Source organism: Pelodiscus sinensis, chromosome 14 (genome assembly GCF_052426305.1).
Source record: "Pelodiscus sinensis isolate ZL-2025 chromosome 14, ASM5242630v1, whole genome shotgun sequence".
Taxonomy (NCBI): Eukaryota; Metazoa; Chordata; order Testudines; family Trionychidae; genus Pelodiscus; species Pelodiscus sinensis.
This window is the reverse complement of record NC_143065.1, coordinates 39,840,987-39,959,454: the sequence shown is the minus strand read 5'-3', so window position 1 is coordinate 39,959,454 and position 118,468 is coordinate 39,840,987. Positions and strand designations below refer to the sequence as shown.

At 44.7% G+C, this 118,468-nt stretch overlaps 3 protein-coding genes and 1 pseudogene across 6 annotated transcripts; 1 reads left to right on the top strand and 3 right to left on the bottom strand.

Moving 5' to 3' along the window:
• Positions 1 to 958: 958 nt before the first annotated feature.
• On the bottom strand, positions 959 to 46,052 carry CLPX (caseinolytic mitochondrial matrix peptidase chaperone subunit X). Of its 2 annotated transcripts, XM_075896912.2 has the most exons (14): positions 45,888 to 46,052; positions 36,299 to 36,459; positions 32,335 to 32,452; positions 24,182 to 24,336; positions 20,181 to 20,340; positions 17,129 to 17,170; positions 15,485 to 15,661; positions 11,903 to 12,067; positions 11,469 to 11,557; positions 10,715 to 10,879; positions 8,431 to 8,730; positions 6,361 to 6,453; positions 5,959 to 6,065; positions 959 to 2,186 (listed from the first exon to the last, which is right to left on the bottom strand). In XM_075896912.2, the coding sequence occupies exons 1-14, from the start codon at positions 45,955 to 45,957 to the stop codon at positions 2,096 to 2,098; spliced, it is 1,893 nt and encodes a 630-aa protein (XP_075753027.1). In that variant the 5' UTR covers positions 45,958 to 46,052; the 3' UTR covers positions 959 to 2,095. The 2 variants fall into 2 exon arrangements, with proteins under 2 accessions (XP_075753027.1, XP_075753028.1); XM_075896913.2 differs by lacking the exon at positions 17,129 to 17,170 and having other exon boundaries at positions 45,888 to 46,051.
• Positions 20,349 to 24,174, bottom strand: LOC149523613 (uncharacterized; annotated as a pseudogene).
• Positions 46,053 to 54,458: 8,406 nt separating the features above from the next.
• On the top strand, positions 54,459 to 72,024 carry SPG21 (SPG21 abhydrolase domain containing, maspardin). Of its 2 annotated transcripts, none has more exons than XM_075896917.2 (10): positions 54,459 to 54,616; positions 58,635 to 58,749; positions 58,950 to 59,043; positions 65,016 to 65,177; positions 66,689 to 66,769; positions 67,559 to 67,704; positions 68,335 to 68,443; positions 69,306 to 69,413; positions 70,451 to 70,591; positions 71,360 to 72,024. In XM_075896917.2, exons 3-10 carry the CDS (start codon positions 58,981 to 58,983, stop codon positions 71,480 to 71,482), a joined length of 933 nt encoding a protein of 310 aa, XP_075753032.2. In that variant the 5' UTR covers positions 54,459 to 54,616; positions 58,635 to 58,749; positions 58,950 to 58,980; the 3' UTR covers positions 71,483 to 72,024. The 2 variants fall into 2 exon arrangements, with proteins under 2 accessions (XP_075753032.2, XP_075753033.2); XM_075896918.2 differs by having other exon boundaries at positions 58,635 to 58,835.
• A 284-nt stretch (positions 72,025 to 72,308) lies between these two features.
• Positions 72,309 to 117,574, bottom strand: ANKDD1A (ankyrin repeat and death domain containing 1A). 2 transcript variants are annotated; one of them, XM_075896914.2, is made up of 15 exons: positions 116,931 to 117,574; positions 102,149 to 102,252; positions 99,762 to 99,860; positions 99,131 to 99,229; positions 94,637 to 94,741; positions 93,411 to 93,509; positions 91,241 to 91,339; positions 88,269 to 88,367; positions 86,586 to 86,684; positions 85,242 to 85,340; positions 83,239 to 83,337; positions 78,792 to 78,887; positions 76,098 to 76,299; positions 73,958 to 74,089; positions 72,309 to 73,527 (listed from the first exon to the last, which is right to left on the bottom strand). In XM_075896914.2, exons 1-15 carry the CDS (start codon positions 116,962 to 116,964, stop codon positions 73,466 to 73,468), a joined length of 1,527 nt encoding a protein of 508 aa, XP_075753029.2. In that variant the 5' UTR covers positions 116,965 to 117,574; the 3' UTR covers positions 72,309 to 73,465. The 2 variants fall into 2 exon arrangements, with proteins under 2 accessions (XP_075753029.2, XP_089638209.1); XM_089782083.1 differs by lacking the exon at positions 116,931 to 117,574 and having other exon boundaries at positions 102,149 to 103,748.
• Positions 117,575 to 118,468: the final 894 nt, after the last annotated feature.

The window sequence follows — 118,468 nt, the reverse complement described above, 5'->3', positions numbered from 1 at the left end:
ACAGGCTATTTATGCAAAATGCATTTCATTCGCCCACGTTATAGCTATTTTGCTTTTTATTGTACTTTTATTATATGTACCTTTCCATTCTAAGAATATGAAAAGTCATGATTAACTTGCATAGTTTCCAAAGCACCATTCTATTAGGAATATTCAATATGGTCTTAAAATAGACAACTGAAAAAGCTCAATATATACATATATAACTTAATTCAGCTTTTTAATGAAGATCCTGACCATAACTCAAAACATTTTTCCGAATGGTTAATTACTTTGTGCCATTACTTAAGTCTCATGCTTTATCTACAGAAACATATGTAATTCATGACTATTTGCTTTGTTTTATTGAAACACCAAACCTACTTTTGAAGTACAAATCGTAGTTACACGTTTTAAAACATTTCTTGATTACATATTAAACTAAGTTGTTCAATGCCTTTCACTAAAAATATTCCTTAATCATTTCAAAGATGATTTAACAGAATTAAAAGCTATTTGAATTTTCAGTCTACTACCTGTAAAAGGAAAATAAAGTTACGAAAATTGGAAGTTTGATCATTCTCTATGAGAATCTACAGTAAACTAAGTACGCTTGCTTTTCCTGGAAGTCTCCTGAACCCTGAGAGCAGCCTTTCCTGAACCATTATTGGTTTAACCAGAAGAAAACAGAAATTGCAACATCAATTCAGTTGCATCTGGTTAAAATCAATGTATTTTATCTGTTCTATACAAGCATGCACATACTGCCTGACTGACTTAAACCCATGTTAATTTTGAACTATGAAGACATGAAGGCATGGGACCAAGATAACTGTACCCATTCTGATCTAAAACATTCACAGTATTCCTACACTAAAAACTGTAAGTGTTAATGCAATTTATCTAGTTTGACTAAAAAATTAACAGAAATCACCATAATTTAGAGCCACATATTGCTAGGAAGAACAAAACATTGATGTAGTTGTCATATATTTTAATTTCTGAAATAATCAAAAACATACAAGTCCTTTAGTGCTTTACAAATACTTTCCTAAAGGAACAAGTTAATTAGAGTGTAAAACAAAGTTAGGGCTTTTTTGCTTTGCTGAAACTCTAAAACCAAGCGACAAAGAACACAAGAAGCAACACCAGCATTTAAGCATATAACTTAAAAAAGCACTGTCATGTGAACAGTCACTATTGATTACATCAAAAATACTATACATTCACTTTTTTTTTCTCTCTTAATGTTATAAGATAGGTGGGCAAATATCTGGCACCAAAAAACTGATGCATGATAGTTCCAATACTTCAAACAAAATGTACTATATAGAACATTAATATTTAAATTTTTAGGCCAACATTGTAATATCTGAATCCATGGTCTACTACTTCCTGTAAATTGTTTCCTTCCAAAATAAATTCAGACTTCTAGTTCCACTTGCTCTCAGTATTTGAAAGGTCCATTAAAACCTACATGTGATGCTAAGGTAAGTAAATAATATGACATGGTATTGCAGCCAATTATTATAACAATTTAGTGTTACATTTTAGCCTAGTTGCATAACATGTGTATTTTTTTCTCAAAATCCAGTTTCTGGGGAATTTTTCATGACAATGTAACAAGTCTCTCCAGCATCCATTTGGGTTCCAAATGGACATAAACCTAACACTGGCATTTACAGTGAATGAACTTAACCCACGTGAGTGAAATATATGCAAAATTAATAGTTTTGTTATCCTCTATTTTATATTAAACTTGTTTGCCCATTTATAGAGTAACATTATTGTACAATTTAACGATTGGTGACACCTGCATTTTTTAAGTAACATCTTTATTGTATTCTAGAATTTTTGTTAAAGCACATTTAAAAACTGAACATAATGTACAATTTATATTTGAACATTATGCTATTAAAGTCCAAATAATGTCCTCTGAATAAATCAATGTGATGTTACAATAAAATACATGATCTGATTTTTTAAAAATCCAAGTTTTTTGACCATGTATTATATATCCAGGATAGTTCCAACGCTTTTATTATCAGACTAGAATGCCAGATAATGATCTTAAAAATGACCAAGCACACAATATGCAGGAGAACACTGACACTATTTAATTGTTTGCAGCATCTGCTTGACGAGGCCAGCCTTCTTCTTCAACTCCTGAGTCATACTCCTCTTCAGATGAATCTTTAGTTGGAGCCCTACAATTAAAAAGAATTGATCACATATTTTCCACTTTGAGAGGAGCATCCAGGTAGGATTACCATGGCTCCTGACAGACCAGTACTCCATAAAGCATTATTTCAAGTTGGATAGAACATAATGTGGTGTTTTAAATACTGTTCTCAAAAGTCTCTTGGGAAGGTAATTCACTGATTAAACCCTATTTTATTTGCTTGATAATTTTTCCTTCTGTGCCATTCCTTATCACAAATCCAACAACCAGAAATGATCTACAGGGTGAAGTTTAACTTTCCAATAAACATCACAGGCTGCCAGTTATTTTACAGGACACTTTCTATTAATGTAACTATTACTGAAGATGTCATGCTCTTTAATTAAATAATTTTCTCCTTGGGATCCCAGACAGCCATTTTGAAAGAGCAAAATAGTGATCTCAGCACAGCCTGACTTCACTCATACCAGGCATGCCAGGTCATGCTGTGTGAAGCAACATGGCATCCTCTGCATACTAGGCATTGGCTGATGGTGCAGCTCCAAATCCCAGAGCTCAAACTGTTGGTGTAATGAGTCAGTCACGAGTTGGTAGAGTCATGTACATGCTACATCAGTTGGTAGAGTTGGTAGAGTCATGTACATGCTACATCAGTGATGGTGCTCAGCTCCTAAAACCTTAATGGGGTGCCCATTCAAGTGGGACAATAGGTTGACTAAACTTCTCTGCAGTGAAAGGCAAGTGGAAAATCCCCAAAGATGACAGATATCGGGGTGACGTAGCAGGTGTTTAAAAAGGACTCTCAGGTAGAACCAAGGGCAGGCTTTTGGACAAAGCAATGGACAGGGGCATGCCTTTGTAGCAGAGGGCCCTCTTTTACTGATGGATCTGCTGAGGATGAGGAAGCTAGCTGCCTTAGGGGGGTGGGGAAGAATGACACACTATGATTTTGAGAAGCCACATGTAGAAGAATACCCCAGAAAACTGTCCTAAGCCTAGGAATGCTCTAGAGTGGAGAGGAAACAGACAGGGAAAGGCATACAGATTATAGTGTCTAGATCCACCTCTCATTCCATCCAAGTAAAAAGTAATTGTGTTTACAAACCCATATAAAGCCTGTGGAAGGGTCTGTTTTTCTCACATGTCCCTGAAGGGGCGACTTGTAAAACCACAGTACCTAAAGTACTCTGGGGAAGTCATTGCAGAGAAGTTCAATGAATTCTTCACTGCAGAGAATGTGAAGGAGATTCCCACACCCAACATTCTTTTCAGGTGTGAAATCCGGGACAGTCCCTCAGATTAAGTTGTTAATGTGAGATGGTTTTGGAACAAATTGATAAGTTAAACAGTAATAGGTCACCAGGAACACATTGTATTCACCACATTTTCTGAAGGAACTCAAATATGAAATTGTAGAACTAACAAATGTGGTATGTAAGCTGCAGAAGAAGGTGGGGTGCAGAAGGGTGAAGGAGGGGTCATGGGCCAGGTCGCAGTTGCATTTGGGCCAGGAGAGAAGTGCTGGGTTCAAGGCCATCCCTCCCCTTGCCACAGCAGGCTGGCGGCCAGGCTAGTTGGGGGTGAGGCAGCCCTCTTTCCTGCCTTGGGTATCTGCACAATGTTTTTAACTAGGCAACTGCGTGGCCTCAGGGAACTTAGATGTAATGCAAATTATTAAGAAAGGCCCCAGAGACAATCTTGTAATTACAGGCTGGTAACCCCAGCTTAAGTACTAGGCAAATTGGTTGAAACTATAGAATCATAGGGTTAGAATGGACGGCAAGGGTCATCTAGTTTAACTCCTTGCCAAGATGCAAGCTTTATTGTGTCTAAATCATCCAAGACAAATCGCCATCCAGCCTCCGATTGAAAGTCTCCAGCAACGGAGCTTCCATAATCTCCCCAAGATGTCTGTTTCATTGTTTTACTATTCTCACAGTTAGGAAGTTTTTCCTGCAATTAAATCTAAATACAATAAAGAACAGAATTATCAGACACATCGATTAACAGTTTTTTGGGGAAGAGACAACATTGCTTTTATGAAGAAATTATGCCTCGCCAGTCTATTAGAATTCTTTGAAGGGGTCAAAAAACATGTGGACAAGGGTGATACCGCGGACTTGAACTTTCAGAAAGCCTTTGACGAGGTCCCTCACCAAAGGCTTTTAAGCAAGGTAAGGTGCAATGGGATAACAGGGAAGGTCCCATCACGGATCAGTAACTGGTTAAAAGACAGGAAACAAAGGGTAAGGATAAATAGTCAGTTTTCAGAGTGGAGAGGTAAATAGTGGGGTCCACAGCCATCTGTACTGCAACTTGGGATGTTAAACTGCGGGTAATCAGTTAATCGAGTAGTTGATGGAATTTCCATCAGCTACTCAATTAGTCAATAAGGGGGGAACTGCAGAGCTGCAGTAGGGTCAGCTCCCGGCCCAGGAGCTAACCCCATTGCAGCTCTGACTTTTAAGAGCCAGCAGGCTCTTAATACATTTAAAAAGCAGAGGTGCAGCATGTGGGACCGGGCGCGAACCGGGAATCAGCAGCCCCCTGCTACGCCTTTGCCTTTTTGCCGGGGGATGTTATGAAGGCCAAAACTATAACTGGTTTCAAATTAGATAAGTGTCTATAGCCAAGATGGTCAGGATGCAATCTGGTTCCTGCCTCTGGCTGTCCATTAACCTGCAACTGCCAGGTGCTATGACTGGACAACAGGGATGGATCTCACAATAATTGCCCTGTTATGTTCATTCCTTCTGAAGCATCTAGCATCATTGCAAGACAGGATACTGGGCTAGGACAACTTGGCCACACGATCCCATTTCCAAGGAGTAACAAAAAATGTGTACACAGGAAAGGTGTCAAGAAGCCAACAAGAGAAACTGTGCTGCTGCTTAGAGACCAAGGGAAGCTTTAGAACACATGGATTCAGTGCACAAGGCTCAACAAAGCAACCTAATAAATGTCCAGCTAGAGGGAAATCTACTAGTGCTGTGTTATATTTCCATTACACAGAAAAGGAAACTGAGGTACAGAAGCTCTGCACCTTCCTGAAGGTCACACAAGGAATCTTACCAGAAACAGGAACCAGGAAACCTAACTCCTAGTCCTGCATGTTAAACACAAGACTGTCGGTTCCTCCCTTTGTCATATCATCTATTTAGACTAAGAGGAAAAATCCCAGGTCTAATAAAGCCATTAAATCTTAGCAGAATTAAAGTAGTAATTTCCAACGGAAATGTAGCCAATCAGCCACCTACCTGCAGGACCACTTTTTATGCCACTTTTTTCATCACGTTGGCAAACATACTCTGCCATGTGAAAAATTATATCAAATATATTTTGAAACACGAAACTATTTCCTAGTTAATCAAATTCAGCTATTTCCAACCAAATTCCATACCCCCACTCATCTAAATAGCCTTAGTGATATATTCACAACTCATCATGTACTTTTTGTTCTGTTTCTAAAGAAACACACACACAGTGGGAAGAGTTAAGAATAATGTAATACATTTAAATTTAAGTTACAAAATAATGTTTTAGATTTAAAATACAATATGTAACAATAGTAATAAAAATAAAACATCAGTAGTACAGAATATCCATTAAGTGCCCTGTACCTACCAACTATGTATGGTATACAACACGAAGTCAGAAGATTATTTTTGGAACAGGTATGTATGGAGAATTTTATTTTGTTTAAAAAAACCACCTGGATGAAGCAAAGACTGACAGACAGCTATAAAGAAAACTGTCTAGACTATTAATCTGTTCTGTAATTGCAGTTCCTATGTTACCTAATGTATCCTGGTTCTTTTTTGCCTTCCACAACTTCTTTGTCAACTTCCACACATATAATGTCAGAATTGGGTACTTCAAACATGGGCTCCAGCAACAACTTTTCCTACAAGCAAAGAGAACAGTATTACACACACAAAAGCAAAAACAAAAAAGACGGTATACAATGACTTGCACACAAGCAGTTCTGAGTCTCCCTTCATAATAGTGGATACTGTACTAGAAGAAATCTGACTAGCCATTGTCATTAGGAAGAAAATTACTCTGTAGATCTTAACATCCCATCTACAGATTCTTTTTAAAGCATAAGTTGTGTTGCCAAGAACACTACTTACATTCAAAATACATTATCTACACTTACTGAGTCTGATAATACCCCCTAAAAAAGGCTGCACACTTACCATGATAGATCTAAGACCTCTTGCCCCAGTCTTTCTGTCTAGCGCCAGTCTGGCTATAGCCTTCAATGCATCCTCAGTAACAGTCAATTCACACTATGTACATAAGAACATAGTAAACTTCATTAAATATTTCATTTGTAATGTTCCTAAATCAATGATTTGCCCATATTTTAGCAAAAATACATTTTGCAAAATAAGTTAATAAAATTACTATTTAAATAGCTAGTTCATTAAGTAGCACTTCTATTCATCTTTGGGAAATGTCTCATCTTCTGCTCTTGTACTTTCCATCTTTCTTTTAACAAGTATCTTGGATTGTGCAAGTAAAACAAGAAAATTAAGGCTATATAAATGCTAATGTGTATTAAAAACAAGCACAGGACAAATCTGCACCTAGTTGTCAGGGCTGTGTTGTCATGAATTGACTACAATATTATGGTATGCAGATAATTTTCAGTTTGTTTGAATTTTCGATAAAAATCTTTAAGTACAGGTTGACCCTCTCTAGTACAGTTCCCTCACCCTCTCTAGTACAGTTCCCTCAGGACCTGATCAGTGTTAAACCAGAGAGTTGGCCTAACCACAGGACACCAGAATTGTCTTGCAGCATTATCAACACTTCCACTGCTTATTGGACTAGACCTAAAAAACAGCACAGAACACTGAGAGCCAAGACTGGTGGCTGAAAAACTTTATAGGACCCAGGGAAACTTGGCCACACCCATGATAAATGGACATCCGGCTAACTCAGTGGTTCTCAACTTGTTTCAGTCCACGGACCACCAGGCCAATCAAAAAATTTTCGTGGACCACCTCCAGCACATGTAGCACAGGACAAACAATACAGCAACCGCTCAGCATGACAGCGGCAGCTACACTGACGCTCAGGGCCTCAGATGGAAGTTACTGGCAACACGACGCGGTTGCGTCCTAGGTCAGTTCTGCTGATATTAATAAAATGCGATATTTACCCAATTTCCACCCATATGACAGCACTTTTCGTGAGCAATGACAGACCAGAAATGTAACTACTAAAACGCATATCAACAGAAGACCATTATATTGACAACTTTTTGTTTTGGCTCCCACCCGCAGGCTGCAAACAAACGTGTTGAGTAGCCCTGCACTAGGGGGTGGCGGCCCCTGCTTGCTAGGATCACCAACTCCCTTCTTGCAGGGAGTAGGCAACCCAGCTCTCCCCCCGGCCATTGGGGGAGGGCCAAGCTATAGCCATGCTAGCCCGGGCCCTTTCTCTCCCCCCCCCGCCCCCCCGGCCACCCTGGACACTTTCTCCTCCTTCTACCCGCACCAGCCCAATCCCTTGCTGCTCCTTGCCCCACCAGCTTTCCTCTTTTCTCCTCCCGATCACACCACACCCCACTCCATCAGCCTGGGCCCCTTCGCACTCTCTGCCCACACCAGCCCTGCCGCCTTCTCCCTCACACCCCCAAATCCCCTGGACTCCTTCTCCCGAACCCCCAGCTGAGCCACCCCAGGCCCCTTCTCTTCCCACCAGCCTGAGCCCTTTTTACCTCCCCATCCCTACCCACCCGGGCCCTCTCTCACCCCTCCCACCCCTTTTCTCCTGGCCGCTGTGCGCCAGGCCAGGCTCTCCCCCCACCTCTCTCTGAGGACTCGCAGGCCCCAAGCGGAAGCTGAGTACTGGGGAAAAGCAAGAGAGGGAGGGAGGAAACAGGTGGGATGCAGAGTGACATGATGACGTCACTATTGTCCCGCAGGAAAAGGTTTTTTTCTATATAGAAAGATGTGTACACATTATTCATTAAAAGACACCTGATAAATGTATTAAGTTATTGCTAACCTCATTATCACTGAAAATTAAAACTCCTGGCACCAAACCAACTAAACTAAAGTAGTCTCCGAGGCAATGTATATGGATTCTCTAAATGAGTGGGGATTTTTTTAACTCCCATTACTTACCATTCTTGGATAAGACAATGAGAATATTTTCCCTAAAGCATAAAGCAGGCAGTATATCTTTATACTGAAAAATCTTTAACATTAAATCCATAACAAGAATACCAAAAGACCCCCCAAAAAAAGTCAAACCTTATCCATGCTGAATAATGCCTGGTATTGAGGAATCACAGCATTTCGTGGCTCAGTAAGAATCCGTACAAGTGTTTTCTCATCCAGACTATGCAAGGGAACCACCACAGGTAAACGTCCCACAAATTCTGGAATCATGCCAAATTCAATGAGATCTCTGGCTTCCACATGCCGCAACAAGCGATCTTTTTCTTCAATATCTTGTTGTGTATTGGACTCCCCACTTATGTTAGCGAGGTCAGCTGCTGCAGCAGCCCTTCTGCCTTTCCCCAAATTAGATGGCGTGCCAAAACCAAGATACTGAAAAACATTGAATGTTTACAAAAAAGCTATAGGTATGTACTTGCTTCACATAAATCTGGTTGCATATGCATATTGGAATACACCAGTGACAATACATTGAAATGATCCACTCATTATAATTTAACTGTTTAAAGAATATAGTATAAAGAGCTTTAATTTTAATGTTGTATGAATTAACAGAAACCTGTTGCAACATTTAGATCTCTCAGCAAGACATTAAAACATAGGAGGAACTAATGATAGGCTCCGAAAAAGTTATACATTTTTCAAAATTAAAATGTGATTATGAAGTAGCTATGTGATATGAGTACCTTCTAACAACAATAAAAATTCTCTTTCAAAATGAAACAGATGAACCTCTAATAAAAAGTGACATTAAAAAGCTTTACAAATTACCCAGCAAAGCAAGTGGGAGTTGGAAGTGTAAATATCTGCTGCAAATAGGAAAGTTGTAGACAACAGAGTTTTATAATGTTTTATGTAATGTGCTTAATAAGTAGAGTGGGAAAAAATGTTAAACAACTAACTCTGCTGACCGCCCTTCTCTAGTGAGCAGGGAAGAACAGTCTTCTAGGCCCTTAATAAAGATCCATTGGGAAAACTGCTTGTGATTGCATCTAATGTCAAAAGCGAAAAAGATCAGAATTTTTGTGAGTCAGCATGATCACACTGTTGCTCTTAGGAGTAATTAGAATACAGACTGTGTTATAAAGAAAATATAATGAATGAATGAAAAGTTTGTATTAATAGAAGCTTTGTATTAGGAATTAGATGGATACCTTTTGTATGAACAGTTGTGTCCCTCTTCCCATGTGTGGAATGACTGTGTAGTTCCTAGGGAGGGGGGAGTGAATGGAATGTGAGTGTTTGGAGAGATAACAACTTGTAGGCCCAACAGTTTCAGAGTCCACACATTGGAAGAGGTGAGGTGGGGCTAGAAGACTCAGAGGCGTCAAGGTACCATAAATTGAGGCCTAATGCAAAGCAGACTGACTGAGGACATATGGACGGCCTTGGAGTGCTAAGAAGCAAGCACTCTGTTACAAACAAGACAGCCTTGAAATAACATTGGGAAGGAGACACCAACATACTGATGTCAGAGTAAAGAATGACTCCCAGATAAACAGATATTAAGCAGAACAGATGGTGATTGATTAAGAGCTGACAAAGCAAAATGCATAAACCTGAATGGGAGAAAAGTCCTATAAAAGATGGAGCATTTTGCATGAATCTCCGGGTATCATCTTGTCACCATCAGAGCGTCAATCCAGATCGAGAGAAGGCCCGCTCCTCCCCTTCGCATTTAACTTGCCTGGCCAGTAAGTTTATGAGAGCAACAGACTGGTAAACCTTAAGCAATGACAAGACTGGGGGGGAGGTAGGGGCACCTTGTCTTTATAAAGCATCTGCTAACTGGTTTTCTACTGTTTTCTCAGTAAATGTGGCGTATTGCATTTTCCTGTGAAAAAAATCCTGTGTGCTTCTTATAAGCATAACAAAGTGACACAAAAATATGGCCCTAAAGTAGGCTTATTATGTGATTCAAAAAAGAGCAAAGTTGTGTATTGCTGATAAGTAAGGAGGACTCAATATAATCAAGGAGTGTGAGTGTGCATGTGTGGCATTTAAAAGTAATAACTGGCATGTATGGCTGGCAGACTGACCAGCAAAAACTTTCCGTAAGTTTCCAGTGATTGTGCTGCTTCAAGCTTTTTACATATCTTACAGTATCCTACACTTAGCAGAAATGTGATAGTAGGACAGGTCCCCAACTACACAGGCACCCAGTTTTCAAAAATTAAGGGACAATACAACACTTTGAAAATTCACTTTTTAGCACTAACACTCAGTTTTCTAGGTGTAGTTAGAGGACTCTAAAAATACATATAATCCTCCCAAAATCATTAGCAAAAAGAAGACAGTGACTAAGAACTGTTTTAATACAACTAAGAAGAGTTATTCTAAAGCAATGTGTTCTCACCTTTTCATTTTTCCTCCTGCTGATGATTCTGTCAAGACCATTAAAGGCACCAGAAGCTACAAAGAGGACATTTGTTGTATCAACCTGCACCGTCTCTCCACGCAGTTTACGGGAATTTTTTTCTGGAACATTTACTATTGTACCTTCTAGTAACTTTAACAAGCCCTAAGTAAAAACAAAGAGGTAAAACTAGTACACAGACTCCACATTATAATTTTTGAACAAAATGCATATGAAATCCTGTAATCTACTCTCAGTGGATTCAATGAGACTGACCAACTGAACATGAAAAACAGGATTTTCTCCACAGATCCAGAGTACTTGAGAGTTTTACCCAAGGCCACATCAAGATTTGTTGGCAGAGATGGAAATAAAACCTAAATCACTCATCCTCTATATACCACTTCCCATATGAGAAACTATTTCTAAAAGTTTTCAAAATTTCTCCATAAGGCATCAGTATGAAGAGTTTTTGAAAAAGTGAAAAACAGCATGTAGTGTTTTCCAGTTTATGTAACTTCATACTTGAAATCAACCTTATCTGCTTTCTAATCAAACAATACCACTGAAGATCTTCTGGGGCTAGAGGACCAGAGAGCAGAACAGGGTTAAGAAGCTTTTAAGTAACCCTAGAATTGAATTTAAAAAGTCTATACACGTACAGTATCTGCAACATTACAAGACTAAATCAGGGACTTTAAGTACTTTACCGATTTGACTGACAATGCTGAAATCAAAATAACTGTTTTCTTACTTGTTGGACGCCTTCTCCTCCTACGTCCCGCAACTGATGAATGCCTGGCACACTGCCAATCTTATCTACTTCATCCAGAAAAACAATTCCTGAAGAACAAGGAATATATTTAGGAAAGATGCCATTTATAAGACAGAAATATAATCCCTGTACAGCAAAGACTGCTAACTTAAATAGAAGAGATTGCTATTGCAATGTTACAGAATGCTGTATGTTACATAAGCAACTTGATGGATAAGTAATAACTTGCTACACCTATTTTTAAAATTAATTTAGTACGTTTTTAAAATTCTTATCAAACAGAAATAAAATTCAAGTATATGTCCCAAGAATGCTCAACTATTAACATGATTTTTGGCACCAACTTGCACAGTATTTAATTGAGTCATGCATATTTTGTGGCCAAACTGCAGAAAACACATGGTCCAAGTTACCTTGTTGAGCTTTTTCTACATTGTAGTTGGCATCTTGCAGTAGTTTTGCAATAACAGATTCAATATCTTCACCTACGTAACCAGCTTGAGTTAAGGTAGTACAGTCACAGATAGCAAAAGGTACATCAAGGCATTTAGCTAGAGTTTGAGCCAACAGCGTTTTACCTAAAATTAAAAGAAAATACTTGTTTTGTAATATTCATAAATTCTTTCTGTGGAAGTATATTAGACAAGCATCTTCTCTCACTAGCATGGTGTACATCATCATCAACCAGCTAAACTGAAGCCAATATGTTAATATAGTCATTCAACGTTTTTTGAATAAGCTAGCTTTGTCAAACAATGTATGCTGACATCTTTTGATCCTGCCAAGCTGCATGCATTTTAATGACATTCTATTAGTTTGCTTAGGGTCCCCTATGATATATAAACTGAAGTTAGCAGACATTTGTTTATATACTGCCACAGTGTGTCAGTATAAATGAAATGTTAAGTTACTGCCATTCATCTGTTAATTTTCAGAGCACTGTGCAAACCCCATCAGTTTATTCAGGTACAGTGGTCTAGCCACACTGACTCAGAGAATACTAAGCAATATCCTATTAAGTTTGTATTTTTATGCATGTTTACACAGACAAGTGAGAGACACTGTAAAAACTAGGGATGTTAGGAAGCATCTAATTCAGTAACCGTGTAGCGGGCAAAAATTGTTGGTTACACAATCAACCACTGCGGCTCTGCATAGAAAGGATCTGCAGAGCTGCAGTGGGGGTAGCTGCATGATCTGGCATGAGCCGGGACTAAGCCAGCATGCCTGCCCGCCAGCTGTCAAAATACTTAAAATGCAGAACCGCAGAAGCGAAGGGGGTTGCGTGTAGCCCATGACATTAACCCATAAGCATTCTCTTATCAGTTAATTGTTTAACCAGAGACACTATTACATCCCTAGTCAAAACTGAAATGTTTCCTTTTTACCCACCTTATGCCAGCTGTGCCTTATGAAAGTATTTTTATGATTGTTCTGGAAAACTGCCTAAGCTTTATAGTACAATTGATTTTTGACCAAAATGAGCCACACCACATTTCACAATAAACATTATGGAGGTAGCTGTGGGTAACACCAGATGGCCATGTGTATTCTTGGACTTAAAGACATTTAAAATATGATTTGCAGGCACCATTATCAGAACATAGAAATTGTTCATGGTACTTTTGTCTCTTAGTATAATGATTACAGTCAACATTATCCTGTGCTTGAAAGAAATTATAGATACTTGGACGCATCTGAAGTGCAATAGAAAGCAACTGGATCAGCCAGATGTACAGAGCCTCTCTTCTAAACCTGTGTAATGTGAATTTTTACTTCAAACATAAGCTGGTAGTATCCAGGTCTGAAGGGCAAAATTAAATCCCAACTTTAGTCAATGAAGAAAACCTATTTCCATCTACTTTTAGTTGAACTTCAAAATCCAGCATGATTCAATATAGATGTATAGCATTTGTTTAGGACAAACACATATAGTTATATCCTGCTGTTTTTCCTGTTAACAGCTGCAGCTGCCCAAAAGAATCACAAGAAACTGAATTTCTTAAAACAGGAACTCAAACTGGGTTTGAGGGATATAAAATTACAAATTTTAGAGATCTAATTTGGCCATCCACTGCCATGGTAGAATTGTATTTGATGAGCATCCTCAAAAATGTGTCAAATGAAAAGCTTCCAGACTTCTTTATTATATATAAATTAACTGAAAAGAACCCTTTGTAAATATTTGTTCTAAAATAATTGTGTCAAGTTTTTGTAGCTCCATAAAAGAGATTTTGTATTGATTTGTCAAGCTCCATAAAGAACAGGAATTTGATACAATATTTTCCCCTGTAGAGAAGCTTCATACAAGCTAGTCCTCTATAGGATATATTTAGATCACTTGACGGGTTTTAAGTCTAGGACTAGGACAAGAACTTCCGCCACATAGATGGAAGTCAAGCCCATTTATGGGAGTTGGAGTTTAGGAGTATATGGAATTGTGGTAGTCTAAAAGATTGTGAGGGGAAGAAAACAAAAATGTTTTCAAACCTACTAGTCACTTTTTCTACCAATAGATTTATGTTACTTCATGGTAATCCCCAGGTCTAATCTGTCTTTTGAGATTCATGTGCTGCCAAACAATATGTCTGTTAATGGACACCTATTTTAAGATGTTACAGAATATTTAGAGATGGTTTTGGCCATAGTGTTTTAACACACACGTCTTGCCTATACAATGCCACAATTTCTGTATTTGGGTCCACTGAGTAATCAAAATGTAAAAGCATCAAGTATCTAAAAATTCCCAACATCTAAACACCTTCACCACCCACAAAAACGTTACTTCATAAGACAGCATATTAGGTATGTTCATATAGCATACTGTGTCTTATGAACACCTTTGGAGTCTACTATTCTTATGAAGCTTAATCCTTTAGAGAAAAGATTTGTGTTTAACTGAAACATTCAGACAAGCTTGCTAGTCAGCTATGCAGAAGGCTTTGCAAGTTTTATTTGGGGCATCCTTACAACTTGCCTCATTCTCTCAAGTAGAGTATATTACATGTATTGTCCCCTTTTAGATATCTTCCTTTTAACTACAACAGTTAACAAAATCATTCAAAACACAGGACTTTGGAATAACAGGGGACTTCAAATATCTAGGCATCTGCTGGGAAAACAAGCCTGCAGAGACACATTGTCTAACAAATTCTTGGAACACGTTGGAGACGATGTTTTATTACAGAATATGGAGAGTGTGACTAGCAGAGAGGCTGTTCTAAATTGATTTTGACAAATAAGGAGGAACGGGTTGAGAATCTGAAAGTGGAAAACCTCTTTGGTGAAAGTGATCGTGAAATGATAGAACGTCTCAGAAGCTGTTAGTGTGTAACTTTAAAAACAATGACAGTTCTGTGGTACACTTTAGAGACTGACAATCTTATTAAGTCATGAGCATTCATGGGTAAAACCCACTTCATCAGATAAGCTCATGACCCAATACATTTATTAGTGTCTAAGGTGCCATAGGATTGCTCATTGTTTTTATGAAATTAGAATTCATGATTCTAACGGAATTGTAAGAGGAAAAACAGCAAAATAAAGACAATGAAATTCAAAAAGGCAAACTTTAGCAAACCCAGGAAATTGATAGGTAAGATCCTGTGGGAAACAAGCTGTAACAAAGTCAGGGTTTTATTCCCCTTTTTGTGTTACATGTGATTTCTACTGTCCTGTAGTAAGGGTGGGGACATCATAGCTTCAAGTACATAAAAGACGGTTATAAAGAGGAGGATGAAAATTTGTTCTCCTTATCCACGGGATAAGTAATAAAGGAGTCCGTATTGCTGGAAAAGGTTGGGAGCCACTGGTCTAGACAACACTAGGCCCTGCCTAAGTACAGGGGACTGGATTATATGACCTTCTGAGGACACTGCCCCCTCCTACATTTCTATGCCTCTATGCCATGCTTTCCTTCACGCAACTGGTAACAAAATATTTTAGCGTTTCTGTTCCCAAAGTACTCAGCTCTTCAGAAGTGTTAAGTTACATACCTGACCCAGTTGGTCCAAGCAGCAAAATATTACTTTTTTCAAGCTTGATATCATCGTGGTTTGAATCTAGTACTTCGCCTCCTCGTTTCTCCTGAGGCATCTGCTGGTTCACTTGTTGCTGCATTGATGCTCCCAAAGCATTGCCATGGGGACTTATTCCAGCAATCTGCAGAAGTTCTGAAATTAGCAATAGGAGCACTATTTGAGAACTAGGTTTAACTTGAACTGGTAGGGTCCAACACTACTGCTCAGAACATAAATAAAATTGTAACTGATGGTTCTTGTAATCTCAGTGCTTTGTTCTGCGAACCTACCTATGAAAGTACAGGATTTCATGAAATACAGCATAAACAAAAATGGGGGGAGGAGGGGAGGCGCTGCATTCACATATGGTTCCACAAGCAAATTTTTACATATTTGAAAAGATACTTAAAACAGAAACAAAGTGCATAGCGTATAATGTTTAACTGATCTGACTAAAGTGGGATTTGGGCTAGGGACCGCTTCAGCCCACTGCAGCAGCCTCCAGGGCTCCTGCCCTCAGCCCCACACGGTGAGGCTGGCTGCTGGCTCCCAGCCCCGCTGGAACAGCCCTTGCCTGCTGCAGACAGAGACTGCTCTGGAGGAGAGCATCCCTCGCCCACAGCAGGCCCATATTAGACCAGCCCCACTGATTACTGGTTAACCAGAACTGGCAAGCAGTGATGTTTATCTGTTAACCAGTGGCCCGGTCACATCCCTAATAAAAACTCCTAATAATAATATATGACCTGCCTGTGAATATTTAATGGTAAACTGAGGTCTTTATTTTTTAAAACCTTTTTAAAATTCATTAGTACTGCAGTGCCAACAGAGAGATGGAAGAGTAAGCTGGAGTTCATTTCTTCTCATCCATCAAAATAATTGTAACTAGTTCCAATTGCAACATAGAATTTTGTAATTTAAGAAAATCAAATTGACCGGGTGTAATCAGGATTATAAATTGCAGAAGCCTTATTACTTATGAAGGACGGTGCAAGAGCCAGAAAGAACCTAGTCTGAAAGTCAGTTTGCAATTAGGGGGAAAAAAAATTTACTTGTGAGCTGAGCAAATGTGACCAGGTGTCAATGAGCCTCAACTTGGAACCAGACAATGCTATTTTGACAAACACTTTTCAGAGTACAGCTACATTGTAGCAAATGTATTAATCGCATGATTAATATATTAATGTATTAATTGCATGATTAATGCTACAAAAAACTGACATTAGGCATTACCTACTAGGCAGAGATTCATATTTCCCTTTGCCACATACAGTTCATATCAGATAGAAATTGACAGGACGCATACCTTGCTCAAACTTAGTAAACAAGTCTAAACTTTCGCTCTCTTTATCAAGGTTACTACTTTGTACAAATGCTTATTTAGAAACTTGTGAGTTAACATTTTACCTGCCCTCTATGTAGAATTATATACAAGGTCAAATTCTGTTCACTTCAGTCAGAAATGCTCATTTAAAAAAAAAATCAATGGATTGCTTGTCTGGATAAAAGCAAACAGGATTTGGCTCATACATTTCTACCAAATCACCACTAAACTCCTATTCTAATGTTAATTTCTAAGGGTAGATATTGCAGAGGAGGACATGAGGAGAGTTCACTTACTTGTAAATCTGTACTCATCCTCCCGTCTTCTTATTTCTAATTCTAAGAGAGAGGATGAAAACAGTAATATAAAAGATTATATTTGCTCCACCTCTTGCCCTCTTCTGAATACATTTCATGGTGTAATCAGCGTATTAAACAAAAAATCCCCATGTTCAATTTTATTTCTGTTAGTCTCTATTTGGGAATATTTAGTCTTCTAAAATTGACTACATGCGTCTTCTTAATTATAATTAATTAGCTGTTTATAAATCAAAATCTTAAAATACGAGACAATTAGTAACAAAACCATACTGCATTTAATCTGTATTATTAATCTGAGATAAAATTATTCTACATATTTAGAAAGACTCAATTATAATTGTTAATTTTAATCTCTCTGTGGCAGGAAGTATCTCTGTTCTGTGTTCACATAGCAGCTAGCACAAGACCCTGGTCTGTGACTAATAGTGTAGGGACAACTGCAATACATATAAATGATAATACAATTAGAAATCAGAGACATTTTTAAGATACAATGCAAACAGTGTGAACATGATTAAAGCATTTTTGTATGCAGTTAGCATATTAAAATTTAAGATTTCAAATGAGAATAACTCTATAAATCAGGGGTCTCAAACACATGATTCACAGGGCCATCTACTGCCCGAATATTTTCACTATCCCTGCAGTCTGGAAGGAGCATGTCCATACCCATCCACCAAACCCCACCCCTTCCCCTTGCTCTGTCTCCTCCATTATGTCCCTTCCCCTAAGAGACACAGCCCAGGGATTACGAAGGGGGCCTAGTGTGGGGCAGCAGCATGGATTTGACTCTACTGCACTCACCATGGTCATGGGAGCTGTGGGGAAGCAGAACACATGCAACTCCTGCCACTGCGGGGGGATGGGGGGTGTCCAACCCCTGCTGCTGCCCCATGCCAAGCCCCCTGGTAATCCCCAAGGCTCTGTTCGGGGTAGGGCGGGTGTAGAAAGAGGTGGGAAGAGGATGGGTACACTACCCCTCAGGCCACAGGGACTTCCAGGCCAGATCGTGAAAATGCTTGGGCCATAGATGGCCCATGGGCAATGTTCCCTCTATGCTGCTCAGCAGCACAGCTTCACAGAGGCTCAGGGCTCCATGAACAGAGCTGACAGACTGGGCGGGCCTGAGTAATTTTACCTGTGAAGCAGTGCTGCCCCACAATTTAGAAGGAACACTGCCCATGAGTTTGAGACCCTTGCTATAAATCAAACTGAGCCTTGAATCAGTTGCCAACGTTTAATCTCACTTCTAAAAATATAGTCAACTGATAGTACTTCATAACTAGTGTACCGCTAATGCACTGCCAACAAGTAACCTCATATGAACTTGTTGGCTATGTAACAATATTAAGCTGACCAACCGTTTCTGTTGAATTAGGGGCAAAAATATGTAGCTACTTATTCATTAGGTTACACTACATAGAATACAATTTCTGTCTTACATATCCCCCTTAGTTGTTTGCCTGCATCTTAACACTGAATCAGCTGCTCAAGTAGAGAAGTAAATTAAAAAGATGTTAATAGGTTCACTTCAGAAAAAATATCCGATTCCTCTAAAGAAGTGCCACCAACAGATGATGAATATTTAAATAATTGCTATAGAATTTATATTTAGTCAAAAGGTAAAGGCACATTGTGTGGTTAAAAATCATTTTAACACAGAACATAAGAAAATGTAAAATTACGTTAAGTTAATGAGTGTTAAAAGTTAGTTTACTTTTCATCATTGATGTTGCATCTTTACTTTTTCATATTACTCAGCTTGACCAAGACAATTCACTTTTACTGATTCTCATGCATGTACAATGTTGCAGCATATGAAAAAGTAGTTATAAACATTTCAGAAAATGTAAATAAAAGCAAACTTTTTTATTGAAATATATTAATGATGGTATTCACATTAATAAGTTTTTTTAAATGTTTGCTTTTGCCTAACATATTTGTCTACACTGACAAAATTATTTAAGGAGCCAATAATGAAATCTTCATGCCTGTATCACACACCATTAAATTCATCCAAAGGTTTACACACACAATGGCTGCTTAAATTTATTACAGATCCAGATACAGGCAGTCCCCGGGTTACGTACAAGATAGGGACTGTAGGTTTGTTCTTAAGTTGAATTTGCATGTAAGTTGGAACTGGCGTCCAGATTCAGCCGCTGTTGAAACTGACCAGCAGCGGCTGAATCGGACACGCCTGAGGCAGAGCAGCTGCGGTGCTGCTGGATTGGTCCCGCAGCGCCGCTCCTCAGAGCTACTGGACCAACCCAGCAGCACCCCAGCTGCTCTACCACAGGCGTCCCCAAGTCAGCCGCTGCTGAAACTGATCAGCGGCCGATTCCAGGAAGCCCGGGGCAGAGCAGCTCTGCCTCGGGCTTCCTGTAGTCAGCCGCTGATCAGTTTCAGCAGCGGCTGACTTGGGAACGCCTGGGGCAGAGCAGCTGGGGTGCTGCTGGGATGGTCCAGTAACGCCGCTCCTCGGCGCTGTGGGACCAACCCGGCAGCCCCCCAGCTGCTCTACCCCAGGCGTCGGCAAGAAAAGCCTGATCTGCTGGGGGGGGGGGGGGGCGCACTAGCTGCGCCCCCCCAGCAGACCAGGGAGACGCGGAGTGGCTTTTCTCGCTGTGGAGGACGTGGGCGGCGGGACCGCGGCGCGTCTCGATGGTCCCGCTGCCCGCGTCCTCCGCGGAGAGAAAAGCCTGGTCTGCTGGGGGGGGGGGGGTGTGTGCACTAGTTGCGCCCCCCCCCTCCCCCCAGCAGACCAGGGAGACACGGAGCAGTTTTTCTCGCCGCGGAGGCCTCGGATGGCAGGACCGCCGCGGCGCGTCTCGGCGGTCTGCTGGGGGGGGGGGGGGGGGGCGCAGCTAATGCGGGGTTCCCTCACCCCGTTCGTAAGTAGGGATCTGACGTAAGACGGATCCACATAACCCGGGGACTACCTGTATAACAATATTGAAGCAGCACAAGTAAAGTCCACAGAGATAATACACTTTATAATTGAAAAAATATGAAACACTGTACAAACCTCTAGGTGTTAAAGACGTTTGCTTTTCAACTTCAGCTTGCTGTCTCAAATTAGCCGGGATATTGTTGTATATTCTTTTGTAATGATTGTACACAGCAACTGACAGCACCTTCTTGGCAAAAGATTGACCAACAACATACTTGTCGAGGTAGTTGTATATCTGAAAAATAAAATTAAACTTAATAAAAACAACAATTACATTTCTAAGCCACCCATGCACCATAAAAGTGTTAATTTTGTGCCTGTTGCATCCTATAACACAGACTACAGATATCTAAAACTGAACCAAACAGTTTAAAAGAGCAAATTTTGAAAATATAATAGATAAAAAGAGTTGAAATCCAAGGCTCTGGATCACAATGTGCATGGTCCATAATTGGAAGCCTATGCGAAGGCCATGTCTACGCTGGCAGTTACAACGCCACTCACAGAGCAGCAGGGAAAATGCTATTGGGTGTCCACACTGTCAGCCACCAACCCAGCAGCACGACCACAATTGTGGCGCTGGCAGAACCTTAGGGAGCAGTGCATTCTGGGCAGCTATCCCACAGAGCACCTCTTCCTCTTCTGTTGCAGAGGTTAGTGGAAAGGCGGAGGGGAGGCATGGAGCATTCTGGGTCCTGTCCCAATGGCCCCTAGTGCATCGCTTCACAAATCCCTGCGCATCTGTCTGCATTTTGCGCCATCTTTCAATGGCTTCAGTGCTGTGCACCCTGCCCTCCTTGGTCTGTGGGAATGGATCCATAGATGTTGATGAAAAACACCGAAAGTTCTCATAACACATCACGAAAGGCACGTGAGTTATTCCTGGAGCTGCAAAGTGATGAAGAAGAGTCCATGCATCAGACGTATGGCATGAGATTTCCTGTGGTGTTCACGGAGGTGCTGACAACAGTGGCACGCTGCTTTTGGGCTTGGGAAACAAGCACTGAGTGGTGGGATCACATCATCATGCAAGCCTGGAATGAGCAATGGCTGCAGAACTTTTGGATGGGACTGTGCTCTGAGCTCATCCCCACCCTGTGGTGCAAGGATACACTAATGAGAGAGCTGCCATGCCAGTGGAGACGCACGTGGTGATCACACTATGGGAACTGGCTACTTCAGTCAACTTTTTTCTTGGTCACCAATCAGTTTGGAGTGGGAAAGTCGACCGCTGGACTTGTGCTGATGGAAGTATGCAGGGCCATCAACCACATCCTGCCCCAAAAGACTGTGATTCTGAGCAATGTGCCTGAAATTGTGGATGGCTTTGCTCGGATGGGCTTCCCAAACTGCAGTGGGATGATAGATGGCACTCACATTCCAACTCTGGCACCAGGCCACCTACCCTCTGAGTACATTTACCATAAGGGGTATTCCTCCATGATTCTGCAAGTGTTTGTGGATCATTGTGGGCACTTCATGGACATTAATGCCAGCTGGTCTGGAAGGAGCATGATGCTCACATTGGCCTGTTTAGGATGCAGCAAGGATCTTTGTAGACCAGAAGATCGCTGTGGGGGAAGTGAAAATGCCCACTGAGACCCTGACTACCCCTTAATGCCATGCCCAATGAAACCATACATGTGAGTTCTGACAGCAGCAAGGAGCAGTTCAATAACAGGCAGAGCAGATGCAGAACAAATGTGGAGTGTACTTTTGGCTGTTTGAAAGTCTGTTGGCATTGTTTATACAGGAAGCTGAACCTAGTCGATGACAAACATCCCTACGATTATCGTTGCAATAGGAAGGATGAAAGTTTGAACAGCCTGAGACCAGAGCTATTAAGAGGAACACAGAACAGTGCCTTAAGGATCAGGGATGCCTTGAACTTGTTGCCATGCATGGGAGTGCAATGGCTGCATTGCTAGGCGGTTACTCTGATTGGTCTGTGGACTGCACTTAGAGCTGCAGTGACCATTGCTTTGCTGGGGTATGCTTGCTTGCTTTCATGTAACGGAGTAAAGATTGCTTTGAAACACATTTATTTAATTTATTAAACACAGTAAACATAGGACACACGTGAAGCATGAAACATCTGAACTGCTTGGGAGGGAGGGGATGGAAGAGGCAAGAGGTGAGGCATGCCCCAAGAGTTTCACAGGTTTGTATTTATCTAAGTTTCATATGCAGCCCTGCCACCTGATGTGCTGTGCAGAGGGAGGCTGCATTTCAGAGCTACACTGCATGCAGATGCATGTTGAGTGCATCAGGAGCCTGTGGGAGTCTGCATGGTAGGGGATGGGTGGGCAGATGTGGAATGCAGTGGCTGGCAGACAGGGTGGTGCCCAAATTGCATTGGGTAGGAGTATACGAAAAACCGTTTTGGGACACTGGTTGTAGGGGGAGCCTGTCGTGCAACTGTTCCATCTGCAATGCTAACAGCACCTCCAGTGTGACCACTTGCCACTTCATAATACTTAGGAGCTGCTCCATGCTCTCCTTAAGCAAAGGAGGGTCTTACTTGACTGCGGGTTCCACGTGGCTTGTCTGCGCAACAACGGGTGGTCCTTCTCTCCCGCCGCTGACGCCCAGTGTTGAGGGAATGTCAGCCTTCAGGGCTCAAAGACCACATTTGCTTTGCCAGCAAATTTGAGGAAACAGGTGGCACAGCCACTGCCTGACACTTCCAATGAGATCTGTGAGGCAGCTTACCATGAAGTAAGAGATTGCATCAACGGTCTGTTCTCTATCTGACTGCCCCTGTGCTGGTAGCACCAACACACAAAACCAAAAAACCTCCTTTCTGTAACTCTTCTGTTCCTGGCAACCCGCTTGAGTGCTTCCTGAGACCCAAGCCATTTACCAGACATCACCCACAGCCTCCAAGGCTGCAAGTGGCTCGCATCCTCGAGGGTACAAAACAGCTCCTGACTGCAAGCCTCTCTCAATGCAGATTCCTTCTCTGGCCTTAGGTCCCCTTTCCTCTCAGCACAGTCAGCCACAGCTTCCTCCTCCCATCTTGGTCCACTTTTGGATGGCCCCTGAGCTCTCGAAGTATCCACGAGGGTCTTCAGAGTGGAGGTGGGGGGGTCACCTCCAAGTTGATCATCCAGCTCTTTGTAGAACCTACTGGTTGTGGGTGCAGCACCAGAGTGGCAGTTTGCTTCCCGCACCTTGTGGCAGGCGTTTCACAGCTCCTTTGCTTTCACCCTGCACTGCATCCCAGTCATGGCCCCTTTCAGTCATGCATCTTGAGATGTGCCCGTGGCTATCATAATTCTCACAGCTGAAGCGAAGCTGGGACTGGACAGCCTCCTCTCCCCAAATGCTGATGAGGTCCAGCACCTCAGCATGGCTCCAAGCAGGGTACCTCCTAATGCGTGGAGCAGGCATGGCCAGCTGGAAAGATGCGCTAAGAACACAAGACGCGTCACCAAACAGGAAGAGGACTTTCAAAATTTTTTTTAAAAAAAGCAAAGGGCAGGTCTGAGGGCTCTCTGGTCCTGAAAGCAGGGCAGTAGAGTTCAAACAAATGACCAAAGAGGCAAGAACAGGCATTGTGGGAAAGGTGCCGGAAGCCAGTCACGATGCAGTACTAAACCATGATGTTCACACTGGCACCCCAGCACTGTATCAAGAGCACAGCAACCTCCACACTTCCAGAGCTAGTGCACACTAAGTGCCTTGCCAATGTGAACACCTAGAAAGTTACAGTGACTGGGGCTGATTTACTGTGCAGTATCTTACCAGTGTACAATTGGCCTAATTGATCTAAAGAGATTTGTTTTTAAATTTTGTTTCATAGTCGGTGATAGGAACAAAAAAAGTTATTAAATATCCAATATGTAAATACAACAAAAGATTATAAAACTATAACAAATTTCCCTTCAATAATACTTCACTATGTCCTGTAGAATACAAATATTAAACGTTTAAATCTTGGCAAATTAATTTTTATCATTTCTTGGACTTATGTCCCAAATGAACTTTAAACTTTGATACTGATTTTTACAATTACAACATTCAACTATGCTATAATGCAGATAAGTAAACTAGGGTGAAATTAAGAGCCATACTTTTTTTGGCGGAGGAGGAGGCTTTTGTTGGAATGCCAATTTTACAGCTTCTGCTGCTGATTCGGGCTCTTTAATAATGCTCTTCTTTGAGTCTGCCTCTGACAGCACAACAAAAAAATGGTGACATTTTTCACACTTCACAAAGCGGGTGGAAGCTGGGAAAAAAGTAAAATAAAGTGACAAGAGACTGTTTAGACAACATTCATTCAACTTTCTACTATCATGATACCCAGAACTTAAACACCTGTAATAACAAACATTCTGTCAGTCAACTCCCTTCTCTGCCTCCAAGGTATATTTAATTGGGAAAAGATCAAGAGACAAAAATGAGTAAGTACTCTACATTTACATAGCACTTTTCATCTGTTCATCTCAAAACCTTTACAATATATTTAACTGTTTGTGAAATTCATACAATGAGGCAACACAACTTGACCAAAATCAGACAGGACATTGACAGACCTGGGAAAAGAAGGCATGTGTATATTTCCAGCTTGGTGCTCTTCTCAGTAACAACTGTATTCTAAGGATGAAATTCACCCAACTGTGGCAATACCTTTCATGACATTTGAGCCCTGTGGAGGGAGCATAAAATACACAGGGAGCTCTATAATCCAGTATGCACGGGGAAGGCACATAATTTGGATCTGAACAGCCTACTAACTACTGAATCCAAATTCACAGACCGAGGCAGCAATTACTGCCATAGCCTATAAGATGAAAAAATAGTACAGTAAAACCTGTGCTATCCAGCACACTTGGGGATTAGGGCATGCCAGTTATCTAAAAATTCTGGTTATCTGAGGGTACCTGGGAAAAACCAATGGACAATAATAGTAAAACTCAAGTTTTTAATATTGGTGGTTTTGTAGTGAGGCAGTTGGTCTCACATATTTTGAGTTAAATATGATTAGTACTTCTTAAATAAAAAATTGTTAAACCAATCATGATAAACCAAGCCAAGCCTGTGCACCTGAAGATGTGATAGTATTGTGGCTGGGGGCAATGCCAGTTAGCTAAGTTTTCTCGTTAACAGAGTGCCGGATAACAAAGGTTTCACTGTACTGCCCTCTTCATGTATGCCCCCTTGCGTGGAATTAATCTAGCTTCTGTAAAAGGTGGATTTTGGGATCTGGCAATATCCCATAAAATAACAGACTATACAAAACTCCATTAACGGTCAATTTCTAATAAATGTTTAACAATTTATATCTAACTGATATTTCAGTTTAATTTAATTTAGTCTGACAATATACTTCAATCCAAATATACTAAATCAGCAGTAACAATTTCTCAATTAACATTTTTAGAATATACAAGCATTCACACTTAAAAGAGAAGGCAAAAACAGAAAAAAATGCCAAGTATAATATGACTTTCTCTGTTTAGTAAGCAACAATTTGGTCGTTAATCTATACGGTGCCACAGGACTTCTCATTGTTTATGCAGATTCAGACTAACACGGCTACTCCTCTGATTGTCAACATTTTGGTTATTTAAAAAAAATCTAGAATACTATTAGTTAATTTTTGAGATGTCATAGTACAAATCCTCAAAAATAAATAATAGATTTTCTTTAAAACATTTTGTTGCTTTTGGAAATTGATTTTTGGAACAGCAGCAACTCAGACTTCACAGGAAGACAAAAGAATTAAATTCTGAAATACTTTATTATAACTTGTGGATTGGAACTGGAGTCACTGTTTCAGAAAAGCAAAGAAAATGGCATCTGTTCTACATGATTTCAAAGAACAAAATCATAACCCCACAAGTGTTCAATTCCTGCTCCCACACTTGAATACCCTCTGTTAAATGTGCCAAATTGGGGCAGCATGACCTGCTTCAACCAATAACTACTCTTTATTAAAATGACCATGTGAAGAATTCTACAACAATCCTCTGAACTTTTAAAAAAAAGGCTCCAGAAAATAGCTTATGCAGCCAAATGCCGTATAATTTTACTGCTGACTTATGACAAGAACCAAAATATTTTTACATCACGCTCATGCCTCCCATAGAGCAGATGTCAGGAGAAATTCATCCAACAGATAAGATGCATACATTCCAAAATTCTGGGGCTGCACAAATAAAATTAGATTTTCATAAAGTAAAAATCTGGTAGCACTGTGAGAATCCTCTTTCCTTTTAACCCTGTCCCTTCAAGTGGATAGAGGAGATGGCACACTCCAGTAGTAACAGCATAAACTGCTGATAGCTTGGGGAGATCATAGCTTAGGGAGAAGTGCAAAGGTAACTCACTTGCAAGCAACCCTCCCAAGATAGTACTACTGATTGCCAATATCAAAGGACAAGTGTGTGCACTTGCACAAGCATAGAACATCCTAACCACTAGTACCATGGGAGCATTCTTCTCCTTCACATGGTGCAAGCACATAACACTTGTACCAGAGAGCAAACACAAGTATGATGACTCTCTTAAACACAGAAGAAAAAGGGAAAATAAATGGTGAGGCATTATAATATTTTGCAATTTTACAGCAGCTTTCACTGGAAGATCTCAAAGTTCTTTACAAATATTAAGACTCCGAACAACGCTCTGAAGTAACTATTTCCCCCCATGTTGCAAAGGGGAAAATACAGCATCATGGTGATTTATTCTGAGGTCAGAGCAAGTTACTGACAGAGCTAGGATTAGCACCAAGATCTTCTAAGAGTTTTGTGCTCTGAACACTAGTTCATGCTCCCTCTCACTGCTGTGACAGTGGAAAATAAGATCACTTAATGTCAACAGCAATACTTATTTTCAAAGAGGAAGGCACCAGAATCAGTAGGAACCCGTGAGAGGTTTTCTTTTTGCTAAAGAACACGGTGGTGATGCGTCACCACCTTTGTAAACATATACTTCAAATCTTTTTATTTTCTTCTCTAGAACTATAGTGCCAATGGAAACTGGCAGAGCATTTTACATCCCCAGCTTCACAGATGGTGAAACATTTAGAAGTTTCCCCAGGACAGAGGTATAAGAAGCTCTGCAGATCTTTGGAGCCAATAATATTATATTATATTAAGTACTCACACCTCTCTGAAATAATTCCAATTTCAAATTAACTTCATTAGCATGATGAGGTCTGCAAATGTTTTATGATTAGGGCCATTCCAACTTCTCTGCATTGAAAAACAGGTCACATCACAGACTGAAATCTGGTCTTGTGTGTGCTTTTATCTATACAGATTTCACAGGGGCAACTAGTGTTTCTCAAATTGGGGGTCCTGACCCAAAACAGAGTTGTCAGCGGGTGGGGGAGAAGCTCACAAGCTTATTTTAAGGAGGGGAGGGGGTGTCACGGTATTGCCACGCTTACTTCTGTGCTGACTTCAGAGTTGGGTGGCTGGCCAACAGTCGTTGCTCTCCAGGCATCCAGTTCTGAAGGCAGTGCCTCACCACTGGCAGCATAGAAGTAAGGGTGGCAAAACCATACCGTAGTAATAGAAATGTAGCCGTGTTAGTCTGGTGTAGCTGAAGCAAAATGCAGGACTATGTAGCACTTTAAAGACTAACAAGATGGTTTATTAGATGATGAGCTTTCGTGGGCCAGACCCACTTCCTCAGATCAAATAGTGGAAGAAAATAGTCACAACCATATATACCAAAGGATACAATTTTAAAAAAGGATACAAAAGTGGGTCTGGCCCATGAAAGCTCATCATCTAATAAACCATCTTGTTAGTCTTTAAAGTGCTACATAGTCCTGCATTTTGCTTCAAACCATACCATGACACCCTTCTTTACTGCTACCTTCAAAGATGGACAGCCAGAATGCGGTAGCTGCTGACTGAAGCTCCAGCTCTGAAGGCAGCAGTGCAGAAGTTTAGGTGTCAATACCATACCATGCCACCCTTATTTCTGCACTGCTGTTGGCAGCGGTTCTACCTTCAGAGCAGGGTTCCCACGCAGCAGTTGCCATTCTCTCATCTCCCGTCTCTGAAGACAGCACTGCTACCACCAGCAAACCCCTCCTACAATAACCTTGAGACCTCTCCACATCTCCTTTCTGGGTTAGGACCCCAACAATTACAACACTGAAATTTCAGATTTAAATATCTGAACTCATTAAATTTACTTATTTTAAAAATCCTATGACACTGAAATTGATCAAAATGGACTGTGAATTTGGTAGTACCCTATTCATGACACAACAACAGATAGTGAAAAGGAAGTGAAGCGTAGCAGCTGACTTAGCTCCCGTGGCATGCTGAAGGCACTATACAAAGTATATGCCAACTGGTGCAGGCCATGTCATTCCATAGCAGAGCACTATCCACACTATATGTACAAAAACTCAATGCAATTGTATTTTTTTTAAAGTTTGAATATGTGGTAGAAATAGATACTATGTTGCAATTGCTCTCAAGAGCCAGGTGTCCAGGAAAAAAGGGCAGCTAAGCCACTCATTTCCTAACAGGTTTAAAATATGACAGGAAAACCCTGCTTTGGAGCAGGCTCAGGTCAGAGAGTTCATCCTGGCAGAATGAGGCGATGACAAAAAGAACACCAGCTGAAGAGTACTTTAGTCAGCAATACTCAGGCTTAAAAGGTACAGGTGGTTTTGACGTCACATCTCAAGCATGAATCTTATGTCACTGAGGTAGGCAATGTCCATAGGATTCCCCTCTACACAGCCTGAAACCTAAGGCCAAGTACCAGGAGTGCTGAGCAAATGAGTCAGAACCACCAAGATCCCTTTAATACCTTCAAAGATCCCAGGAAAGATAATGAGTGTGTTGGAATAGCAGAGAATCACAAAACCCTTGTGCAAGGTTTATAGCAATATTTGATGAACAAACAAATTACAAACAAGCTGCACTGGAATGTCAAGCTCAGTGACTCTTTGCAACTTGATTCATGAATAAAGAAGCACTCTGACAATTCTATTTCAGCACTGTGTTAATCATTTCAAGATGAGTACAGAGTGAATCTGATGTTTAAAGTGTGGGGCACAAACTAAATAACTGTGTTTTCTTTAGTCTGTAAATATGTAATTAGAGCCCTGAAAATTTACAAGTCAAAAACAAGTTTATTTTGTCTTTTTAAACTGGTGGAATTACGGGTTTAGTTAAAAACTGAGTTACAGCTTGTTTCACAGAATACAACCAACCATTAAGTGTTCTGGGAATGGAATTTGGATGGGGATTCTGATAATGTAAGGAGGATTAGAATACAGCTTGCTTCCCCACAGCTATTCTGCATTCTATAGTGCAAATAAACCCAGAAAAGAAAATAAGAGTCATTAAACAAAAGAACAGATTTAATTAAAGGAAAAGTGAACTTGTAACAAAAAAAGTGAAAAGTAACAGCTTGAAAAAGAACTGAAGAAAGGTGTAAGAAGTCCAATGGATTCACGAAAAAAATATGATGTAAGCCTTAAAGGAATATCTGAACAATTATAGCAGCTACAACTGATTTTCCTAAAGATCATAGTTACTAGGAATCCAATGACAGCTCTCCCTCCATTATACCCCTCTAACCAGCCCTAAACAAAGAAAAATGCAGGACTATGTAGCACTTTAAAGACTAACAAGATGGTTTATTAGATGATGAGCTTTCGTGGGCCAGACCCACTTCCTCAGATCAAATAGTGGAAGAAAATAGTCACAACCATATATACCAAAGGATACAATTAAAAAAAAATGAACACACATGAAAAGGACAAATCACATTTCAGAACAGAAGGGAGATGTGGGGGGGGAGGAAGGAAGGTAAGTAAGTGTCTGTGAGTTAATGATATTAGAGGTTATACAATGTAACATCGCAACAAATAAATGGACTTTAAAAAAGACGCTTTAAAGCCCAGCTTCATCAGGAGATGAGAAATTAGGATAAATCAACTTCCCAAAAAAGGCCATCCTCTCACTGTATCTTGATATTTGAGTGATCTCAAACTTCTATCAGCCTCACTCCTTCTAAAGAAAGGTAATTGAGCTTTTAGTCTTCGTGCCCCATGACATCCTAGTGCAGTTTCAGTCTGGTTCTGGCCTTCTTTTTAAATTGAAATTATACTTGTTAGCCAAGCTTATTTCCCATGCCATAAGTTTCTGAGCATATGGGCAAGGTCACAGGTTAAATTATCTTTGTGACACTTATGGATATCTAAGTGCATCTCTGTTGCCCAAAGACCCCACAAGTTTGAGGTCTGCTCTGATGCAGCTCTTAGATTCTATTTACAACTGGATGCATGTAAACAAACTCATCATCAATCCCGGTCTTGGTGATAACATAGATAGAGTCATTTTGAAACTGTGTCAGTTCCCTGATGTTCTTGTTTACAGGTCAAGAACATCTCTAGGTCTAGGTCTCAAAAAGGGTGAGTCAAGTTAACCTTTTCCTCACTTTCAACTACACTTTTTTTTTTTTTATAGAAAACCCAATGTGGTGTACAGGTTAGCAAATGTTTATTTCAGCTGTGCAATTAAGGCTGGATTTGCAGAAATTCTTAGCATGTACTTTTTAATGGAAATCAGCAGAGACTGTAAGAGCTTGACACTTCTGAAAAAAAAAAGTCTCTTTTTTTCATGCTGATCCTTGATCTACCTTGGAACTCTCTGGCAACAGCAAGACATGTCCTTGGAACAATAAGATTGGATTACTGCAATACCTTCCTATCAAAGTTTCTCTATTTGCAGCTTGTTCAGAACAAAGCATCAGAAATCTGCTTGTTAGTTTAAGCATCTGTGATATTATACCTACCTTGCATTCTTTATAGGGACTATAAAATAAGCCTTGTTTTTAACCCCCTAACAGCACAGGCAAGGCTATTCTTGAGACTTCATCCTTAATTCTCATCAAAAGCAGCTGATTAATATTTGTGCTCTGAGAACCCAATTTTTAGAGATTGCTATTATTTCTTAGGTAAGCAAGAGATTGTGCTTCACACTAGTAGACCCTACTACAGCATGGAATTCATGCTGTTTTGGACCACTGCCTCATCTTAACTTTCCGAAGTGCTTTCAATATCACTACTTTAGAATGATAGTTCTATTCCTCACCTCAGTGCTCCACCATACAATATCTCTGGTATGCAACAACCCCTTTAATCTACTGTTTAAAGAAAATGAATTCTAAATATTTTAAAATTCATGTATTAAAAGTCTTGCTGTACAGAATACTAAGTGGCCAGGAAAACTAAGGCTACACTTCAAAAATAAGGTTGATCATCAGTGGTTGTCTGGCATTTGATGTTAAAAGATGTCCTTCCCCGCTCCCCATTCATTGGGAACTTAATTAGTCTTTTGACTATATTATGGGTCTTATTCTGCCCTACAAAGTCCAAAAAACATACTACTACTAATATATTCTAAAAAGTGGTGATTCTCTTAGCGAATCAACAATTCATCTTGCTCTTCCTATTGCTTAAGAAAAAGGGTAAAAAAGCAAAAAAATCAGAAAGCACACACATGCTCATTAGAAAATAAGTCAGAAGCCAAAGTACTACTGTCTACATGAACGCCTCTTCCATAGGGATATAAGCAACTAGTCGAGTAGTCAACTACCCAGTTAGCCTAGGCTTATCGGGTAGTCGAGTTGCTACTCAATTAGTCATTTCTCCCCTCCCCCTCTCAGGGGAGAAGGAGCCGGATCGGGGGGGGGGGGAAGAGAAGCTCGCTTAAAAGTCGGTTCCCCCTAGCACCACCTCCGCTGGGGGGGAAGAAGGGGAAGGACAGCTAGGGGAGGCAGAAGCGCAGCAGGGGTCCGGGTGAGAGCTGGGACTCAGCTGTCCTGGTTGGCTCTTACTACACTTAAGAGGCAGAGCTGCAGCGGGGTTAGCTCCTGGGGTTTGTCCCTGGCAGCTCAGTAGTTTCTCCCCTTATTGACTAATCAAGTAGTTGATGGAAATTAGCTGATTAAATGCCATTTAACATCCTTCCTCTTCCACTAAGATAAGCTTACATTGTTCACAATATTGCTCTGTATACTATCAACTGAATTCTGCTCCTGATTATACTCATGCAGTTACTCCTGATTTACATCAGTTACATTATTCTGAAATATCATCATCATAGCAGGATATTTATAAGCACAACGTAACTATTTAAATGATCAGTATTCAGAATAAAATTTAGTTATCTGAACAGATTGGTTAAAATTTAATTTAGCAATTATTTAAACAATCATCCATATAAATCAGAATACTTACACACAAAAGTTTCTACATGTGTGCACAGGTCACCACACTTGGGACACCGCAGCTGGTTTCCTCCTTTCCCTGAGTTTCCAGAACTTGACTTTTTACTGCCTCCCTCGCTGACAGATTTCTAATGAGAAACAATATTTCAATTGTTAGTTCCAGACAATGAATTTCAGATTTAGTTATACATGCCACTGTACAGAATGAAAAAGTTAAATAAAAAGGCAGCTAAAATGGTCTATTTTTCAGTATTTGAAAAAGATTCCAAACATCGGAACTAACAAATTTTGAAATTTCTTGCTTAAAACAGGCATTTTTCTATAAATAAGCCAAAAAAAGAGACACAACAAATCTACATTTTAAAAAGCAACTAGGGATTTTGGATGCTCAACCCAAAGAATGTTGGAGAGAGTTGGTTTTTCAGAACGTACCACAGGGGTGGGCAATAAAAGAGCGGCAGTCCACCAGTGACTAACCCTGGTAAGCCACTGCTGCTATATTTACCTGCACTCTTGCAGGTATCGGATGATCACAGTTCTTATTGGTCGTGGATTGCCGTCTGCGGCCTACGTGAGCAGCGGGAAGCAGCACAAACAGGGACGCCACTTCCCACAGCTCGCATTGGCTGTGAACAGTGATCTGCAGCCAACAAGAGCTGTGATTGTCCAATAACTGCAAAAGCGCAGGTGAATACAACCATGGGGGACTGCCAAGGACAAACCCCGTGGACTGGAATTTGCCCACCCCGATGTACTAGGTACTGGTCCTACTCCTGATGTACTAGGTACCTGTCCTCTCAAAAAAAATGCTCTAAGTGTCTCAAAATGAGTACTCAAAAATTAAGCTCTCCAAAATCAGAAGCCACTTTTGAAAAGTGAGGTTCTAACCTCTAAGGCAGCCTCTCACGATCTTTTGAAAGCTGACCCCGTTCGGTAAAATTAAACTAGCTGTGCCCTCCTTCAATCTCATCAGATGTAATTAAAGACCTGGCTATCTCAACTTCTAAAACTTTTGTACAGGCAGTCCCCGAGTTATGCAGATCCGACTTACGTCGGATCCGCAGTTACGAACGGGGCCCATCTCCCTGGTCTCCAGCAGACCAGGGAGAGGAAGCAAAGCGGCGGAGCACGCGGGCAGCGGACAGCCCAGACGCGTCTGGGCTGCCCGCGTGTTCCGCAGCTTTGCTCCCCGTCCCCCTGGTCTGCAGACCAGGGATACGGGGAGCAAAGCAGAGCAAAGCCGCGGAGCCCGAGGGCAGCAGGACAGCCACAGCGCGTCTGGGCTGTCCCGCTGCCCCCGTGCTCCGTGGCTTTGCTCCGGACGCCTGTGGTACAGCAGCTGGGGCGCTGCCGGTTGGACCCGTAGCGCTGCTCTGGGCGCTACTGGACCAACCCAGCAGCACCCCAGCTGCTCTGCCGCAGGCGTCCCCAAGTCAGCTGCTGCTGAAACTGACCAGTGGCTGACTACAGGAAGCCCCTGCCCCGGGCTTCCCGGAATCAGCCGCTGATCAGTTTCAGCAGCAGCTGACTTGGGGATGCCTGGGGTTCTTAAGTTGAATCTGTATGTAAGTCAGAACTGGCGTCCAGATTCAGCCGCTGTTGAAACTGATCAGTTTCAGCAGCGGCTGAATCTGGACGCCAGTTCCGACTTACATACAGATTCAACTTAAGAACAAACCTACAGTCCCTATCTTGTACATAACCCAGGGACTGCCTGTACTAGTTTATCAAGGCACATCCCACAATTTTGGGATGTGATAAAAATTTCTCTTTTTACATGTTTTGATAAGGAATGAAATGGCTAACAATGTTAATAAAGCATCTTAGTTAGCACTCATTGAAACAAATGGATTTCTACCCATCACAAATCTATTGTTTCAGGGTCTCTGCAAACTCATATAGACATCATTACATTGCTTATGCTCTCTTCACATTTTGAAAATTTTCTGCTGCAATCATAACACCTATCAACTTACACACACAAGCCTCTGAAAACCAAGATATCTGTCCATGCCCTCAACCCTTGGTTAGTCAATCACATGCCAGGAAATAAAATACAGGACTATGTAGCACTTTAAAGACTAACAAGGTGGTTTATTAGATGATGAGCTTTCGTGGGCCAGACCCACTTCCTCAGATCAAATGGTGGAAGAAAATAGTCACAACCATATATACCAAAGGATACAATTAAAAAAAAAGAACACATATGAAAAGGACAAATCAAATTTCAGAACAGAAGGGGGATGGGAGGTGGAGGGGGAAGGTAAGTGTCTGTGAGCTAATGGTATTAGAGGTGGGGAAAGGTAAATTCCCCACCTCTAATACCATTAGCTCACAGACATTTACCTTCCTCCTCCCCTGCCGCATCCCCCTTCTGTTCTGAAATTTGATTTGTCCTTTTCATGTGTGTTCTTTTTTTTAATTGTATCCCTTGGCATATGTGGTTGTGACTACAGGCAGTCCCCGAGTTACGCGGATCCGACTTATGTCGGATCCGCAGTTACGAACGGGCTTTGCTGCCCATCTCCCTGGTCTGCTGGAGACGGGAAGCAAAGCCTCTGAGGACGCCGGCAGCGGGACAGCCGTGGCGCGTCTGGGCTGTCCGCTGTCCGCGTGCGCCGCGGCTTTCCTGCACGTCTCCCCAGACCAGGGAGACGGGGAGCAAAGCCGGGGAGCACGCGGGCAGCAGGACAGCCGGAGCTTCTGGGCTGTCCCGTAGCCCCTGTGCTCCGCGGCTTTGCTCCCGACGCCTGTGGTACAGCAGCTGGGGCGCTGCCGGTTGGTCCAGTAGCGCCGAGGAGCGGCGCTACTGGAGCAACCCAGCAGCACCCAAGCTGCTCTGCCCCAGGCGTCCCCAAGTCAGCCGCTGCTGAAACTGACCAGCGGCTGACTACAGGAAGCCCGAGGCAGAGTTGCTCTGCCCCGGGCTTCCTGGAATCTGCCGCTGATCAGTTTCAGCAGCAGCTGACTTGGGAACGCCTGGGGTTCTTAAGTTGAATCTGTATGTAAGAACTGGCGTCCAGATTCAGCCTGTTGAAACTGATCAGCGGCTGATTCCAGGAAGCCCGGGGCAGAGCAACTCTGCCTCAGGCTTCCTGTAGTCAGCCGCTGGTCAGTTTCAGCAGCGGCTGAATCTGGATGCCAGTTCCGACTTACATACAGATTCAACTTAAGAACAAACCTACAGTCCCTATCTTGTACGTAACCCGGGGACTGCCTGTATTTTCTTCCACCATTTGATCTGAGGAAGTGGGTCTGGCCCACGAAAGCTCATCATCTAATAAACCATCTTGTTAGTCTTTAAAGTGCTACATAGTCCTGTATTTTGTTTCAGCTACACCAGACTAACACGGCTACATTTCTATCACTATTCTATATGCCAGGAAATATCACTAAGGAAAAATTATTGAAATACCCCACACGCGTGCCAAAATCCTACTTTCTGACTAAGGAACAGTATATAAGGTAATCATATACCTGATGAATCTTATTAATTGCACGTACAAGTGAAAGAATGGGGTAAAACAGAATTAAAAGTCCCTAATAAGAGTAGCAATTAAACATATAAACTACAATTAATCTTTTCTACAAAGCATTCTTCCTTAGTACCACAGCAACATATCAGAAAATTAAACCAAACATTTTATGGTTTTCTAAAGAAACTAAAAGTGTTACGAGTTTCACATACTAATTCTTAGTCCCTGCAGATGTTTGTGGTTTTATAACCACATTGCATAATATTTTGAAAAATAATTCTCTTTTTGTGCTGTTTGAAAGACCCAAACAATAGGGAAAGTGACTATAAACAAAGTATTTGTGCATTTGATACTACTCAAACCATAGAATGAAAATATTTTCCTCTTAATATTTTCAGTTACAGTAATCTGAAAGGTGACTTGTAACAGTGGGTAACAATTTCAGAAAAGAGTTTAGTTAAGAGATCCCTTTATGCAATAGGTTCTTATGCAGACTACCTTATTGCCATCGCCAGAACCATCCTTGCTCGCGCCATCTTTTGAAGCAAAGTATGCTGGTGTTTCTGAAAAAGTTCTAAAAGGAATCCTTCTTACAGACTGAGTATCAAAAGTCCCAATTCTTCCTAAAACAGGTAGACAAGTTCGACCACAAGTAATACCTAGAAATTAAACAAATTTTGTAAGTCTAGGGGACACACATCTTGCTCCCCAGAGCCCAAACAAAAGCTTTATGTAAAACAGGGGAAATGCTTCACATTACCCATTATTAGTTTGTTTTATGGTAAAAGAGAATATAAATAATAGCTACTAATCCAGCTAGTCTTTTCTCATTTATCAGTGCCAATATATTGAGTACTGACAACTCCTTTTCCCAACTTTCTCAGTCATTATTACATGGCAGGAAAAAAGACTGTGAAGGGAAAATATTACTTTTCTTTTGGTCAAAAAGTAACCAGCATTTCAGAACAAATGAAAACAGGGTTTATTTGAAACTTCCTTCTGAAGTAAAAGAGCTATCATAAGATGAAGGAATAAAATGTCAACAGAGCACAGAATGCTACTTCTAAAGGTCTTCACAGTGATTAATATTTATTATATTTTCAATTAACAGATTAGTTCAGCAAACATTTCACATACAATGAGCATCTGATTGTGTATTAACGTTTAAATAGTATCCCAAAAATACCACACTATGTATATGTACATCCCTACAACATTATATACGATCATGTGGAAAACTATAGATTAAAAATAACAATGTAGATCCCATTTTTACAACATCATCATGTAATGAAGATTTTTACTAGCATTATAGTAAAACAACAAATAACCTATTGTATTCAGTTAAAACCAGTCCTCTAGATGGGTGCCCAAAATGTAATCACAATACAAAAGTAACCACTTAATATACTATTACACATTCTCTCATCTAACCCTTCGGCAGGGATAGCAAAGCTATTTAATGTTTTTCATAAGTTTATCGTGAACTCTAGTTTCAATGAAAAAGTACATTAGCAATTTTTGGGAGTATATCAAGAAAAAAATTGCTCCCCCTTTAAATCCTGATGGTATCCTACCCCACCCTAGGCCTGATTTTGATTTAAGTATATAGTGATTAATCAAAGCCATGTCTACAATAGGAACTAGGTATGTAAATACCCACTTAAAAAGTTAACCTATTAAATAATAGTTTAACGAGCCAACCATAGATGTGGGGGAGGGGAGGTTGCTCCGGCCAGCTGGCCCCATCGTGCTGTGACATGGATAGGAAATTTGCTCCAGCTGGGCCTAGCCCCTCGGTTAACTGGCTACCAGGTAAGCATGTTGGTAGGGCTAATGCTTATTGGGTAACTGGTTAACCTTTACATCCCTATTGGGAATGCACGGCTTTTATAGTTATACCAGTATCCTATACCACCAAAATGCCTCATATAGCATAGCTTATACTACACTTTTGCCGATATAGCTTATTCCGTTTCCTCTTCCCCATTCCCCACAAGACTCAACTCCATAAGATAACCTAAACAAGCTATAACAGAAGAACAGTATTGCAGAGATAACTGTGTTTACACTGGGGAGTTTTGCTGGAATAGCTGGGTCTGTCAGGCTACCTCTACACAGCAGGGCTTAACTCAAAATAAGCTAAGTCAATTGCGTAATTTATTTTGAAATAAACCATTTCGAAATTGGGAGTGTCTACACAGCATTTATTTCAAAATAGAGCCCTCTTCCTCTGAATTCCCTTACTCCTCATACAATGAGGGTTACAGGAGTCGGAGTAAAAAGTCCTCCAGCTTGACAGTACTGTATTTTGACATTATGTCAAAATAACTACCTGCTGTGTAGATGCAGATGTTTTTTCGAAATAATGCTAGTTATTTCGAAATAATGTTGCTGTATAGACATGCCCTCAGATCAGACCTCCTCACACCTCTGATCACACCTATGTCATCAGAAGCCTGTAATGTGCATGTGGCTAAATCATCAATGATTAGCTAGCAAACAGTACAGGCAGTCCCCGGGTTATGTACAAGATAGGGACTGTAGGTTTGTTCTTAAGTTGAATTTGTATGTAAGTCGGAACTGGTACATATTGTAGGGGAAACTCTAGCCAAACATTTCTCCAGAGCTCAGTTTTATTCTCCCACACCTCACTTCCCTCAGTCCTTTATTCTCAAGCTGAGGTGTCTGCTGAGAAAAGCCGCTCCGCGTCTCCCTGGTCTGCTGGGGAGGGGGCGCTAGCTTCGCGTCTCGCTGGTCTGCTGGGGGGAAGCAGCTAGTGCGGGGTTGCCTCTCCCCGTTTGTAAGTAGGGATCCGATGTAAGTCGGATCCATGTAACCCGGGGACTGCCTGTAATGCAGTTCAAGCTCTCAATATCCAAACTGCAGTTATCTAAAATAGTGTCATAGCACCACCACCACACCTGTCTCATCAAAGATTTTCTTGATAATCCAAAATCCAAATGTATTTCAGATCTTTGATGACATTTAGGTTATTATCATACTAGTGAATGAAATAATTTCCCACTTACAAAAAAACTCAGGATGGAAAAAAAAAAATCAACCTTTAGCATATATTACGAAATGTGGTAACTGCAGAGATAATAATGGAATGACCTTTGAAATATCTCCTAATCACATGAATTGTATCATGTAAATGTCTTACTGATGTAGTACATTGGTCTTCATTTGGCAGAATCAAAATCCTTGAAGCTTACTGGTAAAACATTGCCATAAGTTAGCCTCCAGGAATTTTCAGAAGGTCAGATTTGAAAAAACAAATTATTACAGGGTGAAACGAAGGAGTACTGTTATATTTGGCAGCATGGCTATCTTCTCTAAACAGTGGGCACACATTTTAAATTAAAATATATCTAACACTGATGTTTTAAAAGATTTATTCCCAACATGGAAAAAACTAATCCATTAAGCTACCCAAACTGTTGATACTCTTGCAATAGCCTGGGAAAAAATACCTGACTAAGCATGAGCCCCCATACACTATTTGTAAAGTTTTAGAAGCCTTTACATCTACTATATTACTGAGAGAGTTCATGTATCCTTATTTAAGAACTCCTCCACCAAATTCAGTATACAGCTTCCCCTTATCTTAATGTAAAGGCAAGGTAAGAGTTTGGGTGTGCCAGGAAAATGGGATGCCTGGAATGGGATTGCTTCTCATAAAACCATACAGCAAAGAGACAATCACCCCCATCCCAGACAGCCCCAGACCTGAGCCTCCAGCCCCCAAAAGTCACTTTTAAGAAGGGCGGGGGAATAGGGGGAGGAGGCAACTGAAGCTCTCTCCCTCCTCACCCCCAATTTGTACAGGGACACAGAAAACCATACAGAAAAGAGATAGAATCAACAGAGAGGTGAAATGAGCTGGCTGGTGGGGGGGGAGGGGGCCTTCGGGGCTGCTCCAATATGGAGCCTCCCACCCCCAGATGCTCTTGAGGGAAGTGGGGACTTCCCCTCACTCCAGATTCATATGAGAACATTACTGGCTGTTGTCAGAGAGCGAGGGGAAAATGCAGTTTCCTGCCAAAGCGAAAACTGTAGCAGAGCACAGGAAGCAGACGAACATAAACTTGCCCCAACCGGGGGACATGCACATGATAGCCCTCTCTCTGCAGGGCAGACTGCATACTGAACCCCTCATCCACAGCCCCAACCCAGAGCAATGATTTAAATAAATAAATATTGAGTTAAAGACCCAAGCAACGCCAGATAAATCTATTAGATTAAAAGACGAGAAATGGTACTAAATTCAAGTAGCAAGGATACATCTGAGATTTTAAGATTCCATGTTAGGAAGTTACATGTTGATCCTCCCTTGGCGAGCACCCTCGGGACTGGCAAGGTCCTGAAAAAAGGGAATTTGCCAGATCAGGGGAGATCAGGCATCCGGGCTAGGGATGTTAAATTTTGATTAATCAGCTAATCGAGTAGTCTTTGGAATCGAGTTGGTTTGCATTACATGTTGTACCTCCCTTAACCAGGATTCTGGCTGGACCACAGATGTTCCTGGATCACAAAGCCCAGGTACAGGGATGTTGGGCCATGGGGCAGGAGTGGCAGGCTATTCAGCCAGGGTGTGCGGAGGCAGGGTGTTGGGGGTGTGTGGAGGGGAGAGCAGTGCAGCAGGACATTCTGGTCTCTCCGGAACAGAGGAGGAGGAGGGCAGCAGCAACCCCAGAGCACCAGCTGCAGGGCTCTGGCCCTGGTGGCAGCCATGGAGCGGACAGCACAGGCCACGTTGGAAGGGACTTCCCCTGATCCAACAAATCCCCTCGTTCGGACTGGTCAGGTCCTGAGGGTACGGGACGAGGGAGGTCCAACCTGTATGAGCGACTGAAAATGATTTCCAGTCACCTCTAAGACAACTCTTCATAAATCTAAGTCTATCATTTTAACTCATTATCAGGATTTTGTTAAAATAAGTCAGAGAAAGATGCATGTAATTTAGTTACAATATTTAATCTTCCAAGGTTTTCAGTAGTTAACAATCCCCCTCGACATATACACTTTATTCCATTAATGCACACATTTCAATAAGAGAATATATCTTAAATCTTAGGGCTGTCAGTATAAATGTATGGTGTTAGTTGGGAGAGAAGGGCTTTTGAAAATGGCACCTTACTATAATATAACATAACAACAGGCAATAATAAGGAAGAGCATTAAAGAAGGAGCCAGTCTGGAAAAACCCTCTACCAACATTTGCTACTCCATGACATTTAATCAAAACAGATTTGCAGATTTTTTTTTTAAAATAAAATAGTTTACTGGCAATATACTAGCATCTATTAAGGAAATTAAGACATTTTTCAGAGACACAAACTCAAATATATATATATATATTTTTTAAAAAGTTTAAAGTAGTTTTGTTTGTACCTGACCCTTAATCCCTACCAATAAATTTCTCTCTCTTGCCTGCTGCAGTAAGAAAAATGAATGACGAAGAGAAATCATGAATCTAACTACAGGTAGTCCCCGACTTACGTCCGATCCGTACTTACGAACGGGGCTTTTCTCGTCCCAGAGGACGCAGGCGACGGGACCGCCCAGACGCGCAGCGGTCCCGCTGCCCGCCTCCTCCGGGGCGAGAAAAGCTGCTCCGTGTCTCCCTAGTCTGCTGGGGGGGAGGGCCCCCAGCAGACCAAGGAGACGCGGAGCAAAGCCGCAGAGGACACAGGCGGTGGGACCGCGGCGCGTCTTGGTCCTGCTGCCCGCGTCTCCCTGGTCTGCTGGGGGGGGGGGGGGCGCGCAGCTAGTGCAGACCAGGCTTTTCTCGGACCCACCCCCCAGCAGACCAGGCTTTTCTCGGACGCCTGTGGTAGAGCAGCTGGGGCGCTGCCGGTTGGTCCCGCAGCGCCACTCCTCGGCGCTACTGGACCAACCCAGCAGCACCCCAGCTTCTCTGCCCCAGGCGTCCCCAAGTCAGCCGCTGCTGAAACTGACCAGCAGCTGACTACAGGAAGCCTGAGGCAGAGTTGCTCTGCCCCGGGCTTCTTGGAATCAGCCGCTGATCAGTTTCAGCAGCAGCTGACTTGGGGACGCCTGGGGTAGAGCAGCTGGGGTGCTGCTGGGTTGGTCCAGTAGCCCCGAGGAGCGGCGCTGCGGGACCAACCAGCAGCGCCCCAGCTGCTCGGTCCCAGGCGTCCAGATTCAGCTGCTGTTGAAACTGATCAGCGGCTGATTCCAGGAAGCCCGGGGCAGAGAAACTCTGCCTCGGGCTTCCTGTAGTCAGCCGCTGGTCAGTTTCAGCAGCGGCTGAATCTGGACGCCAGTTCCGACTTACGTACAAATTCAACTTAAGAACAAACCTACAGTCCCTATCTTGTACGTAACCCGGGGACTGCCTGTATACACAAAACACAGTCAAATGTACAAATGGAAAAAAAATGATTTTTCCTCTTTCAATTGCAGTAACATTAGGGATTACTAACCAAAACAGTAGATACAGAATTGTATGTCCTTTCAGTAAAATATCTGTACAACACTCTGAAGATGAAAAAACACTATTTAAAAAGCACTAGCAAAGTCGGGACAAACTGAAATTTCACAATGATTTGTTTATACTGATACTGCTCTATATAATACACATGAAAATATAAGTACATTATTTATATTCCAATTGATCTATTTTGTAATGATATGCTAAAAATGATAAAGTCAGTACATTTTCAGTAATAGTATGCTGTGACTTTTGTATTTTATACCAGATTTTGTAAGCAAGACAAATCAGACTCCTGATACAGTAGTTGGGAAAGTTTAAGAGCAACTGCTCTAATAGTTTCTGCACCTACATCACTGATCTTCAGGGAACCTCGCAAGAATTGTCTTTTCACACAGGCTGGGATTAGGATGATGTAAATAGGTTAAGAAGGAAAAGTCAGATAGTATCAGTACCCGTCAATTAGATGAGGAGGCAGCTTTTCATGATACTGAAACTCCTTACAGTTTCAAAACTGGTTATTTTGGAGAGAGTTTATTGTATGCATACCCCAAAGAGTAAAATAGGAAGAAATTTACTGCACACATTTCCATAAGATGTAAGTAATCGCAAAATTAGTATTCACAAAGTTTTCCAGGAACACTCAACATTCCAGTCAAATGACGGTTTTATCTTCTCTCCACATTTCAGTCAAAGGCCTGAGGGATTCAACATTCCCCCATCTCCATTTTATCTTTATAGCAAAATTTATTTTGAAGAAACTTGGGATTGGTTAAAAATAATTCAAAATCAAACTGCTTGTTGATACACAATAGAGTATGTTTTGCTAAATTCGTATGTATACTTATTTAAAACAATTTTTACTCAAGTGATTGCCAAGTTTACCTGTTGCTGTAAATTCCACAGCAGCTATATAATGTGCTATCTCAGTTCTTATTACTATTCCATGCTATCTGTGTGCCCCACAATCTTTTAATGTATTTATCCTCAGTTTCCCAAGAAGGTAGGAAAATTTATTATCCCATTTTAAAGATGAGGAACTGAAGTACAGACACACAAAAAGTCACACATGGAATCTATGATGGAGCAGGGGAGTGAACACAAGTGCCAAACTAGAATCCTAACCACTACATTACTCTTGCATTCTAAACTTTCTGCCATTTGCAGGATTAAATCCATCAATAATTGCATCAAGTCCCAACCACAAGTACTGAGGACATTGGGCAAGAGTTGCAGGCATCAATAAATGGCAAAATAGAAAAATGTGCTCTACAGTATGTATGAGAAGTTGAATTCAAAATCAGTTGTTACTATGAAATTTCTAGTATTGCATTTATCTTTATAGATTCAATTTACATTTATTTTACATAAATAAAAGCACTGGATATACTATTTACAGAAAATACTTGATTCAGATATTGACTGGAACTTTTTACCTTTTAAACTGTATTTGCTTTTAAAGGGTTCATGTAAGGTAGAGAATTCAGAGTTGAAAATATTGATTTGAACCTCCCAGACTGACCCCACCTGCCTCTTGAGCCCCTACAAGAGTCTGCCAAACTAGCAGATATGGAATTAGTTGGAATGGATCACGCAATTTAAAGAATCGCTTTTGTTGAACTACCACAGTAGGCTATTGTTACTGCGGCTAACAAAACACTGTGTTCATTACACAGGCATTAAATAGGTACTGGCAAGTTTAAAACTCCTTATCTGTGTTACTAGCATCACTGTACACTATTAACATGTATGCTGCTTAATTCTTGCACTTCAGGTGTAAACTATGAAAATAAACTCAAAAGTTCTTGCTAGCCAGTCACAAATTCATTCATCAGCATAATGTTACAATCTTTTATCACAGATGAGAATTGTCTAGATCCTAACAAAACCTATTCATAATTTTGTTGTTTTTTTTGGGGGGGGGGGGGGGAAGATATGTCTCCCTGAATGTCTTTCTCTGAGTACTAGCTTTGAAAAACTTTCTTCTAACTGCTCATAATTCATTTATGTCTCACCAAACCAAGTGGCTCTTTGGACTTTAAAAAAAAAGTTAAAGAATACACTAGTGATTGATTAAAGACTCTACAAAGATTAACAAGTAGTTCTGTAGCACCTTAGAGACTAACATACGTACACACACACACACACACACACACCATGGGCTCGTCTACACTGGCCCCTTTTCCGGAAGGGGCATGTTAATTTCACCTATCCTAGTAGGGAAATCCGCGGGGGGATTTAAATATCCCCCGCGGCATTTAAATAAAAATGTCCGCCGCTTTTTTCCGGCTTTTAAAAAAGCCGGAAAAGAGCGTCTACACTGGCCCCGATCCTCCGGAAAAAGCGCCCTTTTCCGGAGGCTCTTATTCCTACTTCAAAGTAGGCGCTTTTTCCGGAGGATCGGGGCCAGTGTAGACGCTCTTTTCCGGCTTTTTTAAAAGCCGGAAAAAAGCGGCGGACATTTTTATTTAAATGCCGCGGGGGATATTTAAATCCCCCGCGGATTTCCCTACTACGATAGGTGAAATTAACATGCCCCTTCCGGAAAAGGGGCCAGTGTAGACGTAGCCAATGAGCTTTCATGGGCAACACAGAAGCTTATCATACTCTCTCTCTCTCTCTCTATATATATATATATATATATATATTTGTTAGTCTCTAAAGTGTTACAGGACAACTCGTTTTTAAAATTACAGATTAACACAGCTACCCCTTTGAGACCTACAAAGATTGAGCAACATAAAAAGTCTTGTTAAAATGTCACTGGTAGTAAGAACCAGAAACACCATTGCACATGATAAAACTGAGGGAGGCAATTTCTTTCAGTAAGTCTGAACACAAATTAATAAGAGTATCCCCAAAATAACACTGCTTTTGCACTGACCCACAAAAAAAACATCTGGAGATTAACCTCTCTTATCTACTGTACATAAATTGATCTCTCTGACAGATCAATTTAAAGTGAACCATCCTATAAACACCTTTCAATGCTTGAACCACCCACTCGTGCTATAAGCATGGTTGGCACTCCAATGACACGTATAGCTCCAGCTCCCTCTCCCCACTTCCCCCACACCACCTGCTTTATAGGAGCCCGCTCTTTACAAGGGATCCCAGCGACTGGCGCTCTACAAAGAAAAAAAACCCCCGAGAGAGCGATTCTGTCCAGCCCCAGCACTGAGGGCGCGACGCCTCCCTTCCGCAGCTAGATCCCTGACATCGGAACTGCTGAATCAGGAGAGCAGAGAGGGGGAGCTGGGGCGGGAGCAGGGCACCCCGCTTACGCTGGCGCTCCCTGCACCGAGACGCCGGATTCGGGGCGCTCGCTCCGCCGCTGGGAAGCCAGTGGGCAGCGGCGGAGGCTTGTTTTGGCAGATTCTGCAGCGGGCTGAGAGGCGGCACTGGCGGGGCGCGGGGCTGGGGGGCCGGGGCGGTGCAGCGCCCGCAGAGGGGCACGGGGGGGGGCGGGGGGTTCAATCCATGGGGAGGGGGGTTTGATCCCGTCCCTAGGAGAGGGGCCAGGGCTGGGCAGAGGAAGCAGCTACGCGGGGCCGCTCACTGAGGGGCGATGCCCAGCGGGGGGAGGGGCCATTCGGGGGGGGGGCAGTGGCTGGGGGGGGTCGGTACCTCTGTGCGCGGAGGGCAGCGAGCAGGCGAGCAGCCGCGCGGCAGCAGCGCAGGTGTTACAGGCGGCCATGGTCCCGCGCCCGCTCCGCTCACTAGGCCTCAGGCCCGCCGCCCCCCGCCCGGCTGCGGCCGAGTAAACACCGCCCCTCCCCCTTCTCCTTCCCCTTCCCCCGCAACTACCGTCACCACGCTCGGCGCGAGTCTGCCGTCACCGCTCGCGCGAGGTTCCAGCTTCCGGCGTGCCGGGGCCGCGCGCGGCATCACGGGACCCGTAGGCCCGGCGCGCGAAGGGTGACGCGTCGCGCGGCTGGAGCGTTGCAGGCCGGGAGATGTAGTGCGGGGAGAGGGCGCAGTTTCCATGCTGGCCGATGTAGGGAACAAACAGCTGACCGGGGTGCTGAGGCGCCGCCTGCTGGCGGAGGCCTTGCGGTGCTCCAGTCAAATGCGCTGCAGGGACCTGGAGCCCTGATGGGGGCAGGGAGGCTGGTTTAGACCAGTGTTTCCCAATATTTTTTTTTCATAAAGTACCCCTTTAAAAACATTATAAATACCCCCACTATCTACAGTTTTCAGACACGCTTTTTTTTTTCTACCATTGCAACACGTTTGTTTAAACAACTTACTGGTAGCTGGGCGGGCGATGAAATGTTTGGGTGTAAAAAGTACAAAAACAATAAAACGCTGTAAAGCTTTAAAAAATCTGTTTTCTCCAAATTTCAGTTGGGTTGACGTACCCCCCCAGACATCTCTCAAGTACCCCTGAGGGTACTTGTACCACTGGTTGAGAAACACTGGTCTAGCGTGTGTGCACCCCGGGCGTATGCAGAGCTCTCCCAGGGAGGGCACAGCTCAGCTACACACTGGCCTGGTTTTACAACAGGCGTCATAAAAAGCACCAGCAAAGTCAGTCCCAACTGACATTTCATACTGTGCTTCCCCCTGCACGCTGACAAACAGTGAGGAGTCCTGTGGCACCTTAACGACAGACAAAGTGGGCTTTGCCTGCGAAAGCTTAGGCCCAAATAAATGTCAGTCTTTATGTTGCCACGGGACTCCTCTTGCTTTTGCAGCTACAGACTAGCACTGACATGCAAGCACAGTATAGGCACACCAACCATAACTTACCTATCCACGGAATATGCAGCTGTGTAGGGTAAATTATGGTTGGTGTGCCTATAATGTGTAGGGAATTTCTGTGTGGAGAGGTGCAAGCTGTGGGAATTGGCCCCAGGTTTCCCCCGGCCAGCCAGAGCACAGGGGAAAGAGGCTGGGGTAGCATGCCGCCTCTGCTTTCCCTTGGCTGACCAGAGTAAAGGGAAGGGAGGCTGGCAGCACACTGCTTCTGCCTTTCCCAGATCAGCCAAAATCGGCCCTATGGTGGACCATGAAGGACAGTGGGGGGCTGCGTTCGCACTCTTCACACACACGCACACACCCAGGGATCAAGCCAGCCCTGCATTCACTGCTGGTGGGGGACAGGAAGAGGAGCAACACATCCCCAGCTCTATCCACTTCGCTGGCTCCTAGTCGTATCATTCCACTTCTCATTGCTGTTAAGTGTAGGCCCTATCCCTGCGTGCCTGCCTGCCCTATTTCTGCCCCTCACAGCACGGGGCTGCCCCCCACAGTTCCTGCCTGACAGCCCTAAGTGCAGCCAGGGGCTGTGTAAGGCACTGAATGTCTAGGAATAGCCCTGTCTGTCCTCATTACATGTGGCAGGTCTGGGGTCATCCCCATGTCTTAATCTGGACATTTGGCTGTCTCTCCAGCTCTCTCTTTGGGGCTCTGCTCCCCTGGGAAGGAGGTGGTTGTGGCCTGGGCTGGGGCTGTGGGGTGTGTATACAGAGGTTTGGGTTGTGACCTGGAGTAGGGGTGCAGGAGTTTAGGCTGTGATCAGAGTTCTCTAGGTTGTGTTTCTCCTGGTGGTGCATATTCGCACATGCCTTGGAACACATAACAACATTTATTCCACACATAAATGGAAAATATTTGTATCATAGAACACTAGAATTGGAAGAGATCTTGAGAGGTCATCTAGTCTACTCTCCTGCCCTCACGGCAGGACCAAGCACCATCTGGATCATCCCTGGTATATGTCTATCCAACCTGCTCTTAAATATCTCCAGTGATGGAAGTTTTACAACCTTCCTAGGCAATTTATTCCAGTGTTTAACCACCCTGACAGTTAAGACGTTTTTCCTAAACCTCCCTTGCAGCAATTTAAGCCCATTACTTCTTGTCCTATCATCAGAGGCAATTTTTCTCCCTCCTTCTTGTAATACCTTTTTAGATACTTAACTGTATCATGTCCCCACTCAGTCTTCTCTCTTCTAAACTAAATAAGCCCAATTATTTCAGTCTTCCCTCGTAGCTCATGTTTCTAGGCCTTTAATCATTTTTGTTGCTCTTCATTTCTTCTATTTTTCTACATATTTCTTGAAATGTGGTGAGCAGAACTGGATACAATACTCCAGTTGAGGCCTAATCAGTGCAGAGTAAAGTGGACGAATGACTTCTTGTGTGTTTCTTACAACACACCTGTTAATGCATTCCAGAATCATTATTTTTTTTGCAACAGTGTCACACTGTTGACTCATATTTAACTTGGGGTCCATGATGACCCCTAGATCTCTTTCTGCAGTGTTCCTCCCTAGACAATCACTTCCCATTCTGTATGTGTGAAACGGATTGTTCCTTCCTAAGAGGAGCACTTTGCATTTGTACAGGCAACACCCCCCACACACACTTTCGACCTAATTGGTTCCTGGAGAACCGTCAAAAGTCGAGCCATCGTAAGTCGAACCCTTATTTCCCATAGGCACAATGATATAAATGGAGGTTCCTTTCCTGGAAACCCATTTCATACCCTAAAAATACAAGCAGGCGGGGAGCTATTGTAACAGAGCCAGACACAGCTCCCAGCCCCTCCCGCTGCGATTCCCATGAGCCAATGCGGTGGGAGAAACAGCCGCCCGCTGTGATTCCCATGAGGCAACACAGCGCGAGAAACACTATAACAGGGTTTAAAAGAGAACTAGATAAATTCATGGAGGTTAAGTCCATAAATGGCTATTAGCCAGTCTGGGTAAGGAATGGTGTCCCTAGCCTCTGTTTGTCAGATGATGGAGATGGATGGCAGGAGAGAGATCACTTGATCATTACCTGTTCAATTAATTCCCTCTGGGACAGCTGGCATTGGCCACTGTCAGCAGACAGGGTCCTGGGCTAGATGGACCTTTGGTCTGACCCAGTATGGCAGTTCTAATGTTCTTATGTGGGGAAGGGGCCTGGCCTGGCCTTTCTAGGAAGCGCTTCCACTTCCTGGCCTGGGGAGTGAAGTATTTGCCACCTGTGCTCCCTTGGCAGCTGTCTCAAGCCCAGGGCTCCTCATGGGATGTGCGGGGGCAGCAGCCCCTGCTGAGACCACTCCCCACTTGGGTTCTCCTGCTCCCAGCTCTTAGTGCAGCACCTCGCCTTGGTGGTGCGGCCGTTGCTGCAGGCCTGCAGAGCAACGTCTTCTCCCGCATCATCATATTGTCCCTGAAGCATCTGTCCAGCAGGGACCTGCTCTGGGACAACAGGCAGGGGATGACAGAGCAGTGGTGGTGGGGGGAGCGACTGAAATGACCCTCACGGGAGTGGTTGACCTGGCACGGGAAGGATCTGAAGTGCAGTAAGATCCTGCCTGTCCTGCTTTTGGTGTTGCTCCTGCCTTGTTAGTACAAAAGGACTCAAAGCTACTCTGTGTGTGACAGCTGTGCTCCTGTGTGAGACAGGTGTTACCACAGCTGTTTGGGTAAGGGGGTGGGGTCCTGCTGTACCCTGGCTCCATTGCCTAGAGCTGAACTTGAATCCTTTCAGGGACCGTATAGGCCCCTTCCCCCTCTGAGATGGGTAAAACAGATAAGCTTGTGGTTTTGGGACAGTGTCCTTCCATGGTCCTTTTCATTGTTATCACAGAACATTCCCACGGCAAGTACAGTCATGCTTCACAGGGGAAAGTGACGGTGTTATTATTAGAAGCATTTTGAGCTGTCCTTCAATTCCCTTTACTAGCTGTCATCATGTAATCAACGAGGGTATGTCTACACTACCACCCTAGTTCAAACTAGGGTGGTTAATGTAGTCAATCGAAGTTGCAAATGAAGCCTGGGATTTAAATAATTCGAACTACCTATTCCGTGCCGCGTGTAGCCGCGGGCACGGAGTCCGAACTACCGGGGATTTAAAAATGGTGGCGCCTGGCAAGATGCAAATGAAGCCCGGGATACTTAAATCCCGGGCTTCATTTGCAAGTTCGATTGACTACATTCGAACTAGGGTGGTAGTGTAGACATACCCCTAGTTATCCACCGGACACCCTCCCGCCTTCCCTGTAGTCCATGGACCACAGTTGAATGACACGTGGTTTAATCATTTGATTGCAGTTTGATAGGTAGGGTAAAGTACAGTCCTGCCACAAATATTGGTAGCTATAAATTAGAAGGCTTTTATCAGGAACCAGGAGAAAAGGGGCTAATATTAGTTGTGCAAGCCCATACGCAGCAGAGAGTTTGTGTATGTGTATGTGCGTGTGCAAAGGGTGCAGTCCACATTTACAAAAAAAGCACACACCCCCAGAAATTCCTGTGTATGGGCCTGTATTCATCTCTCCTCATATGGAAACTGCTCCGTACCCCTAATAATTTTGTTGCCCTTTTCTGTACCTTTTCTATTCCAGTATCTTTTTTTGAGATGGGGTGGGTGACCACATCTGCACACAGTCTTCAAAATGTGGGTGTACCATGGATTTATACAAAGGCAACAAGCTATTTCCTGCTTTATTAACTATGCCTTTGCCAATGGTTCCCAACATTTCTTCTAGCTTGTTTTGGCTGCCTCTCCAACATTTTTTGGAAATAACTAGCGATACATCGAAATAACACAGTCCACGTCTACACAGCCGGCAGTTATTTTGACATAATGTCAAAATACTGTCAAGCTGGAGGATTTCTTACTCCAACTCCTGTAACCCTCATTGTACGAGGACTAAGGGAAGTTGGAGGACGAGTGCTCTATTTCGAAGTAAGTGCTTCGAACTGAAGCCATCTGGGGGAATAGCGAGTCTGCCATATCTCCCCGCTGCCCCACACTCACTGGCAACGATGGGGCACATGGGGCAAGGCAGCCTCCCAGCTGCGCCACTCTGGAGACAGGAGAGGATTGCCCTGCGTTCTCCAGCGCGAGTGGAGTCACGTGGCCAGGAGAGCAAAACAGTGGGGCTGCCTTGTTCATCTTCCCCTGCTGCTGTGGGTGAGTGCACCTCTCCTATAGATGCCAGGCCCCCTCCACTGCTAGTTGCCCCTCCATCGGCTAGCTGGCCCCCCCACCTCACATTTGGGTGCATGTGGTCCCTTGTGCCTCCCCATGCGTTGCCCCATCTGCCATTTTGATGGCCAGTCACTAGGGTTACCAGGTGGCTTCAAAAAAAATACCGGACACATTTGATCTCAAATGGGGGTAGGGGACTGGCCGGGAGGGGAGCGGGGCTGGCCAGGAGGAGATGGGGAGGGGAAACCATCCGGCGGGAAGCAGGGCTGGTGGAGAGGAGGCGGGGAGGGGGACATATCGGCTGGTAGGAAGCAGGGCTGGCGGGGGAGGGGAGGGGGAGAGTTGTGACGGCGCGTTGGGGGTCCCCCGTCTCCTGCACCCCGAAATGGCACAAACAGACTGCACCAGCCAGTGGAATTGAGGGTGGTTTATTGCTCCTCCAGCACAGCGCAGCACAGATGTAATCTGGTTACAGGAACTGGGCTAGGATGCCTCAAGCCCCCTTGAGATGGGGGAGACTGGGCCCCTAAACTCCAGCCCCTTCTCCTAGGCTCTCCTCCATGCCCTCCAACTCCCTAACTTCCAGCCCTGCCCCCCAGCCAGGGCAGCATTCCACCTTCCTTTGTTCCTCTCCATGGGGGGTGTTTGGCCACTGGTTCAACAAGTTTGGCATTACCTTGGCCGAGTGAGGTTTTCCCTGCTGGGTCTTGCTCCAGACAGCAGGGGTCACCACAGCCCAGCAAGTACCCCCACTACGTCACAAGAGTGGAGAGAGAGAATAAGCCAGTGGGGAGCAGGACTGACCCAGGCGCATGCAGATCCTGGAGCGCTGCCCGTCCCGCGCACGGTCCCGGAGAAGCACGAGCAAGTCTGGCCCAGGGGATTCCCTCCCACCCCCTGGCATAGTTTAATACTGCCTGGCTGGTAGACACACTCACGCAGCCAGGCAGTTTGCAACTACGTTCTGATACTCCTAATAATAATAAAACTTACCTAATTAGAAAATACCGGACATTTTATATGTCCGGTATTTTCTCAATTTGTTTCCCAGACAGAACCCACAAATACCAGACTGTCCGGTTCAAAACTGGACACCTGGCAACTCTAACAGTCACCCACCAAGTTTTGTGAGATCTCTTTGTAACTTTTCACTGTCTGCATGGGACTTAACTATCCTAAGTAGTTGAATCATCTGCCAATGTTGCCACCTCACAATTTGTCCCTGGTTACCTGATAGTGTTGCCAGTTTGCATAACCGTGTTTGTGAATCTTATGCGTGAAAAATAAAACTGTGCTCCGAAGGAATGACCCAAACAGACTTTGATCCTGGCACTAGTGCTTCCTGGGCTGGGCAAGACAGGCCTGCAGCTTACAGTTATTCAGCTCATTCTACTAAATGGGAAAGGCGGCTTGGGATCTAACTTAACAGACACCATTTGAGACAAAATTTCAGACTGGCTCCTTAGGACTCAGAAAGCTCCAGATGTTCCTTAGCAGAAGCTCCTCAGGGAAGCTGGTTCAGAAGCTATTCCAATGAGCAGAGGCTCATGGAAGAGGAAGAGGCCTAGACAAAATGTTCTTGCAGGCAAGGAATGTAGGAGAACAAACCGGGAATGGGAACTCCTGACTGTGGAGCTACTAGGAATTGGCACAGCACTGTCAGCAGAAGATGGGCTTTTGGCTGAATGCCCAGTAGAAGCCCAAGCTCTAGGCAGGGATTTCAGCCTCAGTGTGCTCTGGGGCTAGAGGAGCAAGATATACAGATGTTTAATGGCATGTACTCAAAGTCCCGTTAAAATTAAATGGAATTACTCACCTGTGATGTCAGCATGTTAAATGCATGATCAGGGTATAAATTGTAGCACACTGTATTGAACAATAATTATATACTTCCTTTTCTGTAGATGGCAGCAGCCATCCACAGTTATTTCTTGTTGACAAGCATAAAAGGTGGGGGTCCTGCAGGAACCAGAATAAAAATTGGTTTGGAAAGCTTTTACTGGTAATTTGCTTTTCTAATTCACAAATTAAGGTTCAAATGTTGCCCTTTGATGCATGCCAGAATTCAATGAGAAATTGAAGAAGATTAAGAAGAAAAAAAGGGCACAAACCAAGTTCTCCTCCAACTTACAGGTCACCTTTAATTGGTTCCTTCTAAAATTTGGACTCTCTTAATAAATATTTCTTCTTTTTGCAGCATTGGGTTAGAGAAGAATTCTTATTTTTCTAGTTATTAAAATACATTTAATCAGCCTTCAATTGCCTTTCTCACACATAGCAATACTTCCAAACACAGCCATCTGTTGGTTTTAAACCACAACAGCTGCAAATACACTTGCTTGATGTTCAACAAAGGATTTCTCCCCCGTTGCCCCCCCCAAAGAGAATGCAAATTCACTGTCCTCTTTCAGAGAACGTATGCATCTTATGTTCGAAGGAAACATTTTGCCATGCCAGTGATGCATAATTTGAATTATGCAGCTGTTGTAATCAGCCATCTTATAATATGACAGAGACTTTTCAGAATTTTCCTCTCTCCATTTCCTCATATGAATAAAAAATATCTACAAGCTTATCTGTGTCCATTGGCTTTCGCTAGAGTTAATAAAAAATCACTGTAAAGGGGCACTGGAATGGGCTGAGTTTTGAGGCCTAGTGCCAACTCTCATATTTTATCTGGAGTTTTGCAATGATTGTCATGGTGATTTAAAGTCCCAGCTTTTGGAGTCATGTTTATTATGTAAGCATCTCAACTTCCATTAAACATATGTCCAGCCCTTGCAGAGGCACAGAAAAGTTTTAAAACTTGTCCTAAGTGCACTCTAAATGCACCCCCCAGATGTTTCCTTTTTTACAACATCTGGCAATTCTTTCCCCCCCCCCTCCTCTCATAATGTGGGGGAGGGCCTGGTGTGTGATGTCTGAACCCTGGGGGTTAGCAGCACCATTCAGGGTAGCCCTGGAGGACGCTGCCTGGCAGGGGGTGAAAGGGAAATGGGGGTGGGGGGAGGGGAGCGAACAGAGGCGGGCTGGGGACTGAGGCAGAGGTGAGAAAGGCCCACGTGGAAGGAAAGGGGAACCACACGTGTCTGGAACCACAGCTGGAACCGCACGCCCCCAACGCCAAGTGCTACCCGCGGTACAAGTCATATGACCCGCACCCCCTGGCAGCGGCCACGCCCCACCAGGCCACGTGACGCCATTGTTCCGCCTCGGTAGCTATGGACGCCGTCAGCTGCGACCGCTCATTCCTGGTCACGTGGTTGACGTTCCGTCCCTCCCCCCCCCCCCCCCCCCGACGCAGACAGCACCCGGAAGCGGGAGCTTTCTTGGGTCCGCTCCTCACTCGTGGGGGGAGGGGGATGCGGGAACGAGCCTCAGACACTTTCTCCCCCTGCAGCGCCGCGCGGGAGGAGCCGGTAAGGGGGAGGGGAGCGAATGGGAGGGGTCTGCCCCCCCCGTGCTGGGGAGGGGAGTTAATGGGGGGGCTGAGGAGGAGGGGTCTGCCCCCCCCCCGTGCTGGGGAGGGGAGTTAATGGGGGGGCTGAGGAGGAGGGGTCTGCCCCCCCCGTGCTGGGGAGGGGAGTTAATGGGGGGGCTGAGGAGGAGGGGTCTGCCCCCCCCGTGCTGGGAAGGGGAGTTAATGGGGGGCTGAGGAGGAGGGGTCTTCCCCCCCGTGCTGGGGAGGGGAGTTAATGGGGGGGCTGAGGAGGAGGGGTCTTCCCCCCCCCCGTGCTGGGGAGGGGAGTTAATGGGGGGGGCTGAGGAGGAGGGGTCTGGCCCCCCCCCCGTGCTGGGGAGGGGAGTTAATGGGGGGCTGAGGAGGGGTCTGGCCCCCCCGTGCTGGGGAGGGGAGTTAATGGGGGGCTGAGGAGGAGGGGTCTGCCCCCCCCGTGCTGGGGAGGGGAGTTAATGGGGGGGCTGAGGAGGAGGGGTCTGGCCCCCCCCGTGCTGGGGAAGGAATTAATGGGGGGGCTGAGGAGGAGGGGTCTGCCCCCCCCCGTGCTGGGGAAGGAATTAATGGGGGGGCTGAGGAGGAGGGGTCTGCCCCCCCCGTGCTGGGGAGGGGAGTTAATGGGGGGTAGAGGAGGAGGGGTCTGCCCCCCCCCCGTGCTGGGGGGAGTGAATGGGGGGCAGAGGAAGAGGAGTGCTCTTAGTCCCCCATGCTGGGGTAGAGGCATAAATTAGGGAGCAGAAATGCAGAGAGTGCTGGGGGCGGTGATCTGTCCCAAAAGCTGCTGTTTTAATTCCCTGTAATGGCACTTTCAGTAAGTTGAAGCACCTGTAGCTGTTGTGATTACATTGCATTTACCAACATGCACAGTTCATTTTAGACCCACAATTTTACTGATTCAGATTTTGTGTCCCTGGGCACAGGAATAGACTGGTCGAGGCAGCAAGACACATCAGCAGAGCAAACATTTTGATGGGTGGGTTAAATAGCAGTGCTTATGGGGCTGTTGCTTATAGATCAAATGCAGTTTGGGTGTACAGATATTCAAGCAGTTGTTCACAGAATCTATGCAGCTTTCTTGCTCCTGTGATAGACTTAAAAACAGTCCAGGCTGTCAGTGACCAAAAGCTTTTACCAGAGCAGTGTTGTGAATGAAGTTTTTTGTGACTCATACACCTTTAATCTCTCTTTCTGCTCATCAGATGTACATCAACAGGCAACCCACGCATAGGAACTGTAGTTTAAAAAATGTACACTGGCTTAATCATTAGCCAGCCTGAGAGTATTTGACATTTGCTAAATTTTTTTTTTGGTTACTTGATTTCCTAGTTATGTTTCATGGTATGGATGTGAAAGATTGACTAGTAAGCATCACCCTTAACTGGTTAACTGATGGGGGCTGGAGCAGCTGCCTTTCCACCCAGCTGGGGAGTGCTGCAGCCCTGTGGGGCCCACCACAGGCAGGGGCAGCTGTGGGTGGCCAGAGCCCCACTGTCTGCAGCAGGCCCAACCCCATCACATGCAGGGGCACTGCTCCAGCCTAGCCCCCTATCTACCTCCCTTTAATCAGTTAAACATCATATTTAATTAGTTAGCCAATTAAGTGAGATTTTACATCCCTATTTCAAGGTATTGTTTCTGTTCCATGCCTCGGAAGAACTATTTATTGGTGTGAACTTAGTATTTTGTTTCTGTGCATACTTGCATATGATGCTTTGAATGTTCACAAAGTGAATTTAGTACCATTGAAATTCATTTGCACAAACACTCTTGAGAGAGGAACACAAAAGGGGTATTGGCATGGTCAGAACAAAATAACATAAGTGGAAATGTTTTGTGGCGGTTGGCTCTACTTACCTTTTGATGGACGACTTGCTTACATGACATGATTGTGACGCTCACAGTCCATTTGCTAATAGATTGCTGTCCACTGCATAAAACTTTCCACAAATGGCACTGATTGAGATCTTTATCACCAGTCTTACTGGTGATCTAGAGGTTTGAATGGGCATGGAGATTGAGATGCTTTATTAGCTCTGGGAGGGGGTCCCAACAGTCTGGTCATTGTTGAGGTATATTGACAGAACAGTGAGAGTCACAGAGGGGGAAAGTTTGAACACATCTGTACTCAGGGTGAAAGAATCCTGTGTCTGAAGTTGCAGCTGGCACCCATCACCAGCCCTGGTGTCCCCTCTAATGGTACTAAAACAATAGGCAGAAAAAGAGGAAAGAAGAGAACTGATTATAGCTGGAATTTATTTCTAGTCTTTTTACAGTGAACAAAATTATTCTTCAGCACATTCCTTTTAGCAAACTTACTAAATGCGTCTGGTGAGCTTTTCCGAACGTGTGTTCATATAAGTGGTACCCTGATCCTGACTTGGGCTTCTGATTGCTACTCTAACATAAATAGAGTATAAACTTAAAAAACAACAAATTTAACACAACCCACGGAAGCTCATGATACCATCTACATGTTTCTTTAGACTTTGAAGTCCTACCAGACTATTCGTTGTTTATTCTATGCAGACTAACTCGGCTACTCCCTGAAGCTTATAAATATAGTAAAAAGAATAAAGTTATTTTGCTTCTTGTTACTATTTTTGCTGTACTTCATTGAACCATCACGTCCCACATCAGTTTTATATGTGAACAGGGTAAGCCATACTTCTGGCAAGTGCCGGGGATTAGTAGAATGAACTACTCTCTTCTTTTTCTCATGCACAGCTGTCCTCCCATTCCAGTAATGTCTAAGCCTGTTTCATTTTGTAGTCAGCTGAGTGAAAGAGGTGTTTGGCCTCCATTATACCTTTTATACCACAAAAGTGTTCTTCTAGAGTAGAACAAGTGTTAAAATATGTGCCATAAATAGTAATTAAGACAAAATGGAAATGACAGCCAACATAGTTGGATGGGAAATCACTGAATCTGGAAACATTTATTTTATAATGAAAAGGCAAGACTGTAGATAAGAGGTGCATGTTTTCTTTCATGTTCAGTGGGGCAGTGTGGAGAAATATTCCCTTCTTTTAGTGTTCATGTTTCGTAAAACTGAAGAAGAATGAGCATCCAAGTTCTAAAGACATGAAAATGAATTGTAACTCACCCTTTAGTTCAGTTGCAAAACAAATTTAGTTTTTGATAGACTAGGTGGCTGCGCCTCCTGCTTGCTATGCTCAGCAATCCCCCTCTCTCTGGGGGTAGGTGTCTGGCCGGGGAAAGGGGGCAACAGTAGACTGGCAGTGTGGGGTCTTGGCAGAAGGGGTGAGGGGGCTGCAGAGGGGTCGGGCTTGGATGGCAGAAGAGACCGGGGGGCAGTGGGCTCAGATGGTGGAAGGGATCTGGCGTGGTCCAGGAGGGGAGTCGGGCTCAGGTGGCAGAGGGGACCTGGTGCGGCTGGGGGTGGGGCAGGAGATTGGGGGCTCAGATGTGGAGGAGACCCAGACCCAGCAGCCCCCCTCCCCAGTGGTGCAGCCCCCAGGGTTGTGAAGTGGGAGCCCGAGCTGGAACAGCCCATGACTGTAGGGGATGGCACCGAGGTTGGCCACAGCAAGCGGCAGAGGACAGAGGCGGTTGGCGGCATGAGGGCGCAGATGACATAACTTGTCCTGCAGGAATTTATGTATTTATATATATATATAGGGAGAATATACACAATCTAAATAAGCCCTCAAGGAAACTGATCAGAATCTGTTGCAAAATCAGCAATAGCCCTATTCTACTAAGAAAAGTGGTCATTAATTATAATTAGGTAATGATTGCAAAAGGAAAATTCTGGAATAAAATAATTTTATTCCAGGATAATACTCCCATTTTAGAAGGACGCTAATTAATTATTATATCCACTTATGAAACATAAGCACTTTTTAGTCCCTTGTCTGAACACTGAGTGAAACAACAACAAATTGAAAGAGGCTACCTTCCTTTAAATATAATTTATTATCCAAAACATCTGAAACTCTTCAATACTATCTTTCTTTCAGAGGCTGCTACAGTGGAATACTTTGTTTTGAAAAGTTCTTATTGCATAAGACATCATAAATTCATAATCAGAGGGTTGGTCATATTCAGTCAAGAGGCTGCGTTTTCTGAATATCCGTAAGTAGTTTATAATTAAAACTAAGAATAAGTAAACACAGCACAAATTTGACAACTGACGAGGGAGGAGAGTCAACTGAGAAGAGGTAAAAACAAATTTATTCTCAAGGAATCCTTTGTATGCACAGTGAGGCTTCTATGCACTGCATTAATGTAAAACGTACATTCTTGATCTGAAACATCATGTGTCTTGGTTCTAGGTTTATGTAACATCAGTTTCATCTCAACGTCATGGGGGAGATTAAAGTCTCTCCCGACTATAACTGGTTCAGAAGTACGGTTCCTCTGAAGAAGGTACGTACAGTTTTAGTCATCTGTTTATGAATCGATATCTTATTTCGAAAGGGTTGTGGAAATTTTCTCAGAAATGGGCCTTTGTGGGTAATGGAAAATAGTCACAGGAGGTGGTAGACCTAGGGATTGTCTTGGCCCACACCATTATGGTATTTGAGTATCTGGCAAGTACTTTTATACTGGTGTAATTCTCATTGGAGGTATATCTATAGTAGGATTCATGGTGCCTCTTGAGCTTTGCGAGCCTTCTGGAAAGCAGTACCTTTTGGGAGCCATGGCAAGAAGGATTGTGCAGCTGAGAGGGATGCCGTGTATCCTCATTGCTGGGGCTATCCCTGGCTTTGCCCGCTCTACCCAATTCACATACATGCATGCCCAGTCCTCCAGTCTTGTCACCTCATCTAGACGTGGTGTTTTGTTTTGGATTATAATAGAATACTAGGACTGGAAGGGACCTTGAGAGGTCATCGAGTCCAGTCTGCTGCCCTCGTGGCAGGACCAAATACTGTCTAGACCATCCCCAACAGACATTTATCTAACCTACTCTTAAATATCTCCACAGATGGAGATTCCACAACCTCCCTGGGCAATTTATTCCAGTGTTTGACTACCCTGACAGTTAGGAAGTTTTTCCTAATGTCCAACCTAAACCTCCCTTGCTGCAGTTTAAGCCCATTGCTTCTTGTTCTATCCCCAGAAGCCAAGATGAACAAGTTTTCTCCGTCCTCCTCATGACATCCTCTTAGATATCTGAAAACTGCTATCATGTCCCCCCCCCCCCCCCAATCTTCTCTTTTCTAAACTAAACAAACCCAATTCCTTCAGCCTTCCCTCATAGGTCATGTTCTCTAGACCTTTAATCATTCTCGTTGCTCTTCTCTGGACCCTCTCCAATTTCTCCACATATTTTATTTATTTATTTATTTATTTATTTATTTTGCAATGCAGTGCCCAGAACTGAACTGAGCTTACTTTCCTCAGGGTCGAGTGGCTTTCACAGTGGAAAGATGGATGGGCTGCCCTGGAAAAAAAATCACTATTTGTGATAATTGGGTGTGGGGCAAGAGGGTTTGAAAGCTTTCTATGTATTCACACTATCCAGCCACCTTCCCCTCCTGCCCAGAGCGAGTGTTTGGGATGTGCACATCTCGTATGAACTTTGCTCTGGACATTACATGCTACAGAGGAGTGGTTGTGTGATTCCCACAGAGCAGTGCTTTTCAGAGGGTCTTACAGCCCAGCGTGCTAGGGGCTGCACCTCACAAGACTATGTAGAGGCCACATATCTAAACCACAGTTACTGCTTAAATTTGTTCTTAAATCTTATACTTGGTCCCAAATTTTGATGTGCACGTCTCCTTTGAAAAGTGATTTTGCCCTTTCTGTACTCATTGCATCTCTTAGGTATGTTAAACAATTAACTGGTAAGCATGAGGCTTACCAATATGGTTACAGATTAACCGTCCCTTGCTGGTGAACTCCAGAGTTAGCCAGCCACCCTGGGCCGGAGGAGCTGGTGGACGAGACCTCATGGCTGTGCCAGAGCTGGGCAGCGGGCTTTAAGTTAAAACGGTTAGCCAGTTAAGTGCTAGCGTTCAACCCATTAACTGTTTTAACATCCCTATATCTCACTGATTGGTTCCATGTCAAATTCATGTGGTTTGCTATTAGGAAAATACTTCTGCTGTCGACTTCCAAATGTATCGTGGGTTCTGACAGTCAAGCTGTGGATTTTTTCCATCTTGCACATTGTTACAAGTAATAAAGGTGCTGCAGGCCACGTTAGTTCTGTGCAATCCCACTGCCTCCAACTTATGCCCCAAATGGGTTTGTACACATGTAATTACACTCACTGTAGACAGAGAGACAACATAGGTGTCCGGAGGCCATATTTAGCCAACGTATCATCATACTTGAGGATTTAATGAGATGGAAAGAGCGCTGTTGAGAATTAGTAAGTGTGGAATTCTGTGCCACTTCTTGCAGGAACTGCATTGCATGTAAACTCTTGAGCAAATATAGCTCTCCACTTGCTCAAGAGTTTACATGCAATGTAAATCAATCATGGTCGATTTAGTTAAATGAAAATATACATAAATCTCAGGGTAATCGGTGAGCCTCAAAATATGAGTGTAATTTTCTTTACTGGTGGTCACTTTTTATTTTTAAGTAAGCAGAGTCAAAAATACCACAGTGATGGAAATGGGAAGTGGGTGAGACCTAAAGTCAGTTTTGGTCTCTGAAAGGGAAAAGAACAATTTTAATGATCTTCATTGTGGGGGTTGTTTCTAGGAATAAGACCTTTTCCCAGTTTGGACATGATTGCCTTCTCCATGCTGCCCGTATCACTAACAAAGTTCTGTGTTGCAGAGGCAGGGAAAATGGGGGCTGACAAGAAAACAGCACGATTACTTTACTTTCCTCCTCCTCCCTGCTGTTTTGTGCTGCCTCCAAATCAGCATAGTGAGGTCCCCGGGGTTGGTTCTTACTGGAACAGTGGGGGTGAGATGCTTGGAGGTATTAGGCCGACTCTCATTTGTTTTCTTGCATCCTCCAAATGTTGTCGATGCTACTTTTTCCCCTTCCTGCTAAGGTTATAAATAGATGGAAACCTGTTCTTTCTAGAAGAGCGTAGAGCAATACTGACAAATTTACTTTTTAAAAACTGCCCTTCACTCTGCCTCTGATCCTAATTTGAGTGATGCTGTCTGTTTATAGCCATACTTGTTACGACTCTGATTGTAAGCTCACCGAGTGCCACAGGATAAGTGATGAGTACTTACTGGGGAGTATTGGCTAAATTCCCAGTGCAGAAAACTCTTCTACTTCCATAAACTTCACTCTGCAGGTCCAACTGAAGAAGTGAGTCTCTTCATTTCCTCTCCTTATAAATATTAGTACAGGTTGAACCTCTCTAGTCCAGCACCCTTGAGACCTGACTGATGCTGAACCAGAGAATTTGCCACGCCATGGAAGGTCAATACTCTCTAGCGGCATTGCTAACACTTCCACTGCTTACTGGGCTCTTAGAAGACAGTTAGGGGTAAGTTAGAGCTAAGTAACAGCACAGAACATTGAGGGCACATCTTCACTTGCTGCACTGTAGATCAGTGTTCTGATGTTTGATTTAGAGGGTCTAGTATAGACCTGTAAATTGAATGCTGAGGACAACTCCAGCTGGCATCTGTACTCCTCGCAGTTGCGCAGAGTAAGGGAAGCCAACAGGAGCATTTGCTCCCATCAGCCTCCCACAGTGGGGGAGGCACCACACTTGGCTTAATGTAAGCTGACTAATGTAGAATACATAGCTGGAGTTGCCTACCTTAAGCTGACCTTTTAGGTCTAGTGTGGACCTGGCTTGCGAACTGGGACTAGTGGCTGTAAATGAACTTCATGGGACTGCAGCAAACTTGGCCACACTCATAAGTGGCCATCCAGCTAACTAAATCATGCCGGACCATAGATGTTGCTGGACCAGAGCATGCCAGGACTAGAAAGGTCTGGTGTACACTGGCTTCTCTCTTTCACCCCAGTGGTGACTGCATCTCAGAAACACGCAGTCATTTCTGTAGTTAGTATGCAGTGTTACAAAGAAAGATGCTAGATACAAGTTGTGACTAGCAGATGATCTGTGTGTGTGGTGAGGAAGAAGGTTGGTTTTGTGGGTAGAGTACAGAACTTGGAGTCATGAGTCCTTGTGTTCTGTTAGTTTTGCAAGGGTTTCCTGTATGACACTGTACTAGTCCTTTAAACTGCATGTAGCAGCATTTCCTCCATGTAAAATGGGCTGGGGGGAAGTGGAAGGACAGAGAGGGAGAATGCAGAGGATATATTAACTCAACTTCACGAAGTGCTTTGAGCCTCAGGTATGCGGTTCTGTATGAGTGGAGTGTTACATCTCTTTAAAATGTCACACTAGATATCTGTAAAATACTGTGTCTTACAATCTAAAATATCCTGCTCTGAGAGAGTCCTACGATGAACTTCTGGCTATGTCGATGGCAGAACGCCCAGTGGCACTTATTTCACTGGAGCCAGATTTTGCCCAAAATGTAAATTTCATAATTTCTCAAGTGGGGTATGACAGAGCAGAAGGTCAACGACCTGTCTGAATCAGCTGTTCCTCAGCCTGACTCAACTGTGCAACATTTATAGCAGACCCAAACATATCACAGCAAAACTATGTATAACTTGCCTGTTTCTCAAATGAAACACGCACGTTCCATGCTCTGTGTGCCACTAATTGTCTGGCATTGAGGAAAGTAATGAATTCAGTCTCTCGGGACCTCTGTTCTCCCACATCACACAGACTGAGCCTTAATCATCTTTTTAACGCTTGTTAATAATCCTTGAGTGAAGTACACAGTGTAAACTGTTTCATTTTCAGAATCCTGAAGATGTGCTATTGTTACATGGACGCAGGTGGACATAATGAGCAGATTCAATGAATAATCTTGCATAGTAGAGGAGAACTTTTTTTCACTTAATGTAAAAGTGGAAATGTGAGTTCCTTCGCAGTTGCAAGACTCTGAGAAGTCCTGGCACTAAGTCCTTTCTAAAGTTTCTTGGAAACTTTACAGAAATGACTGATAATGTGATAATCACATGCTCCCTGAACCTCAAGTACAGACTTTCTTGTAAACCACAGATTTGTTGTCAGCCAGGCAGGATTTGTGATCTGGCATTCCTAGCGTCTCAATAGAGGGGTTGTTCTGCTATGACCGTGAGGGAAACCTTTTGGTGCTACCAGTTCAGTTAAAAATGGATCTCAGATGCATAAATAGAGAAGTCCTGCATCTGTTGCAAAATGTAGGTATTATCTGGGGGTTTATGGCCATGAGTTTTTGGCCTATAGCCCTGTATAGGGAGTCGCTCCTTCCCCCCTTCCACTATCAGAAAGAGGCCGCAAGGGAGTATCCCAAAATAGCTATCCCACATCTTCACAGCAAGCCCGTTATTTCGGGTTCGCTATTCCAACGTCCCTTTAAACCTCGTTCCACGAAGAGTAAGGGACGTTTCGGAATAGCGAGTTATTTTGAAATTTGGAACTGTAGACAGCTATTACACACAAGCAGTTATTTCAACACATCAAAATTATGTCAAGCTGGAGGACTGCTTCCTCCGACTCCTGTAACTTTCATTGTACGAGGAATAAAGGATGTCAGGAGAAGAGTGCTCTATCCTGAAATAACTTAGTAGACAGCGCCAAAAGTCGAAATAAATTATTTCAACTTGAGCTGTGCTAATTTTGTAGCTTAAATTGCACAGCTTATTTTGAGTTTAGCCCTACTGTGTAGACGTGCCCAAAGAGACCTTGAAATCATCAAATCCAGTCCCCTGCACTCATGGCAGGACCAAGCCCCTTCTTCTAAGATTCAGACATGTTTGTAAACAAGATTGGGATGTTCCTATCAATTAATACTGTGGCAAGTTTCAGACCTAAAATTACTCCTCTCTTTCAAGGGACCCGAGTGCCCGTTTCAGGAAAGTGGTAAACTCAAACCGAAAATTAGCTCAGTTGAGGTTATGGAACTTGTATATTGGTAAGGAAAAGATTCTTGTGTTGAACAGTTTCTGTAATGTAACATAATTTACTTCTGGCACGTGCCCTGGACTTCACTAGCTCAGAACATCACAAACTTGCATAACAGTGACTATTCTACTGACTCTGTCTCTAAGCAGCATGGTTTTAGTTTTCCAGTTTCAAACAGAAAAGCCACTGTGCATGGTACTTCACAATCACAAGTTCTTCCTCCAGGAGTGTGTAGGTGGACAACACAAACATCACATTTGTTAAACAGCCAAGTGATGAGCAATTACTCTGAAGGAGAGCAAAGGCTGAAAACTTGCTTGGAAGAAAAATCTTGTACCATTAATTATATATTAAAACTTGTGAAAAATCTGACTAGAAACTGAGTGGGAGATATCTGGTATCAGGCATATACAAATTGAACTAAATTCTCTTCTTCCAGATCATAGTAGATGATGATGACAGTAAAGTGTGGTCATTATATGATGCAGGACCCAAGAACATCAGATGCCCACTCATATTTCTTCCACCTGTAAGTGGAACTGCAGATGTGTTTTTCCAGCAGATTTTGGCACTCACTGGATGGGGTTACAGAGTTATTGCTGTGAGTATTCTCAATGCAACATCAAAATTCAGTGCTTATGTTACAGTAAATAACCCAGAGTCTTAGAAGCGTCTGGTAAAGGTCTGCTTAGCTCATAATTTTAGGAGGAATCAAAGCAAAGAGCTCCAAGGAAGTTTATGCTTATGTACAGTGCTTTTTTGTGTTTTTTTTTTTAAAAGTGCTGGTACTAGAGTTGCCAGATGGGTTCAAAAAAAATTTGTGGGGAGGGTGCATGGGGTGTTATTTATTTACTTCTGATAGGCATGTGCGGGAGCTGGTACATGCGGGAAACTAGCTTTCAAGCCGGTTCCCTGTGCATACCTGCTCCCATGGAGCCACCTTTCCTCACCCTCTCCACTGCTGCCTCTGTATCACAGGTGGCAGAGAGCACGGCGGGAGCTGGTGCTCACCTGCCCCCTGTGTGTAAAATGTAAAAATTCAGCAGTTACATGTTTACAAAAATAAACATTTGCTAACATCTCTAGTTACTAGATTTTTTTTTTTGAAGGACGTATTTGTAATACTTGTCTTGATGCCTCTGCTGCTGTGAATTCCACAGGGAGCATCTGAATTTTTTAGCAGAAGCCTTGTTTATGCAGTAGCGTAGCTCTGACTTGCCACATCTTGACTGAAGTTATGGTTTTATTTCTGCTCATTTTGATATGGTAGAAATGCCCCAGAAACATCCATTTCTGCCATACAACAGAATGAAAACTTTGCACATCATCCTATAATCATGTTGAATGCCTTTATCTGTGTCTAGAATAGTGATGGAAATGTAGCCGTGTTAGTCTGGTGTAGCTGAAACAAAAAACAGGACTATGTAGCACTTTAAAGACTAACAAAAGATGGTTTATTAGGTGATGAGCTTTCGTGGGCCAGACCCACTTCCTCAGATCAAATAGTGGAAGAAAATTGGCACAACCATATATACCAAAGGATACAATTTAAAAAAAATGAACACACATGAAAAGGACAAATCAAGTTTCAGAACAGATGGGGGAGAAAGGTAAATGTCTGTGAGTTAATGATATTAGAGGTGATAATTGGGGAAGCTATCTTTATAATACCCATATCTTTATGTATTATAAAGATAGCTTCCCCAATTATCACCTCTAATATCATTAACTCACAGACATTTACCTTTCTCCCCCATCCCCCTTCTGTTCTGAAATTTGATTTGTCCTTTTCATGTGTGTTCATTTTTTTTAAATTGTATCCTTTGGTATATATGGTTGTGCCAATTTTCTTCCACTATTTGATCTGAGGAAGTGGGTCTGGCCCACGAAAGCTCATCACCTAATAAACCATCTTTTGTTAGTCTTTAAAGTGCTACATAATCCTGTTTTTTTTGTTTTATCTGTCTTTTTGACAAGGCTTTCATATGCAAGGCTTTCAGTATTTTTTTTTTTTTTAAGCAGAAGACCAAAAGGTACTCATGGAAATATGAAAGAGGAGCTGTTCAAAGAACAATTGATTCGATTATTGATTTTAGTTTAATTTTACTTTAGTTGCAGTATCCAGTATATTGGGACCATCTTGAGTTCTGCGATGGATTCAGAAAACTACTAGACCACCTACAGCTGGATAAAGTTAGTGTCCTGAGATTGACAAATAACATGGGGTTACTATAAAAATGTTAGGTAAAAAAGCCTAGAGTTTATTAAGAACTAACATTCAGAAACTGTCCATGCTATCATTCTAATAAATACAAACACTATCCAAAAACTGTCCTGGTTTGATTGATTAGTCACTAATTTAAATACATGGTTTTTTAAAAGATGTGTGCAAGTGTGGGTTTTTTCTGTTTGTTTTTTAGCTAAAATCTCAATAAGTTAATTGTATTATTAATTCATGACTTAGGTCTTTGGGGCAGAGATGTTCTTTTTTTTATTCTGCGTTTGTACAGTTCCTGGCACAGTTGGGGTCTTTTTCCATAACTAGGGTTCTTCAGTGCAACAGAAACAATACAAATAAACAATACTAGTAATAAACTATGGTTGTACATGACATATCACAGTATCCTCGTTTTAAAATAGCTATTAAAGAGTGGTAAAAACAAATGTACATGGCACCTTGATTTTGGCATGATACATTTACCAAAGTCCTGATTTGAATTTGAAATAAATGTTGCCTTTCCTTTTATTTTGAGTTTGTAATGTATCTTTTCTAAACTTCAGGGGGGGAGGGAGTTTTAATTTTGTTGTTGAAAACCAAATAGCGAATTAATTTTTGCTAAGCTTTCAGTTTTTCAGAATACGAAGAAAGGAATAGCATTGTTGTTAATGGTATTCATTGTGCTTTTTGTAATGTTACACAGGGATATTCAGAATACATTTAAGTTGTTGCATAACATGTACTTGTGTTTGATTTTAAATTAGGTTCACCTTTTTGGGGCTTCTTTGGGAGGCTTTTTGGCTCAAAAATTCGCTGAGTACACACACAAATCCCCCAGAGTTCAGTCTTTGATCCTGTGTAATGCTTTCTGTGACACTACCATCTTTAACCAGACATGGACTGCAAACAGGTGGGAAATACTGATAATACCCAAAGACTGACGTTACATTTTATAGTAAAACGTTAGCATTTTAAACAAATGAAGTTTAAGAAACAGATTCCGTGCTGGTAGTCTGAGCAGTGGCAAAACAGGTGGCAAATATTTAAAAAAAGCCACAGTACTAGGAAGGTGCAGCTTTCACAATCAGGGGTTTTGAAACTTGGACATTTAACCATGAAGAGAAACCTCTTTGTTTTTTGACTCAAACTTTTATGACTGGTACCGTAAGACTTGAGAGGGACTGAATCAAGATTAGATCTTTGTTTTGCTTTGTGAGTAAATTAAACTGTACATACAGGAAAGTTTGAATGAAACCAATGTGTGGTGCAGAATATTGAAAACACACTCTTGCAGGATAAAGTCAGACTCTTTACATAGTTGGCATATTCTATTCCTCTACGAGGAGTTCCCCATCTGTTATCTTTCAGAGCTTATCTAATGATTGCACTGGGGAAGTCTTGCACAAACCACTTGATTTGAAATGAAACTCAAATGTTTTTGGGGGAGGAGGAAGAGAAGCATACCAGAAAACACAACCTTTTAATTTTTCGAGGTCTTTGAACATGAAGAGAGTCATGTGATCTCTGGCTTACGTTTCAGCTTTTGGCTAATGCCTGCATTTATGCTGAAGAAAATTGTTCTTGGAAACTTTGCTTCTGGTCCTTTAGATCCTGTAATGGCAGATGGAATTGATTTCATGGTTGACAGGGTAAGTGACTGCTGGATTTCTAATTCTGGTAATGGGCATGTCAAGCATATATGCCATAGGTACATTGGGTAAATAAAGATGGCAGCAAAGTAAAGGATGAACAATAAGTGGCAGAGCTGGTGTTACATTGCATCACTGAATTGACTTCAATGGAGCTATGACAATTGAGACACAACTAAGGATCTACCTCTGGCTTGTTTCTGTTCCTTTAGGGACACTTGCTACTTCAAGGTGTCGGGCAAACAGGGGTACTTACCTAGCTAGCTGTGGTTCACTTCAAGCTGTATTTACAGAGAGAAATGCTAATGTAGGGGGAAGTGTATTGAGTAGTGCCCTCTAGAGAAGCAGCATCTGGAACACTGGAGGCCAACAGGCTCTCTCCATCATTATGCAGTTGCCTCCATTCCTTCAAGGGGATACTGAAATGATGTAAACCTGTAATGTAAGGCCGCCTTAGTGAATTGGTGGTCAGGGCTCCTTCTAAAAATGACAAGTAGCCACTGTATGTATTTGCAAATGTGCAATGATGGGGAGAGGGAAGCCCCCAAACTGCAGACCAGATAATGGTGGTGCTGCCAGGACAAATGAGTGGCATTGTGACCTCATGCACCAGGGTGCAAAATCATTCATTCATATTTGGCCTGGCCACCTGCCTGAGCCTCTCCACCCCCAAAGTCATGAAGGAAAGGCAGTGGACCAAATCCAGCCCTGGTACGTGGGGCTGCAGTACCACTCAAATTCAGGGTAAAACCTAGTCCTTCTCCTCAGCAAAATTTGGGTTGTGCCCCTGGTTCTTTTGCTAGGCTAACAATAACCTCCCAAAGTAAAACTGAACCTGGTCTTTATTTCCATGTATTGAAAGTTGGAAAGCCTGGGCCAAAGTGAGTTAGCTTCAAGACTTACCCTGAACTGCCAGAACTCCTACGTGGAACCTCATAAAATTCGAGACATTCCTGTAACTATTATGGATGTAAGTTTTTCTTTCTTTGTATCCGCTTATTTCCTCACCTGGCCAGATTGGGTAGGAGTTGGCTGTTCTGTGAGCAATTCTGATACTTTATCAATTGCCTTTGCATAACAAAACATGGAAGAGCTAATGTTGTGCTAGATATGTTATTTTCTACTCCTCATGCAACACTTATGACTCGCGTGTGTGATGGTGTAGTTGGGGTACCCCCGCAGCAGCCAGAACAGTCTCCACCAGCCAGCAGAATAGAGAGGGGATTATTGATTTTTTTTTTCCAGAATACAGTACAGCATAGACGTGATGTGGCAATAGGAGGGGGGCTAGGATGCCCCAGTCCCCTTAAGGCAGGGTGCCTGAGGCCCTAGTCTCCATGCCCCCTCCATAGGCTGTCTCCATGTTTCCAGCCCCAGACTAACTCTTCCTCTCCCCACGTACTTCCTTTGTTCCAAACCTCCTTCCCTCCCCTCAGTCAGAACGGGTCAGGGCAGTGTCTGGGCCATGCTCAGACAGGGCCAGTGAGGGACAGCCCAAGCCTAGCAACCAGCAAGATGCCCCACTACATCACAGCATGTAAAATGTCGTCATTGGGGTATCCTGCACAGTACAATCTGAACGCAGGGTGCTATAAGCGAGAGCAGCATGATTCCATTTTCTGGATTAGGCTGTGCCTATCAAATGTTAGTACAGTAGCTCTTAAAGAATGTTCTCCATCCCTATTGAGTTCAGTGTCATGTTGAGGTCCAGCTGGGATAACTGAGGCAGATGTGAACAATACAGGAAATCACTCCCTTGGTTTATTACCGGAGGGCAAAGCCTCACATATGTCCAGTGGGCCGCAGAGGATGTGTGTAGTTTATTTGATACAGTAATACTGTGGGCTTTATTCTCAAAGATGGATTTCGCTGGGGCAAATCTCACGCCACAGAGACACTAGAAAGCAGTGAGGTGATGGGGAGAGTAATTGGAAGGGTGGCACACTAGTGTTCTGTGGCCTCTGCAGAGATCGAGCTTGGCTCAGATTTGCTCTGATTTTTCTCAAGGTGTTTGATCCGAGTGCACTTTCAACCGAAGCTAAAGAAGAAATGTATAAACTCTACCCCAATGCCAGACGAGCTCACCTTAAAACGGGAGGCAATTTCCCTTATCTCTGCAGAAGTGCTGAAGTCAATCTCTACATCCAAGTAAGCCTTTGACATTCTAACCTTTCCTAGCAACGTGCATAGAAACTTCCTAGCAACCTCCCCTCTCTCTCCTACCCTCATCTGCTGCTATTCCCTAACCTCCTGCAGCTGCAGATACTTAACCCAGGGTTGTTAAACACTGGACTAAACTGCCTAGGGAAGTTGTGGAATTTCCATCACTGGAGATATTTAAGAGCAGGTTAGAGAGAGATCTCTTAGGGATGATCTAGATTGGGTGCTTGGTCCTGCCGTGAGGGTAGGTAGGGGACCTCTAGCGTTCAGCTGTAGTATTCTACGAACACAAGTGCTGCAGAGGGCTTGTGGCTATGCAACAGCCCCACTTGCCAGCCCTGAGTTAGAGGTGCCTTTCACTTGCCTGCTATCTCTGCACATATGGGTGGAGCAAATGTTGCTGCATGAACTAATGATATGTGGTGTTTGAAATACAGGAGGCTCATGACTTGAGATGTGATTGGTTCCCAGGGAAGCATCGCAAGTTGGGGGGGGGGGGCGCGTCGTAACTCAAGCCCTCATTTACGATAGGCACCGTGCGCCATCATAAATGCAGGCCGAGGACGTACGTCGTGGGGTTTCAGCCCCTTCCACACTTACAAAGTGGGTGTGAGTGCGGGGGGTGGAAGTCGGGGGCTTCCTGTGCACTCCTAAATAATGGGGACCATTCCTGTATTTGATTGGCAGGGGAGGCAGTGCTGATTTCCTTTTGTACCTTACCCGTAATTCTCTGTTACCACTTTTCATGTCCAACAGATACACTTATTGCAGTTCCACGGTACACGATATGCAGCTATTGACCCCTCTATGGTTAGCGCAGAAGAACTGGAAGTCCAGAAAGCCAAGCTTCAGAACAGCAACGAACAAGAGCAGCAGTAACTCTCTTACTGACTGTTAAAGCAGCAAACCAATCTGGTGGTCTTCCTGTATAATCCGCTGTTTCCAATCGGCCTTTTCTTATGTTAGCCGGTTATCACTGTGTAATGCCAATAGGGTTGATATTATTCAGTAAAATGCAACCAAGAACAGTCATCTACAGCAGTGTATCAGGAAACGTGTTTGTTTTAGCCTTGGAATTTAAGAAAGTATCGTTGAGAAGGCTCCAGTTTTAAAGAACTGATACGTTTTGCTACCAAAGTTTTCACCATCATGTTCTTAAAAATGGAACCCTGTTGTTTTTTTAACGTTGTCATTTAGCTGTATATATTGCACATGTAGGTTCTGTTTCTTAAAAGCTCATCTATAGTTTTGTGGACTCTGGATTAAAAAAATGCTGAAGTGCCAATGTTGCCATCACTTTTTGCCTCCTATGTTATGTTGCGAGTTAGTTACTTTATTTCTATCTGAAATAAAAGCATGAAAATTTTTAACTTTCTTGCTAGCTGTAACAATGGTTTTCAATAAATCTTCATTTTCAACAAGTGGCTTTTTTCTTTCTAAATAAGCTACAATCATTCTAACATGATCATCCACAGCTGCCTGTGGATAGAAACAGCATCAAAGTGCAGCGCTATCAGAAAAACAATCCTTTGACAGATGTTAACTTCCGCTTGGATTTGCTTTAAGGGTGTAAAACAGTAAAATAGCATGAATCAGAGTCAATTTTGATTTACTTGTGGTGGATAAGAGTATTCTCATAACATGGATGTGAATTTTAAAAAGTATGTTGTGAAACAGATTGAACTAAAAGAAATCACCCATCGCCTTACGGGGAAAAATATTCTAGTTTATTGGAGAACAGATTTTTATGTCCCCCTTAACCACTGTAAAAATACAAAACTTCACATGACAAATTGCTTAGTGCTCAAAAATGTGCTCTTCATGGGGATAGGTATTAATGAGACATGACTGCCTCTTCTGTACCAAAACTGAGTAAACCACATGCTGATAACATGTTTGTGTAACTTTTCCTTTAGGAACTGTCCTGTTCTAAAGAGAACTGACTCTTCAAATCCCTTTCACTTTCCAACTTGAGTTGTGCAGTTTTACAGCACAAAGTGGTTCTTCTGTGTAAAGTAAAATGAATTGGAAAAGTACTGACTTTCTAACAAAACATAATTTAGGGAAACCAAAATAACAGTATGTGAGAAGACAGCTCAAAGCTATAGTTTGACATTAACCTTAGAAAGGGCAGATTTCAAATAACATTGTTACATGGGATTATGCAATTTGTAGCTTTGCAAATGTCAGCTAAAGAGAAATAGGTGAGGCTTCAGAATCCAAAATTTGACTGTTTCTAGAGTCCATGTAACATTTTTTTCCAATGAATGTCCCAACACTAGCAACTAAGCATTTGAGCATTTCTCCACCACTAATTCACAGATAAGATAAAGAACATTGACTACATCTTAAATAGAAAGGTTCTCCCCTTTGTAACTTACAAAAGAAGCAATTAAAAATTACGCATACAAAAAATGAGATGTAAACAAGCTACAGTAAGAAAATATCAGAGTCCTAACCAATGTTCCCTCTACTTTTTTCCATTTATGTGCAGAATAAAAGTTATACATACCAAGGCATGTGCAGATGTACACCACCAGTAGAAACAGATGGCTGTGGCTACTGACCAAATCCTAGTCACAGTATCACAAATGAAACTTTTCACCCAGCTTGTATTAGTCACCAGCATCTATGCACCAGAAAAATAAAACCCCACTCTGGTATAAAGATGCATTTAAAATTATGAGTCGTTGTGTACCTGATCTCAAGTGGAAATAGCAGAAATGCCACTTCTTATGACAAGAAGCCCTTAAACGTTATGGCCACTTTTTGGTGAATAGTTCAATAACTCCGGTTCAATCAATAGAGTTCTAGGAACAGATCAGCTGAGGCAGCCTGGTCCAGTCATTTCCTCTGCGGCTGTTACATTGCAGTACACTTCCTTGGAGAAGTAGAGTCTGCGTTTGCTTTTTTCCTAATGCTTTCTGTAAAACAAAAACCACTGTTGTTTCTCTTTAACCCCTTAGGGGAAGTGGAATGAAAAATATGACTTGTCCCCTTGGGCCGAGTGGCTGCTTTATGTCAATGCTGATATACTTAAAGACAGTTCTGTACTTCTGGGTATGGGTATTTTTGCTCTAGTAAACATTCCTGATGGAGAGGTACTAAACTGCAGAAGAAATGTCCCAATTGTATGTGTAAATCTGGGTGTCCCCTAAAACAAGGGGAAAGACTAAACTCCCTAGTACAAGAGTAGTTTGAGGCTGTTAATAGTTTAAGATGCTGAATATTTTGAAAAAGGACTGGCCCTACTTACATTACACAGTATACAGAAATTAAAGAGAAACGTATTTACGGGTCAATTCAAATGCTGTTTGCATAACTCTAAGCCTGAGGAAAGCAATGGATTGTTACCTGCTAAGTCTCGTCTACAAATCCCCACTAGGCCTTCGTATAGTCCTTTGATGGGATTTTCTCCTGCTATGATCGCACCATGAAGCCAAATAAGCAGCATTCTGTGGCCATGCTCCCTGTAGCTTTTAGTACCTGGTAAGAACGATACATGAATGAAATGTATTTCCCTCTCTAGGGCACCTGTATGCATCACATTCTGACTTGATACATGTGGAACCCCCTTCAGCCGTGGTGGGAGTTGAGTGAATGGATGTGAAGTTAAATTTAGTCCTATTTGCTGGCCAAACACATTTTTTTTTAACAAACAATTTGGTATGGAAATTAAACCTCTTTCCACAGCAACTCCAACTGCTTGAACCATTTGGACTCTCAGCTGCCCGCACTGATACCTGGATGGCCTAGATGCTAACACACTGGTTGTGCTTTCAGTGGGGAGACAGAAAGATAATAGCCTCTACTTTGATGTACTTGCCTAATGATCAGTCTGGGCATACTAAGGTTTACAGTCTTTCAGCTCTAGTCTACACTAGGACTTTATTTTGAAACAACCCCCCAAAGGTTGAATTTATAAGCATAGCGTCCCCACTACTAAACCTGTTATTTTGAAATAATGGGCCGTGGAATTCAAAATCTGTACTCCTGCTTTTCATTAGTGTTGGGAGTAACACTAATTCCAAAATAGTAGATTTATTTTGATGGGACAGGCTTACAACTACTCTGAAAATATCTTTGCAGTGACATTTCTGTAACCTTGATTGTGTGAATTTAAAAGCAGTTCTGTCCTTGCTTACACTCTTAATCCACAACTGCAGCTCTCTGGCAAAACAAGACCAGGAGACAAGACCCTGACATCAGGAGAAAGTGAATGAAATCACAGTTAGTTGAAAGGATTGGATTAAAACAGGATTACTTAGAGTCTCTTTAAAAGCCTTTGTACCACCTCCAAAGAAGGGCACAGATGTAATGAAGTACACTGCAAAACCTAAAATAAATTATGGGTCTTCACAAAACTTATTTATGGCAAGCCAGGGCCCTGCACTGGAAGCTTTCTGAATGCTGCCTGCAGGTAAATGACTGAATTTGGCAGAGCATGTTTTGTGCAAACTAGGAGACTTTGGTCTCTTCCAGGCTTCCAATCAAAGCTGTGATTTGCAAACACAGGGATGTTTCCCAGCTCAGAATACAGTCTGATCTGACGTACCCTTTTAGCTGTGCCTGTGGTGCCTTCTGTACTGAGCCAAAAGAGAAGGCAGGGGTCTACTGCTGGGGTCACCGAGTAGGCTTCTCTTTGGTGGCCCTCTAAGCACTCTTTGCAAGATCTGCTCCTAATTACTGAAGGGACAAGCCCAGGACAAACTGACCTCGTGGAACCAGGGTCTTTGGTGGAAGTTGGCTCCCCTTAAGACCAGGGCACTGTTAATAAAATCTCACTATTTAAAGTCCGTGGCCTCCTTGTGCAGAAAAAAAACTTTTTTCATGGGCCTGAAAATGTCCTTGATCAGGAGGAGGGTGCTCAGCTCTGTCTCCTGTCTCTGTCATTTAGGCTACATCTACAGTGCAACGTTATTTCGGGACACCGGAGGTAACCCAAAATAGCTATTTCATGTCTTTTGAGTGCATCCATTATTTTGAAATATAACGCACTCGCTATTACGATGTCCCTGTAAACCTCATTCCATGAGGAGTAAGGGACGTTTCGAAAAGCGCTTTATTTCAAAATAAGTGCTGTGTAGACAGTGCCACATTTTTAAATAAGCTATTTCGAAATGGACTCAAAATAAGCTACGCAATTTGTGTAGCTCAAATTGCATAGCTTATTTCGCGCCTCGGGTACAGTGTAGACGCACCCGTACAGGGATCAAGTTTCCCTTTGGGGAAAAGGACTTCTAGGCTTGGAGTAGCCAAGGAGAAGTAGCAGATCCCTTGTTTAGGGGCTACAGACTTCATTAGCCATTTTCTGGAGAGTACACATTTATTTCCTAAAGCTTTTCAAGTGCAATCTCATGGCTCTGAACCAGCTGGCTTCCTTAGCATGCGGCCCGGTGCCACGGCTGGAGAATTATTTACTAGCAACAGATTAAAGGAAAGGGGGAAGCAGGGAAATATATTTGGCCTAAATAAGACACCATTTGATTTATACCTGCCCATTGCTGCTCAATGGCTCTGATATGTGCATCAGTGAACTTCCAGTAATGTGCAAGCTTCTTCCATTCGTTGGGTTTGAGATACTTAGTAGCTAATCTCCACATTACTGAGCGGATGTGCTGTGTTTCCAACCTGTGATCTTGTTTAAAGGTTAAGTGCTTTGCCACCCAGGAGTCGGAGTCGCTGTTTAGATTGTCCTACAACATTAAAACAGGCGTTTCAGGGGGAGGCTTCCCATTTCTTTTGAGTTGAGAGAAAAACAAACAAAACAAAACATCACAACCCCGAACGATGACTCGCTTCACTTCCAAACGGCAATGTAACTTTCCTGCTAGCAGTGCTGTGCTGAATACGCCCTCTTCTTGCCATACCTGATTAAAGGGCTCTAGCGTTCCACTTGCTCATGCTCTGATTACAGCAGGATACTCCGACATGCTGCTGGTTTTTTTCCTCGACAAATTTTCCCCAGCTTTTTTTTTTCTTTTTAAACCATCTTGCAGTCACCCGGGGCCACCAATTGGTTAGGACCGACCCTGGTTAGGGGACGCTGCTGCTGTAACATTTCCTGGTCTAAAACCCCCATGTGCTCTTCCAGTAGTAGGCCTAACACCCTTTTGTTTGCACAGACCAATCTGTAAGTTCCCACATCCTTGCTACTAGGTCAGTTTAAGTTCCTTCTCACATCGCACACTTCAGTGTCCTCTTTCATCCTGGCCCAGTTCCGGGGGTTAACACATTTTGTTCATGATATGTGGGCTACAAAAGCCCACGCAGGGAACAATTTGCATTTCTACAGCGCCTTCTCTCTGATGCTCTTGAATGACATGCTTCGGGAACATTAATGAAACCTCACACCAGTCTGTGATATAGGGAAATATTGTGAGGAAATGAAAAGGGTAAGTGACCGTCCAAGGCCACATGGGCAGCCTGTTCAAGGGCTTGAAATTGAATCCTACAGCCTGACTCTAGGCCTTAACTGCAAGACCATCTTTCCTTCCTGTGCCTTCAAGAACTCCTGTTGGGATTTACAAGAATGCCTAAGCAACTTAGATGCCTGGGATGGTGCTTTGGGGAAGCTATTTCAACTTAAGAATTCTGGCTGATAATGCGGCAAGGAGTCCTGTGGCACCTTATAGACTAACTGAAGTGTTGGAGCATAATCTTTCGTGGGCAAAGACCCACTTCGTCAGATGCAAGTACCTTACATCTTACGAAGTGGGTCTTTGCCCACGAAAGCTTATGCTCCCACACTTCAGTTAGTCTATAAGGTGCCATAGGACTCCTCGCCGCTTTTGCAGATTCAGACTAACACGGCTACCCCTCTGATACCTGGCTGATAATATTATAGTGTTGCTATGGAGCTTCGGTCTCATGAATGCCCCTCAGTCGGTGTGTATCTATCATGCTGACAAGCCTACCTCCCAAACCAGGGACAATGCTGAGCCATTAGAACTCAGCTGTGGTCTATTCAGAGTGCCAAACCTTAAGCCACTGGGTCTGTTTGGCTTTGAAGAAGATCCTTCCTCCTCTGGTCTGAAGGAAGCGGGGGATTACAGAGCGCTGAAACGCTTCAAGCAAGCCACAGAGACGGGGATAACTAAAGCAAAGGTAAAAGATTCAGAGGGGTGATGGGGAGACTCTCAGAAAAAGAGAGACAGGAAGTTTTGGGCGGGAAGAAGGAAGAGGATGGATTGGCCAAGGAAGAAATCGTGAGGTAGGGGAGGAGGCTCTGTGTTTCTGAACCCAAGCCATGCACTGCAATAGGAGGACACTGGATTGGCCTCAGACTCCACAGCAGGCTTTAGAGTGGAGGAGAAACTGAGGCAAGAAGGCATGGGGTTGCTCATTCTGGATGGACCTATTTCTGGAGGTTCCATCACATGATGTAATCTTTAATTAACGATTCATCTTTGATTCCTGGAGACTCCAGGACAATCCCGGAAGCATTCTTAAAATAGCTTTGTGCTCTATTAAAGAAATCATAATGTATTAGGATCTTGTGTCACTTATCTGTACGTTATCTGCTATTCTTTGCACGTGCCCCTGCGAGTGACAAACTGTAGCCAAAATGCTCATGCAGCGGGAGTCCTGGGAGGAAGTGTGGTCACGCTCTGGGCATACCTTGGCGGTCACTGCTGGTTCCAGGAACTGAGTAGTTGGACTTTGAGGTCTCAGCTCTCAGGAGGGGCAGCTAAATAGATGATTCCAAGATAAGCACAGCGCATGGGATCGGTTTAGAGTCCAGAGGGTTAAAACACCTGGGAATGCAGGGACTGGATCCTGTTACAGCAATCTGATGAGTGACCAAGAGGGAGCACTAGATTGGAGTTGTGACAGCATCTAACGCCCTTTGATTTTCAATGGGCGCTATTTAACTAACCTGCTTAGCTGTTTCACAAACTCCCATTAAACACCAGTCTGGATCATTAGGTATCTAAATATCTGAAAATCCAGCTTCCATGCCCCAAGTGCACCCAGACATATTTAACATCAGGGAATCCTGTATTAACAAGCAATTTGGCACAGTTGTGGGCTGCTTTGTTTTTAAGTGGGCGGTGAAAATGGAGAGCTGTTTGCCGGAGGATCTTCTGCATTTCTATCCTCCTCAGACCAGTGCGCACAGCGGCTAACACAAAGCATTGTCTCTGTATAAAGGATTATTTAAGGAAATTCAATGTAAGCTGCCTACCTTCTCCCATTTGTAAAACCTATCTGCTTTGATAATCATGTCCGCCAAGTTGATATGGTTGCCCCGGGCAGCTACGTCCAGGGAGGTTTTTCCTTGCTGAAATTAAGAAGGAAAAAAATCTCTGATGAGCAATTGTGTGCAAAATACATATTCACCATTTGTCTATTTTAGATACTTACAGGTACCCACTGTCACCAGAATCTTTTAGCACCTCACAAACTGTAATGTACTTTTATGGTCAGGATTATGCTATTATCCCCAGTTTACAGATGAGGAAACCGAGGCCCAGAAAGACAAAAATGATGTCTCAGAGGTCCCACAAGAAGTCTGGTGTGGAACTGGGACCTTGGACTCATGTTCTAGGCTAGCACCTTAGCTCCTTGACCATCCTTCCATCACTTCAATGGGCAGTGGTAAGATAGCTCATATGTGGGAGTTCAAACATCCCAGTTACTGGGGACAGATAAATGTGATAGGCCATTAATTTATGTCCAGCTCTTTAATGGTTAAAGCATAATTATTTGTACCTTGTTGTTACAGGAGCAAGATTTATGAGGGGATCAGCAATCGTTTATAAGCAAGATGGATTTGGGAGTAGGGATGTAATTGTGTAGTCAATTAACCAATTAACAAAAGCTTATAGGTTAATTCGATAGACTACGCACATTTTCCCCCTCCCCCACTAGTAAATATTTTAGCAGGCTGGCCAGCAGCCTGGCTCAGGCTGGGTCCAGGACCTATCCCCCACCGTGGCTCTGCATTTACAGTGTATTAGGAGCCAGGTGGGCAGACAACCCAGCTTAGTTCCAGCTTGTGCCAGATCTGGGAGCTCAGTCCTCCTCCCTGGACAGGAACTGCTGCCACCCTGCGCTGCTGCCTCTGTATCAGAGGCAGCAGTGCAGGGTGACAGGCAGCTGGTCCATGAGGGGAGCTGGTTTTTAAACTGGCTCCCCTTGCATACCAGCTCCTGCCTGGCTCCCTGCGCTGCTGCCTCTGATACAAAGGTAGCAGCACGGAGTGGCAGGGGGCTCCTCAGGAGTGGGGCTGGATTGCACTGGCAGCTAGTCAATTAACCGATATTTAACATCCCTATTCGGGAGTAGCTCCCATCTGCGTTCTGCAGTGTAAACTGAAAGCCTCTAGGTGGTGCTAAAGGGAGTCTTAAAGTGATACTTGCTACATCACTGAGCACAAGGAAGCGCAAGCAGCAGGCATCCAGAGCGATCCTTAAGGATCTATGTGGCTCTGTGCCCAATGGCAGCCTGGGGAAGAGGGGATGGTGAATTTTTCAGAGATGCGATTTTATGATTTTCAGCCACACACGAATGAAATGTTTTAAAGCAAATTTTAAACTCAAATCCTGTCGACTAACACAGTCAATTCAGAAACTGACACTACAGACCTGGGGTTGGAAAATGTCTGTTAAGTGGCTTCTTTGCCCTTGAATGGCTCTTTCCCAGGTGCCATGTTCTGCTAATAGCTCTGGCATTTGTAAGTTAACTCTCCAGAGGAAGCCAACCCACAGAACAGAGCTAGGAAGAGGCAGGTAGGTGGACATTAGGACCCAGTGGTCCCCAAATTTTGGGGTGCCCTTTGCAGCTGCATACTGTGTCTGGTAAGGATGGCCCTGCAGGCCGCTACCTCTCTCCCAACCCAAATGGTTATCTATGCTATTAGAGCGCTAAACAACATTCAATGCTGATCTGCTCTTCTGCTCTGGGAGCCCAGGGTTAGCTTTGCTGACTGCCTTGTGCTCCGCACCGATCCAGGTTCCCGATGGCCTCTCTCTGACAGCAGCCATAGCCTGCTCCCCACTGCATTGCTGCCTCCGCCCAAGGCAGGAACAACCACCACTTGGCTCTAAATGTCTCTCAGCACACCGCCTGGAGACAAAGCACTTTATGGACATTCACACAGCAATGAACACTGCCACCTGTGGCTCCGAGGGCACAACTCAGCTCTGCATTTTAAGTCTGAGTCAAACTGTGGCCCTTTGTTCAACAGATTCACTGAGATGTATGAATCTGAGCTGATGTGTGAAATCCCACAAATTTCTGCAGTACACGCATGAACAGAAACCATCTCCTAGAAAACACACAAGTCGGTCTGACTATTAATGTATGAACCGTACATTCCATGAACTGTGTTTGTGCATTGATAGATAGGAATAAGAATGGAAATACATATCCATCCACCTCCATACGCCCCCATAGTTAGCTATCTATCTATCAATCACAGTTATCAGAAATAAACAAAGCATACCCAGGGGAGGGATTCTGTGTTGGTATATGCTTTTTGGTAAAGAAGAATTGACACATTGTATTGGGGATAAATGTCTCCAGCACAGGGAAAACATGTATGCTCTATTGAGGACATTTATCCCTAGTACAGTGTGGCAATTCTTTGTTACCAAAAAGCCTATACCAATGCAGAATCCCTCGTCTGGTATGCTGTGTTTATTTCTGATAACTGTGATAGATAGATAGATAGATAGATAGATAGATAGATAGATAGATAGATAGATAGATAGATAGATACCTATGGAGGCGTATGGGGGTGTATGGCTAGATATGGAGGTGTATGGATATGTATTTCCAATCTTATTCCTGTCTATCAAACATTTATTTTCATTCACTACCTAAGGTAAGTTGTTGGATTTGGGTTTTGTTTATAAAACTTGCTGTTTAACTTCATGCGAATTGTAGTTCTGACACTAGTTGGCTGAATGTTCTGGAGTTTTCCTCCTACAGATGAAAATATGTTTCACTATAGCCTCAGAACAAAGAACAGAACTCACCCAATGCTCTTAACATTCATTTAGTTAATTAGAATCATAGTCACTGAATCATAGAACTGGAAGGGACCCCAAGAGGTCATCGAGTCCAGTCCCCTGCCCTCATGGCAGGACCCAGTACCGTAGACCATCCCTGGTAGATGTCTATCTAACCTGCTCTTAAATATCTCCAGTGATGGAGATTCCACCACCTCGTTAGGCAATTTATTCCAGTGTTTAACCACCCGGATGGGAAGTTTTTCCTCATGTCCAACCTAAACCTCCCTTGTTGCAGTTTAAGCCCATTGCTTCTTGTCCTATCATCAGAGGCCAAGGAGAACAATTTTTTTCCCTCTGCTTTGGAACACCCTTTTAGGTACTTGAAAACTGCTATCATGTCCTCTCCCTTTCAGTCTTCTCTTTTCTAAACTAAACAAGCCCAATTCTTTCAGTCTTCCCTCACAGCTCATGTTCTCTAGACCTTTAATCATTTCTGTTGCTCTTCTCTGGATCGTCTCCAATTTCTCCACATCTTTCTTGAAACGTGGTGCCCAGAACTGGACTCAATACTCCAATTGGGGCTTAATCAGTGGTTAATGCATCCCAGAATCATGTTTGCTTTTTTTGCAACAGCGTCACACTGTTGACTCATGTCCCTTTCTGCAGTACTGCTTCCTAGACAGTCGCTTTCCATTCTGTATGTGTGAAACTGATTGTTCCTTCCTAAGTAGAGTACTTTGCATTTGTCCTTATTAAACTTCATCCTGTTTACCTAAGACCATTTCTCCAGTTTATCCAGATCAGTTTGAATTTTGACCTTGTCCTCCAAAGCACTTGCAATCCCTCCCAGCTTGGTATCATCTGCAAACTTAATAATTGTACTCTCTATGCCAATATCTAAATCGTACATCTAATTAGACTTGTGTGGTTTTCTTTTTCTCCCCAGCAAGCAAAGCACCAATTGCTGAGTATGTCAGATCTATGCACATTGGATCTTCTTTTTTTACCCATTAACATATTTCTTTGCACTATAAAACACTGTAATTTGTTATTTATGACCACTATAGAATCACATTTTTCAGTTAGTATAAATAAAAATATAGGGCAGCAACAGGAGTTGAGGCAGAGAATTTTGCACAGCAAAGAGTTCAATGACCTACCTTGTACTTTTCTAAGGGTACATCTACACAGCAACATTATTTTGAAATAACTAGTATTATTTCGAAAAAAACTTACTCCGCGTCTACACAACAGGCGGTTATTTCGAAATAGTGTCAAAATACTGTCAAGCTGGAGGACTTCTTACTCCAACTCCTGTAACCCTGATTGTACGGAGAATAAGGGAAGTCAGAGGAAGAGGGCTCTGTTTTGAAATAAGTGCTGTGTAGATGCTCCCAACTTCAAAATAAGCTATTTCGAAATAAGCTACACAACTGCCGCAGCTCAATTTGCATAGCTTATTTCAAGTTGAGCCCTGCAGTGTCGACACACCCTAAACGTCATTCACAAGCTCCTCAAAATTCAACACCCCCCCAAAAAAAGTATTATTTTAACTGTTTATTCTTGAAAATGTTTGTATGTTAATAACATCCTTTTTACTCTTGGACTGAGATCAAACTAAACATGCCTCTCCTCCAATCCCCACACATCTGTTCCATCCCTAGGGACATTTACCTTATCAGTTAACTTTAAATTAACTCCTGCTATGAGAATCATCTCGGCTATATCTTGTCTCCCATGTTCTGCTGCAATGTGGAGTGGTGGCTGCTGCCTCTGCATGAAAAGAAAGCAGAAGCAAGATGAAATACCTGGGAGGAAATGCTGGCCAGGAATGATGGGAAGAAACACGGCCATTTATAGTTGTGCCAGAAGACCATGTTAAGTGTGCACAGAGGAGCAGATTTTGCTATCTCTCATGCCCATTCAGTGTCAACGTATCCCTCCCATCAGCAGAAACGGGCCCACGCTGAACTCCGCAAGCTGTTCAGAAAGTATCACCAGTCTGGGCTGGCACTAGGAAGTCCTCGGCAGTACGTCTTCCAGCCTAAAGAGCGATGAACCTGTCATGTTATATAAAGCATCTTTGGGACTTTTGGAAGGAAGATTTTTAAACCCTTAGAATCAAGTAGAAGAATGCCAAGGAAATGGATAATTTGCTCTAAGCACTGTGGTAATGAGGTTGGCATCTCCTGCGAGTGCCCCCGTTTGGGCAAGCGTGGGGTCCTGCACGGCCTCAGTTTCTTAAAAGCCTTGCGGCTACTCAGGCCTCTGGCCGAGTCACACAGCCTTGTGTGAAGTCACAAACCCCTTCTGGGGGTACACTTCTAACCAGGGCCCATCTCAGTACCCACTGCAGAGTGTCCCTCTGAATCCAGTCTCTCACTCTGTTTCCCTATTCAGTAGGAGAGTGGTGCTTCCAAGGCTTCTCCTGGAGACAGTGTCCTAAACAGCTCCCCACTCTGAACTGTCCTTGGTTCTGCCAGCCAGCTATCCCTGACCTTCTCCCTTCCAGGACGGGCTGCAACTGAGCTGCCTCTAGTCCTGCAGCTTCTTGTATAGTCCCTCCTGGCTCCTGACTGGCTGGCTTCCTCCTAGCCACTCTAGCCTGCTAGGAGGACTTTTCTATGGCCTTTTTGACCTTAGGGCTTTTAGCTCCCACTACACCTGTCTATAGATGATGACAATCACAGCAACAAAATACCTTGGCCAAAAGGAGCCAGAGCTAATAGTCATTATTTTCTATGGCACCTAAGGCCATGAGTTAATATGGATACCATGATAGTGATTTTTTTTTTCATACTGAAGCATTTTTAGAAAATCCCAGAAAATTTAAAAGAAACCAGACAAAATAATGTGGCAATTCGATGCAGGCTTCAAGCAAGCAAGCAAACGTTGAGATCACTGTAAGAGTAGAATGAATCATACCTGAAACTCAGATGCTGGGTTATACAGTTCTTTTACAGTGTGTTATATAGTGTTACAGACTCGTCATTAGTGATACCAGAGTTTTGACTGAGAACCAACCAAATCCATCCTTACTCCCCCATTTTCAGCCTTTCATAACGGTCTCAAAAGCCTTTCATAACTGTCTCTTATCCTTTTGTGCTGAAATTCCTCCTCTTTGGGTACGTCTACACTGCAATGCTATTTTGAGATAACTAGCGCTATTCCAAAATAACTTAGTCCGTGTCTCCACAGCAGGCAGTTATTTCGAAATAGTGTCAAAATACTGTCAAGCTGGAGGACTTCTTACTCGGACTCCTATAACCCTCATTGTACGAGGAGTAAGGGAAGTCGGAGGAAGAGTGCTCTATTTCAAAATAAGATACGCAATTGACGTAGCTCCACTTGTGTAGTTTACTTCAAGTTAAGCCCTGCTGTGTAGATTCGCCCATTGTGTACAGCTCAGCAGTGCGGAGCTGAATCAGCAAATTTTGCGTATCAATCACCCACGGAACTCAACAGGAATCCCACACCCAGAGAGCAGTTCCAGGGATGGGCCAGGCATGTAGCATGGAAAATGAGAACGGCTCAGCCATTTTCATGTTTCTGGAGCTGTACTTCCATATTTTTCACATTTAAAAGTGTTGTTCCTTCTCCCGCCCCTGCTCGGAACTGACGGATTTCAAACCTGGGTGACAGTGGTTCACAAATCAAAGAAGAGTTCCCAGACTTACGTTATCCAGGATGTCCAGGTTGCACTCTGTGTCGATGAGGAGTTTCACGATGGCTGGGAAGTTCTGCAGCACTGCAATGTGCACAGCTGATGCCTTTTGCTGAGGAAAGAAGGTGCGCTATTTACATATGAGGGCGAAACAGGCTGGGGTCTCTAGTTCACACACAGCCTGGAGTACTAGGATCGACTTTCAGGGGTGAAATGTGAGGATCCTGAGGTTGTGGGGCCCCTGGCTCGCTGACACTCACTTCTCAGCACCAACGGAGCTGGGCAAAGCACCATCTTCTTAAAGCTGGAAAGTCAATGACCACAGGATGGCCTATCAGAGCCCCCAGTGCAACTTAAGCCAGGAAGTGAGCCATGGGGGCTGTCGGAGCACCTGTGCAGACTTCCTGCTGCTGCCTCCTCATTGGTCCCTGCTTTTCCCTGCCTCTTGCAATCCTGATCCAGGCCTGGTCCTGACCTTCTCCTCCCTCCTAGTTCCCACCTCTCTCCTGCTCTGTGTCTGATCCTTGCCACTCTCCAGTTCCTGCCCTTTCACCTTGCTCCTGACCATTGGCTAAAAAACCTGGCTCGGCCTTCTGGCTTAACCCTTGTCTTTGGCATTTGATTCCTGGCCCTGATGCTTATCCTCATTTCTGTTCCCTGTCCTGCATGCCTGCTCTGCCCACTAGGCAAGACTGCCTATGCCCCAAGGGCATCTTGGATGGAACACAGTGACTCCTTCTGGAATGTATCTTCCATTCATGCAATTTTTGGCTTAACCTATCAGCTGCAGCCAGGATTCTTCCAGGTTCTACAAGGGAAGGATGCACAGCGAGGCTTAGCCTTGTTCTTGCTGAAGTCAATGGGAACGCGCTAGTGGCTACTGGTGTCGTGTGAATCCAGCCAGCAACTGGACTCTTTTCTTTAAACCAGATCTCTTGACCATGGCTGGTGATCTATGTGCAAGACCATGTCAGAGTCAGCATGGCTTGAGGGGGTAGCAGTTTTCGACCCAATTTGCCTCTCCTCCCACCAGAAGGGACCCCTCCCTATGGAAAGCACTTCAACACTGAGCTCTCAAGGGGCATTGTCAGGCAGGCCCCAGGATCAAAGAAAACGTTCTCCCACACATAAGTATCAACTAGGCTGCACACCCCCATTCAAACACATTATCCTGCTTCTGCCAGTAGCTGTGCGACGGAGAGGAATGGTGTGTTGTGATTAGCCACAATCCGGGCTGACAGCAATACCTACAGTTGTTGCATTGAACTGAGCCCCATATTTTTTGGCCAAGCCTGAACAAAGCTGGAATTTGGCTCTATTTCTTTATCGATGCTTAAAACCATGTAATAGGACTTACGTGATTAACTGCATCTATGTAGACACCTGCATCAATAAGAATCCTGGCCATGTCTTCATAGCCATGGAGAGCTGCATAATGAAGGCAGGTCATCGCTTTCTGAGAGACAGCAACACAGCCGATATTAGTCGTGACCTTTTTTCAAGCCAAAGGGAGTAACTGACAGCAAGACCTCTGCTTGTTCTGATCCTAGCTGCCTTACAGTTCTCCCTGCATTCCTTCCACTAGGGAGCCAACGGAGGAAATCAATGCATACAGTTAGGCCATGTCTCCACTCCGTGGAAGAGTGCCGCTGCCGCAATCGATCTTACAGAGTTTGATTTAACGAGTCTAGTTAAGACTCACTAAATCAAACTCAGAGGGTGCCTCAACCAGCATCTGGTACTCTTGCTCTTGCCAAGAGTAAGGAGAGCTGACAGGAGCATTTGCTCCCGCTCTGGGGATGCTACCAAGCTCGGCTTAATGTAAGCTGACTCCAGCTATGTATTCTATATAACTGAAGTTGCATACCTTAAGCGGAGCTGCCTAATGTACACCTGACCTCAATATACTAGGATGAGAGATATCGACTGGATAGCTTCACAACCAAAGCCAAAACCACGTTCACATGGGAATGCAACTATTTGATTGAATGGCTTTGATTGCCCACAGCCTGCAATGAAATCAGGAGTTTAGGAGGTACAAGGAATGCAGGACTGACCTCTTTAGTGTCTTCCCTAAGACACCAAATTCAGATGATTTTTTGCCATCTCCCAAATACCCCAATATCCTTAAGAAAACCTTTATGAGCTTTCTGTGTGTGGTTTTTTCCCTCTAATATTCTTATAGGTAGCAGGTTTAAAACAAACAAAAAAGGGAAGTATTTCTTCACAAACTGCAGTCAACCTGTGGAACTCTTTGCCAGAGGATGTTGTGTAGACCAGGACTTTAAGAGAGTTCAAAAAGAGCTAGATATATTCATGGAGGTTAGGTCCATCAATGGCTATTAGTCAGGATGGGTAGGAATGGGGTCTCTAGCCTCTGTGGCTGTGTCTAGACTGGCCAGTTTTTCCGGAAAATCAGCCGCTTTTCCGGAAAAACTTGCCAGCTGCCTACACTGGCCGCTTGAATTTCCACAAAAGCACTGACTTCCTACTGTAAGAAATCAGTGCTTTTTGCGGAAATACTATGCTGCTCCCGTTCGGGCAAAAGTCCCTTTTGCGCAAAACTTTTGTGCAAAAGGGCCAGTGTAGACAGCTCAGATTTGTTTTGCGCAAAAAAGCCGCGATCGCGAAAATGGATCTAGTGCTTTTGCGGAAAAGCGTCCGTGCCAATCTAGGCGCTCTTTTCCGCAAATGCTTTTAACGGAATACTTTTCCGTTAAAAGCATTTCTGGAAAATCATGCCAGTCTAGACGTAGCCTCTGTGTTTGGTGACAGAATAACAGGCAGCTAAAGCTGGGAGTGACGCTGAGACTTTACTATAAATTCCAGGGTACGTGTAGACAAAATATCCTATCAACTGCCCATTCAGGTATCTGAGGTCTACCCTTTTGTCTCTCCCTCCGGGTCTCCCCCCGGCATTGATACTTTATGAACAGAAGCAGCATTCCAGAAGGGGAATGGAAATTAGCCTTGTGCGTGCACCGCCGCCTGCCTATGAAAAGCTGGGAGGCAGAGTCCTCTTCACACTGTGCCGGCTCACCTGGGTTTGGGTATTAACGTCACAACCTGCTTCCAAGAGGAGTTTCACGCAGTCATAGTGGCCTTCCTCCACAGCCATGTGCAGCGCAGTCAGACCTTCCTGGGAACACAACGGAAGAAGCTTGTTTAGGCCACGCAAGCCTCTGATAAAGTCAGCGTCACTCTTCGTTTCATAGGGAACGACAAGCTACAGCTGTGGCATGGGAGAGTCCATTCATCAATGTGTACTTCTTTGGCAGCTTGTCTTTGCAATCACTGATGTGTTAAAATCATAGTACTAAGGCCCAGGGATTCATTCTCCCTCAACTACTGTTAGAAAAAGGAAATGAACACTAGCAATATAGTGACGGCCTCCCTCTGTATTCATTCGAGTGGGAGTTTTGCATGCAGCATGGGACTCTAAGGGTACGTCTACACAGTAGCACGTACCTCGAAATAAGCTATGCAATTTGAGCTACAGAAATTGCGTAGCTTATTTTGAAATAGCTTATGTCTACACAGCGCTAATTTTGAAATAAATCGTTATTCCGGCATCTTCCTTAATCCTCATGCAACGAGGTTTACAGGAAGCCAGCATAAGAAGCCTGTTACTTCAAATGTATTTCGAAATAACGGGCTTGCTGTTAAGACGTACAGAATGCTATTTTGGGATAACAGACGTTATCCTGAAATAGTGCCACTGTGTAGACGTACCCTAAATGTTCCGAGCAGTCGTCTCTAATCCACTGTTCTTTAGCCCAGTGGCCCCAGGGCCTACAAGAAAGGGATTTGAACCACATGTACTAACTAGTGCAATTCTACCTAGGCACAAAAGAATGAGTTTGGAAAGGAATCCATGCCTAACCCTGCAATATGCTATCTTTGATTAATTAAGGTCACAAACAAGATATTTCTGTGCATCAACAAAAATACACTTAAAGCAATAAAACAATTAAAGCATATACTCCAGAGGGGGAGGAGTATGCAGCTGGGTAAACACAATATCAATTTTTACAGAGGAGCCAACTTTATGCATTTCACAAATAGGTAAACTGAGGCCCAGGGAGAAAAATAATTTTCCTGGAATCACACAATCAGTCAGTGGCTCAGCTGGGAAACCAGCTATTCTGTCTCCCATTCCTCTCTACTAATTGCTGTACCAAACTCCCCCCTTAGGGAAACAACTATGAAACATCCAAAGGAAATTAATCTATTTTCATTGTCACTGTCAGTGAGAAGGACAGATGTTCAGGAAGGGAATCATACAGAAGACACAATGAGACTGATAGATGTAACAGATAAAATTGTTTTCCTTTTCCTTCACATATCATCTTACCAGGATCTTAATTTACTCTGCAAAGAGAGTGTTAAATAGGATATAAGAAGAACTCTGATAAACTGAATTAACAGTTTGCTATGCAATTGCTAAGGACTTTACTATTTGTATTCAGGGTTTTAATTATGTTTGGATCTTCTGATTTTAAGTTTTAAACAACAAAATAACCCCAATGCTGATTTCTTTTTCTTTTTTTGTTTCTGTTTATCCAATAAACAGAAATGCTTCCACATATCTAAGGGCTTGTGTCCTTGGAGCAGTAACGCAGCCTATGAAAGCATGATTTCTAAAGTATGCTAATGTGTTGCACATGAATTGGTCCCTGCAGATCCTGCTGGTGTGCACTAAAGGTTCCCCAGTGTGCTTTGACACTGTGTTGTTTGAAGCACTGCTATGTTAAAGGGCACTATTGAACATTATAAAGAGATTGCTGATGACAGAATCTACTCCTGTAATGAGCGATGGGTAAACTATCCATTACTCATTACTTTCTATACAAAGAGAAATTCCTGAATCACCCAATTTTTTTATATCTACCCAAAACTCAGAAATCGCTAAGAATATAATGAAATGAATAAACCTCAATACTCCAAAAGCCTTTACCCGGTTTCAATCACAGACACTTCAGCGTTTAGATGTAGAGATCAAAAACAAAAAGGTGATTTGTTCCATGGCTGAGTCAACATCGTTTCAGCAAGATTTATTTTACAACAAAATTCATTAGTTGTTCAGGTATCTGACTGTGCAGGGCTGAGAAGATAATCAAATGATAAATCTGTATTACATGGAGGGATTTTGGTCTTGGCCAAAGGGAATTTTGTGTGTCACCCATATTCTGTACACATGCCAGGCATTTTAGATGAGTGCAGCTACCTTATATTTTACAGAGTTTGTCTGTTTGTCTGATTGATCAAGAACTCCTTCTAAACGGTAAGAGCTCAATCAGAAAAAGAGACAGAATCATCAAATCAAACTCAGTCCTCAAAATTGACATAACTAAGCAAATGTTGAAAGAGACTGAACCAAGATGAGCCAGAAAAATAGGATGACCCTGGAATAGGATTGCATCTCAATAAACCTTACAGAAAAGAGATAAAACAGAGAAATCTGGAGTAGTGTTCTTTTGAAATACTTTAATTATTTTATTAATATGAATGTCTTTTTCCTGAATTTTTGAAAAATACAATCATTTAAATAAAGCAGGTACATTGAGTTAAGGACCCAAGCAATGCTGGGTAAATGTGCTAATTTCAAATAAAACCAGCTAGCTACAAAAACTTGATCTAGACACATTCCTCATCAGTCCCGACTAGTAGGGTTAGCTAAACCAGCTGCTGTGGGAGACCATCTCTAAGGGTGTGTCGATATAGTATCCTTATCTTGAAATAAGCTATGCAATTTGCGCTATGCAAATTGCGTAGCTTATATCAAGGTAGTTTCAAAATAAAGCACTATTCCGAAACGTCCCTTAACCCTCATGCAATGAAGTTTACAGGGATGTTGGAATAGCAAGCCCGTTACATTTCTATATAACGGGCTTGCTCTTAAGATGCAGAATATCTCTTTTGGAATATTGGAGATATCCTGAAATAGCTCCAAAGTGCAGACGTAACCGAAGAGAGGAAGGGAGGTTCTGGTCTGGTTTGTTTTGCACTCACCATGTTTTTTTCTTCTAGGTCCAGTCCAGCTTCTATAATCCTCTGTAGCACCGTGGGATGCCCATTTTTAGCAGCTAAATGGAGGGCTGTGTTTTTTTCCTGCAAACAAACATTGCTTTGTGTGCAAATAAACCACATGATCAAGTATCCAGACAAAGCAATTCTGTGCAAACCAACATGCAGGGTGATTTAATCTGACAGGAAATCCCTCAGTCTTTCTCTTACATAACAATCATCCCTGAAGAAAAGAAAGATCAAATTCTGAAGAAGCTGCTTTAGTGCATCAAAGGGAGGTTTAGGAGACTCTTAATATATTGAGATAATAATAATAATAATTATTACTGTTATGGAACGTATGTATCAGTCCCCCATTGCTGTAGGATCTTGTTATCACTGCGGCGTCAGTAATGCCTCAGATTTCAGACTACAGAGCTATGGCACACTGGTCTCAGTGGACCTTCTCTGAACGGGACAAATGTCTTCTGTCTTCTTTATCTATCTAGCATGGGTGGTGGGTGAAGGTAGGGCTGGGGGAGGCAAGTCCTGCACCCAGCCCTACCCCCGCTGCCAAGGCCCCACCTCTCTACAGGAGCCAGTCCTCCCCGCCCCATGGGGAAGTGGGGCAGTGAAAAGCCCAGCATCCCTGGTCCTGGAACATGGGGAAGATGGGCAATGTATGGCCCCTGCCTCCCTGGTCCCTGTACCAAGAGAGGTGGGGAGACACACGGCCCCAGGCTCCTCGCCCCAGAGCACAGGGAGGGCAGAGGGCACGTGGCTCCAGCCTCCCTGGCCCCAGAGCACACTCCACCCCCAGTACACCTACAACAGCCGCTCTGGGGGCAGAGCATGGGTGGGGCCAGGATGGTGGTTTGGGGAGGCAGTGCCTTCCCCTGCCTGTGATACCCACCGCCCCTTCTGTCTAGTTTCTGAGACATCTCCCATCACCATAATGTTCAGCAGATCACAGGGGCTACAGCTACACTACACGGTTTTTGCGCAAAAACCTGCGGTGCGTCCACACCTCAAGCACGTTTTTGCGCAAGTTTATTTATAATAAATGAAAAGAACAAAGGGGTTTTATTCCTCTTTCTACGAGGAATAACCCCTTTCTGTGCAAGAGTTCTTGTGCAAAAAGGGGTGTGTGGACGGGCAACAGAGGGTTTTTGTGCAAAAAGAGCCAATCGAAAAAAGCACAGGTGCTCTGGTGGCTATTCTGGGAATAGCAATCAGAGCTTTCTTGCGAGAGCGCGTCCATGCAGTGTGGACACTCTCTTGTGCAAACGCGCATCGCTTTTGTGATGCGCTTTTGCAGTGTGGACGTGCTCTTGCGCAAGAAGTCTTTGCGGAAGATCTTGTCCACAAAAAGCTTCTTGCGCAAGAAGCCTACAGTGTAGACGTAGCCAGGGTGAAGGAATGAAAATGACTGCACATATGATCCTTTTTTCTGTCATTACTCTCAGGCTATGTCTAGACTGCAAGCCTCTTTCGAAAGAGAGCGTCTAGACTGCACGTTGAACTTTCGAAAAAGCGGCTTGCTTTTTCGAAAGAAAGCATCCAGTGAGTCTGGATGCTCTCTTTCGAAGAAGCCCTATTTACATTGAAGAACGCCTTCTTTCGAAAGAGGAACTTTCGAAAGAAGGCGTTCTTCCTCGTGAAATGAGGTTTACCGCCATCGAAAGAAAAGCCGCGTTCTTTCGATTTAATTTCGAAAGAACGCGGCTTGAGTCTGGACGCAGGGGAAGTTTTTTTGGAAAAAGGCTACTGTTCCCGAAAAAAACCCTGAGTCTGGACACAGCCTCAGTCTGAGCCAACTACAGAAATCCCTCTGTGTCCTCCCACATAGCAGCCTACCATCCACCTGCCAACAGCAAATGGGAAGGGTTTTTTTATCTGGCAGATTCCGGTTGCAACATTTCATCTTAATGTATTTGAAAGGTATAACATCCAGAAAGCAAGGGAAAGAATCTCACCTCTGTCTTTGCCCCACTACGTCACTGTGGTGAGGTACTTGGGTTGTTAGCTGGGGAAATTTTCTCTGGCTCAGCCATCTGATTTCCTGTGCTGGATTTCAGCCAGCCACCCTGCTCCGTGTCCCACTAACCATCCCTCAAGCTCTCTAGTCTTTTGGTACATTTCCCTGGCCCTGTTCTATGGCTTTTGCTTTCCATACCTTGTCTTTAACACTGTGACTACAACCTGACCCAATCAGGAACTCCACCACTTCTAACCTCCCATGCTCTGCAGCCAGATGAAATGCCGTCCTGTCCATCTTTAGGCAAAAGGAAAAAAAGAAAAAAAGAAATGTGGTAAAGTGAGAAAGCTCAAACACCGCAATTTTTGCTAACGGCTCCCAAATAATGTCTCTGTTAATGCCCACATCTTGGCAGGCTAATTCTATTTCAACTCCCAGTTATTAGCGCTGGGTACTTTAAAGGTAAGAATATAAATTGCCAGTGGCAAAATGTTTTTGTTTCATATTTGGAGGCAACCCTATAAAAACAAGCTAATTTGAACCACTCCCAGGTATTATCAGTCAGGTGCACAATAAAAGGGCAAGCGAATCTCAATATTTATTTCACAGGAAGAGGGGAAAGCAAAAGGTGCATTACAAGGAAACGAAAGTTTAAAAAAACCAAAAGGGAAAATGATCTGCATTGCCAATTACCTGGTGAGTCATTTATCTGAATAAAAGTCTCAGGGAAAGGTAATTTGCCTGTTTGGCCCACTTTTTTCCAAGCAGTAAAGAGAATGGACCAATGCAGGAACTGGGGTGTCCAGGGGAGAAAGGGCTGCTATTGACAGCAGCGAGGGCTGAACACATGTGTTTTCTTTCCTAACAGATTGAAATTGAAAAAAGGCTGCTCTGCGGGAACAGAACGGCAGCAATCCATCAGGAAAACACCGGTGGGAGATACAATAATAAGAAAAGGACACTTATTACCCATGCCCCACTGCATCACATGTGTTAGAGGAGCAGTCTTCAACCAGTGGAACCTGGGTTGAAATGGCAGAGCCGATCAGAGCCGGGCACTGACATCGGGTCTCCTCAATCACACTCCAGTGCCCTTTGGGCCACGCCACGTGGCTTCCCTCATCCACGCTGACTAGCTCCTCACTCCATGAGGGGTGTCACTGCTTTCATACGAGTGTCGGCAGAGTGAGGTGCTCTTCCACGTGAATAAAGGCATCAGGATCTGGGTGGAACTGAGGAGTCAGCCCTGCTACGTTCTTCGTCAAGCCACAACCCCGATTTGCCCTCTGGGAGCCTCTGAGTGTAAGATCTGGCCCAGGGGGCTTGGTCCTGCTCCTGTTGAGGTCCATGGGAACATTCCCCAATAATGTCAGCGGAGCAAGGTCAGGCCGTACGAAACCGACAGTGGTCCAGCGTCTTCCTACCTTGTCCGTCTTATCCACCTGCATGTCCTCCAGGTCGTCCAGGATGAACTCCATCACCGGGACGTGCCCCCGCTGCGCTGCGCAGTGCAGCAGGTTCCTGCCGTTCTGCAGAGGGAGGGAATCAGACTGGCTCACTCCATCAGCAGCGGGACTGCCTGCGGTTTGTTCTTTAACAGCTTGTTCCTATGAGAAAACCCACCTGGCACCACCCAGCAGCTAAGTCAGCTTGTGCTGCAGACAGCTGCTCCCAGCGCTGGAGATGTCAGGGGCGGGGGTTGCGATACAATAGTACTTGGAAGAAATTTAAGTGACAAGTGGAGTGTGGGCAGCTCAGGGCAGGAGGTTAGGAGGGCTCAGGGAGGGGGCTGGGTGTGGGGGGAGGAGGGGTTCAAGGCAGAGTGCCGGTGTGTGTGGAGGGGTACAGGAGTCAGGGCAGGGATTATGGGGGCTCAGGGCAGACAGGTGCAAGAGTCAGGGCAGGGACATGAGGCTGTGGGGGGCTCAGAGCAGGGGCCTGAGGGTGTGTGTGGGGGGGCTCAGGACAGGAGGATCCCAGAGTCAGGGCAGGGGGCTCAGGGCAGAGGGTGGGTGTGTGGGGGGTGTGGGGAGGGCTCAGGGCGGGGGATGGGGATGGGTGGGGTGCAGGAGTCAGGACAGGAGCTTGCGAGTGTGGGGGCTTAGGGTGGGGGGCTGAGTTTGGGGGGTGCCTGAATCAGGGTTGGGGGGAGGAGGAGCTCAAGGCAGAGAGTTGGTATGTGCAAAGGGGTGCAGGACTCAGGGGAAGCAGTCATGGGGGGCTCAAGGCAGACAGCTGCAAGAGTCAGGGCAGGGGCCTGAGGGTGTGGGGGGCTCAGGATAGGGGGGTGCAGGAGTCAGGGCAGGGCCTGGGGATCTGGGGGGCTCAGGGCAGGGGGGTGCAGGAGTCAGGACAGGGCCTGGGGGCACTCAAGGCAGGGGGTAGATGTGTGGGGATGCGGGGGAGGAGAGCAGAAAGGCTGAGCCCCTTCTCTCAAGATTCATACCAGGATGCTGTTTGCTCTTCCCCTTCCTGTCACTCTCAGGGAGTGAGAGGAATGCGCCTGGCTCCTCTTCCCTCAGCTGCCAGGAGTGAGGAATGCCACAAACTGGGCACTTTCTGCTTGTTCCTGACAGGGACAGGAAGGGGAAGAACAAGCAGAGTCCTGGTAGGAATCTCAGAGCGGGAGAGGCCTTCAACCCCCTGCCCTCCTTAAAGGGCACCGGGCGGGGGGGGGAGGGGGAACCCTTGTGCACTCCTGGTGGGGTGGGGCATGACAGCTGGCTCCCTCTTGCCAGAGCAGCGCACCAGGGCGCTCAGCCTTGCTTTCAGCTCTGGTTCTGGCCCACCTGAGGTTGATTTTTAAACACATCTACTGCTGATTGATGAATGCAGTAGAATCTCAGAGTTCTGAACACCACCGTTAGGAACTGACCAGTTGACCACACACTTCATTTGGGACCAGAAGTGCACAAACAGGAAGCAGCAGCGACACCCTCCCCCCAAAAAGCAAACACAGAACAGTGCTGTGTTAAACATAAACTACTAAAAAAAAGGGAGGGAAACAGCTCTTTCCTTCTGCACAGTAAAGGTGTATTAAGTCAACACTCAGTGGTACACTTTTAAAGAACAACTATAAGGTTTTGTTCAGAGTCATGAACAACCTCCATGCCCAAGATGCTTGTAACCCCGAGGTTTCCCAGTCAGACTGTCCATTTCTACAGCACCTTCCATCTTATGCTTTCAAAGTGCCATGCAAACATGAGACAATAAAGCTGAATACAACTCTGCAGCAAAAATTATTATAGACCTTTTACAGATGAACCTAGATCCAAAGAGATGAAATAATTTACCCAGCCCTAGACAGCTTCAGAGTCAGGAATGGAACGTAGACTGCCATCCTCCCACTCCAACCATTATCACAATAAAATACCCATTGCTGAGAAGAGGGGCTAAGGGACCTTTCCCTGCATTACATAGTCATTGGACTTTACTATATGGCTACGTCTACACTGGCATGATTTTCCGCAAATGCTTTTAACGGAAAAGTTTTCCGTTAAAAGCATTTTCGGAAAAGAGCGTCTAGATTGGCATGGACGCTTTTCCGCAAAAGCACTTTTTGTGGAAAGGCGTCCATGCCAATCTAGACGCGCTTTTGCACAAAAAAGCCCCGATCGCCATTTTCGCCATCAGGGCTTTTTTGCACAAAACAAATCTGAGCTGTCTACACTGGTCCTTTTGCGCAAAAGCTTTTGCACAAAAGGACTTTTGCCCGAACGGGAGCAGCATAGCATTTCCGCAAGAAGCACTGATTTCTTACATGAGATCGTCAGCGTTCTTGCAGAAATTCAAGTGGCCAGTGTAGACAGCTGGCAAGTTTTTCCACAAAAGCAGCTGCTTTTGCGGAAAAACTTGCCAGTCTAGACACAGCTCATGTGTTTGTCTGCATTGGAGTTTACTGCATGGCTAAGTAGCAGTTCGGCAGAACAGGACCTGGGGGTTACAGTGGATGAGAACCTGGATATGAGTCAACAGTGTGCCCTTGTAGCCAAAAAGGTTAATGGCATATTGGGGTGCATTAGGAGGAGCGTCTAGAGAAGTGATTATTCCCCTTTATTTGGCATTGGTGAGGCCACATCTGGAGTTGTGTGCCCAGTTCTGGGCCCCCCACTATAGAAAGGATGTGGACGCATTGGAGAGGGTCCAGCGGAGGGTGACCAAAATGATTAGGGGGCTGGAGCACATAACCTACAAGGAGAGGCTGAGGGATTTGGGCTTATTTAGTCTGTAGAAGAGAAGAGTGAGGAGGGGTTTGACAGCAGCCTTCAACTTCCTGAAGGGAGGTTCCAAAGAGGCTGGAGAGAGGCTGTTCTCAGTAGTGACGGATGGCAGAACAAGGAGCAATGGTCTCAAGTTACAGTGGGAGAGGTCTAGGTTGGATATTAGGAAAACTTATTTCCCTAGGAGGATGGTGAAGCACTGGGCTGGGTTCCCTAGGGAGGTGGTGGAATCTCCATACCTAGAGGTTTTTAAGTCTCAGCTTGACAAAGCCCTGGCTGGGTTGATTTAGTTGGGGTTGGTCCTGCTTTGGGCAGGGGGCTGGACTCAATGACCTCCTGAGGTCTCTGCCAGCCCTAGGATTCTATGATCAGAGACTGGGGAAAACATTTAAAATGACCATAAAGAGGCTGTCCCTCAAACTCGCTGTCTTTCACTTGCTGTTTTATTTAGACGCCATAAAAAATGCTTCAATTCCTCTGATTTCACTGTGAGTCAGAGGTTTGTGTTCTCTGCTGTGCTGGCTGGTGGACATCTCTCATAAAAATATAACTTCCCAACACGCAGACGGGCCAGTTTCAAAGGTTTCTGACAGATTAGAACAGCTCCAAACTGGGACAGCCACGTCAACGCATTTAGGTTGAATCCCCAAATTTCCTCGCAGCCTGGCAATGAAGCGCCCTCTCCTGAGAGAGGGCAGTCGAACATCAGATGCAGACATTCTCAGGACCAGCGCAGCCACAAGGTGCAAACAGCATCACCGTGAGATGATGTAGCATGAGCTCATTTTATAGCACTCTTCTGGGAAGGGACCTTCCTTCAGCAGGAATTTCACATATACAGATGGCCTGAGTCGGGGTGTTGGGGAATGTGGCGGCAGCAAGAGATAGAGCTCAGAAGTCAGACAGTCATATTACCCTGGGTTTGCTACACCTTTCGACTGTGGGGAGATCTGGACGAGTTTATTTCCCGTGGCAGGGAGGGAAGGCCTGGAACTCAACTCAAGTCCATGCGTACATTCATTATATAATATTACAAAAATGAACTATAAGAGTGAAAGGTCTACGGACTATGGGTTTAACCGGGTAACCAGTTAACCAATAAGCTAATGCTTACTGGTTATCAGCACCAGTTAAGTTCTTCATAGGGCTGCCAGGAGCTGTGGGAGCCGTGGTGGCATTGGCAACATTGTGGCCCTGGGAGTGTGGCCTCTGAGAGCACTAGTTCCAGTAGATCCGTGGAACTGGGAGCTGTGGCAGCCCCAGGAGCCGTGGCAACCCGCCAGAGGGTGGTGGCTAACCATGCAACCGATAGAAATTCTATCGGTTACACGGTTAATAATTTTTTTTTACATTTTTCCATTCCTACCACGGACGGCAATGGGATCACGTAAAGGGGGAGACGTAACAGTGCTAGAACTGTGAGAGGCTTCAGAAGGCGTGTCAACCACTGTGCTCCGTGCACACGCATTCTGTGGTCAAAAACAGCCCCTGCAACAGCTTCCTTGCTCAGTGTAGACGCCCCGCGAGGTTGGGTTTTCTAGTCATTTCCTCGTTCCTGTTTTCTCATCACGCCCAGGTTATTCCACTGTAATTACACCCAGGAGATTAGTTTGAAATCACCCCTCCACCTGCCCTCTCTCCCTGTCACTTACTGGCAATAACTAGCTGACGTCAGGGCCCATGAGGAAGCTGCCTCACCTTATTGACACAGTTGATCTTGGCACCGGCGTTCACGAGGATCTGCAGAACGCGCAGATGGCCGAACCATGCAGAGAGGAGGAGGGCATTCATCCCGAACTGTGTCAAAGCAAAGAGCCATTGGCCTCCAGTGAGAGCCCTGCCCCACCAAACATGGCAGCGGGGCCTTCTTCAAAATGGCCAAGGAAAATAAATAAAATGCTGCCCATGTTTCCTGGCCCTCACTCCCTGTCTCGTCGCCACGACCTCTGCTCTGGGGCCAGCAACATCAGGGACAGCTAAGCACCTCACACCCGCTGGCAGAAAGTCGTTCCTATCTGCTGGCATGGCTGTTCCCATCTGGAACCGAGTTTGCTCCCTAGCGGACGAGTCCCACAAACCACCAGCTGAGCTGGTCCAGCTGTGTAGCACCCAGAGAGGTGAAGGACTGTATGGAATCAGAATGACTCTCTCACTCCCAGTGCCTAGGGACACAGTCAGAAGGAAGCTGGCATGGCTAAGGCCCCTTCCGCCTCCGGAGCGACTGATCCCCTGCCTTCTACCCGCTCTCCACTGAAATTAGGCCAAATCCCACCCTCCCAACCACTGCTGACAACCTGCAACAGGCTGCAAAGGAGAGTCACACTCATACACTGTCTTCATCATCCACCGGGATTTCGTGTTCCAGCAGCAGCCGCACAGCTTGCTCGTGCCCGGCTCCGGCAGCCCAGTGCAGGGCGGTCCTGTCTGTCTGGAATGGAGGAAAGGGAAAGCTAAGCTGGATACAAGGACAGGGTGAATTCCTAGCACAGCAGAGTCAACGTCAAAACTCCTATGCTCCAACAGGCTAGGATGTTACCTGCCGTGCGTATTCATTGTAGGGATATTAGCAATCATTTGATGGTCCCTGGGGTGCAGGGACAGCAGCCAGTCTCGGTCCCTCTCGCGGGGAGCCCCCTGCCACCTGTATCAGAGGCAGCAGTGTGGGATGGCAGGTGGGAGCCGGTCCACATGGGGAGCCAGTTTAAAAAACAGCTCCCCATACAGACCGGCTCACACGGGGCGGCAGCAGCTTCTGTCCGTGGGGGTCTGGAGCTCTCCGCAGACAGAGGCTGTGCTGGCAGCAGCGGGGGAGGAGTAGGTGGCTCCGTAAAGCTTTTAAGCCGTCTCCCCACAGGCACCAGCTCCTCCCTCCCCCACTTGCTGTCTCTGATACAGGCAGCAAGGGCGGGGGAGAGCAGTGTTTGGGTGGGGAGGATGCATGTTAATCGTTTACACGACTGTACACAGACATCCCTAATTCACTCCCCACAGTGCATGCCCCATACAGTACTGCAATGAAACAGAGGACAAAGGGCTAGAAGACACCCTGGATTTCGCAGGTTCAGGGCCAGAATCTCAATGCAGGCAAAGCTCCTTGCAAGGCAAGGACTGCTGACCAGAATCCGCCCAGCTAAATCTGAACCCCACCTCCTCCTGCACTGTAGCCCTCTGCCTCAACCCAGAGCCTCCTCTTGTTTTCCAAATACCTCCGCTCTACCCCCCAGCCTGCAGCCGCCTCCTGGACTCCACCCCTCATCCCCAGCCCTAGCTCATAGCCCATATCCCTAGCCAGAGCCCTCACCCCCCTGCACCCCAGCCCTCTGCCTCAGGCCTGAGCCCTCCCTCACACTCAGACCCCCTGTTATGTGCCCCAACAGGAAGCTGCGGTGTTGCACGTCAGCTCCACACTGGTGCACATAACCGCTCAAGGGTGGAAAAAATGAGAGGACACCGGTGGGCACATACTGCAAACACACGGGTCGCTGAAAAGGAATGGTACCACCCAAAGAACAAGGTGCTCTGATTCTGCACTAAGGAGGCCTGAACGGATGGAACAAATCTTTAAGAATGGCCACAGGTCAGAGTTTCTCAGGCACCCAAATGCCACATGGCTCTGCTGATCAATACAGGGGAGTTCTTAGCGTGTGAGGAGCTGTCTTTGTCACGGCAGCCTACTCTGTGGATCATCCCCCTCGGAGATGCTGAGGTGACCTTTACTGTTAGCAAACATCCTGAGACTCAATGTAATTTCAGTTATTTCCCCCTCAGAATCACCCTAAACGTTTCCTCTCATTCTGCAGCATTTGCAGCACTCGAATCCTTTCAGGCCATAGGATTTGCTCCTCACATTCAGTGAAAGGGTTAATATGGACCTGAGAAGCCAATTAACTAGGCTTGGTGCACCCAGAGGATGGGCCAGGCCTAATTAGAGATAAAGCTCAGCTGAGGTGAGGGCGGAACTGTTTCTCTCTGCTCCCCCTCCCCCGCCTCCCAATAGCTGGGTGAGTCCAGCCAGCCGAGAATGGAATATAATGGAAGGCCCGGCCCCCTCTCTCTGGAAAGCAGCCTGAAGGAAGCCTGAGAGGAGCAGACAGGCTATTCCAGGCATGAGCCAGAAACCTGACTGGGCCAGAGGCTCTGAGGGGCTGTATCCTAGGGAGTGAGGGCAGGAGTTTGCCCACCCCGAGCCATGGGATTGACCAGGACACAGAAGCCTGCGGCTAGCCAGGCAACCAAGCACAGAGCGGTAGCAGCCACATCTGTGACACGGCAGCTGTCAACTGGGCCCAGCTGGGATAAAAATTTGGTTCTGTTCACATTTGTTGGACTTCGCTGAAGGGTTCCGTGGCTCCAGCAGGGGCCGTGCTCTGCAAAGTGCTGTTACTGGAGAGCCAGGCTGCAGTAGTCCCAAGGACTGTGGGGGAAGGAGGGAAACTGAGGCAAAGATGCTACAATGCCACATCATCAGGAGGCATTGCAATGGGGCAGTAGCTTAGTTATAAGATGCGACTCCCTGGATTTCAATGTGTTGATGGCCATGTTCTACCATTGACTACTCGGCCCTGGGTTGGCGCTTTTACGCTGTGCCCAGGGGGGCCACTATGGAGGAGAGGAATGGTTCCATTACGCCTGGAGACGCAGTGCGGACGCTAACCCTTCTGTGCTGGCTGCAGCTCCGAGGGTCCCCTCCACAGCTGGAAAGCAAAAGGCACCTACGTTGTTTTTGACTTTGACGTTAACCCCTCTCCTGATGAGCTCTCGCATCCTGGCTACGTCGTTGCGCTTTGCCGCGTCGTGGAATTCTTTTTCTGAAGGAAGCACTGAAGGAGGAGAAAAGGCAAGACCGGCAGGGTGGTAAGCGGGGGTGCTGAGTGGCAGCATGAAGGAACCACCAGTCCCATTGAATGTTTCCCATCTCTCTCTCTCTCTATTAGAAATGGGTTTTAGAAAGGATAATTCGCTGGCTAGGTATCTGCCTCCTCTATTATAGAGATGGAAGAGTTTAATCATTTAATTGATAAGTATCAGCATATCGATTTCCATTACGGTTAAACTCCTGCGGCGCAGCTGACTCCCTGGGAGCGGGCCTGGGAGCTGGTGTGTGCTGGGAGCCATCTTGTCTACTGTGGGCTCTTATACTACAGAGCCCACAGTGCAGGGTAGCCGGCTCCCTCCTGGGAGTGGAGCCAGCACTGTGGGGTCTGCCAGCCCCACTCTTCCAGCTGCCGGGCTCGTTCCCGGGGAACCAATTGCTGCCCCACGCTGCAGGCTCTGCCGCATAAGCCTTATACTGCACAGTTTGAAGGGCAGGGCAGCTACCAGCTCCCCAAGAGCCTCAGGGGCACCCCTCACTATCCTTCCCTTCCTAGTCCCACCCAGCCGTAGATCTCCTCCCCCAAACGGTTAATCATGTAACCGCTAGGATTTAGTGATGGTTACACAGTTACTGTTTTAAAACCTTTTTTACATCCTTCCTCTATTATTGGCTAAAGTCCTAGCCCTCCAGAGTTCAGGGTGTATATAATGCTGCTCCCTGCCTTCCTGTACATTCAGAAGCATGACTGTGTCACCCCAGTCTTCTTCTAGCTCCGTCGACTTCGCATCCATTTCTGGAGCCAGACTGAAATTGCCTTCTTGTTTTCAAAATCTGCCTTATAGACTTTCCCTTGTCTGCTCTTTGGCTCTCTCTGTCATCCAGCACTCCCCCCTCTCCCATGCTATACCTCCACATAAATTCCTCCCTGTAGGTGCAAGGGCCTTCTCTCCCGCATTTCCTACCATGAAGAACAGGTAGGCTTCACCTCTCTATCTTCTTGACTCTCCCGTTCTTTGCAAACCTCAGCTGGCAATGCACCCTTTCTCCCTTGCCCACACATCCCAGTCTCGCTCTCCCTCTGCGGTAATTCGTTCTGTCACTCTGGAATTGTCTTATTGCTGCTTGGGAAACTGAGGCACAGAGGACTCATTTGATTTTGCCCAAGGTCACATAGCAGGTCAGAGGCAGAGGTGGAAATAAGCACCCTTCCCAGTTCTGTCTCTCTTATGACTCCCTTGCTTCCTTTTCTCCCTATTACAGGAAATGCACCTCAACACATTAGGTCAGTGGTCCCCAATCTTTAGAGGCTCCCGGGCACCCGGGGGTGGGGCCACTCACGCGCCGGGCGCCCAGGGGCGGGGCCACGCGTCCGGGGGCACGCCAGGGGACGTGGATGCCCTTGCACCCGGCGCCGGTGCCAGCATGTGCCCCAGGGCCGGGGCTGGGGCCACCCGAGCGCCTTGTGCCGTGGGCCCGGGGCCAGTGCCACCGCCCAAGCCGCGCGCCTGGGGCCGGCACCGGCGCCGCTCGAGCACTGCGCGCCCGAGTGCCCGCATGTGCCTCGGGGCTGGGGCTGGCCGAGCACTGCACACCCGGCGCCGGTGCGTGTCGCGCGCCTGGGGCCGGCGCCTCCCGTGTACGTGTGCCGGGGGTGGGGCCGGCCCAGGTTGTCGGCGGGCGCACACAGATGCCCCGGTGGGCGCCATGGCACCCGCGGGCACCGTGTTGGGGACCACTGCATTAGGTAACCTTACCTGTTAGTAACACTTCTCATTAAAGGACCCTGTTTCTAATTGCTTATCACTTTGCCAAATATTTAAGCATTTGGGCTGATATGGACTGGGCAAAATTTCAGCAAGAACCGTCCAGCTGCGCTGAGAATGAGATGCATAAAACGCTCTATTTTTGGCCAGTTCAAAAAATTCTTACAACCGTTTTAGTGTGCCTCGATGCTTTGGAGCAGGGGCCTTGAATTTGGTAGGAGCAGGGGCGGATGATAATTTTGCGGGGCCCAGGGCTGCGCTGCGGAGCCCGGGGAGGCACAATTTTGCGCATGCACCTCAGCAGCAGCTGATTTCGCGCATGCATCTCAGCAGCAGCCGACCGGAAGTAGCGTGCGCGGGGTGTGTTTGTGGGGCCTATTGAAGCGCAGGGCCCGGGGCAGCCGCCCCGCTCGCCCTGCCCTATATCCGCCACTGGGTAGGAGGTCACCATGGTGTCAGGACTATGCCATTTAATGTAATCGTGCAGTCAAAGCTTGTCTCATGCACATGTAGGGGGGGAATTACACAGGGAACCTTCATACTGGCATATCTTAACCTCTGAGGGTATGTCTAGACTACATGGCTCCATCGATGGATTTAAATAATCCCCGCTTCATTAAAATAAAAATGGCCACCGTGCTGTGCTGACAATCAGCTGATCCGGCACAGCGCGGCAGTCTAGATGCGGATCGGTCGACAAGGTTTACAGGAGCAGTCGACAAAGGCTTCCGTTGTTGACCATTCCGCGTCTAGACTACCGCGCTATGCTGGATCAGCTGATTGTCAGCACAGCACGGTGGCCATTTTTATTTTAATGAAGCGGGGATTATTTAAATCCCCGCTTCATTGACTGTGTCGGGTAAACTACTTTATATGGCTCCGTCGACGGAGCCATGTAGTCTAGACATACCCTGAGTGCTTGACTTTGCAACTTTAAGACTATAAGAACAGCCATACTAGGTCAGACCAAAGGTCCATCTAGCCCAGTATCCTGTTTGCTGACAGTGGCCAATGCCAGATGCCCCAGAGGATGTGAACAGAAACAGGTAACCATCAAATGATCCCTCTCCTGTCATCCATTTCCAGCCCCTGAGAAACAAAGGGTAGGGACACCATTCCTACCCATGTTGGCTAATAACTATTAATGGACCTAACCTCCATGAATTTACCTAGGTCTTTATTGTTCCCTGTTAAAGTCCTGGTCTTCACAACATCCTCCATCAAGGAGTTCCACAGGTTGACTGCGCTGAGGGAAGAAAAACTTCCTTTTGTTTCTTAAACCTGCTACTTATTAATTTCATTTGGTGACCCCTAGTTCTTATATTGTGGGAATAAGTAAAACAACTTTTCCTTATTTACTTTCTCCATGCTTATTCTCTATCCTTTTTTAAATGATTCCTAACATTCTGTTTGCTTTTTTGACTGCCACTGCACATTGAGGGCATTTCTAAACTACATTCCTCTTTTGAAAGAACAATGTAAATGAGGCCGATCAAAACTTCAAATAAAGTGCAGACATACAAATCTCGTGCTTCATTTGCATAACTGCATTAGAGTGTTTTTTCAAAAACGAGCTTTTCAAAAAAGAAACTGCAGTCTAGTCTAGTCAAAAAAATCATCTCTCAAAAGAACCCATACTCCTGAAAAAATGAGGTATATGGGTTCTTTCAAAAAAGGGTTTTTTCGAAAGAACCCCTCTAGACTGCGGTTTCTTTTTCGAAAAAAAACTTCAAAAAAGCGCTCAGATGATTATGCAAAAGAAGCATGAGATTTGAAATCTGTGCTTCATTTGAGTTTTTGATTGGCCTCATTTACATTCCTCTTTCGAAAGAGGAATGTAGTTTAGACAAAGCTTCAGTGAATGTTTTCAGAAAACTGTCTATGCTGACTCCAAGATCTCTCTTGAGTGGCTATAGCTAAATTAGTCCCTCTCATTTGTAGAGTTGGGATTATTTTTTCCAGCATACATTACTTTGCATTTATCAACATTAAAATTCATTTGCCATTTTGTTGCCAAATCACTTAGTTTGGTGAGATCCTTTTAAAACTCTTCACTGTCTGCTTTGGTCTTAACTATCCTGAGCAATTTAGTATCATCTCCAAATTTTGCCACTTCACTGTTTACTCCTTTCTCCAGATCATTTATAAATAGGTTAAATAGGATCTGTCCCAGGATGGACACTAGTTACCTCTATCCAATCTGAAAACTGACCATTTATTCCTACCCTTTGTTTCCTGTCCTTAAACCAGTTACCAATCCATGACAGGACCTTCTCTCTCATCCCATGACAACAAACTTTACTTAAGAGCCTTTGGTGAAGATGTTGTCAAAGTCTTTCTGGAAATCTAAGTACACTATATTCACTGGTTTCCCCCTTGTCCATATAGTTGTTGACCCCCCTCAAAGGACACTAGTTGATGATTTCCCTTTACAGAAACCATGTCTGACTTTTCCCCAATAAATGATGTTTATCTGTGTGTCTGACAATTCTATTCTTAACTATAGTTTCAGCTAATTTGCCTGGTACTGATGTTAGACTTATTGGTCTGTAATTGCCAGGATCACCTCTAAAGCTCTTTTAAATATTGGTGTCACATTAGCTATCTTCCAGTCATTAGGTACGGAAGCTGATTTAAAGGATAGGTTACAAACCACAGTTAATAGTTCCGTCATTTCACATTTGAGTTTTCAGAACGCTTGGTGAATGCCATCTGCTCCTGATGACTTGTTACTGTTAAGTTTATCAATTTGTTCCAAAACCTCCTCTGACACCTCAATCTGGGACATTTTCTCAGATTTGTCACCTAAAAAGAATGGCTTAGGTTTGGGAATCTCCCTAAACATCCTCAACTGTGAAGACCAAAGCAAAGAATTAATTTAGTTTTTCCACAAGTAACTTATCGTCTTTGAGTACTCCTTTAGCATCCTGATCATCCAGTGGCCCCACTAGGGCTATGTCTACACTGGCGTGTTCTCACGCAAAAACTTTTTTGCGGAAGAGTTCTTCTTCAAAAACTGTTCCAGAAGAGAGCATCTACACTGGCGTGTGCTTTTGCGCAAGAGATGTGCTTTTGCGCAAGAGCATCCTTGCCAGTGTAGATGCTCTCTTGCGCAAGAAAGCTCTGATGGCCATTTTAACCATAGGGCTTTCTTGCGCATGAAAGTCACGTTGCCTGTCTACACTGGCCTCTTGCACAAGAACAGTTGCGCAAAGGGGCTTATTCCTGAGCAGGAGCGTCAGAGTTCTCACGCAAGAAGCCCTGATTTCATACATTAGAACGTCAGTTTACTTGCACAAGAACACGCGGCTAACGTAGACAGGCAGCAAGTTTTTGCGCAAGAGCGGCTGCTTTCGTGCAAGATCGCGCCAGTGTAGACACAGCCTAGTTGTTTTTAATTTGGGGTCTCTATTATGGTGCGTTTTGAAAAGTCTCTATGCAGCTTGCAGAGATCTAACTTTTGTTACTGTACCTTTTAATTTCTGTTTAACCTCCTCATTTTTGAGTAGCTCCTCTTTCTGAAATGAAATGCCACAGTGTGGAGCTGCTGAGGCGTTTTTTCCCACCTCAGGGATGTTAAATTTTATTACATTATGGTCACGATTTACAAGCTGTCCAGTTAAATTTACCTCTTGGACCAAAACCTGTGCTCCACTTAGGACTAAATCAAGAATTGCCTCTCCTCTTGTGGGTTCCAGAATCAACTGCTCCAAAAAGCAGTCATTTAAGGTATCAAGAAACTTTCTTTGCTTCTCGTCTGAGGTGACACGTACCCAGTTAATATGGGGATAGCTGAAATGCCCCACTATTACTGAGTTTTTTGTAATTTTTATAGCCTCTCTAATCTCCCTTTGCATTTCACAGTCACTATCCTGGTCAGGTGATCAGTAATATACCTCTCCTGCTATATTCTTATTATTAGAGCATGCAGGAGCAGCCCGAGGCCGGCTGCGGCAGCTGGCGCCCCAGGCGGAAGGCGCGATTGGCGCCCCTGCCTGCACTGCCATCAATGGCTGTGACATCATCATCGGGCGCCTGGGCGCCCCGTGATGTCATTATCGGGCACCCCGGGCCAGCAGCACCCTAGGTGACGCCGAGTCTCTCTATCCTCATGGGCCGCCCCTGAGAGCATGGAATTACTACCCATAGAGATTCTACAGAACATTTAGGTTCATTTAAGATTTTTACTTCATTTGATTCTACATTTTCTTTCGCATATAGTGCCACTCCCCTACAAGCACATCCTGTTCTGTCCTTCCAATATATTTTGTATCCTGGTATGACTGTGTTCCACTGATGTCCTCATTGTACCAAGTTTCTGTGATGCCTATTATATCAATATCCTCCTTAAATAAGAGGCACTCTAGTTCACCCATCTTATTTTTAGACTTCTAGCATTTGTGTAGAAGCACTTTAAAAATCTGTCACTATTTAGCTGTTTGCCTTTTCCTGATGTATTTGAATGGCACTCGCTTTCATTTGATTGTTTCTCCTCTAATCTTACCCATATTTTATCATCTTCCATCGTTTCCTCCTTACCAGAACATAGAGAATCTCTATTAATAGACTCTCCCCTAAGAGATGTTTCTGTCCGATCCATGTGCGGCTGTGCATCTGTCGGCTTTCCCCCAGCCCTTAGTTTAAAAACTGGTCTATGACCTTTTAATGTTGTTTTCATATGTAATTAAAATATGAAGAGCCTGATTTTTATTTACACCTAGGTCCCTTCACACTGCTGTAAATGAGACAAAGTGAATGTAAATTACTGTTGCGTTCACTTTAAGTCGTCTTTTTACATCCAGAGCAAAGTAAAGGGGCCTTAATGTAAACAAGAATCTGGCCCCTAACTACTTTAGGGAAAACATGATTTTTCAGCAGCATTGCATAGTGTATAGAGAGGTTCATTATGTAACTCCTAGGTATGGGCAGGGATTAAGTTTTAAATATCTTAATAGACTTGGTTATTGTGAATAGGGTTGCCAGGTGTCTGGTTTTCTACCGGACAGTCCAGTATTTGCACCGTCTGTCCGGTAGAAAAATTCAGAAAATATTTTGTGAATTTCCAGCTGGGCGCGGGTCGGAAGCCTGGCGGGGGCAGGGGAGCGACTGGGAGGCGGAGCGCATTTGGCTTTGGGAGCCCGGTGGTCACGTGCAAAAGCTGGGCCAGGTCAGGTGGGGCGGGGCAGGGCGGGGGCTGGGACTCCCAGCCCCACCCCGCCCCCGCCCGGGGTTCTGCTGGCAAGTAAAGGAAGCGCCTGCCGGTGGCACAGCCGGAACAACTCCGGCTGCAGCCAGTGCCTGTACTCCCCCCTCGCCAGGTCTCCTTCCCGCCCCTTCCTTTGTCCCCCCCCATCATCCTCTCCAGCCCCACGATCCCCCCCCAGCTCTGCTTCCCGCCCTCTCTTCCTGCCGGCCACCCCCGGATTCCCCCCACACACCAGACCTGCTTCCCGCCCCCTTCCTCCGGGCCCCCCTTTCCTGCCAGCCAGCCCCCAGAGGCCCCCCCTCCAGCTCTGCTTCCCGCCCCCTCTTCCTACTAGCCAGCCCTGCAGCCCCTGGACACCCTCCACCCCCGCCAGCTCTGCTTCCCACCCCCCCTCCTCCTGTCTAGCCCCGTGGCCCCCAGCCCACCCTCCCACCAGCTCTGCTTCCCGCCCCCCTCCCGGCCGGTCCCCCCCTCCTCCCCGGACAAGTGTGTCCGGTTTTTTAGCGGGGTCTATCTGGCAACCCTAATTGTGAACATCAGTTCTGCCAGGAATAACTGCACTAATCCTACAGCAGTAGGAGCGATTTAAGAGGCTTTTCTTTTCCGGGGGGGGGGGAGGGGGCATGGGATTAACACTTCACACCAACTCCCTGCTTGACTGACTAAACCGTCCTGCTAATACATGAGATCAAATCCCAGTTCTGGATTCTGCCTCTTTCCAGCATGTTTGACAGAGAGGCTCTACAGCTGGATTCACATTGAGGAAACAGTTTGGGCCACCTAGAGCGAGAGGGTTTTATTTCTTGATCAGATTCTGCCTCTGCTCTTCCAGTGGAATTCCTCCTAAGAGACTGTTAATTCAGATACTTAACCTGCTGCAGCAGATTGTGGATCCATTTTGGCTGCTCTGCACTGCTCTACTTTTGCTCCTTAAAAACACGTAGGCTATGTCTACACTGGCACGATCTTGTGCCAGAAATATGCAAATGAGGCTAACCGTGGACTATCGCCAGCCCCATTCGCATATCTAATGAGCCACCATTTTTGCAGAAGAGGCTCTTGCGCCAGAAAGAGCATCTACACTGCCCCTTCTTGCGCAAGAAAAACCCTCTTGCACAATGCCGCTACGCTTAGTCAGGAATAACGGCATTGCGCAAGAGGGTTTTTCTTGCGCAAGAAGGGGCAGTATAGACGCTCCTCCTTGCGCAAGAGCCTCTTCCGCAAAAATGGCGGTTCATTAGATATGCAAATGAGGTTTGGCGATATTCCACACAGCCTCATTTGCATATATCTGGCGCAAAATCGCGCCAGTGTAGCTATAGCCTTAGTATACAGTGAGGCTTTGTCTACACTACAAGATTTGCCGCAAGAGCCTATGCAAATGAAGCGCAGATTAGCATTTTCTCTTTCAGTCCGTTTTTGCTCTAGGGTTTTTTGTGCAAAAAACAGGCAGTGTGGCCATGGCTATTTTGCGCAAAACGCCTTTTTCCCGCAAGATTGTTATGCCTGTCCTGGAGAGGCTGAAGGATCTTGCGGAAAAAGGGGATTTTGTGCAAAACGGCCATGGCCACACTGCCTGTTTTTGTGCACAAACCCCTAGCATAAAAATGGACCAAAAGAGTATGCAAATAAAGCATGGGAAAATGCTAATCTGTGCTTCATTTGCATAGGCTCTTGCGGCAAATCCCGTAGTGTAGACAAAGCCTGAAGGTCTCAACTGCCCACCTTGCTATCCATCTGCCTCTCGGCATTCACACATTTCTGGGAGCTGCTTTTTTCACTTCCAATACAGATGTTGCCTCCTGAACTTGCTCATCAGAGGCTGGCTCATCCCCTCTGACACACACGGACAAAGAATCCACCTCAAATCTACTGTACAGCAGCCTCCCCTCAAAGCCCCCTCTCCAGAACTCTTCATTGTGAGTCCCACTAACTGGCTGAGCAGGGATGGGACAGTCATGAGCATCAGCTTCCTTTTCCCCACCACCCCGGATAGACCAGATACCAGTGAAGAAGTCCAGTGAAGAAGATCCCTTGAGTCCTGTGGATTTCCCCATGGAACTCAGGATATGCAAGAAGTTAGGAGAGCCACATCTCTGCCCAATCCAGATCTGGCCAACCTAAGCCCTCCCTGAACACACCACGTCTCAAGGCTGTAGATTTTCCTGACTAACTCGGGAGTCCACAGTGGATTTTTCTCAGAAGGAACATGTTCTGGGTTGTTTCCACATGTCCCAGCTCCAGACCTGGACTGCCATTCCAAATGGGCTTAACCTGGAATTTGGGACTACACTTTATATCCACCTACTTTCCCCTGCCGCCTTACAACAGACAGCACGCCCTGGCTTAGGGCACACAACTCAGCAGGAAAAAAAGAGGAAGTCAAAGAAGTGATAGGCCAATATTTGCCTGTTTAGGAATCCACCCAAGGGAGTGAGTCATTCTCTTGTGCATTTGTGCAGCACAAGAACCACATAACTAATTCAAGTGTCCAGCTTGACTTTGGGAAGATATGGGTTGACAGACCCTGCTAAAGGTTGGGTTTTCCTTCCCCAGATGTTTATGTTAAGCACGGGCAGATTTTAACTCACACTTTACTTATGTGATTTATGAATGTATATCTCTTTACACCTATGATCTGCTTCATTCTGGTTTTCAAATACAAATGGGGATTTCTAGTTCTTGCTATCCATCTGCCACTCGGCATTCACACATTTAACTCTGACAGCAACAATCACCTTTCTAACTATAAATGACAGTGTCCAAAGACAACCCAGCATGGTCCCAACTGAGAATTCTAGACAGCTGTTAGCCTAAATATGCAAGCGATGCATCCCGGAAGCCTTTACTTGGGTAATAATGACTGTCATGAGACTATCTCTGTACTAGAACTACTCATGCATGACCTGCTTTGAAAAACTGGGCATTGTATTTTGGAAATAGAAAAATCTAATTTATACTTTGCCCATAACTAATAACCAAGACTTATTCCTTAGTTATTGGGAATGTCAGCATTTCACCTGGACAGTATCATCTGTGATTCATTTTAGTCAATATTTATTTAGGTGTCACCCAGAAACTCATCTACGGCTCTTAACATCAGTAAGCTTCCTTGCTGTCATACATAGCGATGTATCCATGGATGGATATGAATCCTTGGACTCTTGCTTTTATCATTTCTGTTAAATAGTTATCCATAGCTGTCTGTGATGTAACAGAAATGTTACAAAGGTAAGAGAACAGATGTTGTCAAACAATATAAACAATCATCACCTATAATATGTCACCATTACATACATCATGTAAGATAGCTATATTGCCTTTCACAGAAAGATATGATGAACCTTGCAACGAATGCAATGAAAACAGGAGTCTGGGGAAATGTACTTGCCATTATATAATGAAACAGATAGCAATAAAACAGCAAGCGACCTCTAGCCAGTGTATCTGTTACGATCATGGCTACCTTCATCTTTCCAGTCTCTTCCCAGCTATTTATTAAAGCAACTTGTCTTTATTACAGTCTAGATTACAAACTCTTTCTTTGGGGTGCTGGGATAATGTCATCTGATACTTTTGTACATCACCCAACCTAGTTAAAGCTTTTGGGCATTGCTGCAATACAAATAAACCATAACCAGACAGTTTCAGAGTTACAAAACACTCAGTGTCTGACAACACTTGAGGGTGAAGTTTGAGAGATTTCCAAATCACAGATGATCGAGACAGATGGCATCCTACCAGCTCAATTACTATAAATGTGTCAGAAATTGGTTCCAAATCAGTTTCGCATTTGAAGAACTTCAGCTTTCTGGTTTTGCTTATTTTGGGCCAGGACGATTTTTTTTTTTTTTATGAAGCGACGTGATCTTCAGAGCTATGCTTCTGGAGAGATGATATCTTCTGGATAAACCTTACCACTTATAAGGAGCCTGCCCTCAAGCTCTTGAACTGATCGTCAAGCCAAAGGGATGCACAGCAGGACAGATGGCAGAACTGGATGGATGGTTTTTGATCTGACAAATCCACTGCACAGGCAGATGATAATGGTAGAAACATTGGGCCAGATGGTAAATGGACGTAGCACCACTGACTTCACTGCTGATTTACATCAGCTATGGGTGTGGGTCCACAGTGAAAGCTACATAATCCACCCGGAAGAGAACGCGAGCTTTAAAAATGTTCCCCTGCTGTATATACAGCCATAGGAACAGAAGAATGGCCATGCACAGTCAAACTGAAAGTCCAGTCCAGTATTCTGTCTTCTGCCAGTGGCCAGGTGCCTCAGAGGGGACCTCTTCTGTTCATTAAGTGATTCATCTCCTGTTGCCCATGCCCAGTTTCTGACAAACAGAGGATTAGGGACATGATCCCTGCCCATCCTAATAGCCATTGATGGACCTATTCTCCATGAACTTATCTATTTTTGAACTCTGTTGCAGTCTTGGCTTTTACAACATCCTCTGGCAAAGAGATCCCCAGGTTGACTTGTGCACTGCGTGAAGAAAAACTTCCTTTTGTTTGTTTTAAACCTGCTGCCTATTAATGTCATTTGGTGACCTCTAGTTCTTGTGTTAGGAGAGAGCATAAATAGCACTTCCTTATCTACTTTCTCTACACCAGTCATGATCTTATAGCTCTCAATCACTCATTGAGCATTAGGGATGTTAAAGTAAAATAAAAGTCTTTGTTTTGTTTAAATCAATGGAACACAAAGAAGATCAAATATTGCTGGTGCTTTGGCTTTGGAGGGTTGTCATAACTCTGTTCTGTGGTTAGGGGGATCATCTTGTTGTATGTGAAGAAAATAGGATGATTGTTTATTTCCAGTAAATCATCATTCACTTGCACAATGGCATATTTAATAACAAACAAAACTCATACAAGATCCCTCTCCACAAACCTACATATGAATGGAATTTTGAGAGGTTTCTTTAGTTCATTCGAACCATCCCCTGCTATACAGGAAACCTAAGACCCAACTGCTGACGCTATCCATAAAAAGAAAATTGATAAGTTTTGTTTCATTAGCCAAACTAAGAGAAATAAAGTAAAGAAATTATGCAAAGTAAATTAGATGCTGAAAATTCTGTTTCAATTGTCTAGTGTGTTATTAATATGAGTGAGGAAATTTAAAACTATAGTCCAAATAACACTTGCCTTGCTGTTTGTGCATTGAGAATGATCTCCAAACCAATCCAATTTCATATAAAGGTTTTAGCCAATTCCCACTTTGGGGTGAATTAAAGATTTGAGTTTCATTTCTTCCAAATTTCCTGTCTACTCATTTGGGGCTTTCAGCTATATCCTGAATGTTACTTTAATAATAAGGAGTGCCACCCTTTATTAATAATGTATGGAGCACTCTGTTTCTACAAGAATGAGTATGCTGCATCTATAAGAATGGGCCAGGTTTTCTAACTTTTCCTGTAAAAATAAAACAACATCCCTGATTTCACTCAATTGGCCAAATTGCTCTATCTCATCCCTGTTTACAATACATCTAGAGTTACACACCATTGAGTGTAAAGGAAATAGTTCAGATTTATGTGCCCATAAATGAGGGCAAAGTTGTTTGAAGAGCCAAATACTATCAAAAATAGGAACTGCAAGGGAACTCCTGCTCCATATTACTCATCCTAAATCCCTTAGGCAACGTCTAGACTGTAGGCTTCTTTTGGAAGAAATCTTCAAAAAAAACTTCTTCCGAAAGAGAATGTGCACACTTTGAAAGCGCATCAAAAAAGCAATCTGCTTTATTGACACATAGTGTCCATGCAGTGTGGACACTCTCTCGCTTGTAAGCTGTGATTACTAAGAGCGGAATGGCCAGCAAGACACCTGTGCTTCTTCCTCTTTCCTTTTCTTGTGAAAGAACTCCTTCTTCCCTGTCCACACACACCTATTTCCAAAAGAGCTCTTTTGGAAAAAGGCATCTTTCTTGTAGAAAGAGGTTTACCAATGTAGGAAAACCCCCTCAGTTCTTCCGATTTTTTTTTCGAAAGAATGTGATTGCAGTATGGATATATTTGAAGTTTTTTTTTTTGAAACACCGCTGTTTTTCCAAAAAAAAAAAAAAACCTCTCTGTAGTGTAGACATACCCTTAGGGACTTCAAATGCAAACCTAACTTATCTGGCACCCATTCAAATACTATGATGAAAGGTGTTCTAGAAAACCCTCAGCAATGGATTTACAAATAATGACTATTTACTTCCATTTTCTACAGGATAGTGACAAAGTGGAACAAATAATAAGCAACCATGGTATCACTCGCACAGCAATTCATGGTCTTATTTCCATGCTCATTCCTATATGACTAAAATCCAAAGGGTCGATTTCTTAAGTAATTTCCATAGTTTCATCTGCTTTACTTTGGTAAAGTTCCTGTTGCTAACTAAAAGACTAATAATAGTTTGTTGGGAGTAAAGAGTACATCCCCCTTCCAAATGGGATTTAAGACAATTTTAAAAATACTTGCTGTTCCTGATAATGATGGGTCTCCCCTGCCATTTTTATTTGATTTAATGTGTGTGTATATTGTCTGTCAATGACCTTGCTGTGTGTGTGTGAGTGAGCTGGCTGAGTGCATCTGTGTGTATGTGAATTTGCCGAATGCGCATGTGTGCATGAATGGGTGAGTTTGCTGAGTGTGTGTGCATAAATGTGAGCTCGCTGAGTGTGTTGGTGGGTACTTACTTTGAGTGTGTTTTTCTGTGCAGCTTGCTGGCTGTGTGAGAATGAACATGAAGGTGTGGGTCTCTGTATGGTCTCTGTGCAAGCTTGTTATGTGTCTCGGCATGTGTGCGAGCTTGCTGAGTGCATGTGAATGGACATGAATATGTAAATCTCTGTATCCACGTGTGAGCTTGCCAGTGCAGGAGAGCTTGTTTTGTGTGTGTGTGTGTGTGTGTCTCAGCATGGGTGCGAGCTTGCTAAGTATGTCTGTATCCATGTGCTAGCTTGGAGAGCTTGATGTGTGCATGTGTCTCAGCATGTGGGCGAGCTTGCTGAATGCAGGCGAGCTTGCTGAGTGTGAGAGAATGGACATGAAGGTGTGTGTCTTTGTATCCGTGTGCGAGCTTGCCGAGTCTGTGTCTGTGGCCGGGTGCAAGCTTGCCAAGTGCATCTCACCCTGCGAGTGAGCTTGCCAAGTGTGTCTCTCTGGCCGGGTGCGAGCTTGCCGAGTGGGTCTGTGGCCGGGTGCGAGCTTGCCCAGTGGGTCTCTGTGGCCGGGTGCGAGCTTGCCGAGTGTGTCTCTCTGGCCGGGTGCGAGCTTGCCCAGTGTGTCTCTCTGACCGGGTGCGAGCTTGCCCAGTGTGTCTCTCTGACCGGGTGCGAGCTTGCCCAGTGTGTCTCTCTGACCGGGTGCGAGCTTGCCCAGTGGGTCTGTGGCTGGGTGCGAGCTTGCTGAGTGTGTCTGTGGCCGGGTGCGAGCTTGCTGAGTGTGTCTCTGGCTGGGTGCGAGCTCGCCGAGTGGGTCTCTGTGGCCGGGTGCGAGCTCGCCGAGTGTGTCTTTGTATCCGTGTGCGAGCTCGCCGAGTGGGTCTCTGTGGCCGGGTGCGAGCTCGCCCAGTGGGTCTCGCCCTGCGAGCGACCTTGCTGCCGGTGCATGTGCGCCCGCACGTCCGACCCCGGGCGCCACCCCCGGGCGCTCTCGCCCTGCCCCAGCCCCGCTCCCCGCCGGCTCCAGCCCCCGCCCGGCCCCACTCACAGATCTCCTCCTCGGCAGCCGGCCCGGCCTCCATCGCCGCTGCCGGAGCGCCGGGCGGGGCGGGGCTGGGCTTCAGCGCCGCAGCATCGCTCGGGCCGCCCCTGGCCCCGGGCCGGCAGCGCGCCGAGCCCCGCGAGCCTCCAGCCCCGGGCACGATCCGGGCCCCGCGCCGAGCCCCGCGAGCCTCCAGCCCCGGGCACGATCCGGGCCCTGCGCCGAGCCCCGCGAGCCTCCAGCCCCGGGCACGATCCGGGCCCTGCGCCGAGCCCCGCGAGCCTCCAGCCCCGGGCACGATCCGGGCCCTGCGCCGAGCCCCGCGAGCCCCCAGCCCCGGGCACGATCCGGGCCCTGCGCCGAGCCCCGCGAGCCTCCAGCCCCGGGCACGATCCGGGCCCTGCGCCGAGCCCCGCGAGCCCCCAGCCCCGGGCACGATCCGGGCCCTGCGCCGAGCCCCGCGAGCCTCCAGCCCCGGGCACGATCCGGGCCCTGCGCCGAGCCCCGCGAGCCTCCAGCCCCGGGCACGATCCGGGCCCTGCGCCGAGCCCCGCGAGCCTCCAGCGGCTTCCTCGCTAAGATGGTGCCAAACGACAGACTCCGCGCGCCCCGCTGCTGCGCCGGGGGCTCCTCCCCAGCCAGCACCGGAGAGACGCCCCAGGCCCGCCCTCTGCCCCGCGCTCCCGGCCGGCGCCTCCTCCCCAGCTGCGAAGCTCCCGGAGAGAGGCCGGGAAGTGGCCCAGGTAGGCGGCGGCCCCAGCAGCCACAGATACCCTGAAACCCCAGCAGGCTGAATAGAGCCCAGGGCGAGCCCAGGATGGGGTTTGGGTGGTAAATGTGAGTCACGGCTGGCTTCCCCCTGCCCCCAAACGGGAGGGAAGATGTTTCCATCGGTAATACTTGCAAAGTACTGGCAAGCAAGGTCAGAAACATGTGGCACCCAGAACACATTGGTACCCGATCTAGAGCAGCGATAGATGGGCAACCTAGGCTAGCGAGCGGGCCGCATGAACAGCCCTCCCCCATTCCAGCGGACCGCAAGACTGTGGTAACCAAATACAGGACTATGTAGCACTTTAAAGACTTAACAAGATGGTTTATTAGGTGATGAGCTTTCGTGGGCCAGACCCACTCGTACCTAGAATTTGCAAGGCGTCGGATTGAACCGTAGCAGCGCTGTGATCGGATGCAGAGGGAGCGCACGGCTCTCATAGTCCATATTGTGTGCAACCAGCACGCACCTCACATCCCGTGCCCTCGCTTTACGTGCAGGTCACTTTAGTAACACCAGTAGGAGAAAAAATGATGCCCATGAAAACCAGCAGAATCTGGCAACCCTGCATGTGGGCACCTATAAACAAAATGTCTCACAGGCAACACATAGAACCCTGCTGGGCCACATGTCGCTGGCGGGTTCCCCAACACTGACATAAGGACATTTATTTTGGGTTTGTCTACAGGTCACTAAGTTATGTCACTCAGGGTACATCTAGACTACATGCCTCTGGCGACAGAGGCCTGTAGATTAGGCTACCCGACATAGT

What these genes read in the sequence shown, in the direction of transcription:
- CLPX (XM_075896912.2), bottom strand. Translation starts at nt 45,957, where the DNA reads ATGGCCGCCTGTAACACCTGCGCTGCTGCCGCGCGGCTGCTCGCCTGC. An exon ending in GCTGCCCTCCGCGCACAGAG is followed by an intron (nt 36,460 to 45,887) that starts GTACCGACCCCC and finishes TTTAATTTCTAG; the next exon opens with GTATTACTTGTGGTCGAACT. An exon ending in GAGGAGAAGGCGTCCAACAA is followed by an intron (nt 10,880 to 11,468) that starts GTAAGAAAACAG and finishes GTTTTTACTTAG; the next exon opens with GGCTTGTTAAAGTTACTAGA.
- SPG21 (XM_075896917.2), top strand. Translation starts at nt 58,981, where the DNA reads ATGGGGGAGATTAAAGTCTCTCCCGACTATAACTGGTTCAGAAGTACG. An exon ending in GGGGTTACAGAGTTATTGCT is followed by an intron (nt 65,178 to 66,688) that starts GTGAGTATTCTC and finishes ATTTTACTTTAG; the next exon opens with TTGCAGTATCCAGTATATTG. An exon ending in TTGATTTCATGGTTGACAGG is followed by an intron (nt 68,444 to 69,305) that starts GTAAGTGACTGC and finishes ATGTATTGAAAG; the next exon opens with TTGGAAAGCCTGGGCCAAAG.
- ANKDD1A (XM_089782083.1), bottom strand. Translation starts at nt 102,442, where the DNA reads ATGATTAAACTCTTCCATCTCTATAATAGAGGAGGCAGATACCTAGCC. An exon ending in ATTTAAAGTTAACTGATAAG is followed by an intron (nt 78,888 to 83,238) that starts GTAAATGTCCCT and finishes TCTTAATTTCAG; the next exon opens with CAAGGAAAAACCTCCCTGGA. An exon ending in CATTGAGCAGCAATGGGCAG is followed by an intron (nt 74,090 to 76,097) that starts GTATAAATCAAA and finishes CGTTCTTACCAG; the next exon opens with GTACTAAAAGCTACAGGGAG.